This window comes from Schistocerca piceifrons, chromosome 2 (assembly GCF_021461385.2).
Source record: "Schistocerca piceifrons isolate TAMUIC-IGC-003096 chromosome 2, iqSchPice1.1, whole genome shotgun sequence".
Classification (NCBI taxonomy): Eukaryota; Metazoa; Arthropoda; class Insecta; order Orthoptera; family Acrididae; genus Schistocerca; species Schistocerca piceifrons.
The window spans coordinates 924895915-925040093 of NC_060139.1; the positions used below are offsets into that span (position 1 = coordinate 924895915).

At 43.4% G+C, this 144179-nt stretch overlaps 1 protein-coding gene and 1 pseudogene across 1 annotated transcript; one reads left to right on the plus strand and one right to left on the minus strand.

Annotated features, from left to right (window-relative positions):
• Window positions 1-19534: 19534 nt before the first annotated feature.
• LOC124775993 (dehydrogenase/reductase SDR family member 11-like) lies at window positions 19535-78177 on the minus strand. Its single transcript, XM_047250835.1, has 6 exons — window positions 78046-78177; window positions 75013-75018; window positions 49753-49915; window positions 36432-36561; window positions 28541-28670; window positions 19535-19615 (listed from the first exon to the last, which is right to left on the minus strand). The coding sequence occupies exons 1-6, from the start codon at window positions 78175-78177 to the stop codon at window positions 19535-19537; spliced, it is 642 nt and encodes a 213-aa protein (XP_047106791.1).
• Window positions 78178-81054: 2877 nt separating this feature from the next.
• On the plus strand, window positions 81055-81172 carry LOC124778326 (annotated as a pseudogene).
• Window positions 81173-144179: the final 63007 nt, after the last annotated feature.

The following is a 144179-nucleotide window of genomic DNA, read 5'->3' on the forward strand; positions in this document are numbered from 1 at the left end:
ACAGCATCAGCAACACACAACTGTAATACGAATGTAAGAACTGCAACAATATTTTCAAAGTGATGTGCTTTATCTGTATCTTACCTTAGTCAAAAGATGACTGCAGTATGTGAGACTCTTCAAACATAATAAATCCAGCAAATCATATATGTACTAGATATTCACTTTTCGCAGCCTACATAGGTAAATCTGAGTTTGACATTAACAATTCAACAACCCAGCAACGCCAGGAAACTATCGGTATATGGCGCTACGTGCGGATAAATTGTTAACTCCACTGACACGCAAACTCTCATTCGATTAGTGAAAGTGCCGAGGCTGTTATAGCATAGTGTGGCCTATAGTTAAACAATACCCATCTGATGCGTGCTGTCAGAATTCAAACGTATCGCACTGCTCACGCTGGTGTTGCCAAGAGACACATCTTGATAGATATGTGCGTCCGACCTGAACTCTCGTTCAGTCGCGAACTTATCACGCTTATCCCTGTGCAGGAATGCGTGAATCTCACCAACAAGAAAAGATCACTCTGTTATGCCTGCAATTATTTCCAACCATAAGCATGTAACTTTCACTCTTCTTCTAGTAAGCCACAAATTGTGACCTTAGGAAAGCGACTACGATTAAATGGACTGTGATTGCTTTAGATGAGATATAAACAGCTGGAAAACACTTTTCAAGTTAAATTCCTCGAATTGAACCAAAACTGATAAATAAAGTGAACACTCCCTATTGAAGTTAGTCTGCCATACGAATGGGGACCCATGAACTACACCGCTTATCTGTCACGTCTGGTATACTTACACAGCACTGAAAAATTCCTCTGAGTCCAGACGCGTGATCGTTTCACGTCATATCCCCTGGCACTCGCTATCGTAACCAGCAAACCGACATGCAACACAAGCGCCGTTGCTAACAGGAGTCCCATTACACCTCCCCCCCCCCCCTCCCCACAGTCGACTATGGACATGTTTCACAAATCACTCACATATTCAGATTCCTCAACTTTCACTATTTTGAAATCAGCTGGAAATGGTAGATGTCTTTTGCACAATGTAAAAACACAATTTGTGCGAGAAATCTCCAAAAATCACTTTAAAATACACTTCTGGTACTTAACACATCATAGGAAATTACGCTCCATCGAAGAGTTCAGTTACAACCATCTGTAGGATGAAGTTGTGGGAAGCTGTACCAGAAAATCCATCTTTTGCACCTTATATATTGAAAACAATCAGTTTTGAGAGTTCTCTACATAATGATATACTGCGATGACATCGAGCTCAGTGGCTCACAGGTCCATCTTATGTTAAACCTTAGAAGGCAATATCATAATAAATCCTCTTAAGAAGATTCCTGCACAAATGCTTTAATAATTGAAGAAGTTCGTGGCGCCCTCCGTTGGTAATACTGAAATTCAGTGTGGTGTTGGCCCATCCTTAGCCTTGATGACAGCTTCCCCTCTCACAGACATACGTTCAATTAGGTGCTGGAAGATTTCTTGGGGAATGGAAGCCTATTCTTCACGGAGTGCTGCACCGAGGATAAGTATCGATGCCGGTCGGTGAGGCCTTGCACAAAGTCGGCGTTCCAAAACACCTCAAAGGTGTTGTATAGGATTCAGGTCAGGACTCTGTGAAGGCCAGTCCATTATAGGGATGTTATTGTCGTGTAACCAGTCCGTCACAAGCCGTGTATTATAAACAGGTGCTCGATCGTGTTGAAAGATGCAATCGTCATCTCCCAATTGCTATTCAACAGTGGGAAGTAAGAAAGTTCTTAAAACATCATTGTAGGCATGTGTTGTGATAATACCAGGGAAAACAACAAGCCCCCTCCATGGAAAACGCGACCACACCATAACACCATCGCCTCCGAATTTTACTGTTGGCACTGCAGACGCTGGCAGGTGACGTTCACCGGGCATTCGCCATATCCTCACCCTGCCATCGGATCGCCACATTGTGTACCGTGATTCGTCACTCCACACAACGTGTTCCAACTGTTTGATCGTCCAATGCTTACGCTCCTCACACCAAGCAAGGCGTCGTTTGGCATTTACCGGTGTGACGTGTACCTTATGAGCAGCCGCTCGACCATGAAATCCAAGTTTTCTCACCTCCCGCCCAACTGTCATAGTACTTGTAGTGGATCATGATGCAGTTTGGAATCGCTGTGTAATGGTCTAGGTATATATCTGCCTATTACGCATTACGACCCTCTTCAACTATCGGCGGTCTCTGTCAGTCAATAGACGAGGTCGGCATGTACGCTTTTGTGCTGTACGTGTATATATCTGCCTATTACGCATTACGACCCTCTTCAACTGTCGGCGGTCTCTGTCAGTCAATAGACGAGGTCGGCATGTACGCTTTTGTGCTGTAGTGTCCCTTCACTATCTCATCGGAAACAGTGGACCTAGAGAAGTTTCGGAGTGTGGAAATCTCACGTACAGACGTATGACACCAGTGACACCCAATCACCTGACTGCGTTCGAAGTCCATGAGTTCGGTGAAGGGCCCCATTCTGCTCCCTAAGGATGTCTAATGACTACTGAGGTCGCTGATACGGAGCACCTGGCAATAAAAGCTAGCACAATGTATCTTTTGGCGGTGTCCGGATACTTTTGATCACATATTGTATGTAAACAGGCAGAACACGGCGCTGCGATCGGCAGTGCCTATATAAGACAACAAGTGTCTGGCGTAGTTGTTAGATCGGTTACAACTGCTACACTGCCCGCTTATCAAGATTTAAGAGAGTTTGAACGTGGTGTTATAGTCAACGCCCGAGCGATGGGACACAGCATCTCCGAGGTAGTATGAAGTGGGAAATTTTCCGTACGACCCCTTCACGAGTGTACCGCGAACGTCAGCAGAGAGCGGATGGACGTATACGGGTATGGAGACAAACTGCCTGTTAACAGGAGACTGTTTGAGTTAGTGGAGGTCCTGTAATGGTGTGGGGTGTGTGCAGTTGGAGTGATATGGGGCCCCTGATACGCGTAGGTACGATTCTTTACAGGTGACACGTACCTGAGCATCCTAACTGATCACCTGCTTACGTTCATGTCCATTGTGCATTCCGATGGACTTGGGAAATTCCAGCAGGACAATGCGACACCCCACACGTCCAGAATTGCTACAGAGTGGCTCCAGGAACACTCTTCTGAGTTTAAACACTTCCGCTGGCCACCAAACTCGCCAGACATGAACATCATTGAGCATATTTGCGATGCTTTGTAACGTGCTGTTCTGAAGAGAACTCAACACTCTCGTACTCTTACGGATTTATGGATAGCCCTGCAAGATTCGTGGTGTCAGTTCCCTCCAGCACTACTTCAGACATTAGTCGAGTCAATGCCACGACGTGTTGCGGCACTTCTGCGTGCTCGTGGGGGCCCTACACGACATTAGGCAGATGTAACAGTCTCTTTATCTCTTCAGTGTATGCCTTTCGTTATGTATATGGAGATGTAGGATATCCGCAGTCCAGTATAACATACAGTTTTCCGTCTTTCAGCGGAATGGGTATCTGTAACGTAAGTGCTGAATCACCGGGAAAAACGTCAGATATCTATACAGCACTTACTCCTTTCGCCGGCCTTGGGGAATGTATTTCCCACTAAATGTATTTCTTTACAGCGTTTAAGAGAATGTGTGTTACCACTTCTTTACGCTTCTGACTTCTAGTGGCAGCTGACTGCATCAACTGTAGTCTCTGTTTCTTGTGAAACATAGTCTTCTGACTGTGGGAATTATGTATCCCACCAAACAACGGTATTTTAATGGTTCTTTGGAGGTATGGTAACCACCAAAGTAGTTTCTGGAAGGAACTTGGGAAGTGTACTTACCACAAAATTAATCTGTATTTGTTGTCCTTGGGAAGCACACTTACCGCCAATTTAGGAATATCCCAAAGCTTTTGCGAATGCGTCCTGCCACCTCTGCCTATGCCTGACATCTTGTGATAGTACATTGCACCAGGTGTAAGAAAACTGCTACAACAATCAGTTTCTGTTGATCGTGGGATCGCTACTGTTGTCGGAACACATTGCTTCGCTTCTGCGATACAATTGTGACCCGTATGAGCTCACGCCTTTATTGCACGCTAAAGTATCTAGAACTGTTATCACACAGTTTTAAATCAAGTAAAAGCAAATATAAAATAAAAACAGAAAGCACAGTTCAAAATTTTTAAGTGTAATGGCAACACATAGCTGGTCAAAAACGGAAGAGGGAAATCCATTTACCACCATAGTTGTAATGCCTTACAAAGGTGCCATGGTGACATATGTACCACCATAGTTTTAGTCCCTAAATCAAGAAATAAAATTATCAAAAAATAAATATAGTCACTTGATCACAATTACAATAGGATAGCAAAAACTTATCTTCGCTGAGTTGCTACAAAAAATGCTCCCGCCAAAGGTTTACAGATGGGTGTACAGCAAGCCAAGCAGTTAACACCACTGATCGTCAAAAATATGTATGAAACGTTCAGGTTCGAAGTTGTAGCGGTTCTGGGTTGGTGGTAAAAATGTGTGTACTTTATGTGACAATTTAATGCGTAATACTACCACTTGCGAGAACTACACTTGCAAGTTTCCACATGTTCTGCGAGTTCGAAGCTATGGAATAAATGTACTATGAGGCATCAGGTTTGAAATTCGTGAACACTGTGCATAGTAGCATTCTCGAGAATGCCCGAGAAAGGCATATCAGCAACTAAATACGTAAACATAGAGTGCCTGAGAGGTTTAGTACCGCTAAACATACGAAACTGTGTGACATATATTAATCTGTTACGATTATGATCATGTAAACCTACCGCAGTTAGAGTTGAGCTATCCGTTGTTTCATAAAGTACGGGAGAAGGGGATTTAAGACTTAGATTTCTTGAAAACAGTAACAAGCTGTTGTATCACTAGCGCCAGTACTCGTAAAAAACATAACAGCACTAAAAATTCGTATTTGAAAAACGAAATTGGCCTAGAACCCCTCCCATTTCCACTCTTCATACATTTTTTGCCTCTGAGATGATTTCTTTGGTCTTGATTAGATCTGAAATTGTGAATCCCATCCATTTACGTAAATTTTTTTCCGTAAGTCATAACTCACTCACATTGGACAGCACTGATATTTCATACACATTTTCATTTTTAATCTTTCACTGTGACACGGGAACCTTACGATTACCCACTCTTTAACAGAAGACTGCTGTTAATACAGTTTATTGATTTTCAAAGTTGGATGTTAATATTTCCTTGAAAATTTGGTCACTGATTCTGCAGTGGCGTGCATACCCAAACTCTGAGCCCGAGATATTATTTTCGCCAGTGGTAGCGAGCGAAGAGTCGATGGTATTCGTCAGATGCAACCTGCAGTGGAGGGATGCCGAGGGACATGGGAGATCGCAGCCTGCCATGACCGTGCTGGTAGCACTGAAGGAGACTTTGGTATTAATTGAGAATTTCTGGTAATTTGCCTTTTTGCTGCACGTAGTTCTTGCTTGCTTGCTCACTGGAGGGATTTTGCCAGATTTGTGTATGCATACATTGAGAGTAATATTCATGTCTTTATTTTGACAGATATGTAAGTATTGACTGTAGACATTGTGGAATAATTGAAGTCATTGCTAATCGTACAGTCGAAGAAAAGCAAAGATGTATGAAAAGTTTGTCAGTGTTTAAATTGTCAGGTTTTAGAATACAGTACATTAGAAGTTTTCGTTGATTTCTTTCATTTTTGCACGCTGCTTAAGGCCTGTTGACCATCCACTCCTGATCATTCAGTTTCTATACAAAAAAAAAAAATGGTAGTAGTTGTATCAGTAGTTGTGGCCATGTATTGCACTCTGCGTGGATCGCAGAATATTCACGCGGTTACTGCGGCAAAACGAGGTAACTTGTCTGATGCGTGCAGGTGCATTACTGTATTAAATGTTAGGAGATATTAGAAAATATTTTTATAGTTGCAGTCTCATACAAGAGAACTCGATTTCCCATTACCTGTAGGAAGGGTAATAAATTAATTTTTTTTTCTCAGCCAGAATACTAATAATGTCAGAGATGAAGCTTTACACATTTCCATACGTCTGTCATCAGAACAATAACAATTACAAATATTCAAATACACAATTTTCAGTATACATTTGAATAATTAACCCAGAAGATTCACTGGGCTGCTTCACATGCACAGTTGATTCTATTTGTCTGTGATGTAGTGTGTGCCAAGTTTATTTTTCACTGTGTGTATTTTTAGTGTGTCATTGATGCTACCAGTACCATATGTGTAGTTTTCCACTCGGAGACTGACTGCGCTTTTTCCAATCTCATCATTGCTATTGATGAAAGCTGATCGCTTAACAACAAATACTATCTGTTTCATTCCATTACCAAACATTACAATGAAAAACTACACTCCTGGAAATGGAAAAAAGAACACATTGACACCGGTGTGTCAGACCCACCATACTTGCTCCGGACACTGCGAGAGGGCTGTACAAGCAATGATCACACGCACGGCACAGCGGACACACCAGGAACCGCGGTGTTGGCCGTCGAATGGCGCTAGCTGCGCAGCATTTGTGCACCGCCGCCGTCAGTGTCAGCCAGTTAGCCGTGGCATACGGAGCTCCATCGCAGTCTTTAACACTGGTAGCATGCCGCGACAGCGTGAACGTGAAACACATGTGCAGTTGACGGACTTGGAGCGAGGGCGTATAGTGGGCATGCGGGAGGCCGGGTGGACGTACCGCCGAATTGCTCAACACTTGGGGCGTGAGGTCTCCACAGTACATCGATGTTGTCGCCAGTGGTCGGCGGAAGGTGCACGTGCCCGTCGACCTGTGACCGGATCGCAGCGACGCACGGATGCACGCCAAGACCGTAGGATCCTACGCAGTGCCGTAGGGGACCGCACCGCCACTTCCCAGCAAATTAGGGACACTGTTGCTCCTGGGGTATCGGCGAGGACCATTCGCAACCGTCACCATGAAGCTGGGCTACGGTCCCGCACACCGTTAGGCCGTCTTCCGCTCACGCCCCAACATCGTGCAGCCCGCCTCCAGTGGTGTCGCGACAGGCGTGAATGGAGGGATGAATGGAGACGTGTCGTCTTCAGCGATGAGAGTCGCTTCTGCCTTGGTGCCAATGATGGTCGTATGCGTGTTTGGCGCCGTGCAGGTGAGCGCCACAATCAGGACTGCATACGACCGAGGCACACAGGGCCAACACCCGGCATCATGGTGTGGGGAGCGATCTCCTACACTGGCCGTACACCACTGGTGATCGTCGAGGGGACACTGAATAGTGCACGGTACATCCAAACCGTCATCGAACCCATCGTTCTACCATTCCTAGACCGGCAAGGGAACTTGCTGTTCCAACAGGACAATGCACGTCCGCATGTATCCCGTGCCACCCAACGTGCTCTAGAAGGTGTAAGTCAACTACCCTGGCCAGCAAGATCTCCGGATCTGTCCCCCATTGAGCATGTTTGGGACTGGATGAAGCGTCGTCTCACGCGGTCTGCACGTCCAGCACGAACGCTGGTCCAACTGAGGCGCCAGGTGGAAATGGCATGGCAAGCCGTTCCACAGGACTACATCCAGCATCTCTACGATCGTCTCCATGGGAGAATAGCAGCCTGCATTGCTGCGAAAGGTGGATATACACTGTACTAGTGCCGACATTGTGCATGCTCTGTTGCCTGTGTCTATGTGCCTGTGGGTCTGTCAGTGTGATCATGTGATGTATCTGACCCCAGGAATGTGTCAATAAAGTTTCCCCTTCCTGGGACAATGAATTCACGGTGTTCTTATTTCAATTTCCAGGAGTGTATATTCTTAGCTGTTTACATTAGTATTATAGATTAGGATTTTCTGTTACGTTGTACGACGTTTACGTGAACATGGTTCCTCCGAAAATTTTATGAAGTTCTTTAATTTTTCGTCAGCGAAACAAATCTCCTGTTGGACGAAGAATAATATCGTAAACCTGCAACAAAAAACGGTTAATAATTCGTAATTATACAAGCAGACAGACGAGAAGATACACTGCTTAAGGCCTGTTATAATGCAAACAAAAAAGAAAAAAGAAAAAAAAACTTGTTTCCTCTGCGCATTTCTTGTGCATTTGACACGTTCCGCATCATACCGGTTTTCCGTGTTATTGATCAATGGAACACGTAACTAAATAACTAACTAACTAACATGTAAAACAATGATAAATCAAAGTGCGCCAAATCATAGATACAGAACATTTTATTACAATCGTTTAGGGGTGTAATGCTCACCAAGTGTAGCAGCAGTGTGTACATTAAAGTCATTCAGTTCAGTTGAAAATAAATGCTGCATAGATTCACGAAAGGACCGGAAGCGTGATAACAAGTATGCCTGCCCTCACATTTACACGCAATCCAACATAAGCCCACATCGCAAACCCGGATATTGCATGATGCGACCTAGCGACCAAATGGAGCCCTTTCGTACATTTCTCAAATGCCGATAACGCTGTATTACTAGAGTACTTGGTACCTCTCTGTCGTTAATGCTGATCACTCAACATCTTACATTGTTCATGGTCCTTATATACCCTATGAGGACTGATAACAACACTGGACATGAACAACACTAACGCACCCTGGTGCCAATTCTACCAATTACGAAAATTTGCAAGGCTAACCATTTATATACACACTAATGTTGTGTACTCTAGGAAGTTACATTGACATCCGACCATATCTGGATGTTTCACATATTTTGTCAAGGAATACAAATGATTATGAGAAAAGAAAGAAAGTGATAAAGCTCACGAATAAGCGATCGGCAGACTTGTGTTGCTTGGCCGTGAAAAGGATTCTTGTTTATATGTCACTATAGCAAGTGAACAGTGCAGGCCTGTGAAAAAGCAACTTTCAGAATAGAACTGACGTTACCAGAACTGTGTTACTATCATTTACGTAGTAGTACCAAATCTCTCTGTGTCGAATGTTGTATTTTGTTGAGACATTTCAGCATTTCTGCAAACAACAAACCCACGGAGGAAGAAACAGATCTTACTTAAGTTTCAAGTAGGCGATTTAAGCTGCAGTCGTTAAACGAACTTTTCTGAGGCCCACCTAATCGGTATCGACAGTCGAACAGGGAACAGACTATAAAATAATAGCAGCAGCAGAGCTGCTTCCTTGCATTTGTCCAGCCCGGGCCGCTTGTAAAGTTAGCTTTACCCCCTCCTATATACTCGAATTGGGAAGATTTCACAGAAAGATCTAGTATCAGAGAGTAAAGATTGGTGAAATATCAATGCGTTACAGGTATTCGTTCTTCAGGACTTTGTCTCCACTCAACAGAATCGGCATAAAATTCCAAACATTTTAAATTAAATAACAGTAGTAAACGTTACCTGGTAGTCCACAAGCGGGAGCATCAATTACCACCATTACTATCACGATCCTTCAAGATTATTTAATTAGGAACAAGAGTTCACCACCTTGTCTATCAGAAGATGTGTGATTGTGTTAAACAGCCATCCTCTAACCCTGCGCACTTTTGACATCACTTACCAGTACTTGCTATTGTTAAATTCTTGTTTCCTTTTTTCAGTGAGTCTATATCTGAAGCTATCATTCCTCCTATCATTAGAATCGTTACTGTATGACCAAGCATCTGTGTGGAGTTCCTGGGGCAGTATTTGGCGCATACTCGCGACTGGCCATCCAGACAGCACCGTTGTGTGTCCTTGCTACTCTCGAATGCCCGTCCGCTCCCATATTGTGGCCTCCTGGCTGACGCTGTTAAGAATTTGCGCGGTGTCTTTGATGTGAAAGATGTTCAGGTACGGGACGCTCGCAACTGCAACCCTCTCCTGCTCAGAGTCAACTCAGTGCTCACAATCCAGATCCCAATAGCTTTATTTTCAATAGCTACTAACAAGGAAGTGTAACACTGTAGTAAAGCTGCAGCAAGTAATGTACCTCAATGACGCAACACTTTCATTTATTAAGACTGCGAATGAACTGTATCTGCATCTGTTCTCTTCACACCGTACTTTAGAACTCTTGCAGGCTACATGAAAAGAGGAGCAGGATCCCAATGATTTATGTAATTCTCGTAAAACCCCAACAACGAAAACAGGTATATCTACACACGTGAGACATAGCATTAGAACCAGCTGCTTAACTGCGTATTGATCCACCTTTGAAGCGCCATACAGTACCCTTTCTTGGTGGTATGTAATGGTGAAGTTCTTGGTAGGTTTCCGGAGGTGTCTGGCGCACAGGTCGGGAAATTACCACAAATTACGACGCTGCGGTTTACGAATGCGCTGTAACGTCCCTCAAACAGCTTCTGGACTTGTGACAAGGACAGTTAGCTTGCTGGAAGATGTGGCTGCTGTCGTGGAGGACATCAAGCAAGAAATGATGCAGGTGGTCCATAATAATGTTCACGTAGTACACAGCTGTAAAGGTGCCTTCGATTACTTCCACAGTACTCGTGATAGCCTAGATAAATTTTCTTCGTCGAACAGTACTGCACCAGCGGGCCTCTATCCATATCGAACAGTTCGTCACAATCATTAACCTAGTGACACAAGAAATGTGATCCATTCGACCAGGCGACACTTTCCATTGATCCACGGTCGAATCTCGATGATCCAGTGCCTGCCGCAATTAGGTAAACGTGGGAACTCGTGGGAGCAGTCTGCTGTTGAGTCCCAAGTTGAAGGATGTGCACTGAATGGTGCGTTCTGAAACATTTCTGCCTGCACCAGCACTGTACTCTGTTGTCACACCCGTCTCAAGACGCCGCCCAGCCTGCTTCACGGAGTGGGAGAGCCTCCGACTTCCACATCCTCTAGAGGCGCGAGGTAGCAGCGCGGTTTTAGGCGCCTTTCCACGGTTCGTGTGTCTCCCCCCACCCCCCACCCCCCCACCCCCCCGTTGGAGGTTCCAGTACTCCCTCGGGCCTCGGTGTGTGTGCTGTTCTTAGGTAAATTAGTTAAAGTTAGACTGCGTGGTGTGTAAACCTAGGTGACCGACGACCTCAGCAGTTTGATCCCATACGAACTTACCACAAACTTCCCAATTTTCCACATCCTCTAATGAGGGGAGGAGATCCGCCACGTTGTGACCCACAAGAAACCACCGTCCTTCGTCCCCCTACTTCATCCAAGTACGCATTCCGCAAGCCACCGCACGATGCATGGTGGAGGGTACGACGTATAACTATTAGTCATTTCTTTCCTGTTCCACTCTCATGCAGAGCGAGGCAACAACGACTGCCTGTATGCCTCCTTACGACCCCTAATTTCTCTCATTTTGTCTTCGAGGTCCTTACACAAAATGTCCGTTGGTACCAGCAGAATCGATATGCAGTCGGCGGAAAGAACGTCTTCTTCTCTCCAGGCATTCCGTAATACTTCTGTGCTGAACGAACTTACGAGTAACAAATCTAGCAGCTCGCTTTGAACTGTTACCATGTCTTATTTTAGTCCGAACTGGTGAGGATCCCAAACACTTGAGCAGTGCTCAATCCATTTCAGCTCCAACTGCAGCGTTACGTCTAGATATTTAATCGATGTGACTCTGTTAAGCAGCACATTACTAATCCTGTATTCGAACGACAGAGGATTGCTTTTGCTACACATCAACATTAAATTACATTTTTACACATTTTGAGATAGCTCCCATTCATGACCAACTAGAAATTTTTCTAAGTTATCTTCTAGCTCATTGTAGTCATTCTAGGACTACACTTCCACGTACACCACAGCGTCATAACCAAACAGCAGTAGACTGCTGTTCACCCTGTCTGTCACAGCATATATGTACAAAGAGATTAAGGGTGGCCCTGTCACACTTTCCTGTAGAACGCCTGGTGATACCCGTGTCTCTGATAGACTCTCGCCGTAGAGTAAAACATATTGGGTTTTTATATTTAAAAATTCTCGAGACAGTCACATATTTAGGAACCTAAACCATATGCTCGACCTTCGTCAACAATTTGCAATTGTTCACCGAATCCAACGCTTTCCAGAAATCTAGGAATATTAAATCCGCCTCTTGTTCTCTGTCCATGGCTCGTAGGATATCATATGAGAAAGGGGCAAAAAATGGGTCAAATGGCTCTGATCACATGGGACTTAACATCTGAGGCCATCAGTCCTCTAGAACTTAGAACTACTTAAACCTAACTAACCTAAGGACATCACACGCATCCATGTCCGGGGCAGGATTCAAACCTGCGACCGTAGCGGTCGCGCGGTTCCAGACTGAAGCGCCTGGAACCGCTCGGCCACAGCGGCCTGCGAGAATGTGGCAAACTGAGTTTCATACGAGCGATATTTTCGAAACCAGTGTTGATTTGAGGGCAGAAGCTTTTCTCATTTAATGTAGGCTTTCACGGTCGGCAGTGTCTTCACTTAAAACTTCCGGACTGATAGGCAGCGATCGATGTATAAAACTCTCCCCTGACATTTCGTCTCCGATTGCGGGAGACATCCTCCGAGGTAAAGCAGCGACTGCGAAGAGGCCGCGAGGATGCGCTGATTATATAGGCAGTGCAGAGGGCGCCACTGGCCATCACGTGGCGTGGGCTGTGGGACTGTCTCTGGCAATGCCAACATTCTCGACTGAAAATAATCGATCGTCACGCTACCGGTGCAACTCTGACATCCAAATATGATCCAGTTTAACACCTTCCGCTTTGTGTTAAAACTATTACCGCGTTTATCAGTCTCAGTAGCCTCTCTATACATGCGCGCATAACAATGCCATGTTTTAGATATGATGCTCGTTTCGCTGAATTTTGTTTCATGATTGTCTTAATGGCACACATGTTCTGCTACGGCGGATTTATCTGTGTAACCCAGAAGGCCATTCCTCTTATGTTCAACAAGACGGGTGTTAACACTTCTCTTTGTGGTACCGATATAAACTTGTCCACAAGTAAAAGGAATCTTATATACCCCTGGTGTAGCCAAAGGATGTTGTGCGTCTTTTGCCGATCTTAAATATTCTTTTATTTTCCTGGTGGATATGAAAATAGTTTCCACCGCATATTTGCTTAATACTTTCCCAATACGATCTGTGACCTTCCTAATGAACGGAAGAAAACCCTTGCCGTTGGCTCCTGTTCCTCGTTGATGCTCCTGATTCTCTGCCTAGAGCGAAGTGCTCGATCTATCTCCTTGCTAGAATAGCCATTCTTTACGAAAGTCGACCGTAGATGTTCAGTCTCATCTTTTAAAGCGTTGTGTCCTAATGTTTCCGAACTGGAAGTTGTGAACAATAGTATCGAAGGAATGCGTCCTGTGGATCGGTGGCGAGTGCTTTTTGTTGAGAGGTCGCGAAGTTTTTAGGACCTTAATGGGTTAGTTACCGAGATTTCGATTTAGCGATGAGAGGCGGGGCACTATTCCTAATGATTATAGCTTTGTAGGTGAGAGATCAGTCCCGCTTCCAGATCTACATGATTGTTTTACCTGGTTTTGAGGTGCACAGTATTTTCTATCCTGTACATGATCAATCATATCATCAGATACCGTTAGTGGAGGAATCAAAGCCCTTGACTGCGTTTTGTACTGAGTAGAATTTATTTGAATGTAATCGTGTCCCTTTTGGTTTAGCTACGGCATCTGCTGTGTTATCCCGTCTTTTAGATTCTATGTTGGGGACGATGTCGTGATTTATATCGAGAACTTTGAACAACACTTAAGTCATTTATGTCAGGTGTTAGGCCGCCTGCGGGATGCGAGGTTAACGCTTAAGTCGTCAAACGTTAGCCTGGAGAGGAAGAAAATTTCCTTCTTGGGTGACATAGTTTCGGGAAATGACGTAAGAACTGATCAAGAACGTACTAAAGCCATCCATCAGTTTCTGGTGCCTCAGAATAAGAAGGCTATTGCGAGATTCGTTGCGATGACCAATTTTTTTCGAAAATTTGTGCCAAATTTTGCACAGTTGGCGGCCCCTCTTAATAAACTGAGGCGGAATGGGGAGAAATTTGTTTGGGGCGATTCTCAGCAAGCATTCAGTTTGAAAGTTGCTTTATCTAAAGAGCCGGTTTTGCCCATTCCTAATTTTGTTCACCAAACTGATGCTTCTCATTCTGGGATTGCCGTGATCCTCTTGCAAGAAAACCAGGATGAAATGCGGCCAATTGGCTATGCCTCGAGATTTTTGTCCACCATAGAAAAGAAATATTCGGCATATGAGTTAGAAGCGTTGGCAGTGTTATTCGGCATGGAGCGTTTCAAATTTTATCTTGAACGTAAATATTTCCTACTAGAAAGGGAGAACCAAGCGATGTCGTGGATTCTGATCCGGCCGCGGAGAACAGGGCGCATGGCCAGATGGGCGGTGAGAATTTCCGCATTCCATTTTCAGGTGAGTCATTTCAAGATCATGAATAATAAAGTGGCCGATGTCCTAAGTCGAAAGTTTCCTGAAGACGATTCTGGCCAATTCAGCGAGTGTGACTAGGAGTGTGTTTGCGTGGGAGCAGTTTTAGCCGAGATTCCGGGCTTGCTCCTATGGTGATCTGAGTCAGCAGCAGGATGAGGATCGTCAGTTAACTGCCATAAAGCACAAGCTGCAGGAAGGGGTAGAGGTTTCGGGATATTCCATTAAAAGTGGAATTCTGTGTTTTAGGACTCGTTACGACGAGAAAGAGAAGTTTTGTCTCCCGAAGGGATTGGTGCCAGCTGTGTTTCAATATTTCCATAAGTCCTTGTGTTGGGGTCATTTGGGTGTTTATAAGACGATCATGAAGATGGCCCACCTTAAATGGGGACGTTCGAAAGTTAGTGGGTTGATGCCACGAATGTTGTAAAGTGAAATCCACTCAAAATACGCCTAAAGGGGAACTAAATTCGACCACGAAGGAAAATCCCCTCGGAAACAATCTTTGTCAATTATCTTGGACCCTTGCCACGCACCTGGCATGGAAACAGGTATCTTTTCGTCATCGTTGACACCTTCTCTAGATTTGCGTGGCTGATGCCGAGCAAGTCAGGAACATCGGGAACCAATATTGAACTTCTGGGTCAAGTGTTTGCCTTGTTTGGTCGCCTCAGAGTATTAGTGAGCGATAATGCCCCGGCATTTGTCTCAAAAGAACTTAAAAGTTTCTGTTTTGGTAGTGGGATATCTTACGTAATCATCATTCCTTATTGCCCCCAGCCATCGTTCGCCGAGGGAGTGAACCGGAATTTGAAGCCGGCGCTTACCATCAGTCACTCGCACTCGCAGACCAAGTGGGATCAATCTATTGGGTGGCTAAATTTTGCTTTTAATACCGCTGTGCATGAGGCCCACAAGATGACTCCTGCCAATTTGATGTTTTCTTATACAGTAAACTATCCACTTTGTAAGTAATGGGGGATCAGCGATTTGCTCCCGGAGGAGAGTGATCCTGAAACCGTAAGGAAAATTTGGGAGGCTTCAAAGAAAAATATTCAGCTGGTGCATAGAAGGGAGGCTATTCGCTACAACTAGGGAAGGTGTCCGGTCTCGTTACCGGTGGGTATTGCTGTATTTTTGAAGAATTTCTGAGCACAAAGTAAAGGTGCTCAGAAGTTCACTGCTAAAATGCTTCCCTGATTTATCGGGCCTTATACGGTCTAAGAGCTATCTCCCCAGTCAGTTTCCCGATCCAACATCCATTTTCCCAGAAACTACACTACTCGCCATTAAAATTGCTACACCACGAAGATGATGTGATACAGACGCGAAATTTGACCCACAGGAAGAAGATGCTGTGATATGCAAATGATTAGTGTTTCAGATCATTCACACAAGGTTGGTGCCGGTGGCGACAGCTACAGCGTGCCGGCTTGAGGAAAGTTTCCAACAGATTTCTCATACACAAACAGCAGTTGACCGGCGTTGCCTGGTGAAACGTTGCTGTGATGCCTCGTGTAAGGAGGAGAAATGTGTAGAATCACGTTTCCGAATTTGATGAAGGATGGATTTTAGCCTATCGCGATTGCGGTTTATCGTATCGCGACATTGCAGCTCGCGTTGGTCGAGATCCAATGACTGTTAGCAGAATATGGAATCGGTGGGTTCAGGAGGGTAATACGGAACGCCGTGTTGGATCCCAACGACCTCGTATCACTAGCAGTCGAGATGACAGCCATCTTATCCACATGGCTGTAACGGATCGTGCAGCCACGTCTCGATCCCTGAGTCAACAGATGGGAACGTTTGCAAGACAACAACCATCTGCGCGAACAGTTCGACGATATTTGCAGCAGCATGGACTATCAGCTCGGCGACCATGGCTGCGGTTACCCTTGACGCTGCATCACAGACACGAGCGCCTGCGATGGTGTACTCAACGACGAACCTGGGTGCGCGAATGGCAAAACGTCATTTTTTCGGAAGCATCCAGATTCTGTTTACAGCTTCATGATGGTCGCATCCGTGGCTTTATGGTATTGGGTGCCATTGGTTACACGTCTCGGTCACCTCTTGTTCGCATTGACGACACTTTGAACAGTGGACGTTACATTTCAGATGTGTTACGACCCGTGGCTCTACCCTTCATTCGATCCCTGCGAAACCCTACATTTCAGCTGGATAATGCACGACCGCATGCTGCAGGTCCTGTACGGGCCTTTCTGGATAAAGAAAATGTTCGACTGCTGCCCTGGCCACCACATTCTCCAGATCTCTCACCGACTGAAAACGTCTGGTCAATGGTAGCCGAGCAACTGGCTCGTTACAATACGCCAGTCACTACTCTTGATGAACTGTGGAAGTGTTGAATCTGTATGGGCAGCTGTACGTGTACACGCCATCGAAGCTCTGTTTGACTGAATGCCCAGGCGTATCGAGGCCGTTATTACGGCCAGTGGTAGTTGTTCTGGGTACTGATTTCTCAGGATCTATGCACACAAATTGCGTGAAAATGTAATCACATGTCAGTTCTAGTATAATATATTTGTCCAATGAAATCCCGTTTATCATCTGCATTTCTTCTTGGTGTAGCAATTTTAATGGACAGTAGTGTAGTAATGGCCCATATAAGCCAACTCAAGGTGGGCAACGGTAACCAGGATGCTGGGGCGGAATCCAATGGACCCCCGCCCCCCTGTTCAAGCTCAAGGGTGGGGGATTGTGCCGTGCTGCCGCGTTTAATTTCGCTTAATTTCCGCATATTTGGAATCCCTCTGGCCGCAAGAGCGCATGGAGCGTTACTGTTGCAGGTAGAGAGCAGGCCGGAGGAGTAGGTAGTTCAGGACTGCGGCGACCTGGAGGAGAGGGAAGTGTGCACGAGCGGCGAGGAGCGCTAATGAGGCGGCGTTTTTTTTGTGACCAAGCGTCTGCCGTGGCCCTAAGACTTGTACCTCTGCTCACTGCGGGTTTGGCGGGGCCGAGTGTTGGTCGCAGTCGTGAACATGGCTCCTTGAAAGCTACTTCTGCAGGACGCACAGTATTCTGCGTGTTCTCTGCTATTGAAGTTGCAAGCAGTTTGTGTCCATCGTGGTGACGGGCAGGAGTCCGGTCTGACGTTTGCAAGTACTGGACGCGGTGGCGACTGCTGGGTGATACCCGTGGGTTTCCGACTACGAGTAATCTTCGTTACAACCCTCTCTCGGCGCTCTCTAAGCAAGCATTTGTCAATGGGCGCTGGATTTTACAAGAAATCACTGTGAGCATCCGATTAGTGTGCACGTCACTTGGTGTCACGTGTGTGGGCTTGTCGCTGTCGCTATTACAAACTGATTTTAGAATCTAAGGGTATACAATGCAGATGTAATTCTGCTGATTTACGAATGGAAATTGTTTAATCTATCTACCTTATTTCTGAAGCATGTCTATAGTTACCTGTTGGCTAGTACCAGGAGCTCAAGATGTTTACTAAATTGTTTCCATTTACCAGAAAAAAAAACTAAAGAAAAATTTTATGGCTCAGTAGTCAAGTCAAAGTTTCCTGCATAGCGTTCGTACTTTTCTGCATTTGTTGTCTGTTTGATTTTTACTATATAATTAACGAGTTGTCTCTGTGTTACAGGATCGATGACTGTATCTCTTGTTAACCTTGGTCTAGCTAAAGATGCTTGTGTACCACGATTTAAATTTTTAATGAAGGTTTCTAGTACTGTGATAGCGGCAACCGCCTTCCTATGTTAGTAGAGAAAGAGGAATTATTGCCTCTTCCACCGCCCCTATCCTCATAAATTTGAACCACATTTGTCAGTCAGTTTGTCTACTTCGAAGGCAATGGCGTTTGGTAATTACTGGCAATAGCCGATGGTTGATATTTGTGACATATTCATTTGATCATGTGTTTTGCTGTTTCTAATGTAAATGTATTTTTAGTTCATTTAATATTCTTTACTGAAAGTAAGTTTTTTTACTCTAGCCGTTTTGAGGTGTTTGCTGTCAACTGTGTTATTGAAATTTAGTCTTTTCAGTTCTGGAGGCAATTTGTTAATGTTATTCTTGGATTTTTGATTTTAAAAATATACTCATTAGAACTTTTAGAAACGCTAATAAATTCATTATGGCTAAGTACCTTTCCACTCAACACCAGCTCTCTACCATATTTCAAAAATTCGTAAGCAAACATTTATCATTTCTAATACCTATCTGTGCAAGACACTGGATTACCTGTGATACAAATCATGTCTCTCATTTTCCTAGGGAGAAGAAATGTCTCATTAAATAAATATTTTATAAACAGAAAGGGCTATCTGCACGTTTTATGACCATTACCAGTACTTACTTGAACATGTGGAGGTTGCGATAACATATAGATAATTGCATTTGCTATGTCCTCAGGTTCCATCATAGGCATACGCATATTTTCACTTCCTTCAGTCGAATACTTTTTTAAGGTATTGAATAATGGCGTTTTCACAAGTCCTGGAGATATTTCCTAAAGCAAAAATCAAACTTTAGAAAACAGAAGATAGTATTAGATTTTCCAAACTGTTTTATTTTACTCTTGAAATACTATTTATCTAAGGAACATTTATATAACTCTTAAACTTATTATCCCAGTTCAAGTACATTACTTATGCACTGCAAAGAGAAAGAAACTAGTACACCTGCCTAATATCGTGTATGGCCCCAGCAAGCATGCAGAAGTGCCGCAACACGATGTGGCATGGACTCGACTAATATTTGAAGTAGTGCTCGAGGGAACTGACACCACGAATCCTGGAGGGCTGTCCATAAATTCGTAAGAGTGCGACGGGGTGGAGATCTCTTCAGAACAGTACGTTGCAAGGTATCCCAGATATGCTCAACAATAGCTATTTCTGGGGAGTTTGGTGGCCAGCGGAAGTGTTCAAAATCAGAAGAATCCGCATATGAAAGGATGCTCTCCAATTCCACTGCAGCAGCCCGTGATGCAGTAGTGTGCAGCAATGGACTACCCTCCATTGCTACAAAGACTGAATTTAGGCCACATTTTTCTCTGCACGATTTCAGCAGAACGGTTTTGATGCCTTGGATCTGGAAAGGAATTTTGAGCTATTACCGTTCTGCACATGTTATCTTCTACACCTGTATAATACTCAAGGGTGGTTAAATGAGCATTGTAGGCCTCCAACTGCCGTGAACTGGAACTGCAATGCACACTGCTGCACCACGTGCTGCTGCAGTGGAATTGGAGAGCTGGTGATTCAGTACAATAATGCCATGCATGCTGTGACGTGATGATGCAACCTGAGAGTCAGGTCAAGGTCCGCAAGACCCTTCTCAGTACCAGGAAATGTTGAGAATCTGAGAACCGACAACTTGGCACCGTGGTTGTTGGGATATGCCTGCTGCAACTAGAGAGCAGGCGGGTCTCACACTTAGCAGCAACAACCGTGCCGTGCCTGCTGCAGACATGATTGCTAGGTGGTGGTGGTGGTGGTTAGTGTTTAACGTCCCGTCGACAACGAGGTCATTAGAGACGGAGCGTAAGCTCGGGTTAGGGAAGGATTGGGAAGGAAATCGGCCGTGCCCTTTCAAAGGAACCATCTCGGCATTCGGCTGAAACGATTTAGGGAAATCACGGAAAACCTAAATCAGGATGGCCGGAGACGGGATTGAACCGTCGTCCTCCCGAATGCGAGTCCAGTGTGCTAACCACTGCGCCACCTCGCTCGGTTGTGATTGCTAGGAAGCGAGTTAACTTTCCAAACACTGTGTGCACATTAGTTTACGTACTGGACGATTGGGATTTTACCACACACAGAGAGGCTCTCAAGGGCCCGTGGATGCAAGTAGCTTTGATCGTCAGACTGACGAAGTCTCCAAAATTATTTCTCCTGTTCTTTAAGAAGAGGACAGTTGACGTAACATAGGTTTAGTACTTACCTGAAGCCTGTGAGTGAGAAGGTGGGAAATAGGAAGTTAACATATAAATAATAGTTGTGCCTACAAAACAATTATTGTTGGATGTGTAATTTACACTAACAATATCAGTATAAGATTTCCCATGTTTTCCAGTAATAACCACGAACCAAAGCGTTCGTCATTTGGTCTCTGCTTTCTCCCTAATAGCTGATGGATGTTCAGAACATTACAAGAAGACATGTTAGTACTTTCCAACAAGACACAAGCCTATTTTTACACTCGAAAGATCAAAGATGCCTGTACTTCCGTTCATGTGATCTTCCGCAGATTCCTTCTAAATATGCTTGTACTTGCAGGCAAATTGTAAACTCCCAGCTGAATTGCACTATCGTGTGTATACGTGCGTCAGTATGTTGCTGGGCTGTCAGGTGTTGGGCATTGAGCGTGTTGTGTGAGGCATCAGCTGTGAGGCGTCAGGCATCAGGCGTCATGACTCATGTGTCGGGATGTCAGGCATCAGCCGTTAAGCTCCAATCTACGTTCTGTTAATGCTAAACAATATGGCAACACCTCATTCTGGCTTGCAGGTACAACACGTTATAACCAATGGTCCAACAACACAGGCGTAAAGCAAACAGAGAAGCAAGGCATTCATGTCACTCCAGGTACGCAGAACCACCTCAGGAATTTCGATTTAATGATCACGTAATCTGTAGTTTGTAAGACTTCAGATATAGATGCATGCATTTGTCTGTGTCGTATTTTTTGTACCACGGTAACGAAGCAGTTTGTGGTTTTCTTGACGAGTAAGGGGGTGGTTCTTCTTTAGATAAAGAATGTATTTTGTTTTTCAACACACACACACACACACAAACACTGTTGCAGTCAGTATATTGACGTTATTCTGCTGTAAACACACGAGTACCGCTCCATCCCTCGCCGCACAAACCGACTATCACACTTTGATACAGCGCTACACTATTGTGTCCACCCGTGCAGGGCTCAGTCTCCCTCCCTCCCACGGAAACCTTGCGCACAAAATAGCTTAGCTGGACTGGAGTTCACAACTGTATTGTAAATACAATCAGATTTAGAATGTACGACCGAAAGACCACGTGACCAGAAGTGCCGTCATCTCGGATTAAAAAGAGTATAAAAGGAGATTTGATAGCCGCAACCGATCAGTCTTCTGTAGTAGCTGAAAATGTCAAAGTGCTTAACATATCAGATTTATAATGGAGGAGGACGGTACCAGCTTACGAATGCTTTGGTTTATGGTTATTAATGATGAACGTGGATAATCTTGTTTCTGACACTGGCAACATAAATTGCACCGAAAATGGTACGCTTGTTAGCAAGAAGAATTTAAATGTCATTACTCCCATTACAGAACCGTTTTGCGATAACATTACGATTGTTAAAATCTGTGATAAAGCGGACTGTCAGGATCAATTAGAGACGGGACAATCTGTAATGTTAAAGAAAGAGATGTGTAGCTCATTTAACTAGTGTATACGCAGCACATTCTCCAAATTCATACTCCAAGACATTCGTACTCCAAGACATCGCGAAACTACCATTTCTCCTACACGAGAACGACGGTGTGAAGGCAAGAGGAATATTTAATAAAATCAGCAAGGAAGCACTAGAAACCATTTCGAAGAATATAAAAATCCTGTGGCTATACCATATGATGTGGAATTAGCAGATATTAAGATGGATGTTCTAATGGAGCGGCTGCCTGGAATATTGCAGCAGCTACATGCAGACGACTATTACCTTTCGGATTTGGACATAACAAGAGACTTCGCCAGGAACATTAACAAATTCGAGATTTTCTACTACCTAATATCAAACCATGACTTCTGTTTGGGCGAAGACTATCAAAGATTCATCAGCGTGCTTGTGGACAACGCTAAGGCAGTTGGAATAGACTTTTTAACGTGGATGGCCTCCAATTGTAGGGTAAATACAGATTCTATATCATACGTCACATCACAAGCACATGTGTGGTCAAATCAATTCGTAACCACTTTATAGATTTTGTGAAGTGTCCAGACATGCGACTACGAGATCTCTTACGTCCTCCTTGGCATAGGAATATGGTTTTACTGGCCTGGAAGCTACAATTTATAACTAGTTAAGTGTTCAGCCAGGCGACTACGAGAAACTTTTACATCCACCTTAGCTAACAAACATGTATCACCAGACTGGAGACTAAAATTTACGAGTATAAGTACAGAATGGGTCGTATACCTGAACCTGTGTAAAACTGTTTCAGTGATTTACACTCCAAAAAACATTATTTACTATGTTCTCGAGCGTACTCTGTGCCAATTACATCCATGGGGTATCAGCTAATTAATCACTTACAGAATAGCTTCTGTGTGGTGTGTAACAACGTTCTGCAGTTTGTCTACCAGAAAAGTAACTTGTGTTCAGCTAAATTTGCCAGACCCACGAGATCCAGAAAAGCTTATAAGTTATTCTCTGTCTGCATATAGTTTTAATTATCTAACTGTAAACTATGGGGAGATTTTTAACACTGACTCCAACAAAGAGAATATAAGTGTTACACAGAAGTGTTATATCACAGCAGGAGAAACACATTTCTGTCAAACCAGGGCAGTGTTCTCCATCATACAGTTGGATATACACTCCTGGAAATTGAAATAAGAACACCGTGAATTCATTGTCCCAGGAAGGGGAAACTTTATTGACACATTCCTGGGGTCAGATACATCACATGATCACACTGACAGAACCACAGGCACATAGACACAGGCAACAGAGCATGCACAATGTCGGCACTAGTACAGTGTATATCCACCTTTCGCAGCAATGCAGGCTGCTATTCTCCCATGGAGACGATCGTAGAGATGCTGGATGTAGTCCTGTGAAACGGCTTGCCATGCCATTTCCACCTGGCGCCTCAGTTGGACCAGCGTTCGTGCTGGACGTGCAGACCGCGTGAGACGACGCTTCATCCAGTCCCAAACATGCTCAATGGGGGACAGATCCGGAGATCTTGCTGGCCAGGGTAGTTGACTTACACCTTCTAGAGCACGTTGGGTGGCACGGGATACATGCGGACGTGCATTGTCCTGTTGGAACAGCAAGTTCCCTTGCCGGTCTAGGAATGGTAGAACGATGGATTCGATGACGGTTTGGATGTACCGTGCACTATTCAGTGTCCCCTCGACGATCACCAGTGGTGTACGGCCAGTGTAGGAGATCGCTCCCCACACCATGATGCCGGGTGTTGGCCCTGTGTGCCTCGGTCGTATGCAGTCCTGATTGTGGCGCTCACCTGCACGGCGCCAAACACGCATACGACCATCATTGGCACCAAGGCAGAAGCGACTCTCATCGCTGAAGACGACACGTCTCCATTCATCCCTCCATTCACGCCTGTCGCGACACCACTGGAGGCGGGCTGCACGATGTTGGGGCGTGAGCGGAAGACGGCCTAACGGTGTGCGGGACCGTAGCCCAGCTTCATGGAGACGGTTGCGAATGGTCCTCGCTGATACCCCAGGAGCAACAGTGTCCCTAATTTGCTGGGAAGTGGCGGTGCGGTCCCCTACGGCACTGCGTAGGATCCTACGGTCTTGGCGTGCATCCGTGCGTCGCTGCGGTCCGGTCCCAGGTCGACGGGCACGTGCACCTTCCGCCGACCATTGGCGACAACATCGATGTACTGTGGAGACCTCACGCCGCACGTGTTGAGCAATTCGGCGGTACGTCCACCCGGCCTCCCGCATGCCCACTATACGCCCTCGCTCAAAGACCGTCAACTGCACATACGATTCACGTCCACGCTGTCGCGGCATGCTACCAGTGTTAAAGACTGCGATGGAGCTCCGTATGCCACGGCTAACTGGCTGACACTGACGGCGGCGGTGCACAAATGCTGCGCAGCTAGCGCCATTCGACGGCCAACACCGCGGTTCCTGGTGTGTCCGCTGTGCCGTGCGTGTGTTCATTGCTTGTACAGCCCTCTCGCAGTGTCCGGAGCAAGTATGGTGGGTCTGACACACCGATGTCAATGTGTTCTTTTTTCCATTTCCAGGAGTGTAGTTATCGCAGAATTAGGACTGGTACCCACAAACAATGTTATTCCACATGTCCTAAGAAAAAGAGTAAATGTCCCATACAGGCTTAAGCCATCCCATCAAAGAAATTTCGCCTCACCTTTAAATGCAGTTACTGTGTTGTTTGTACGAAAAGAATACTGGAAATGGAAGAGATCGAAGCCAAAAAACGAAAACTGAAGTATAAGGTGAGGACAACCGCCATGAAGGAAGAATATAAACTTCAAGTGTAAAAAGACGAAGTTATTGCAAATGTGCAATCGTGGCACATAGCGTTGGTGCGTTGAAGCAGACAGGCAGGGGAAGAGGTTAAGGTGAGCAGTGGGAAGATTTATATATTAGGAGAAATGTTGTAAAAAAAAAAAAAAAAGGAAATATCATCAGAAATCACACTTGGCGCATGTTTAAATGTAAGGAGCATGAGATATATTGGTTGTACTGAATGTTTGCCACTAAGAGCATCGTTGCATGCCTAAACACACGAATGTCATATTCTTTAACTAATAGAGGTTGCGTTATTGAGTAGAGCTTGGGGGAGCGAAGGCAGTAACTTTCAAGTAGAATGTGTGTGGGAGTTGTCAGCCAGAGAGCGTGAGAGAGTGTTGTGTCATGGCTGAGTAAGCGTCTGGGATGGTGGATGTGCTACACAGAGATTTTTATTTGAGATGTTTCACTATGCGTAACTGAGAAAAGAAAATGATTTTATGTGACTGTAAAGAGAGACATCTCGTTAAAATAATTAAAAAAAAGATAATAGCATTTAATTTTTCTTACTGTAAGCGCTAGATAGTAATTACTAGTTCTGCAGTGTAAAAATTTCTTTGTGTTTAGCAATATCTACTTGTATATATCCAGAGTGACTTATAAGTCATGTGTTCAGTAGTCTAATTATCCTACTGCTCTCACTGTTAGTTAAAAATATTTCATTAGGAAAGCATAGAGTATACTGTAACATAATGTTTTCATTGTGTTTAGTAACATCTACGTGTTGGTATTCAGAAAAGATTATCAGTCTTATGTTCAATATTTCAGTTAGATTGCTCCATTTGCTGGCAGTTAAAGTATATCATTAAAAAGGCAAAGTGGTGATCTGATGTAAATTTAAGACCATGTGTAAATTGTACGACGTGTGACAATGCTAAAGAGACGTCATAATATATGCTAGGAAGAGTTATTTCTGAGTCATTAAAAGCATTCCATGTAATTTCAAAATACATCCCTACTCATATTTCACGAAGCGTATCCTGACTATTAAGTGATAGATTAGGCAACACTTACACTGTAACGCCTTGCACTGTAGCGAGGACAGTGAATCCCACTTTCAAAAAAGTAACAAAAGCTTCATTTGCGAAAAACAGTCTGACAAGTAGGATAAAAAGATAAACTGTTTTGCAGCGATTTATTTCAGTTTATCATTTTTACAGTGCACTCAGGGCAAAGCGCAGTTATCCGTTCCCAAATAAGAACCCACTTTAGCGACAAAATAAACATTATGAGAGAGAATTAAGATCAGTTTTCATTTACAAAATTTCGTATAAATTCAGCAGATGCGGTTTTTTTTCTGGTGGGGTCCATTTACACTATGTAACAGTTAACCATTGTGTAAGATAGACTGTTTCATGAAAGAGCCATCTTGATTATTCTTATGGACCATTATTCATATACAATCTAATTTACAGACAGTCAGGTGGGTTTTAGATTAATCAGAATCTTACACATAAAAAGTTAATTTGCACAGATTTATTTGTGTTCAAATTTAGGGTAGCGCAGACAATTCTATACCACATATTGTAATCAGAGTTTTAGAACATTTCTTTCCGATTGTCAGCAACTCATTTAATTATACACACATACAGTTTGCAATTACGAAGCAGAAGCATAAAACGACCAGGTGTAGAGAATCGATAGGCGCGGAGAGGGGAAATTCATTGGAACACAGCACAGTGGGATGTAAAAAACATGAATCCGTTCTGTTTGCAATTAGATACAGTATGATGTGATGTGGAATAGAAAGTATGCACTACGCCAGACTTCATTTACTACAAAATGTTTAATGATTATCGTCTTACGAAGCATTTAGCTTTGAGGTCAGCTTGACTAAATATTTACAACAATGTGATTCCTTTTGTTCTATGTAAGATATTCTGGAATCGATTGCAGAGAATTACATTTCAATAGCGCAGAAGTAACGGCGTCTTGTGTGTACTAAAAAACATGCAACGCTTTGAAGATTAGGGTTCCACTTAAGCCACATTTTGTTATCCTGAGACTTTCCCAGGACTCACAGAAAATTGGTAATTGTGTTTTACTTCACTCTGAAAGGAGTGCCTCATTAAAAGGCTCACTGACAGCTAATGAACGCCCCAACGCCCCCGAGTTTCCAAGTACCCGAGAAACTTGAGCGGGAAGCTTCCCAGTAAGAACATGCGGACATTCCGTTAAGGTGGTGCCATCTTGGCGACTCTTCAATGCACAGAACAGAAACTTGGACGCATTCACGAAAATCTTGTGTGTGAGCATCTAGGGGACTTGGTGCAGACAGTGACTGGTGCCTCGGTGTGTGTGAGACTGCCATGGGAACAGAGTTTGGGTTCTTATCTCCATACTGCTCGCCTCGGGGGGGTTCTTCAGAATGAGATCAAAATGGCTGATGGCCTATAATATCGCCTAACAGGGTGGAGCTACCTAATTTCCACTGCTCGTTGTGGTACAGTGGAAGCTGAGACCAACAGTCACGGGACGATACTAAGGGAAATTCAGCGCCATCAAGAACGGAATTGGGAGAAGGAAAAGAAAACTCCTGAGCACAGAGCTACGAGGGTTTTGACTTGGTTGATATGAGGTGATTCTGTTTCGGAGTGAGCATTCTGATTTGGCATTTTGGAGGCATTTCAGTCTTCTTCCATTCAGTTTTCAGACCGACAGCCTTGCATTCATCTCAAGGACTACTGTAACTTTGTGAGCTCCTCAGCTTCCATTCCACGTCGGGTGATTTTTCTTTCAGTCCAATGTTCCAATTGTCTTCTTGCTACCTGAGCTACAATTACAAAAATTTAGCTTGGATGCCACCTTTCCAGTTAAATTACTGCAGATAAAAGACACCACTTGAGCACTGGGAGATACCAGACGGCCGATATGGGTGGGACAACAGCTCAGCCCCAACTGTGGAGTGATGGATTTAAGGGGGAAACAGCGGACAGGACGCAGGTAAAAGCTGTTTTTAGTGTAGCCTGTAAAACCTCGGGTACACAGAAATGCCAACATAAAAGCCACGGTACCATGCAACCTGACAAATCATCTCGGCACAACTTCATCTTCATGTACCACTGATCTTATCATCGAAGATAAAATGATTAGTTCCCTGCTACAAGTCTAATTACTGAGAAATGTCTACGTCATACCAGCCTTGGGAGTTTGTACTATTTGTGAAACACAAGCAAGGAATAAGCAATCACTGTTACACGTTTTTACTGTTTGATAATTTTATTTGCTGCATATTGGCGTGCAACAGGGGGCCATTTCGTTCAATTTCTTGACAATATTCATTTTTCAGGAAGGTCAGTGAAGCAAGGTACACCTGTAGAGGTTCTGTGAAGGTTGGAGCGCTGGAGGGAGTTCGAGTGCAGCAGGAAGGTGGTGGGACTCTGGTACTGAGAAGACGGTTTCTGTGTGGGTAATTCACCCAGTACAAGTTTTAATGCCGAAGTCAAGGTTTCAGGTTGGAGTCTATGAGCTATATATCAGACAGACAGAAAGTTTTAGGCGGGCATACAGTCTGCTGCACAGTGGAAGATTCGTCTGTGACGTTGTGTTTGCAGTCGTTTCTTTAATTAACCTACTACTTTTATCATAAAGCCCCAATTCCCATAACGTGTTTTATCATAGTGTTATCCATAGAATCATATGCTGTGTTGACATAAATCAATTTTATCATCAGATTTTTGGTGTATCATGATTATTATTTTTGTTTTATACCACTCAGTTTCCTTTTCTGCAATTACCATAAACTTGCTTGAACAGTGTATTTACCTGCTTAGAAAAATCTGCTTGATAGAAAAGTATATTTCCTAAACCACAAAATCAGCAGTACCAGTCCTGCTCAGAGTCTTTAAAATGTAACAACAAAGTGCACTTGAAGCTTACCCCACATCGTATCTTGCTGTTCCTAGCAACCAGGTCCTTTCTCAGTCCTTCAAGCAGAGTCTTGACAGCATGCTTGCTGGCATGGTACATCGAGTAATTTGAATCTGATGGTATAATGTGGCCAGATATACTGGAACAAGAAAAAGAAACGAACTTCTAATGTGTGTACTATACACATACACGTTATATACTGTTTAAGTCAACAAAATTTAGCCAACAAACATGAAAAACTTTGACAATTCATATTTCATTTCCTTAGTGAGGGATCGAATTTTTTAGGCTGGGCTATCTAATTATTAATCATTCATTTTTGATAAGGGGTAGCCTCATACTAACATTTCTATAGAAGTGCAGGCTTTGAAATTGAAGTATCTGCACTAGCAGAATAGAAACGCCTAAACACAAGTTCGAAAACAATTTATTGGACTCACCAAAACGAAACAATCACACAATCTCCAAAAGAACAACAGACTCAATCCCAGTTGCGGATAGTCACAAATATAAAATAACAAATAACAATAGAAAAGACCCGACTTTTCACGGGAGCGATCACAATAAACAATTCTACAATGTCAAGATGTTCGTCGACTATACCAAGTCCATCTGCAAGAGATCGGCCAGCTAGAAGAGGTGTCTGACCGTGGCTGCCAGGGTTGCAGCTCTGTTTACTTTCAAGCAGTGAATCGAACTGCCTTTTGCCCGCAGTGCTCCGTGCAATAAAGACCGTGTGTTTGATGTATCTGCCGTAACTATTTGCCATCACAAGCCTGGCGTATCACCGTATTTCCTGGGCTAGCTGCTACCTCTATTGAAGCTGTTCTGAAGGCTCCCAGAACGAGTATCGGTCCCTGGCTGCCGTTGGTGGAGACCTGATATTACGTTGTGTTGTGACACCAGTAAATATTAGTGTTGACAATACAGATGATGTAGGTTTTCCTGGTGAATATACGCCCAATGGTGCAGGCATCCAGTGTTGGTTGGGCGTGAAATGAGATGCCGATGCAGTAGGCACTACAATGTATGAAGAGGGCAGCCACAGCAGACCTCCCTCTTCACATCCCTCTCCCCCAGGGGTGAGTGGAAGGCTCATCTCGACATCGAGCCCCAGAGCCATCGGCGACAGGAGACAAGGGGCGGTCAAGCATATCATCCACCTCTATCGGCGTAGGCACCTCTGCCGGAGGGTATGCCTGGGGTGTGACTGGCGGTGATCGCGGAGGTGGTGGTTGGGCAGGGAGAGGAGCACCATCATCCCCAAGGGCCCCAACAGCCCTGGAGACAGCAGAGGAGCCGGCTGCGGACCACACCGGAGGCAAAGCTTGTTGGTGTGCCTCTGGCACACTGTGCCGTTGTCGAGGGTGACTGCCACCATAGTGCAGACAATGAGTTATGAGACTATGGCAGGGACCCACTGCGGACGATTCTGGCTGAACACCATCGCCCAGACAAAATCCTGCAGAGAAAGACGAGGCCATGTCAAATACAGAGTAGCTGGGTGGGGAGAAGACAGGAACAGGAGAGACAAGGGGGACCGATTAGGGCAGCCATAAAGTTCGACTGCCAGGGATGACCTAAACTGAACAGTGGGTTGGTAAGAGGAAAGAAACACACGGGCATCGTCCAGGGAGTGTTGGGGACACAGTTTGGAACTCTGGACTTGTACAAGAAACCAATCAGCTAATCCGTTAGATACATAATGAAAGGGAGTGGTATGAATGAACTAGATGCCCTGGGACGTGCAGAAGGAGGTAAATTCAGCAGATGTAAATTGAGGGCCGTTGTCAGTCACCAACGCCTCCAGAAGGCCCTCAATGACAAATATGTGGGAAAGAGCTTGGTTGGTAAGGGCAGATGACATGGTCGACATGCAGGAGACAAAAGGAATCCCACTGCCTGTGTCCACAAGGATAAGCCAGTAGGAGCCCAGGAATGGGTCTGCGAAATCCGAGTGCAAAAAGGACCAAGGGGAAGGAGCATGAGGCCACGGGAAAAGGCAGCGAGGGGGTGCCGACTGGTGCCATTGACAAGAGGGACATAAATCCACCATGTGGATGATGGCAGCGTCCATGCTGTTCCAGTAGACAAGCTAGCAGGCAAGCAATTTCGTCGGGACAATCACCCAGTGACCAACGTGCAGGAGCTCCAAGGTCCACTGATGGAGGGAGGGTGGCAGCACAATCCACCAACGATTATTATCACCTAAGCTGTGGGGGACCCCATCTCTGACATATGTTTCCTGCCAATGGTGCCAGTAGGCTTGGACCTCTGGCTGCAGCAACTGACGATGGTCTGACTGCCACCCATGCAGATCAGCGCCTGGATGGTCAGATCGTCTGCCATACAACTAGCCTGGCATCCAGTGGCAAAGCAACTACTGCCTTGGCAGCGGCAGCAGCCAGGTGGAAACAGGCAACCGGTTCAGTTTCGAACTCCTGGTCGGCACTCACCAGGAGATGAGACAGAAGATCTGCATTGGCATGGAGATCTGTGGTCCAAAAACGGATGTCCTAGGAATACACCGTGAGGATCAATGCCCAGCACTGGAGGTGGTGAGCAGTCCTTGCGGGGATGGCAGACGTAGCACTGAACAATGAGACCACAGGCTTGTGACTGGTGTATAAGGCGAAGCAGCAGCCATATACAGAGCTGCAGCATGTGGGATAAAACACAGGTAGCGCCTAGAACCGCACGGCCACACCAGCCGACCAGCACAGGCTTGAGCTGGGAGATGTCCTTCAGGGGCGGCAGCTGCTGAATAGCCTCAACATACTGGAGCATCGGTCGAATGCCATTGGCACTCAAAATAGGGCTGAGGTAGGTCACTTGAGGAACAAATAAAACATTTCTCTTTGTTGCAATATAATCTGGCACCCTGAAGCACATGTAAGAGGTACCAGAGGTTCAGAGCCTAGTCCTGGGGTGGAGATGCCAGCAACTAAGATATCATCAAGGTAGTTACTCATCCCCAGAATGTCTCTTGTCAATGTTTCCGAACAGCACTGGAAGGAAGATGGCCGGAGCACTGGTGACCCCAAAAGGGAGGCGGTTGTAATGGAAGAGTGCAAAGAGGGTATTGATTACAAAGACTGTTTTCGATGACTCGTCCAAAGGAACTGGAGTTAGGCATCCTGCAGGTAAATTTTGACGAACACCTTGCCGCCATTCAACCAGGACAGGATGTCATTAACCTTGGGTAATGGACAGGATTCAATAACAGACTGAGTGTTAGGCTTCTCAAGGACCATGATGGGTGTAGCCCAAAGGCTATGGAGGACTCTCAGCCCCTAGGTAACGAAGCGTCTGCTGTAGATGGTCATGGAGGGCGAATGGTAACGAGTGAGTGTTGAACTTCAGGACCGCAAGGGGAGGAGATCGATATGTACTTCGAACCCAGAGATGTGGCAGAGGACACGTCTGGGAAGTCATCCAGAAGCTACTGCCAGTGTCTGTTGACAACAACTGGATGTCTGGGCCCAAGTCATGAATTTCTTGAGGCCCAGCAAGGAAAAAGTTCAATTCCCAATTAATTGGTGGTCTTGGGTGCAGTGAGGACCCAAACCCTGGCTGTTACGTCGTGAGTGCGGTACCATACCCGGGCCAAGAACCACCCATGTAGTCGTATGACATCGTTGCTGTAGCTCTTCAGGGAAGTATGGAACGGATGAAGCAGTAGTGAACCCATCTGACAGGAATCCCCACCGATGATAGTGGCGAAGGACCCCATATCCACTTGAAAAGGGAGAGGAGTGCCGTTCAAAAGCTCAGTCAGAGTGATCTCTGCTGTTTTGTGTGGAAAAACCGACTGCACAAAGGAAATTGGTGGCAGTGGGTCCGTCTCATCCACCATAGAGTTGGAGGCGTCCAAAGCAGTGTGGTCCATGGCCATCAACGATGACGACCGACAGAGCTCGGCTTTGAGACCCTGCTTTAGGCCAAACAGGTCACCCTCTGGAAGTGGCAATCTTGCTTCTGATGTGTGACAAAGCATTGGCTACAGGAGCGAAACCGTTGTCGCTGTTGCTGCTGCCACTGCGGCCGCCGTTGGCGCAGGTGCGGACCGACACCCTAGTCCTAGAGGGCAGGCGCAGCTCAGGAGGGGGCCCCCAGCGCCACTGCAGTGGCTGCGGAGTTGTGAACTGGCGTGACTGGGAGTGGGCGGTGAAGACCTGCGCTGGGGACTGCAGCGTGGAAGCAGAGTGGAAGGACTGCTCATGAACATGGATACTGGATAAACAGGTGTCTAAATGGAGAACTTTCACCTTCTGAAGATCAGTCCGTAAGGTATCATCTAGGGAACAGACAAGAATCATATCACGAACGAGTGCCGAACCATCAGACTGCTTGCAGTGGGGGTTGCCACAGAATAAACGACAGTCACAGGAGAGACCATGCAGCGTAGAAATCCATTCCCTGTATGACTGCATGGGAAGCTTGTTAGAACAGAATCATCTGTGACATGCCGCCGCAACGTGGACCTGAGGGTTAAAATAATCCAATAGGTTAGAAGTCAATGCCTCATAGGAGAGAGCATGAGGTTCTGTATCGGGCTGCAGCTGTCGCAGAAAGTGATAAACTTCCGAGCCCACATAGGCGAGATAAAAAGCGAGACGCTGAACGTGACGTGACATCAAGAGCAACGAATGCTGCTCCAGACGAGCCACGTAGTTACCCCAAGCCTCAACGGATTTATCGAACTTGAGAAACACAGGGGATGCGGCATGGTGCCCCAGAACTGGGGAAGCTGGGGGGGGGGGGGGACCACGACATAGGCACCTCAAAGGACGGGGGGATCGGACATCGCCTGTAAACGCTGAATAATGAGCTCGTTCGTTTGTTGCATTCCTTCCAACAGCGCTATGACTCACGCTGAGGGTTGATCAATACCTGGAATACCACCTGCCATAGCGGACAACAACCGAGAAAACGCGGGAAACTCTTAAACCAACTCATTGCCACTGAAGTATCTGTGCTAGGAGAATAAAAATGCGGAAACACAAGTCCGAAAACAATTTACTGGACTCGCCAAAACGAAACAATAATACAATCTTCAATGAAGATGAGTGGGGCAGTGCACAAATGGTTTAATTCATACTTAACTGGAAGAATCCAGAAAGTTGAAATAAGTGGTTCATGTACTGTTAAAACAACAGCTGATTCCTCAATCTGGGGGGCTATCAAGTACGGGGTCCCACAGGGTTCGGTCTTAGGTCCTTTATTGTTCTTGATATACATTAATGACTTGCCATTCCACATTGACGAAGATGCAAAGTTAGTTCTTTTTGCTGATGATACAAGTATAGTAATAACATCCAAAAACCAAGAACTAAGTGATGTAATTGTAAATGATGTTTTTCACAAAATTATTAAGTGGTTCTCAGCAAATGGACTCTCTTTAAATTTTGATATACAGTTCCGTACAGTAAATGGCACAACTCCAGTAATAAATATAGACTTTGAACAGAAGTCTGTAGCTGAGGCAGAACTTTCAAAATTTTTTGGTGTGTCCATTGATGACAGGTTACACTGGAAGCAACACATTGATGGTCTGCTGAAACGTCTGAGTTCAGCTACATATGCTATTAGGGTTATTGCAAATTTTGGTGATAAGAATCTCAGTAAATTAACTTACTGTGCCTAATTTCATTCACTGCTTTCGTATGGCATCATATTCTGGGGCAATTCATCGTTGAGTAGAAAAGTATTCATTGCTCAAAAACGTGTAATCAGATTATTGCTGGAGCCCACCCACGGTCATCCTGCAGAGATCTATTTAAGGATCTAGGGTTCCTCACAGTAACCTCACAGTATATATATTCACTTATGAAATTTGTTGTTAATAATCCAACCCAGTTCAAAAGTAATAGCAGTGTGTATAGCTATAACACCAGGAGAAAGGATGATCTTCACTATGCAGGGTTAAATCTGACTTTGGCACAGAAAGGGGTAAATTATGCTGCCACAAAAGTCTCTCGTCACCTACCAAACAGCATCAAAAGCCTGACAGATAGCCAACTAACATTTAAAAATAAATTAAAAGAATTTCTAGATGACAACTCTTTCTACTCACTGGCTCAATTTTTACATATAAACTAAGGGGGGGGGGGGACAACAACAACAACTTAAACATTAGTGTCATGCAATATTTTGTGTAATGTAATATCTTGTACAGACATCTTTTATTAACCTGACACGTTACACATCATTACGAAGTGTCGTATTCATGATCTATGGAACAAGTATTAATCTAATCTAATTTAGAAGAACAGACTCGGTACCAACTGCGGATCGACACAAATATAAAATAGTATAAAATAGCAAATAACAAAAGAAAATACCCGACTTCTAACAGGAGCGATCACAATAAACAATTCTACAATGTCAAGATGTTCGTCGACTATACCAAGTCCATCTGCAAGAGATCGGCCAGCTAGAAGAGATGTCTGTTTACTTTCAAGCAGTGAATCGAACTGCCTTTTGCCCGCAATGCGCCGCGCCATAAAGCCCGTGTGGCGAACGTATCTGCCGTAACTATTTGCGATCACATTCCTGGCGTATCAAAGTAGTTCCTGGACTAGATGTGACCTCTGGTGAAGCTGTTTTGCAGGCTCTACGAACGGGTAGTGTTTCATGGCAGCCGTTGGTGGAGACCTGGTGTTGTGTTGTGTGGCTGCTGGTAAGTATTTGTGTTGACAATTCAGACGACATAGGTTTTCTTGGTGAATATACGCCCTGTAATGCAGGCATCCCGTGTTGGTTGAACGTGAAGTGGGATGCCGATAAGGTAGGCGCTACGATGTATGAAGTGGGCGGCCGCAGCAGGGTTTAATCTCGCGCTAGGTGTGACAGCATTGTGCTCTTTGGGCAGAGATGCCACAGATCACCATCTATCCTACTTTACAGAGCAGACAAGCTTCCGAAACCCACATTCTGTGAAGAGTCGTGGGCGACCAACCATTTATCGCCTAGTGGTAGTTTCACTGTCCTTTTACCTCTTTCCGTAGATGCAAACGACAGTAGCACGTAAGCAATCGAACAGATTCTCCGTTTTCGAGGTTCTCGTTCATAGGTTATGCGTAATAATAATCTGCCCTTTACGAAAGTCGCTTTTCGCAGTGGATTTCCCCATTTGCAGTGCATATCTTCGCTAGGATGATCCCCTGCCGGTGTCTGCTACGCTTACTTTTGTTAAGTCGTCACGTGCCCGCAACGTCACCTGGCAGCATCCAGCGTCGGGGTGGACAATTGTCATAATGTTGTGGCTGATCAGTGTGTGACTGTGTGTCCAAAATGATCTATGGTGAAATTATCACATGCAGCTAGTTACGGAAAAGATGGATTTCGGTCTCTAATTCACTGGAGGAATCTCAATTGAATGGACCAACCACGAAAATCGTAACTTACAAAAAGCTCCACCGGTCGCTGAGTATTGCCTTTGTATGTAGTACGACTCTTACCTGTTTCGATAAATACAAGGCCAAGATAAGTAAAAAAATAATGTCTCTTTTTGCCATCAGTGCATTTGGTCAGCACGGAGCGGGAGAATTCTGAACCAATCTCATTGTTGTACATCGCAATACATATTTGGTACAAGATGAGGAAGAGTACTGTAAACCAAGAAGAGTCAAGAAACATATTACTTCCTCCCCCCAAAGGTCTCTCACGAAATGATCATGTCAGTGCAGTCACAGATCTGAGTGCAGATTTAAAGCGTAGCGACACCACAGATAATGATTCTCAGGCAGTGACTAACGTCGACGTTTATCAGAAGCTCAGAAGCCTAATAAAGCATCTTCGTTGTCACATGCTAAATGGCTGTATTTTGAAGAATACCTATTTAGCGTCTCATAAGACGAAAAAGAAAAAGTACCACTATAAACGCTTTGAAGCGCACCTGCATATGTGGATGATGAAACCGTCGTCGACTCCCCTGTCCAGCATGCTCTGGACGGCCTCCCTGGTGCAGATGGACAGCCCCAGCACGTTGACGTCCAGTATGCGCTTCCACTCGGCTGTCTGTCCAGCTGGGAACAGAGGATGCCACCACGATCAGTCAGCAATAAAGCGAAGCACGAGGACTGTATTGAAACCGTGTTCACTGACACACTGTTCAAAAGGCTTATGCCATTAATGTTACTGTCCCTGTATATAATGAAACTACTCAGCATAGCCATCGCTTTAAATGTAGTTGAGCCGTGTTGGGCTCATGTATGCATAGGTTTAAATCTTGGTTCCTACTCTGTGTTTGGTTTCCCGCGGTTGTTGCGATTATGTTGCTGTTCACTCTCTCTGTGAGAGGCAGCAGCGGTGTGTATCGATATTCGCACCTTGTACTATCGTTGGTCTGGTGCTTATAGTTTCCTGCTGTGCTGTATGCGGGCAGTCGGTCGGTTGGCGTGGAGCAGCGAGGAAATCTCCGCAGGGCGTAGTTTGGCTGGGCCCGCTGGCGGTCTCTACAGAGTGTCAGAGTGAGTGGGGCTGTTCCCATTCCTAAGAGGTCCGAGGCTCGCCGACCCTGGACGCGAAAGTTGAGTTTGGATTTAATTTACCAGCAAGTCAAGACTGTTCACATTGTGCCGTTTGGTTCTCGTTGTTCGCTGTTGGGACGTTCCCGCGAGCAACAACGTTTGTGTTCGAGTTGGCGAAGGTTTACCTACTGTCCGGTGGAGTCTAACTGTATTTGGTTATTTGCAATTGAAGTGCACCAGCGGAATTTTCTGCCTTATGACCGTTAATGTTACGGTTACCTGCCCTGGCCGTTGACGTAAATTTAGGCAGTGTCCTTTCCTCACCATGTTGTCGCTGTCCAGCACGGTGTGTAGTTCGACAGCATAATTTACGCTTGTTTGTGGGCTTCCATGCCTTTTACGTTTGCATTGAACTCCCGTTTGTGTGCTGGTCGAATGGAGCGCAAGTTACCTCGTCGGTGGGTCCGTTGACTGTTTGTTTGGTTGTCGTCGGATCGAGAATGGTTGGGCCGACTGCCTGTCTCACCTAAGTGAACGTTACTATTTCAAGTGCTGGCCGACCCCCGAAACTTCTGAGCGCCGTTAGCTGCACTGCCTCTTCTTATTTTCTGTTGTGTGTATTTGTATGGCTCATAGCTGATGGTTTTGAAGTAAAGTTGAATTGTTTTTAGAGGTGTTTTAAGTTATGGGCTTTCAGCCGTTTTAAAATTAGAAGTTTCTTGCTTGTCAGGTGTCATATTGTTTGGGCTTTCAGCCTGATTAATATATTGTTTAAAGATAAAGCCTTGGGCCTTCAACCTAATAAAATTATTTTAGTTATGTTTTAAGTCATGGGCCTTCAGTCATTTTAAAATTAAAATTAAAGTTCCTTGATTGTCAAGTGTTAGATTGTTTGGGGCCTTCAGCCTAGTTTAAGATAAGGCTTTGTTGTTCAAGGGCCGGCCAGTGTGGTCGTGCGGTTCTAGGCGCTTCAGTTTGGCACCGTGTGACTGCTACGGTCGCAGGTTCGAATCCTGCCTCGGGCATGGATGTGTGTGATGTCCTTAGGTTAGTTAGGTTTAATTAGTTCTAAGTTCTAGGCGACTGATGACCTCAGCAGTTAAGTCGCATAGTGCTCAGAGCCATTTTTTTTTGTTGTTCAAATTTATTTTACCTTGAGTTTCAAGTCATGGGGCCTTCGCCGTTTTTAAATTCAGGATCTTTGTCTTTCGAGCATCAGACTGTTTGGGGCCTTCAGACTAATTGAAGATAAGGCCTTCTGCCTTGAGATTTTTTATTTAATTTTACCTTGAATCTTAAATCACCGACCTTCAGCCGTCCTTAAATTAAGGTTGTTGCTTTTCAAGTGTTAGATTTTGGGGCCTTCAGCCAAATTATAGAACTTACGTAGCGTGAGGCCTTCTGCCTTCTAAATATTCTTTTTGGCGTCTGAATTTTGAGTTAATGGCTTTCAGCCTTTGTTTTAAATTAAAGTATTTGTGCCCTTAAGGCACAAGATAGTGTGGCGTATTCAGCCGATAACTAAGTTCAAGAATTTGTACTGTAATGTTTGGTCAAATAAATAAAGTTATATGTGTTCGAGTGTAACTGACTGCCACTCATTTTGTCCCTTTCCACAATTCCAACTACCTGTCCTGTCCTGCGGGTTTAGCAAGGCGTTTCAGTAGTGACTGAGCATCATCATTGAAGCTTATTCTGTGACACTCGTCCACAGAAGTCGGGTGCACACTGTTGTATCTACGAGGGTCGTTCCGAAAGTAATGCCCCCTTTTTTTTTTATTCATGGAAACTGCAAGAGATACATAAATCACAGCCGGTCTTGGTGGCCGAGCGGTTCTAGGCGCTACAGTCTTGAACCGCGCGACCGCTACGGTCGCAGGTTCGAATCCTGCCTCGGGCATGGATGTTTGTGATGTCCTTAGGTTAGTTTAAGTAGTTCTAAGTTCTAGGGGACTGATCACCTTAGAAGTTAAGTCCCATAGTGCTCAGAGCCATTTGAACCACAAAACCCAACAGCACAGCTAAACAGAGCAATACTGCATCTACAAACTGTCATTTTTCCGCATAGTCACCACCAATCGTCATACACTTTCGTCAACGATGAACCAGATCGTGCATGCCGCTCTTGTAGAAACGGAACCAGCTGAGGCTAACCACTTCCTTACAGCTTTGACGACAGAATCCGAGTCTTGAAAATGTTCGCCACATAGTCCATTTTTCAGAGGCACAAAGAGATGGTAGTCTGAAGGCGCTAAATCGTGACTGTAGGATGGATGTGGTAAGACAGTCCAGACGAACTTTACAGTGAATTGCATGGTCGCAAAACTGGTGTAAGGCTTGTTGTTATCACGTTGCAGGTAAAAACTGTTCTTCTTCTCGGGCCTTACCCTGGAAATTAGGGCTTTCAGCTTAGTCAGTGTCGTATGGTAGCGTGCTGAATGGACAGTTTCTCAAGGCTCCCGGACATCCAAACAGCCACACCTGGACTATCAAAATGGTTCAAATGGCTCTGAGCACTATGGGACTTAACATCTTAGGTCATCAGTCCCCTAGAACTTAGAACTACTTAAACCTAACTAACCTAAGGACATCACACACATCCATGCCCGAGGCAGGATTCGAACCTGCGACCGTAGCAGTCCCGCGGTTCCGGACTGCAGTGCCTAGAACCGCCCCGGGCTATCTCTGAAGACTGTGCACATCACTCTGCCTGCAGACAGCTGTGACTTGAATTTCTTCTTTGACGGAGAATTCGCATGTCGCCTTCCCATGGACTGTCTTTTGGATTCCGGATCTTAGTGGTGACGCCATGTCTCATCTCCAGTGACGGTGCGATTCAGAAAATTGTCATCTTCATCTTCGTATTGGTTCAGCAAGTCCCGACAAATTTCCATTCAATGAGCTTTCCGTTCTGTAACCATCCGGGGACACATTCGCGCGGACTTTGCGATAACCAAGATGTTCCATCATTGTTTCCAGGGCTTTACAATCGACATTCAGCTTTGCACACAATTTTCTGGTAGTTATCCGCCGATCATTACGGATGAGTTGATAAAGAAGCTCTTCATTTCAAAGAGTGACAGCTGTGCTAGCTCGATTGGGCCATGGCTTGTCATGCACACCCTTTTCACCACCCTGAAAATGCCGCACTTATCGCCTTACATTGCTCATGCCTATTCTATCGTCTCTATACACCTTTAACAAGCGTCGATGGATTTCAGTCGTTACAATTTGTTCAGCAGTGAGGATTTCAATCACAAATCGCTTTTTTATACGAGCGCCCATAACAGACTCCAGTCTGGAACACTCCTTTGCTGTTGCCAACTACTGCAGAACAACAGAACCACCAGCAAATGAAAGAGAAAGGTTCAAGCATTAGCACTATACCAACATCTGGTGCAGGCATACAAATTCACCACCAAAAAAAAATGGGGGCATTATTTTCGGAACGACCCTTGTACTTCTTCACAGCCACTTCACCTCACCAGTATTATCGAATTGCGGACGTTGACACTGTCTTCCATGGGATCCAACATGAAGAAGTTGGAGGGTATCACATATGTAGTGTGCGATGGGTGTCCGCCGCCGTAGCGTAGCGCTAGCGTTACCGCCTACCACGCAAGGGGCCAAGGTTCGATTCCCGGCAGGGGACTGGGTATTGTGTGTCCATCGTCATCATTGACTCGGAAGTCGCCGATGTGGCGTCAACTAAAGAGGACTTGCAATACGGCGGCCGAACTCCCCCGAATGGGGCCTTCCGGCCAACAATACCATACAATCATTTCATTTTTTTTTTTTTTCTGCAATGGGTAAGGAATCTTGATCCAGTCCAAGAAGGTGCCATATAAGTTGTCAAATTTTCATGCGGTTGGGCATTACCACTATGAATTTGGATCGCTTCCGTGTTATTATGTAATCTCTGCCTTCTAATGACATCATTATGCTCGTGAATGGTGAATGTATCTCTCGCTATTTATGAGCAGCGGCATAACAGAAAATCAAGAACCACGTCGTTCCCATTCCAAAAAATAGTCAAAATTAATTGTTTTGCCTGTTACACTTGTTTAGTATTCGGAAGGAGATGTGTCGCTGGTACGAGGACTGTTTCTTCGTTCAGTATCATATACACGATGGTCAGAAACAGTCTGAAAAGCTCTGAAGGGTGTTGTACGGTAGGTTGAGTCGAGAAATTACTTTTAAGAAAAGAACTCGATAACTTGCGCCGTTTCCTAAAGAAAAAGCACTGAAATTAGCCAATCAGGCCGTTGAACTTGCAAATTCAAGCGGCCCGCCAGATACAGTTGTTATAGTGTAGATGACAGCTTACGAGACTGCTCAGCCTTTGGCCTTAGTTCGATCTCTACTGACGTCGCATATCCAGTTATTGTGTCGCTCTTTGGTTTGATATTAGAGAACCAAACGAAGGACTAGTTTGGCAACACTGTCTCCGGCGGAGCTCTTGGATGTGCGAGCTCATATCGAAACGGCTTGATGGCTAACTTTGACTCTATTTTACTCGGACACGGCGCAACGTATCGAATTATTTCTCAGCACAACTGACCCCGAAACACCATTACAAACTATTCAGACTGTTTCTGACCTCCCAGTATATTCACCAGCCAGTAGATGGGATGCAATCATGTCTTTGTTGACTTCCAACGCTTCCAAACTTCCCTTTATCAACATCAATCATGTAGGTTCACACTTCCCGATACTATAAATTTTCTTCCACTCTATGTAATTCTTTTGAGGTGCAGACCATGCATTTAGAAAAATCTCAGGTTTTTAAACCATTGCTGCGTTAACAAACTCGTCCTCTTGCTGGGGATTTGTGTCAGTGGTTCTAGTTTAAAGTGTCCCACTTTTGACACTGTAAAACAGTATGTAACACTATAATTCTTTTACTATCAAAATATTTTATTTCATTACATTTCACGAACGTGACTTTTTAGTTTTCAGTTTCAGTACTGTGTAAATGTCTTAAATAATCATGATAAATCATCTGTAATTTGTGCATTATCAAAAACATACCCAGTAAATAAACGAACATGCAAGAAATTTATGAATCAAAACTACAAAGCGAACAAGTGAAACAAAACAAGACGCTTCTAATTACAAGCTCGTAAAATAATTCACAAATGAAAGATGTACTCGTTTGTCATACTGTAGAGATGGAAGCTGCCGCCTAATCGAAACGACTCAACTTAAACAAAAATTATTGAAAAAAGTTCTGGACTTGAAGAACATCTACACAGTACCAAAGGTACGCATAATTGCTACGTCACAGAATGGTAAATAGAAACAATTTAATGAAAGAAGTTACGCATGTCGTATCACAGAGGTGCTCTGCTAGCACATAAGCTGAACATCCAAATGTTTTACCTGCCTTGGTCTAGCGGACTAATGTTTGTTCATATCGCTATTTACAAACAGCGTTTGAGAATCAGGGCTGTTGTACCAGACTTGCTCTAATTAATGCGGCAGTGAATGATTACGTAGTATAACACCGGTAAAAAAAGAATAAAAGTAAAAGAGTACCTATATTGACAAGCGCTAGCCCGCACCCTGTGATCAATCCAAGAAGTAAAACAGTATTAACTTGGTATGTAGTATCTCTCTCTCTCTCTCTCTCTCTCTCTCTCTCTCTCTCTCTCTCTCTCTCCCCATTCGTTTAGTCGACTTTGAATCTCAGTGACTTCTTGAACTAAAGCACGCCAATTTCGTCTGTCTGCATTTTCTCCTGCAGACTTTCCAGGATGGAATACATTAATGCTGTGACGCCATCGATCCATCTCATGCTTTCTATCTTAACCAGCACTAACGTCTTTTCCAGCGAATCATGTCTTCTTGTAGTGTACCCAAAGTCCGTCTGTTTTTGTTTCAGTATTATATCTTTTAGGAGCAGTCTGATTTTATTTGCTCTACTCGTTTTCCTTGCAGTCCATGGAACTCTAAGAAGTTTCCTACAATATTGCAATTCACGAGACGTCTGTTCTACACCGTCCAGCCTTTCTTACGGTCCAGGTCCTACAACCGTACATCACAACTGGATAGACCATAGCCCTTATTTACGGGATTTTTGCTTCTAAAGTTACGTCTCTACTTCTTAAAACACTGTCAAACTTTTAAATCTCCTTTCCGCAAAGTAACAACGGTCTCTTGACTTCGTGGCTGCATTCAGCAGCACTGAAACTATCTCCATTTTTTTTCTCCTCCCGTATGTTATCAAGTGATAGGTGTGGTTGCATAATTTTCGTCTTCTTGACTTTACCCTCAGACCAGCCTTTGTACTTCCTTCTTTCACCTTCAGTAAGAGGATGTTTAACTCTCTTTCACCTTCTGCAATCAGTATGGTATCATCTGCGTATATCAGGTTCTTTATATTTATCTCAGCAATTTTTATTATAGTTTCTTCTTCATCTAATCTCAAGATTCCTATAAACCTCATTATCCCCCTCTCTTTTAGCTACAAATCCCTATTTTTCGTCACGCGGGTTAGCCGTGCGGTCTGAGGCGTCTTACCACCGTGCCCGCGGCTCCCCCCGTCGGAGGTTTGAGTCCTCCCTCTGGAATGGGTGAGTGTGTTGTCTTAGCGTAAGTTAGTGTCAGTTAGATTAAGCAGTGTGTAGGCCTAGGGACCGATGACCTCAGCAGTTTCGTCCCATAGGAACTTACCACACATTTCCAAAAATTTTCCCTATTTTTCAACATTATCTCCATTCAATATGACGGCTCACACCACCTTCCTGAGAGAGCCTGTATGACGTCATGGCACCATTCTACTGGACGCCATCCGAGGCAACATCTCGCTGCACCAATAACCTCCCCATCATCCACATACTGCTTCCTGCGATGTGCATCCTTCATTGGGCCAAACTGATGGAAGTCGGAAGGTGCGAGATCTAAGCTGTAGTGTGGATGAGGAAGAGCAGTCCAATGAAGTTCTGTGAGCTCCTCTAAGGTGCGCAGACTTTTGTGAAGACTTGTGTTGTCTTGGAGAAGGAGCAGTTCGTTTGCATTTTCTTTGACGACGAACACAATGAAGTTATTTCTTCAATTTCTTGAAGCTAATACAACACAGTTCAGAGTTGATCGTTGCACCATGAAAGAGTACAGCAAACAGAATAATCCCTTCACATTCCCAGACTTAACGGGTTAAGGACGCGACTTTGAACATTTTCTTTGGAGGAGGGGTGGTGTGGCGCTACTCCATGGCTTGTCGTTTCGTTTCGAGGTTCGAAGCGATGAACCAATGTTTCATCACCTGTGAGGATACTCTATGAATAAAGTCACGATCAGCCTCGTAACGCTCAAGCAATTCCGCGCAGATGGTTCTTCGTGACTCGTTTTTCGTCTTCTGTTAGTGACACACACATCTTTCAGTACCACAGTTGGAGGACGAGTGTGTCAGCACTACCAACACAGACGTCTAATTAGGCAGTGAGGTGTCCGATTGTGACCCGTCGATCACCTCGGATGAGAGTGGAGAGTGACCACCTGTTGAAACTTATGAACAGCGACAGCTATGTGCGGCCGGCCGAAACGCGGGAGATTGCGCGACCTTGTTACAATGATGACAGACACCTCGCCCAACGACTCATAAAACTTTCTGTATATCCATCTTTACAGAGACGGTTGTGGGATCTCGGTAGTTCGGTACAGAACGTCAAATCAAACACCTTTCAGCCGTCCAAGTTTCCAAACTGTCATTTTATTGGGCTACGAGTTTCGGAGATCTATTAATCCTTCTTCAGGCCTCCTGACCGATGTATAGATTCCAACCTCGTTTCCGGTCAAAATCTGCCGACGGTCGGCTGATGATGTTTGAGGTGGTCGCTGTTTCAGAAATCTACAGATATCAGTCTTCGAATGTTTACCCCTATTTTGACCGGAACCTGAATAGAAATCTTCCTACACGTTGGTCACGGGTTCTGAAGGTGGCTTAATATATAGTCGAAGGTGGTAACCAATAAAATAACGGTCTGGAAATTTAGATGACTGAAGAGTGTTTGACTTGACCTTCTCATTTTACTTTTGTTCACTGCCAGGTCACCGTAGACATTTTGCAAACGCATATGAATAAGTGTGATATTCTGGTTTTCCCACAACAGAAATTCAACATCTCTCTGCTTGGAACGCAGCCCACGTTACAGGCCGGCCGGGGTGGCCGAGCGGTTCTAGGCGCTATAGTCTGGAACCGCGCGACCGCTACGGTCGCAGTTTCGAATCCTGCCTCGGGCATTTATGTGTGTGATGTCCTTAGGTTAGTTATGTTTAAGTAGTTTTAAGTTCTAGGGGACTGATGACCTCCGAGGTTTAGTCCCATAGTGCTCAGAGCCATTTTTGAACCACGTTACAGACGCCATTTTGAAAACTACGTGTAGCGCCGCCACCTACAGGGTCTGAAGCGGCAATATTCCCCCATGTCCCACAGCAATTTCCACATTTTTTCAACCGGAACTGGCTGAGAAAAAGAAGTGTTCCATTACTTATTGGACACCCCTTGTATCTGTCCTAACGTTGAAGCCATTGAGTATAGCAAGATGGGAAAGTAGGTTTGATGCGATCGTCCATTGTTAGTATAACAAATAAGAGGCCTACGATACACTGATTGAAATAAGCGAAAACGAAAATACGAACCTAATGGCCGCACATGAGGCTGCCAGTTTGACAGATTTTAACCGTGCGTTGTAGGGTAGGCCCACACTTGTTTCGTCTGACGACGAAATAGATTGCCAAATGCAACCCAACATTTTTGTAGGTGCTATTTCACATATTGTAGTCTGTCTCCTTTGTCTTGTTCCTTGAGAGCCATAGTTCTGCTCGGAATTTTTTGACTTCATTGCCTTTTGCAACTTCTGCCCGAGTATGCGGGGCAACACTGCTCAGCGCTGCAGTGAACAGTCGTTCAGTGCGCGGCTAACGGGTGTGGGGGTGTTTCTTTGTCTTGGTGTCCTGCGAATATGTACCACATGTGAAGATAAACATCTACGTAAATAGGTGCTTTCACAAAACTTTTCTCTCCCGCCCATCATGTGCGTTATAGCAAGAAATCCTTACGAAGCTCAAACCGTGAGCGCTGGGGGTAATGCGAGAACTCTACTCGCCTCTACTCCCGTATATTACTTTCCCCCCCCCCCCCCCCCCCCCCCCCGCTCACTGCGGTCGTGGTGCTCCTCCCCCCCGCACTGCACGCATGCGTCTGCTCACGGAACAGAAAAAAGTGAATAGATTTTTAATTATACACTCTGCAAGTGACATCACTTAATTATAGTTGACATAATTAATTTTTGAGTTTTAACTCAAATTGTATTACACTGTAAACGGTTTTACTTACGTTTCCCTGAGTGGCCTGATCTGAAATACACATCAAAAAGGCCTATGATTAAGTGTAGTATGTGAAAAATAAGACGTCAAGTATATATGATAGCGGGAGAAAGGTTGTCTACGACTGTAAATGAAAGTTGTGGCGGATTACCTCTTGTTCCATGACTACTGTTCCGCGCCTCCTCTGCATCTACAGGGTTATCAAAAAATCTCATTATCCACTATATATCACTGAGATGCTAATAAATTGTTCTCTTATTGTAATAAATGCTGACATGTACCTAAATCAGGGCTGATGAGTCCACTTACGCCGTGAAGGAACGGAACATAATGAGCACAAGGGTTCACTAACGACCCCATACAGCAAACTCGACGATAAATATCCGAATTGATTTCACTATAATGTTTCATAAATCGTCACCACCAAAACCAACCATTTTACGGTGGGAGAAAAATCTCTCTTCAGCTGAATGCGTAAAAGATAAGCCCCCCTCAGTAAGACCGTCAACAAGACTGAAAACAAGTGAAGAGAATGTAGCGTCTGTGGAACGTTCGCCAAAAAAAGTCCAATCGTAAGCGGTTCAGGAACTGGAAGTTTCATACTCGACGTTACAAAAACATATGAAGAACGATCTCAAGTTAAAGGCATTTAAACCTTTGTTTGTAAACGAACTGAATGACAAGAACACACAAAAAGTCGTCAGGTTTGTATCGGCGAATGCTTGATGTCTTTACAGCTCTACCTTCAAGAGCAAAAGTGTTTTTCTCTGACAAGTGTAGAATACAGTATATCGCAGTGCAAGAGCCATAAACTTTTGTGGAGTAAAGAAAACCCACAGTTTTGGTTCAAATGGTTCAAATGGCTCTGAGCACTATGGGACTTAACATCTGTGGTCATCAGTCCCCCAGAACTTAGAACTACTTAAACCTAACTAACCTAAGGACATCACACACATCCATGCCCGAGGCAGGATTCGAACCTGCGACCGTAGCAGTCCCGCGGTTCCGGACTGAGCGCCTGAACCGCTAGACCACCGCGGCCGGCCCCACAGTTTTATGACGAACTGGAAAACAACCCACGATATGTCATAACCTTGGCTGTAATCTCTGCAATCCACTTCGTAGCTCCACATTTCTTCACAGTGCTGTGAATCACATTGCGTATCTCACCATACAACACGACTGGTTTGTTCCATATCTGCAAGGTAAGGAACTGCAAGGCCGTATATGGTTTCAGCAGGATGGGGCAGCAGTCCATTCTGTTATCGTCGTTAGAGAGTGCCTCAATGAGGTATTTTATCATAAGGGTTCTGTCCTTTTGTATGCAGCTTTGGAGTGATCACTGCGAAATCCTGATCTGTCATCTTGCAACAAAACATTTGGGGGATTCATTAAATGGAAGGTTGCTGCCACATGTTACCAGACAAATGTACGTAAGGATTCTGTTCGAGGTGCAGTTACCAAGCCAGCAATATTGAGGAGAATTTCACATCGTACGTGCAGGAGAATCATACTCTGTTGTGAAAATGAGGGCGCACACAGACGCTCTGGGCTAAATAATAAAGAACAGTCTCACAACCTCAAAGCTGTGTTCTGTCATGTTCCCATATTAATACAATGCGACCACCTATGAATATGTGGGCACGCCATGTGGGGCTATGGAAGTTTGTGATTTCTCATTTGTTTTCCGGGTATTCCATGGCCCGGAATTCGAAGCTGAAGGACGGCTCGGAAGGTCTTAGTTGACGAGAATATGGAACAAATTTTTCCCCAAATCAATAATGAAAAGGATTTTTCTTCATTTGCGAATTTCTCTAATCACACAGCAACAATTTGGAATTAATATTTTTCATCACGTATGCTTGAAAATAATATTTTGCCGGGGAAAACTTCTGGAAACCTATCATGGACGTGTAGGATCCTTTGCAGCCAGAGTTGCTTTACGCTACCTTCCAAAGGTGTACCAACACACTTTTGCAACTGATCATTGTGTTTTGACTCATCAGTGTAAACAGAGCACATGATATTTATTTAATATTTTTACAAATTATTGGGTAGCCACCGAGAAAAGCAATACCTATATGAGATGAAACCTAATCACACCTAACGGCAGTTTATTCTGGCTATAGTAACGCTATATTAATCGGTGTAGCCTCGCAGGGTAACTGTCAATACAGCACACGTCTTGGAGTCTCAATCAAACCCGTCAGCTCATCCCAATGTTGAGCAGCTACTGCCGCTGTTAATCAACGGACGACACTCTTCAGAAGCACGAATTGTATTTGCAATTGCGAATATGTACATCTATCAGCTGTATAATGGAATGACTGTAACTGTCGCTGTTACGAAACTAGTACAGATCAGAACAAGCCAGACTAGGATATAGGCATTATCTGAAGCTAAGTCCACAGACTCCAATACCGTAATACCCTGTGTCTACCTCATACTGCACTACTACGGTTACTGAACTGACAGCACTCACACACTCCGTCCTCAGACTACAAGTGGCCCATCGGGACCATCCGACCGTCGTGTCATCCTAAGCTGAGGATGGGAGGAGGAGGGGAGTGTGGTCAGCACAGGGCTCTCCCGGTCGTTATGATGGTTTTCTGTGACCGGCGCCGCTACTATTCGGTCGAGTGTAACTGACAGGCTGTGTCCCACTCACTTCGAGGTAGTTCCTGCTTATACCTACGTATATAGGACGAGATGAAGCCTCTTCTCGTTTGTGCATTTGTGTGTTAGTGTGTGTGTGTGTGTGTGTGTGTGTGTGTGTGTGTGTGTGAGCGCACGCGCCAGCAGAGAAATTCCTCCTGTTAATTTTTCGTTCTGACTCCGCGAGCTCTGAACGACAGCTACATGTCCTACAGCTAATCTCAACAGCTGGCTTATCTCGCAGTGTGCTTACTTTTTCAACATGGCACTGTCTCATCTGCCAGCCCTTGAACAACTGAGGCTATCGGTTTGCTTTGGCTCATTATCTGACTTATCATCGAGGACTATCTGTGCTGTTTCATCATGGAACTGCCTCATCTGCCACCTGGGCAGATCTTAGACTACTGGTTTGCTTTCGCCGTTTTCTCAATGCAGCGTACCATTCATTTAATTGTTGGACCTGCGGCCTCTTTTCCTCTTACACTTTGTGAACTGAACAATGCTTTATTGAAAATCATCTCATCATTTTATTCACAGCTTTGCTTCTAATGCTGCACGCAGTTTGTACAACAACATATTACACGAGATGAACAAGACATCCAGCAGTGGTAAGAGAGAAACAGTAAGCGTACAAGAAGTCTTTTCAGCTTAGGCTATGTAATTCACTAACGTCCATAAAAACGTTAAATCTCTTTCCAGATTCTTCGCCGCATGATGACGTCTCGTAGTTCTTACTTGAATGGAGGTGAACTGTGGTTCACTTACCTGTCAGAGAGCTATCTCCGCAAAGACCAGCGCTGTTGATAAGAACATCGATTCCTCCTAAATTTTCTTTGATCCATTTCAAGGCGCACAGAATACTCTCCTCGCTGCTGACGTCACATTGCAATGGATACAGTGCACCGGGAGCATCCTTCAGTTCTCGAGCCTGTCAGAAATAAACGACAGATTTGTAGTATGTGCACGGGGCAGCATGAGAAAAATCAGGTTCGCCATTGCGAGAAAGATCAAGTTTGCCATTTAACGAACTTCCATTCTTCACAAGTGAGAGTCATCAGTACATGAACAAATAATCTGTTGTCACAAAGAGTGACAATATTTTTGTTTCTTTCCTAGACAACGACGAAATTAATGAACACAGGTAGCCCCACTTAACTTGATCATGCATATAAGGAAACTTAACGTAGTCACCAATGAAAAAAAATGAAATGATCATGTGGCTTTGATGGTCGGGTGGCCCTATCCGGGGAAGTTCGGCCGCCGAGTTGCAAGTCTTATTTTAGGTGACGCCACACTGGACGACTTGGGTGTCGATGTGATGATGATGAGGACAACACAAAACCCAGTCCATGAGCGGAGAAAATCTCCAAACCGGCCGGGAATCGCACATGGGCCCGCTGCATCGTAGGCAAACACGTTACCACACAGCTAAGCAGCCTGACCAGTATTCCAATGATAAGCTTTTTATCACTAACTAATCAAATTAAAGCACCAAGCAGGTAACAGCCAAAAACTTACATTTTTAGAAGTCTTCAAAGAACATAAATCAAAATGAGACATCAACGATATTGAGAACTTCACTTGACGTTACGCTCGTTGTTGTATCTCACGTAGTGCACCAGAAACTGGAAGATTACCTTTTCATCTGACAGTAATCACAATTCGGATAGGGTATTGACTATGTCGGGTGTGCCAGTTTCTTGGAAGCCATGTGGCCGTCTCTTAAAAATCTTCCGTTTGAGGCTAGAATTGTGGGGAAGCAGGGGTGATGTGATATGTGCTGTTAGATTGTTCGATTTCCAGTTTCTTTGGAGCTGATATCGCAACTTAACGAATCGCTTGCAGGAATCTATAAATAATTTTACACAAAAGGATGAGAAAAATTATAAAAGGAAGACAGACGGAGACATAACACAAAAAGAGGCATAAAGCGAAGTGACAAAGGCACTTCACTGAGGAAGACGGCTAATAAATATGGAGTAAATTTTATGACACTACCGTTATCTGTCGAACAGAGAGAACCAATTATCCTAATCCAACTATACCTGCTGCTTACAAACACACTCACTGGCAAAAATCACTACATCGAGAAATAATTAATGTGGAGTATTGCAATTTCTGGAATACATTTCCCTAGGTAACATATTTCAGTGATTAACATTACGAGAACCTAAGTTAATGTAGGTGCGAGATAAGCCATTATAAATGTGAAATTCTGGTATATTCATAACCGGTGTAACCGCTAGACTGCTGAATGCACGCATGCAAACGTGCATCCACTGTGTTAGACAGGTGCCGGAGGTCAGTTTGTGGGAGGGAATTCTATGAATATTGCACTTGTTCGGTCAATACAGGGACGGTTAATGCTGTTTGTGGATGATACTGGAGTTGTCCGATGGCGTCCCATCTTTTCTCCATTAGAGACAGATCTGCTCGTCGAGCGGGCCAAGGCAACATGTCGACACATTGTAGAGCATGTAGGGTTACAACAGCAGTATGTGGGCAGCATTATTCTGTTGGAAAACACCCCCTGGAATGATACTCATGGAAGGCAGAAAGCCCGCATCTCGTGGTCGTGCGGTAGCGTTCTCGCTTCCCACGCTCGGGTTCCCGGGTTCGATTCCCGGCGTGGTCAGGGATTTTCTCTGCCTCGTGATGGCTGGGTGTTGTGTGATGTCCTTAGGTTAGTTAGGTTTAAGTAGTTCTAAGTTCTAGGGGACTGATGACCATAGATGTTAAGTCCCATAGTGCTCAGAGCCATTTGAACCATTTTTTTTAAGGCAGTAAAACAGGCCGAATCACCAGACTGACGTACAGATTTGCAGGCAGGGTGCGCGGTATAACCGCGATAGTACTCCTGCTGGTATACGAAATTGCACTCCACACCATAACCCACGTGTAGGTCCGTGTGACTAGCATGCAGATAGGATGGTTGCAGGCTCTCAAGTGTACTCCTAACCAACACACCGAGACAGAAACAGCTTTCATCAGAAAACACAACAGACCTCTATTCAGGGCTCTAACGAGCTTTCGCTTGACACCACAGAAGTCGCAAACGGCGATTGTTTGAGGGCGGTGGAATTCAAGCTACAGGGTGTGTGGTTCGGAGCTGTCCTTAAAGTGACCCATTTGTAACTGTTAGTTGTGTCATTGTGGTGCCAACTGCTGCGCAAATGGCTGCTGGAGATGCAGTACGATGTGCCGAAGAAGATGACGTGCCCTCGCAGCAGTGCCACGTGACTGTCCGGAGCTCGGTCTTCTTGCGACACTACATTCCTGTGATCACCGCTTCCAGCAGTCACGCACAGTGGGTATATCCGTGCAAGTCTTTCTGCGGTATTGCAGAAGCAACATCCAGTTTCTAGCAGCCCTATTACACGACCTCGTTGAAACTCAGTGAGGTGTTGATAATAGCGTCATTGTCGCTGTAAGGGCATTCATGTTTAACATCAATTCACCACGTCGAATCTCGAAGGTAACTGACGATTACGACCGTTACAGCGTTTATTTGACGCAAGCCTGTTCTGCACCCTCATAGTGGCGCTACTAAAAGCAATGCGACTGGCGAGAAATCTGAATTGATATCACCTTTCATATGTAGACGCACGCGTGCGCCGTTCATGTCGCTAAACTCCTTCTTGGTGTTGCGATTTTTTTTCCGTCAGCTTGTAGAACCACCGCTTCATCTGAACAGTAATCACAGCGTTAATTATTTTAGGTGTCCCATTTTACTGGAATCCGAGTGGGTGCTCTTAATCTATTAACGGTGAAAAGCTTCTTCCGACTCAGACTAGAATTGTGGGGAACCAGGGGTGGTGCGATATGTGCTGTTAGACAGTTCGGTAACCAGTTTCTTTGAAGCTGATGCCGCAACATAACGTTAACCATTCTGCCGTTGTCTCAGCTGCAAGCAGTTGGTAGTTGTCATCGTGAGTACCAGTTGCTGCTCCTGTCTGACAAGCTGTGCGGCGCGACCATTGCTTCTTGCATCACTGCAGCCCGGTGTTCACCGAAACATCGATTTATGGAGTTCTTGAGATATGGCAATATACCTTAGGACGTCCTGTGCTAGATAGATAGCAGTTTTTCTCCAAGCAGCCCTCGCAACGGGAAAGAGAGTATTCATGGGGTCGGTACATATCAAGTGTCTTCCGTCATGTTTCATATTGTATGACCTGTCAGAAAGCAAGTAACTTAGCTGATAACACGGATTTTTCTATGGGTAGCATGTCAGTAAAATAGAGTTTACTCATATTCATTCTTTGCAAAGTAAGCGGCTTCGGTAAGGATGTCTGGTGTTTTCCAGCCACCTGTGAATAGCTTTTTGCCAGGCGTTCCAAAAGCAGTACCATTTAGACAGGGTCGAATCTTAGTCACTTGCGGATATCGCCGTTTTGCTAACTTCATTATCTTGTACTGGATATTGAACGTAAACTGGGATATCTATTGCTTGAGCCCACATTTCCCCAGCTCAAAGTATATTCACATTGGACCGACATGTATCCCACATACGTACAATACAAGACTATGTTCGTAACTTGTGTATTACCGTAGCAGCCGATTTCCGGCATCTTGCCATGGACTGGAGCCAAGTGGATTGTTTAAAACAGAGGCCTCGTGGGTTCGGCGCAGGACCTCTCAGAAGACTCCACGATCTGTGGAGACTCGTACGGTTGCCAAAGTGTTGACTATAGGCCAGAAGTGGGCAAGGTGGAAGCAGAGTACGTGTGGAACACACTTTTTTGAATTTTTAGCAAAATTCCCTAAGATCTTCAGGCAAAAATTCGTAATCTGAAAACCCAATAATTGAAACCGATATAAAATCAAGTATTAGACATGAGACTCTTGAAGTACTATGTTAGTTGTCAACTGCTGGAGGCGAGCTTCAAATATTTCTCACATAATACTAGTAACATAGTTCAACAGTAAAGAGAATGTACGGGGCGTTTATAAATGAATATCGGGGTTTTAAGGCTTTATTATATTTATTACATTAAACTTACAGTTATAAATGATATGTCAAATGAAAGAGCAACTCAAACAGTTGTATTTGGCACCAGTGCGCATGCGCAGCGCGCAGTGTTCCCACCGCAATCCGCTAGACAGCGAAGATGGCGACTAGTGAACAGAAAGCGTTTTGTGTTTTGCAGTTTGCAAAGACCGAATCTGCATTCACTGTGCAAATTGCGTTCCTGCTGCAGTTCGGTTGTGATGCCCCAAGGGACAATAACATTCGTAGATGGTATCATCAATTTGAAGATACCAGCTGCCTTTGAAAGGGAAGACCACAGGACAAACAAGAGTTAGTGACGAGACTGTTGAGCGAGTGAGAGAGTCGTTCGCTCGTAGCCCAAAGAAATCAGTCTCGAAGGCGAGTCGTGATTTGCAAGTTCCTGTGTCGATTGTTTGGAAAGTTTTAAGAAAACGCTTACAACTATGCCCTTACCGTTACAGTTATTACAGGCTCTAAAGCCGGAAGACCATGGATTACATGCTAATTTTGCAAACGAAAAGTAGTTTCATGATGATGAAGATTTTCTGGATCATGTTGTCTTCAGTGATGAATTGACCTTTCACCTTAGTGGACATGTTAACACTCACAACGTTCGCATCTGGGGCTCAAGAAATCCTCACAAGGTGGTACAACTGCAATGAGATTCCCCTAAAGTGACTGTTTTTTGTGCCATATTCCAGTGGAAAGTTTATGGGCCTATCTTTTTGAGTGAACGTACTGTAACTGGCACTTCTTACCTTGATACACTAGAGCAATGACTCTTTCCTCAGTTGGAAGAAGATGAACCAGAGAACTTCATTTTCCGCCACCTCACTGGCACAGCGAAGTACGGAATTGGTTAAACTTCGCTGTACCCAAACGCTGGATAGGCCGCAAGGTGCCCAATGACAGGGCTTCCTTTGCATGGCCTCCACGTTCACCCCACCTAACGCCATGCGATTTTTTCCTTTCGGGCTTTCCGCTACCAGCAGACCTCCCTGAATTAAGAAACCGAATTGAAGCAGCTGTTACTACAATCACTGAAGACACACTTATGAACGTTTGGGAAGAACTCGGTTATAGACTCGATGTGTGCCGTGTGACAAATGGTGCTCACATTGGACATTTATAAGATTCTTGGTAAAACTGTTTTAGTTGCTCTTTCATTTGACATATCATTTATAACTGAAAGTTTAATATAAAATATATTATAAAGCGTTAAAACCCCGATATTCATTAAAACCCCGATATTCATTTATAAACATCCTGTATATGGCAAAATTAGGATAGAAACGCTCCTCGCGGTTGGGCAAGCAAAAATATTAGGTTAGGCGAAGTGCAAATTAAATGTAACTGCGTATAAACACAGACGAAAGTAACTAACGCTGATGGAGTTAGTTTGATAACTGCATGCTTGCCCAACCTGCCAGAGTTAGACAAGCTGATCGCAAAGTCATTAAATATAGCCTAAACTGAATTACACGCATGTAGTTTAACAATACGTTATCAGAAGCGGGCTACTTTCACATGACACCATGGGACACAGTAAGAGTAAACAGTCTTGCAACGTAACATTAAAGCCATCAACAAATAACTAGTCCGAAAAATTAGTTCCACAGGCAATAAGTGAAAGAAACACTTTAAGGCTGGTGACTACAAGAAACGTAGATGATACTGAGATCGTCGACAAAGAGACAGTGATTGGCGGTCATTGTTAGCAATGATGGTCACCAAGGACAACATATTTGTAAAGAAAGCCAGAGGATCAGTCACAAATGTTGGAACAGATAGACAGTCCTACGTAAAAGACGCAGTAGAACACTTACTCCAAATTCGAGAAACATAGACGAATTGTGGCTAATGCTCAGACTCACTATAGGTCTCTGTGTAGGTACTAAAAAGACGATGGTGACCTGTCTTGGTTAAGTAGTAAGCCTACGCTTTGAAATTGCTGCTAATTGAATGTTGTTATACTTTTGCTAAGGAACAAATATCTCTTACTACCGTCTCAGACTCATTGGCCGTGCGTGCTCTTGCATTGTGTGCATGAAATAGTTATGATTTCTCGAAAAATGTTGCAGTACACTGTTCACACGTAGATTCGATGGATAAGATGTTTCAGTTTACAGGGAAATGATAGTTTCGTTAATTCAAGTTGCAGTAATTGCACAGCTCATGGTTGTTTTCACATCATGCAGGAACCCTTGTCGTAATTGTTGAACATTTTACAGAACTTAAAGGTCGGCTATTCTTAGAGTTCACGTGCCCTGATAAATCTATCCATGATTCATCAGAAAAATGTGAGAATTTCAACATTGGGCTCTCCATCAAGTACAGACTGCAGTGCGCAGTTGCAGTACTGGCGTTGAGCAATATAATCTGAATATTTCAGTTGAATGTTTGGTGTTAAATGAAAAGTTTTCTCTAACTTGTTGTGAAGGTCGTTCCTAATTCTTCTTCTTCTTCTTCTTCTTTTATTGTTCAACACTGATGTTGGTTTTCTACAGAGCGTCATTCCTCTCTTCTCTTCTGTTTGCCTTCCTCTTCATTTCCACATACGTGTTACATCCAACATCATTCATGATCTGTTGCGTGTATGATATCCTTGGTCGCCCCTGCCGATTCCTTCCCTCAGTAGCTATTTCTGCTATTGTACCAATGATGTTGTCGTGTTGTAGGATGTGCCCTACAAGTTTGTCTCTTCTTGTTTGGATGTGCCTCCACAGAGATTTGTTTTCCTCTACTCTTCTAAGCACCTCTTCATTTGTTACTTTGTCTCTTCAGCTGATATTCATCATCCTTCTATAGCACCACATCTCCAGGACGTCTAGCCGTCTTCTCTCTTCTCTTCCCATTGTCCAAGTTTCATATTCGTATAGAGCCACACTCCAAATGAAAGCTTTCATGATGTGTTTCCTTATTTTCAGACTGGTGTTCTTGCGGGTACGTAAGTTCTGCCTCAGATTAAGTGGTATTTTGACCTGTTGCTCACATTTCTTTCCGGCTTCTACCATCCCTTGTGATATTGCTTCCCAGGCAGGTATATTCCTCTATCACTTTCAGCTCCTCTCTTTCAGTTCTCATTCTCAGAGGTTCATATTCTGCTTCTGTACAGCGTACCATCACTTCAGTCCTCTTCTTGTTTATTCTCATCCCATACTGATTGTATAGAATCCTTTCCATTGTTCTGAGGACTTCCTCTAGATCTTCTTCTGTCTCTGTGACTATAGCAATATCATCGGCATAACGTAGCATGTCTATTTTCTGACCATTAATTTTGATCCCCAGCTCATTAGTATCTCGAACTTGGTCGTTAACTTCCTGGATGTAAGCGATGAACATAAGAGGAGAGAGTGCACATCCTTGTCTTACCCCTTTTCTAATATTTGTTTCTTGTTCCTGGTGACAGTTCATAATCACTGCCACCTCATTCTTGTAGAACCTGAGTATCACACGGATGTCTTTGTATTTCATTCCACTTTTCCTCAGCATTCTGAACATCTCTTGCCAGATAACGTTATCAAATACCTTTCCAGGTCTACAAAGGCAATATAAGTTGGTTTATTTTTCTGTAATTGCTATTTGATAAAGAATCTCTGTGGCAGAATCACTTCTCTTGTTCCCAATCCCCTTCTGAAACCCAACTGATCTTCACTCAGCATATCCTCCACCTTCTCTTAAATTCTCTTTAGAATTATTTTTATGAGAATTATTGATGCATGTGATATTAGGCTTAAAATTCGGTACTGTTCAGATTTTGTAACTGCTGCCTTCTTTTGTATAGGAACAATTATGCATTTCTGGAAGTATGTCGGTATCTCTCCTGTGTTATATATGCACCTAATACGTTTAATCTGCATTATTTCCATGCTGTCATCAGCATTCTTTATTACTCCTGCAGGGATGTCATCAATACCCACAGCCGGCCGCGGTGGTCTAGCGGTTCTGGCGCTGCAGTCCGGAATCGCGGGACTGCTACGGTCGCAGGTTCGAATCCTGCCTCGGGCATGGGTGTGTGTGATGTCCTTAGGTTAGTTAGGTTTAAGTAGTTCTAAGTTCTAGGGGACTTATGACCTAAGATGTGCTCAGAGCCGTTTGAACCATCAATACCCACTGATTTGTTGTCCTGTAGTCCTTTTAGAGCTTTGTCAAATGCTTCTTGCAGAATGTCATCTCCTTTGTCATCTTCGTTTACTTTGCTTTTCTCTTCCTATTACTTCCTCTGAAAGAGATGATCTGGCATACAGCTCCTCAATGTATTCTTTCCATCTCTTCACCATGTCTTCACCAAACACCATTTTTCCCTCTTGGTTTTCTGCTGTACCTGGTCGTTTGGTGGGGTCATTAATGCCAAAAACGGCGAAGATTCAGCCATCATCACGCAAGGAGAGACTGTGATTGTGGGGCAGGAGGGGTTACTGCCATGATGTGTAGTAGCACATAATGCAAACCGTCATAGAGGAGTACTACCAAATATTGCTGACCAGGTTATAGGAGGCTGTTGAGACAATGCGCCATGGCAAGCTGTCAGAGCAGGAGTTTGTGCTCCATGACCACACGCCAACGAGCTCGACAAAGGACACAGCCGCACATCAGCTTCTTTGAGCAGCCAAATTTTGCCTTGACCTTGTATTCTCCTGACAAGGCACCGACTGACGTCTTCCTCTTTCCACAGGTGAAAAAAGCCATTACTTGACAGCCACTTCCGAAATGATGATATGATTATCGCGATGGAACCCGCTTAATGAACAATTAAAAATCCAAACTTTTTCAACAAACATCTCCAAGTGATCATGAAAACTTACGATTAACCCTCGTAGGAGCAGTTTATGTATCAGTATTGTTATCTGATGGTTGATTACCTTTGTAGAACTTCCTAGTGGGTCTGACAGCCTTGAACCTCTTCTTCAGCAGCACAGCACGCTCTGCATGGCAGAGACAATGCCAGAGCTGGCGCTCGCCACAAGGGGAACTCAGAATGAGTAGGCTGCTACCTGACAACGACTGGCGTCATCTGTGAGGACTACTGTCCTGCCCCTGTTTCATATTGGTACCACAGCTGAATCCCACCGATCACGGCTCAGACTCACTTTAGGGACACTTTTGATATCCCTGTGGTTTTCCCCCAATACTGAGTTCAATGTGTTAAGCAAACTGATTTATAGCATGTGCTATAGGGATTCAAGTGTGAAGATGTGCTACTGCGAATCGGCTCTCTCTGCCTGAGGGCACTTCATTCTATACTGTACAAGCGCCAAGCAGGTAGGTAGGTTTGGAGTATTTTCGCATTTTGGGCTCATCTCTCCACCTACAATTGCTACAGTAGATGGTGATATTCTTCAGCATACCATTCCTACAGTGGTTCAGGAAAACGAATTAACAACAACAGACTACTAATCTTCTACAACAGATCACCTAGCTGCCACCAGTCATATGGTAATGAGAAGAAGAGTGGCTGGGAATGATAGTAAGTTGTAAGTAACAGGGCAAAGCCGGTTCTCGGCCGCTTTGTTAGTGTGGGTAGCATATATTCAGGGGCATGTATGACCCCTCCCCTCAACCCATTGCTATGCTAATCTGTTTATGATACCTGGTGGAATGTTTCGCAACATATGGAAACTGGAATATTTTGCAGCATTGAGGAGTGTTTCCAAACAGCTGTCCAGAGGTGGTAACTTCTACATGTAGTCTCATATTCAGGAGTAGATGTCTTGGCGTTCTGCTTCAGAGGCCAAGAGCACTGAGACTTCATGTTGCAGCCATGTACGTGATCACTGTTAAGGTGCTCGCCATCCCCAGAAGGTGTTGTTCCAACCAAGACTCTCTAGATTGTAAACAGCTGGTGTCAGTCAATCATTATGCCGTTATCAACAGTATACCTCCTATACTAGTTATTTTCGAAGACAGAAATCGGGGTATACACGTGTTTTCACTTGCTGCGAAAATCCCATAACAGTATGGCATATGCTACATTTCCCCAACGTATCCTCTCAACAGGGATGGAAAATACACCGACGCTATGGGACGATACACTGTAATAAGCACCACAGTTGACAGTGCGATAAATTTTAGAAATTTTACCAGGTTTTTTCCGTAATTTAAACGATAACCGAGCACATGGCAGCATGCTTCCCAGTTTCTGTATCATTAGTAGACCACCCCTCCACTATTTTGGGAGAACCATATATAAGATTGCGTTTGTACATAGATGTAGATAGATGTACAGTATGTCCATTCATGGTTAATTCTTGGACATATATACCAGTGTAAACCAGACAGTGTCCTATTCCGATGCAGTCAGGTTATCTACATATTTCTAGTACTCTGATCACAATGTGGAATTTACGAGTATGATTGTCCTCCTTTCCCTGAGCGGATGGGAGTAACATTCTTGCATTCATAGGATGAAGTTGGAGATTGAAAGATTCCTTCCCCCCCCCCCCCCCCCCACTCATTGTCTTCAACCAACCCCTCCCTGCAACTGTTTCACTGATTTAATTTGCAACTGACAAGGAGGGTACTATACCCAATACATTCCATGTCTCGTAAAGGAACAGAGTGAGCTGAGTCTGTAACTGTTCTTCAGCGAGGACTGTTCTGCACCACTCTTACTTATGCCATTCATATGCATGCATTTTGAGGAGGTTAGCTCCCCTTATCGGTGTATAGCAGATATGAGTGTTGTAGTGATACAACAGACAGTTAAGAAGAAACGTGTGGTTTATGCATGATGGAGCGCCAGATGGATGAATTTTCAAGCATTTACGTAAATCAACTGTGCTGTCAACTGTGAAGTATTTTATAGTGTCTGGGTTTAGTACCAAGAAGGTATTGGAAGGAGGAAAATGATTGTAGAATATAAACACACGCTCTTCTAAGGCTACGTGGTTCTGCACTTAAATTTGCGATAATAGTAAACCCTAATGCAGGACGTATATGTGCTTCATCTGACTTATATCCATCCTGCAAGTTTTCTATCCCTCTCACTAAGGTGACAAACTTTAAGAAGACAAAACTGCATCCTTCTACGTCAGAGAGAAACACACAGTCTTTGTGATACGAGGCGTGTCCAGAAAGTAAGTTCCTATCGGTCACAAAATGGAAACCACTACGAAAATCCGATAAAGCTTTGCTGTTACAAATGAAACATTTCTGATTTTCACGGTGGTATCTATCTCGCGATCAGTCGGAACTTATTTTCTGGACCGCCCTCCTACATGCAAAATACAGCTTTCTGGAGGTGTATAGCGGCCAGTGGTCACATCCGATTACAGTTCAGATATTATACTATGCTCGTATCAATGCTAAAAAATGATGGCCAGCAATGGAAATGCATCTTATGGGAAGCATACAAATACTCAGCAGCGGTGTTTGACATGAGAAATTACGCACCATACTGCGGCAACTTCTTAAACAGGATAACTGTCAAGCAAATGTACTTACATAGGGTTTGCAGTACCTCATATACGTCTATCAGTTACTTAGAAAAGGAGTTTGAAACATTGTACGTAAATCACTTGTGCTAAGAATTCTAAAGTATTTTTCTAGTGTTTGGTGTCCGTACCAAGAAGGTATCGGAAAGAGAGAAATGATCGTGGAACAAACACTTTCCAAGGGCTACGGGGTTCTGCACTTAAGCACGCTATAATGCTACATCTGTGCGGTTTCCAACCTATTAGCCGTGTGGAGTGCAACGCTACTAATATTCCAACGTAAGAAATACATTTTCAGTGCATGACATAAATTCTTCCTGCATGTTTCTCTCCGATAAACTACGATGGCAAACTGTAAGGTCATAAAACAACGACGCTGCACAACAAAGAAACCACCGATTCTTTGTAACACAGCCATTACATAGGTTTTCAGAGGTGTATGATGCTTTATCTTAGAAGAAAGATTAATAAAAGGCAAACCTACGTTTCTACCATTTGTAGACTTAGAGAAAGCTTTTGACAATTTTAACTGGAATACTCTCTTTCAAATTCTGAAGGTGGCAGGGGTAAAATACAGGGAGCGAAAGGCTATTTACAATTTGTACAGAAACCAGATGGCAGTTATAAGAGTCAAGGGACATGAAAGGGAAGCAGTGGTTGGGAAGGGAGTGAGACAAGGTTGTAGCCTCTCCCCGATGTTATTCAATCTGTATATTGAGCAAGCTGTAAAGGAAACAAAAGAAAAATTCGGAGTAGGTATTAAAATCCATGGAGAAGAAATAAAAATGTTGAGGTTCGCCGATGACATTGTAATTCTGTCAGAGACAGCAAAGGACTTGGAAGAGCAGTTGAACGGAATGGACAGTGTCTTGAAAGGAGGATATAAGATGAACATCAACAAAAGCAAAACGAGGATAATGGAATGTAGTCGAATTAAGTCGGGTGATACTGAGGGAATTAGATTAGGAAATGAGACACTTAAAGTAGTAGAGGAGTTTTGCTATTTAGGGAGTAAAATAACTGATGATGGCCGAAGTACAGAGGATATAAAATGTAGACTGGCAATGGGAAGGAAAGCGTTTCTGAAGAAGAGAAATTTGTTAACATCGAGTATAGATTTAAGTGTCAGGAAGTCGTTCTGAAAGTATTTGTATGGAGTGTAGCTATGTATGGAAGTGAAACATGGACGATAAATAGTATGGACAAGAAGAGAATAGAAGCTTTCGAAATGTGGTGCTACAGAAGAATGCTGAAGATTAGATGGGTAGATCACATAACTAACGAGGAGGTATTGAATAGAATAGGGGAGAAGAGGAGTTTGTGGCACAACTTGACAAAAAGAAGGGACCGGTTGGTAGGACATGTTTTGAGGCATCAAGGGATCACAAATTTAGCATTGGAGGGCAGCTTGGAGGGTAAAAATTGTAGAGGGAGACCAAGAGATGAATACACTAAGCAGATTCAGAAGGATGTAGGTTGCAGTAGGTACTGGGAGATGAAGAAGCTTGCACAGGATAGAGTAGCATGGAGAGCTGGATCAAACCAGTCTCAGGACTGAAGACCACAACAACAACAACATGATGCTTGTTGTTCACGAAGTTCAAGCCCGATTAAGGTTCAGAAATTATGGTTCACAACGGTCATGTAAAATGATTGTTGAAAGCTGAAAATGCATACGAAGAAGAAGTGGCATCTTTCGAGCAAATAAACACCATGATCAGTAGCGAGAGGAGATGTACCAGCCTCATCACGGTTTACTACTGCTTCTGGTAAACTTCTTATTGCACACTGAAGTCATGGTCCAATGTTAGGTTGTATTGCCCATGTGCAGGATACTATGGCCGTTTTGCCTTGACAACACCTCTCCTTAATGCCTCTCCTTTCCAGTATTAAGGTTCAAATGGCTGTGAGCACTATGGGACTTAACAGCTGTGGTCATCAGTCCCCTAAAACTTAGAGCTACTTAAGCCTAACTAACCTAAGGACATCACACACTTCCATGCCCGAGGCAGGATTCGAACCTGCGGCCGTAGCAGTCGCACGGTTCCGGACTGAGCGCCTAGAACCGCGAGACCACCGCGGCCGGCCAGTATTAAGATGTGTGTATGTAGCATGAGAGCACTCTCCTCCAGAACACGCAGTTTTATTGTATTTTTTCTCTAATTTTACATATTCTCAGTCAATGTCCGTAACATTTCTAGGTTTTCGCGATATTACATATTTCATATAGGAAACTCCCTAGTTAAAACTACTTATCAAGGTCATCCAACCACACTTCCCCATACGAAACACAAGCGTATAGATCACTCTATATAGGAAATGTCTTAGGATTTTTGGTAGGTTAGCGAATAGTGAATATTGTTGTACCAAACCTTTATTAACTTTTGCATATACCGGATGTTCGTAATTAAACTTTCCCCACTTAACACGTTATAACATGCTTGGAAGCATTAAATTTAAGGACATGGAGAAGAGAAATAATGCAGAATATGAAAGGGGCTCAGTAAGGCGGCCATTAGTGTCCAGAATAATCTGAAAACGCAGGATTGCATTCTGCACATCAGAACGAAGCATGTCCGTAGGCATGCTAGCTATGTCTCTTCAGATTAGCACACGTATGAATGGTCCCCTGGTAAACCCTCTCCTTCAGGTAGGCCCACAACCAGAAATCACAGGGAGTGAGTAAGGGCGATCGTGCCGGCCAAGCATTTGGAAACGATCGGCTGATAATTCAATCGTTTCCAAATGTGTTTCGGAGAAACAGGTGGACTTCACGAGCGATGTGCGGTGGTGCTCCATCTTGCATGAAAACTGTTGAGTTCAATGCGTCTCTCTCCTGTAGGGCGGGTATGACATGTTGGCGAAGCATATCACAGTAGCGCTGGACAGTAACACTGCATGCCTTTGGTCCTTGATCGCCAACCTGTTTAAAAAAGAATGGGGCAATGATGAACGTAGCCGTGAAGCCACACCATATGGTGACAAGTTCACGATACAGTGGAGCATCATGCACAGTAAGTGGAGGTAAAGATCCCCCCACTAGGCAGTTCTATGTAGTCACCTCACCCGTCAGAGAAAAATGAGCTTCCTCTGTCCATAGGATGTTCCAGGGCCAGCCCTCATCAACTTAAATCCCTGTGAGAAAGTGGAGAGCGAAGCCAACACGTGGTTGCGCGTCCTGTGGGGCAACTTGCTGTACAATATGAATCTTGAACAGATACCATTTCCGAATAGTTCAAAGCACCTTTTGTCCAGTTGACCACTGGATGTTCAACTGTCATGACACAGCATGCACAATGCCTGATGATCAGGAGCTGCACTCAGCTTTGTGTGCTGTAGCAACAGTGATTTCATCAACCACCTGTGGTGCTACCGGTAGTCTGCCTCTCCCACAAGCGACATGGATCTAATGCTGTACAGATTTATTTTGCCTTTTGCTTTGGTTTAATGTTACATCGTTGAGCTTCTGTAAATGTGTTTGATTGAATAGTTAACATAAAATTGTATACTCTTTTCTTTGTTTAAAACTTTGATGTCGTGGCTTGATTCTATGCAATGTAGTATATTTGTCATTTAAATTCTTTGTCCCATTTGGAGGGAACAAAACTTATTATATATAATTGTAATTTCTGTGTGAATAATTTTTTGTAGAAATGTCAATATGTGCAAATGTTCTGTGTTATTTAATGCGTTTGGTTGCTGTTATGTAAATTGCTGACCTTCACTTAGGATTCTTAGTTAGTTTGTACGTAAAAGGTGTAGTGGTTCCCCTCGGGAACGGAACTGTGTAGCGCGCACAGATTGTGGCTGGCCTAGGTAGGAAAGGTGGAACAAGAGTCAGTCGGGGACGAGCTACCAAACTGTGCACTGCCGTGTAAAATCTGTATATTGTGCTGGTTCCGAGAGAGGTTTTTTCTGCCACTTTCCAACGCCTCGGATGGATGGATAAAAAACTGGAATGACTCTGGAATTAGTATTCATCATCGCCACCAAGAAGGGCCAGAGTCCAGCAATTCTGTCTGCAAATACGCCTACCAATATGCAGTTGCCACCACATTGCGCAACCACTGTAACGGAATACTATAATAATGTACAGTGAAGGATCAGCTTATTGGATGTGTTAGTGTGCTGAAATATAAGGTACCTTATAATTGAATTCATGTACCTACCTTTATTTTTGCCTATCACAACACCTTTCAGGTTCCTCTCCATTTAAACTATGATTACCGAGTGTCCTAGTTTGTGGAAAAAATGAAAGCCTCAGAACATTAAATAGTGTTGTTTGATCTTTGGTAAGAAGGGAGTATTCAGATTTACTGTGGATTTAATGAAATTGTGGGAGGTAGTAAATGTAGTCTTGTGAAAGCCTCCCAGGGATGGAAACAGTCTAATTTAAAGTTTTGTGGAGTTTCAGAGCCTCCTATTTAATCATTTAAAAAAATGGTTCAAATGGCTCTGAGCACTATGGGACTCAACTGCTGTGGTCATCAGTCCCCTAGAACTTAGAACTACTTAAACCTAACTAACCTAAGGACATCACACACATCCATGCCCGAGGCAGGATTCGAACCTGCGACCGTAGCAGTCGCACGGTTCCGGACTGCGCGCCTAGAACCGCGAGATCATTGCGGCCGGCTTAATCATTTACTTGCAAGTAGGAGACTGTTGTAATAAAGACAATTTGCAGTTTCTTTTAAAGATTAGAAGCTCTTAAAACCGAGGCTTATAAAGTTTTGCTTAGTAAATGACCATAGTGCTGCCTGTAGTAAATTTTAAATGGTGAGTCAGTTTCTTGTAGATTTGTCAACATTGTGTCTCGCTGTAGTAAAAGTTGTGAATTACATTTATGGAAAGTTATATACTCATGCTTGCTAAGCACTTGTTTCTTTTGGGTATTGAAAGTGCATGTTAATAGTGCAATAAAATCCACAGGTTGTCCTTTACCACTATTTATGAAAACAATAATTTCCTTATTCAAAAGATAGAAGCAACCTGTTAGTGGATTCCAATTAACTTTCATTTTAAATAGTAAAATATTTAATTGAGAGAGACTTAACTTATGTCCAATTTATGATCCTGCAGTGAATGTTAATAGTAATGTCATAAAGACCATTCAGTTTAAACAAGTCCTGAAAGTAATAGTGTGTTTCGGTATCTGTTATATTTTTGCAAATAGTTTGTGCTGCTCTAGCTGTTAACGTAAACATATGTATGTGTCAGAGTTCATTGCACTCACGTGTGACGAAGTATAGGTTGTGTTTATCCGTTAAAGTTACTAATAACTATTTTCTTGAACAAGAATGTTAATCATTCTCTTGCCTAATTAGGCTGGCGACCGTTTTCTATATTCGTTAAACAGTGCAGATAAACAAAAATTATGTTTTTTACTGTTCAAATATTTACGTAATTCTGACTTTCATTTCCGATAAGCCACCCCCGCTAGGTACAACTCGGTCAACACAACAAAATTCCTCTCAGAGGGTAACACTGCTCTGTTGCTTTATACCATAATTGTTTTAACTAGATAGTTATATTTCACGACTTGCCTCCTACTTTAAGGTTATGGTATAGCAGTAGCGGACAGGAGTGTTATAAGTTCTCCAGAAAGTGTTTAAACAATATACCATACACTGCAATCAATATCCCACCGAATAGCCAATGAATTGAGTCTTTTTCTCACCAATTTCCAGGTGGGGAAAGAGAGGGTGAGTAAGGGAGGGGAGGGGGCTTGAGCATTTCCCAGAGGGGAGGAGGTAATTCATTGATCAATTTAATTAGTCAATTAATTTGATATGAAAGGTGAGATTGTATTGGTGAGGGGAATTCCCAGAGGGGTGATGGAGGAGGAGGGGGGGAGAGGGATGGAGTTTTCTCAGAAGGGCAGATTATACTCAGGGGTCATAAATTAACCCCCCAGGATGTCATATATCAATTAACTGAAAAATTGGTTAAGGGGAGGTGGAGCGGGAGAGGTTGCATGAAACACCTCTTAGCAGGCCAGTAGATTAAGGCAATAAATCAATTAGCTGTCACAATTTAATTAATTTGCATATCAATTTGACATCAAAAGTACACCAGAACAAATGTTTCCATACTACTACTGTAACCTGTAACGTGCCTGTTCACCCACAACATACTTCCTTCTGGTGTCTCACGCGAGGGAATCTCTTCTAACAAGTGTCAACATTTTATGTAGCATGTTGACACATTTGTTCTCTCCCTACTCAGAGGTCCATTCCAATGTGCAGCACATGGTTTTAATATGCCCTAATGCTTCAACAAATACTTTGCTGCAGCGTTAAATTCATTCCAAGACTAATTATTCAGGCTGTGGGTAAGCCATTTCTCTGCAATATCCTTCCTCCCAGGAGTTCTGATCCCAGAAGGTACGCAGGAGTTCTATGAGAAGTGGGAAGTATGAAACAAGTGTTGGCTGAAATACAGATTTGAGGGTAGGTCATGAGTCGCGACCTGTGACTGGATACCTCAGTCAGTAGACCATTTACCAGCAAGTTCGAGTCCTAGTCCGGCACGCAGCATTAATAATCAGGGCGTTTCAGGTCAGCACATATTCGGATGCAGACTAAAATTCTGTCTGGACTCGGGAAGACTTTGCAAAGATCGTTTCCTGCTCTGAAATAGAACATTGCACCTTCTTGGAGAGGCCGGATGAGTGGCTGCTGTTCTCTTCCCATGAGGTTGAGAGATACATATATGCATTTCCAATGGGACAGTGTACCGTTCCTCTTAACAGCACTGGCAGTGCAATATCTTTATCCGCCAATGCCAGGCAGCGACCTTCAATTATACTGTCCTCCCCTGTACAGGAATTAAATCATGTGTGAGCACAAGTTGTGTTCCAGGAGTGATGACATATGTAAGTTTAGATCCGGCCATCATGCGTCGTGCATGGATTGACAAAACGATTATAGTGACTGTTCATTTAAAGCTGGAAGTTCAGATTCGAGTCCCAGTTCGACACAAATTTTCACTGTTGTCACTCCCTTATGAAGCTGATGGTTGTTCGTATTCTCAACTGCGAATAAAATACTGTATTTAATAACGGCTGCAGTCGCCGCAATGCCTGACTTGCACGCATGTCCGATGAAACAGTGCATTGTTCTCCTTAACCACACAGGCCCTGCAATATTGTAAAACTGGAAAAGATGTCACTCATTTAGACTGAGGCACAAATTACTTGTCACAATCGATAGCTACAATCCAGTGCTGACGGATATCATCTTTCATCGGAAATAAGAATTGAAAATTCTACTCCTCTTCTATGCTCCCTCTGCTGGTCTTTGCATTCACTGCAGGAATTTTGTACAGTACTGTACCTAGATATCAAAAGACACTAGTGAAAACAATTCTTCCACTATACAATTTGCTATTATGTGAAGAACACCACAGCACAGTGTACAGTGAAGGTAAGACCCTGCTGCTAGCTATAAGTAGTATATACAAAATTACTTGTCCTGATTGGAGTAATTTTATATTGGTCAGTCAGGCAGAGAGACAACGACTTGGCTGATAGAACATGAAATCAGCAGGAGGTCGCAAAATGATGACTCCACATTCGCTGAGCAAGTACTGAAAAGATCACAGTTGCCAGTCATAGTTCCAAGTAACTTCGTAGACTAACGCCAAAAACGTAGTCTACTGGAAGCCCTGGACATCGCTCACAATTCTGATTTAACATTAAATGCGAAAACAGAGCTCACTACTTCTTCTTCTCTAAACTTCACTTAATCCTTTCAGTTTTCAATTCCATCTCACGATGGCCGGTCTTTTCTATTCCTCCAGTTTCTTGTATTTACTCTTATTTTATTGTGATCGTGTATCTACTTCATAAATTCTGTTGTTCCAGTAGCTGATGACCTACTCTCACATATGTATTTCAGCGAGCACTTGTTTCATACTTTTCACACATCATACATCTCCTGTGTACCTTCTTGGATCAGAACTGATGGAAGGAAGGCTATTGCAGAGAAATGTTTTACCCACAGCTTGAGTACTTAGTCTTACAATGAATTTAACGCTGCAGCAAAGTGTTTGCTGAAGCATTAGAGCATATTAAAACCGTGTGCCGCACACTGCAATGGACCTCTGACTAGGGAGAGAACAAATGTGTCAACATGCTACATAAAATTTTGACTCTTGTTAGAAGAGATTCCCTCACATGAGACACCAGAAGCAAGTATGTTCTGGGTGAACAGGCACGACAGAAAGTTACAGCAGTAGTAGTCCAACCTTTGTTCTGGTGTACTTTTGATGTCAAATTGATATGTAAATTAATTAAATTGTGACAGCTGATTGATTTATTACCTAAATCTACTATTATGCTAAGTGCTTTTTATGTAACGTCTCCCCCTCAACCTCCCCTTAACCTATCTTTCAGTTAATTGATATATGATATCCTGGGGGTTAATTTACGACCCCTGAGGGTAATCTTCCCCTCTGAGAAAACTCCATCCCTCTCCCCCCTCCCCCTCCACCACGCCTCTGGAAATTCCCCTCGCCGATACAATATCATCCTTCATATCAAATTAATTGACTAATTAATTAAATTGATCAATGAATTGCCTCCTCCCCTCTGGGCAATGCTCCAGCCCCCTCCCCTCCCTCACTCACCCTCTCTTTCCCCACCTGGAAATTTGTCAGAAAAAGACTCAGTTGATTGGCTATTCGGTGGAATATTGATTGCAGTGTATGGAATATTGTTTAAACAATTTCTGGTAGAAAAGCAATGTGTGGAAGATTGTCTATTTAAATGATTTATGGGATACAAGACAGTGTCCAGAATAAAGTTCATTTGTTTATTTAAGGAAATTTTTGGGAACTGACTGCAGTGTATAGATTACTTTTAATCTGGTTCCATCTCACTTTGACATGTAATACCTCATCAACCTATTTTTATTAGTCTTGTCCAGTACTAATTTTATTGGGATTGTTAATTTAATGTAAATTGTGTATATGCAGACTGAAGTGACGAATGAAAATTTCTACCAATGCCGGGATTCGAACCCGAGTGCCTATGCTGTTCGAGTTTAGAGGGTATACCAAGTGGGCTGAGTAATGAATGGGAGTGTGGTTCCTGCTAATCACTAGGTAGCAAACCTCTTAACTTACAACCTTAACCAAGACTCCGGGGCACGTTAGAGGACAGTCTGTCACCACATATCACCTAGCTACCTAATAAGAGGATTGAGGACCGACAAGACCTACCGTGGTTTAATAACAAAATTCGGAAAACTGCGAGGAAACGACGATTGTTGCACTAGGTTCAAAAAAGGAAACGGAACTGATGACAGGCAAAAGTTAGTAGAAATCAGTGAGTCTTTAAGATGACCCAAGAAGCACATAACTGCCACATCCATACATTATCAAATCCTGACGCGACCTGGAGAAAATTCTGACCGTACATAAAACCAGTAACCGAATCGAAGGGTTCTGTCCAATCAATCATCGATCAGTGCAGTCTGGTGTGACAACAGAAGGTAGTAATAGGAACAGTAGTTTCAAGTTTCGCGCTTAAAAAATGATTCACGCAGGAAGATAGTACAGACCATCGTCTGACCGTTGCACAGGCTCCAGTACGGAAAACATAGTAATAGTCATCAGTTTTATAGAGAGGCAACTGAAAAAGCTGAAAAGCAGTAAGTTGCCGGGTCTGTATGGAATCCAAAATTCCTTGTTACGGGGAGTACTCTTTGGCATTGGTCCATTACCTAGCTTGCATAATCTCTAGCCCAGAGCGAAATCCCAAGCGAGTGGAAAACGTGCAGATGACTCCTGTGTACAAGAAGGATAAAAGGACGGATCCGCAAAAGACCAATATCGTTAACGCTGGTTCGCTGTAGAATTGTTGAACATTTTCTACGATGGTGAGTCAAATGAAAACCTTAAATTTGTAATAACAAATCGAAATTTCGCGGCATTACCCTGTAAGTTGGTAAGCGTGCTACAAACAGCGTGCAGAATGACCTGTAGGTGCAGAATAGTGCAGATGCACACGTACTGTCGCAGTATGAGTATAAAGATGGCCGCCCCACTTGCGACTTGCACCAGGGAAGAACAGCGTTCTGTTATTCGGTTTTTGCGTAGTGAAGGTATGAAACCTATTGAAATTCATCGACGAATGAAGGTTCAGTAGGGTGATGCATGTTTGTCACAGCAGTAAGTCTATGAATGGAGTAGGAAGTTTGCAAATGGTGTGACTTCAGTGGAAGAATCTCCTCGTCCAGGTCAGGCACAACCAGTTGTGACTCCACAGAACATTACATCAGTTGAAGCCATAGTGCAGGAAAACCGCGGAGTGACACTGAACGACATTGTAGTATGTTTACAGATTAGTCATGGCTCAGCACACCACGTTGTGCATGATGTGCTCCAGTTTCACAAAGTGTCTGCCAGCTTTGTACCACTTCTGCACAATGAATAATATTTAAAAAAATATTTAAAGTTTTCGTTTGATTCACCCTCGTAAGTTCGAAATGACAAATTTCCTTTGGACAGAAAAGCTTCTGTCCCGAAATGAGCACACTTTTAGAAAGCATCACTGGTGCAAAATTCAGCTTGTCCTTTTTCATACGATATGCTGCGAACCATGGATGAAGGACAAAAAGCAAATTTTATTTCCATAGATTTCCCGAATGCACTCCACACATTGCCTTACCATGGACTTAATGAAGGTCCGAGAATCTGGAGTAGGTCCACAGATATGTGTCACGATGAGTTTTAAGTAATAGTGCCCATTACGTTGTCCCAGAAGGTAAATGAGACAAGAGTATCATCGGGATACCCCAGACACGAGTTATGGGGCCGGTCTTATTTTCAGTACACGCATAAACTATGTGGCAGGTACGACGATTGTTTGCTGATGTCTCTGCATTGTAGAGGATAGTGTTCTTTTAAGTGTGTTAGAGGCTATAGGACGAGATGGAGATAATTTCAATTTGGTGTGATGACTGACAGCTTGCTCCAGATGTATAAAACTGTCAGTTAACGTAGATGAGGAGGAAAAACCATCCTATTATGTTCGGACACAGTTTTAGTGTTGTGCTGCTTGACAGAGACTACGAGATAATACAGGCTGTAACAGGTGTAAGTGCACATATTTTTATACACGGTACCTTGATGTATACACACATCGATGTGTTCGCTGTTTTCTCTCTGCGTCTCCCCACAAACACATCACAAATTTTACGACCTGATTCTTTCTGCATGGTCATACCGCATTGCTAAATGGACTATGCCTGTCATGATACATAACCGTTTTGCGTCCACTTGTCGACGCTTCACGACTGACCTTCTGCCCAAGAGAAAAATAGACATTAATGGCTTTGTCCTACCACTTATACTTCGAGGTACTAACCAACCCTAAGAACGTATGACTTGTAATGATTATAATTTTTAGTTTGCAGTGACATACAGTGTGATGATTATTGAACTATCTGAAAAAAATGTAAATTGGTTCCAAACTACGGCGAATACACACTTTATACTATATAAAAAAAGGCACTACGAATATTCGGCTTTAGGCAATGACATGTTCGATATTCCGGCCATCGTTGGCGATGAAGTGGTGCAGACGAATAGAGAAATTCTGCATGACCCGCTATCGATGACCTCCTGATTGGTTGTTTTCAGCTCAGCAATGGTCTTGGCGTTATTGCTGTACACCTTGTCTTTAATATAGCCCCACAAAAAGGAGTCGTATGTGTTCAGACCTGGAGAACATAGCGGCCAATCGAGGCCCCTCGCCAGTGGCCTCTGGGTATCCCAGAGCCAGAATGCCATTTCCAGAGCATCTCTCTCCTGCTTCGATGCGATCGAGCTCCGTCTTGCATGAACCACATCTTGTCGAAATCAGAGTGGCGTTGGATAGTGGGGATCAAATCATCTTCCAAAACCTTCACATACAGTTCGGTAGTCAAAAATGGTTCAAATGGGTCTGAGCACTATGGGACTTAACTTCTGAGGTCATCAGTCCCGTAAAACTTAGAACTACTTAAACCTAACTAACCTAAGGACATCACACACATCCATGCCCGAGGCAGGATTCGAACCTGCGACCGTAGCGGTCGCGCGGTTCCAGACTGTAGCACCTAGAACCGCTCGGTCACCCCGGCCGGCCTTCGGTAGTCACTATGCCACGAAGGAATATCGCACCAATTATTCCGTGACGACATTTCACGCCACACAGTCACCACTGAGGGTGAGAAGACTTCTCGATCGCGAAAGTCGGATTCTCAGTCCCCCAAATGCCCCAATTTTGCTTACTGACGAACCCAACCCAAGTGAGAGTGGGCTTCGTTGCTAAACCAAACCATATTCACATCAATGTCCTGTTCGCGAATTCTGTGGGCAATAGCGTTGGCGAAACACAAACGCTGTTCATGCCTCTGAGGCTTAATGGCTGATGGGTTTGAATTTTGTGTTCGAAGAGATGCAGGTCTTCAACAACAATTTGTCGCAGTGTCTCACAGTTGGTTCCCAGCTGTTGTGCAGCTCGTCTGATCGATTTCCTGGGGTGGTTTGAAATACAGCACGTGTCTTCTCAGTGTTTCCAGGCGTTTTCACCACTTTTGGATGCCCGACATTGCCACTACTGTCATCAAGAACACTACCCACTCTCTCAAACATGCTAAACATTCTTGATTGTTAGCACACTTGGACCGGTTATCATCAGCTTGAACTGCTACTGCTCGCATAGAACGCCTTCACTAACGCTATACGCTCAGGCACGCTATACCGCGACATTTTCACGTGCAAATGGCCGACAACAACAAGACGCGTGCGCATGCGCGTACTAATTCCCATCATCCCCCGCTGCAGTTTGGACGTCTTAACACAACTGTTTAGAAGTTAGGACGATTTTATTTCATATAGTTCAATAATTGTCATCCTGTAAATACTGATGTAATGTTGTTCAGTACACCATACTCAGCCACCAATAGAAATATTTGCATTTATACCCATTACACTCTGTATATATACGCGTAACATTGCAAAGCGAGGTGAAATGCAAAGAGCATGTAGTGTCGGTAGTAGGGAAGGCGAATTATCAACTTAAATTTATTGGAAGAATTCTAATGAAAATTTAGCTCATATATGAAGGAGACCATGAATAGATCTCTTGGGTGACACATTCTTGAATAGTGCTCCAGTATTTGGGATCCCCAGCCGGTCTGATTAAAGGAAAGCAATTCAGAGGCGGTCTGCTAGATCTGTCACCATATGTTCGAGCAACAAGCGAGTATCACGGAGATGCTTCGTGAAAGTAAATGTCAATCCATCGACGGAAGACGATCTTCATTTCGGTAAACACTACGACAATACAGGGCTATTACAAATGATTGAAGCGATTTCATAAATTCATTGTAGCTCCATTCATTGACATATGGTCACGACACACCGCAGATACGTAGAAAACCCTGAAGCCGCACTTCAGGTTTCTGCCGCCAGAGCGCTCGAGAGCGCAGTGAGACAAAATGGCGACAGGAGCCGAGAAAGCGTATGTCGTGCCTGAAATGCACTCACATCAGTCAGTCATAACAGTGCAACGACACTTCAGGACGAAGTTCAACAAAGATCCACCAACTGCTAACTCCATTCGGCGATGGTATGCGCAGTTTAAAGCTTCTGGATGCCTCTGTAAAGGGAATTCAACGGGTTGGCCTGCAGTGAGCGAAGAAACGGTTGAACTCGTGCGGGCAAGTTTCACGCGTAGCCCGCGAAAGTCGACAGATAAAGCAAGCAGGGAGCTAAACATACCACAGCCGACGATTTGGAAAATCTTACGGAAAAGGCTAAAGCAGAAGCCTTACCGTTTACAATTGCTACAAGCCCTGACACCCGATGACAAAGTCAAACGCTTTGAATTTTCGGCGCGGTTGCAACACCTCATGGAAGAGGATGCGTTCAGTGCGAAACTTGTTTTCAGTGATGAAGCAACATTTTTTCTTAATGGTGAAGTGAACAGACGCAATGTGCGAATCTGGGCGGTAGAGAATCCTCACGCATTCGTGCAGCAAATTCGCAATTCACCAAAAGTTAATGTGTTTTGTGCAATCTCACGGTTTAAAGTTTACGGCCCCTTTTTCTTCTGCGAAAAAAACGTTACAGGACACGTGTATCTGGACATGCTGGAAATTTGGCTCATGCCACAACTGGAGACCGACAGCGCCGACTTCATCTTTCAACAGATGGTGCTCCACCGCACTTCCATCATGATGTTTGGCATTTCTTAAACAGGAGATTGGAAAACCGATGGATCGGTCGTAGTGGAGATCATGATCAGCAATTCATGTCATGGCCTCCACGCTCTCCCGACTTAACCCCATGCGATTTCTTTCTGTGGGGGTATGTGAAAGATTCCGTGTTTAAACCTCCTCTACCAAGAAACGTACCAGAACTGCGAGCTCGCATCAACGATGCTTTCGAACTCATTGATGGGGACATGCTGCGCCGAGTGTGGGAGGAACTTGATTATCGGCTTGATGTCTGCCGAATCACTAAAGGGGCACATATCGAACATTTGTGAATGCCTAAAAAAACTTCTTGTGTTTTTGTATGTGTGTGCAAAGCATTGTGAAAATATCTCAAATAATAAAGTTATTGTAGAACTGTGAAATCGCTTCAATCATTTGTAATAACCCTGTATTTGGAGACCCGCCATTTACGGCTGATTTCCAAACAATTCTGCTGCTGTCAAAGTACATGGGGCACGAAGGTAACATAAATTAGGGCTCGTTTTGAGGCATGTAGACTGTGCTACATGAATGTATTATATAATTATGCTGCATAAATGTATTAAAAATTTTATATTTAATGTATACCTCTAAAACTGTTGCATTTGTTAGTGGCCTTCTGTAAGAAATCGTCATATTGCTTAAATGTAAATTTGTGCTGCTTAACACCGACAAGACGCAGTGCTTATGCCCATGTATATAGCTCCCACTGCTTTCCCATTTTTGTTATCGCTTAAGCTTCCGCGTTGTTAATCGGAAGTTTTTTCTTGTTAGTGAGGTTGTTTTAGCTTATATTTGCTGTCCTTTTCCCATGCATTTGTTACACTGATATTTTGTAAACAGAACTCTACCTCTTGCACGCTGCATTTATGTACAATATTACTCTGTCAGCAAGTGTATTAACAATTTTATACGTAATGTATATATGTAAATCTGTTATATTTTTAATAGAGTTGTAGAGGAAATTTCGTATTTACTTTATTATAAAATGCTGTTGTTCAACAGAGCCAAGAGGCAGTTCTTACGTGCATGTATTTAGGGCCCTCTGCAGCCTAGTTTTCCCTGATTACTTGAGCCTGTATATTTGTAGAAGATGACCTTAGTCTCTGGCATGTAACTTATGAAAATATTTTATCCTGTGGCGCCTATTACAATTTTATGTTGACAAGAGCCTCTCTCTACCTGTGGACATGTACAAATGAGTATTCATTCTAAAGTATGATATATGTAATCTGGCGCTATCTAAAGCCATGGCTTGCCATAGCTTGCATGGCTTGTTTATGACAAGAGCCGCTCGGCTCTATCTAATCTATTGTGCCATCATGTGACGTAATAAGTGAGTACCTTAACCTCGCAAATATTTTTCTATTAATACTGTATTATGTTTGTAAAAATAATTTTGTAACTGGTGTATAGATGTTAGGGGCACTACTTCTCAAAAAGCTATTTTGACAAATATCGAAACCACGGTCAAGGGCTACTAAACCTTTATTTGCAACTGTTTGGATGATTTTTCATCCTCTTCATGTAGATAGTCTTTTTTCAGTCTCTCTGTTTTCGAGTGGAAGACGAACTGGAAAGACTGGTAATTGTACAAGGTACCATCAACCTGCAGCGTACGGTGGTTTGCGGAAAACAGATATAGATGTAGAACTTCACATAAAAAGAAGAAGAAGAAGCATTCACTCGAGACTGATTCGTTGGTTTCGCAATCTAGACAGCGAGCTACTCTACGGTTCAGTCTGTTATCACAACCTAATGTTGTTTTATCTCTAACAGCATGAAAGGGATTCACAAATGTAAGTATGTAAGTCGCACATAACATTTAGGAAAGTCTTGGTTTCTTTGCTTGCCAACACAAGGTCACGTGTTTGGAGTATCTCTAAAAATATAGATAAGTTCAGGCAATGCTGATTACAGTGTTACAGTCTTCCAGTCAGGCTCACTTGTTAACAGGAAGAACTGTTAATACATTTTGGAAAAAATAGCATTCCGTTTCTGGAGACGGTAATAAACACTTGTCCATCAAGTTCCGCTCGTAGGTATGTACCACATGCATTGTTATAGCACATTACTAAGCTTACAAATAAATCCAGAGAAAATGATTGCAGTTGTCTGAGGCCTTATTTTAAGGTTTTCTATTCTCTATTGCTGTATTTGATAAAGGCCTTAAAGGCCGAAAACCAGTTCCGATTGTATAATAAGGAAATAATTGGGTGATAAATAGAAAAGAATATTCCCTTTCTGGTATATATCATTCATTCTTCTGTTGCACTGAAACCCACGTTAGCTAAAAAATGCTACAAAGAGAAACACTGGCACAGTTTTTGAACTGTGAGGTTTTCAGATGGTGCGCCCAGGCTGCTGGTTAATTAATTACCTTGATCATGTCGATCCTCTTGTCGAGGCCGACGACCTTGAGCCCCTTCTCGAGCAGCGCCCGTGCGGTGGCGGCGCCGATGCCGGAGTTGGCGCCCGTAACCAGGGCGACGCGACCTGCGTACCGCTCCATCCTGACAGCAAGTGGGGCGCCGCAGCCACTAGCGCGTCGGGTGTTAGCCTTCAGTGGGCAGGCTGCCCGCGTAGAGTCCGGCAGGGCAGCTCGTTATCGCCTAATCGCAGTCCATATTCCTCTCTGCCGGGGCGCAAACAGATCTGTTTGTCCGATGGACGTCTTCAGTGAAACGCTGCGGACAGACGCATTACTGTCCCGCAGGTTTCATCCAGCTTCTAGAACCTGGAAAAAGTACAAGTGCAGCTTTTGTTTTATTCATAACGACGTTCGACTTGACCGCAACTGTAGGTAAATAAATAAATACGTAGCAACCTTTGTTCCAAACAATTTGTTTGCTGACGACCGTTCTATAAAGCTAAGAATGTCGACGGGGCAAACTCAACATTCTAAATGAAGGCATCATTCTATGAGGGGCGTTCAAGAAATAATGCAACACTTTTTTTTTTCTCTGTCAATTTAGGTTGAAAACGTGAGGAATTTGTTGAGGGCCATTGTGGAATATTGCCGCTTCACCTGCTATAGTTCCATGTAGTTCCGATATGTGGAGGCGCTATACGGAGCCTTCAAAGTGGCATTGTATGGAGGTGTGTTTCAAGAAGAGCGCTGCCATTATGTTTCTTTTAGCGGAAAACCAGAGCATCGAGGATATTCATAAGCGCTTGCAGACCGTCTACGGAAGCCTGGCAGTGAACAAAAGCACGGTAAGTCATTGGGAGAAGCGTCTGCCATCATTGCAACAAGGTCGCACAAATCTGACCGATCTCCCGCGAGTCACCTCGCTGCACACGGATGTGACTCCTGCGATGTTGGAACGTGCAGATATTCTCATTCCAGGTGATCTACGGGACACAATCACACATCACGCTCCACAACTGAATATCTCAGTTGGTAGTGTGGACACTTTGTTGCACTCCCTCATGGGGCAACGATCAACTCTGAAGTTTATTGTGAAAAATGGAAACGACTTTCTCCTTCTCCATGAAATGGAAATAAGCGTTTGCCGTTATTCCCCGGGAGGCCCGTTGCGGGGCAGGACCGGCCGCCTCGGTGCAGGTCTTATTACATTCGACGCAACACTGGGCGACCTGCACGCCGGATGGGGATGAAAGTGATGATGAAGACAACACAACACACAGTCCCCGAGCGGAGAAAATCTCCGATCCAGCCGGAAATCGAACCCGGGCCCGTAGGATGACAATCCGTTACGCTGACCACTTTTTTTAATTTTTTTTTTCATTTTTGTTCGGTATTGTTCGTTGTGTTTGGCCTGGGCGGACGTCACTAGACATCCGTTCAAGTTGATCGTTGATTCCTTTACACGTTCAGTTAACGTGCCGGCCAACAGTCAGCTATCGGGGCGGACTCCTTATCCAGGACAACACAACACTTCACACATGTCTGCACTCCCAAGAGGAACTCACAAAATTTCACTGGATTGTTCTCCCTCGTCGACCCTGCAGCCTGCATCTCGCACTTTCCGCCTTCCATGTGTTTGGTCCAATGAAGAATGCACTCCACAGGAAGCAGTATCTGGATGATGGGGAGATTATTGATGCTGGAAGACTTTGGTTCCGACGTCGCCCAGTAGGTGGTGCCATGCTGGCGTACAGAACCTCCCAGTAGAGTGGAGTCAGGCCCCTCGCATTGGACGGAGATTATGCTGAAAAAATAGGATTTTGTTACCAAAAGAGAGGGAATAATATCATGTACTGGAATCTTGAATAAAACAAACCTGCTTTCAGAAAAGCCTGTGTTGCCTTATACCAGAGGTTGAAAATACCGCTTCAGTTGTAAAGTTCTTTTATTATCACACGACTGGTTTCGGGCTTCCAAACAGCATAATATTGCACATAAACTTATGGTCCACGTAGCTAATACTTTCCAAAATTACGACGTATTTCGTTATAGTAAACGTCACTCGAAGTATCATTCATGCTTGTCTTCCTGAAAATATGTTTGAGTAGAGCGATTCAAAATTTCATTGATATATAAATCATGGAAATAATTCCCAACAGAGTTTTATACTTTTTCAATCACAGCCCCCCAACATACGTTATTGCATATCGGTCGTATGCTATATAACATATTAACACTGACAAACATACTGGCTGTATTCATGTCAAGGTACAATGATCAAATGACCTTAATAAAACATACCCTGTACATAACATTTTCTCCTTAAATAAAAAGAATATAAATTTGTATCTGAATAAGAGTCGCAGGTGACGGCCACAACGCCGATCGTAACCAACAGTTTCTCAATGCTAACATTACTTACCATGTATTGAAGTGTACATGAGTCAAGGCATGCTCATCACCTGAGTAAACGTCAGCGCAATTAGAAAGGAGGCAAATTGCTGGTGCTTGTATGGTGATTGTTTCTGTGACCGACGTAGCCGAAAAATTGGGTGTTTCAGGCGGTACCGTATAGTAGATTTATGATGCATATTGGGAAACTGGAAAAACGTCGTCTGTTAAGTCACAAAGCGGACGAAAATGTGTTTTGACTCATCGTGACATACAGAAGATTGTGAGGAAAAATAAGAGGTCATAAACTGGAACAGTCTTTGCGGAACTCAGTGTCGCACTCGCAAACACTGTCAGAATGTGAACAACGCGAAGGAAGCTCCAGCAGCAGTAAATTGAAGGGCGAGCTAGAGCTTCAAACCAGCTCATCAGTGACGCAAATGACCGTAACAGCTGTAATACCTGGGCTACGAAGCAATGGAAGACAGTCATTTGGTGAGATGAGTTTTGTTTCACATTGTTTCCAACTTCCGGCCGAGTTTACGTCCCAAGCGCGAAACACGGCGCAAGTTGAGTAATAATTTGGTTTGCCAAATCGTCGTTTTCCATCAACCTAATTGTTAATCAGCCAACGGCCTTGCCGCAGTGGTAACATCGGTTCCCGTCAGATCACTGAAGTTAAGCGCTGTAGAGCTGGGCTAGCACTTGGATGGGTGACCATCCGGTCTGTCGAGCGCTGTTGGCAAGCGGGATGCACTCAGCCCTTGTGAGGCAAACTGAGGAGCTACTACGAGAAGTAGCGGCTCCGGTCTGGTAAACTGACTTACGGCCAGAAGAGCGGTGAGCTGACCATATGCCCCTCCTTATCCGCATCCAGTGACGCCTGTGGGCTGAGGATGACATTCCTCCACAGCGGCCTATTGTAGTCTCCGGTGGGACAGGACGATTGCGAACTACTCCTCTGAACATGGACCATGCATTTTCAATGCAGATGAGGTTTAGAGAATATGAGGATCATTCCAAACGACTGTTTCTGTTATCCACAAGGAGGCTGTTTACAATATTGTGACGATGAGGACATACATCGTCGTCCATCAGCGTAAATCCCGTTGAGATATGTTCATCAAATGGAGCCACAATGCGTGCAAGCATGTCGTCCCGATACTTCATACTAGTCACCCTCCCGTGTATTGGCACGAGGGATGTCCTGCGGACATACATGATCCCACCCAAAACATAGCTCAACCATCTTGATAACTTGATAAGGGTGGTGGCCTATACAGTTGGGGTGTAAACGTTGCGTGCAAGCGAAGTCCTCGTTGCCTCCACTCATGAATTTCAGTCTCGTCGGGGTGGATACTGATACGGGTCTCAGAAGACAGTGTTGTGTCCCACTGAGCCTAGTTTACAAAGAGTGGTTTCCTGCCCTTACCACACGAGCCCCTCTCCGAACACTGTTTAGAGCAGAAGGCTTGAGAGGGCCTCTGGCATGTAAATCCTGCTCGTGGAGCCTTTTTCGTATCATTTGCGTCAACATCTGTACTCCTGTAGCCGTTTGGAACTTTACTATTGTCTAAACCATCCTGAAGCAACACAACTGTCATGGTGATGATGATGATGATGTTTGGATTGTGGGGCGCTCAACTGCGCTGTCATCAGCGCCCAACTGTCATGGTGACACACAACACAAGCACAGCAGTGCTTACAGGTGGCACTGTTACCACTGACTGCACATACAGCCCCCTCAAGGTGGAAACATGGACCCTTTCCGCAAGAATTACATTAAAAACAAGCCAATATATTGATATACAGGATACTCCCGTTTTTATACACGTCAGGTAACCTGGGAAAATATTGTGTCGTTACCAATCGATGTATAAGGTCGACAGATCTGTAACGATAATATATGAAGAACTTAGTGCTAACAAGGGAAGAGCGCGCCGATGGAAATGTGGGAGACGAATGAAGAACGAACCAGCTGAGTGTGAAGCACCACGCAACAGTCAGCCATCATAGCAAACGCATCTCGGATCGAATATACGAGGTAGAAACATACACAACTTCATGGAAATATTGCCTCGGATGGTCGTTGTCTCTCATAGTAAAGATGTGGAAGGTGTAAGCAGTGCTCAGTGCTAATGGTTAGAAAAGGAGCCACTCATAGAATCTTGTAAACGCTGAGGCTGAAACTACAAAGTACTGAACGGCGCGGACGTAGCGTTTCACATCGACACCTCCATCTTTTCTTAAGCACTGTATATCATACAGGTAGCATTTACAGTGTGTTGTTTATCAATATAATTTAATTTGTGTTTGCATAAAAATTATTATTGACCGAAGTCATTCAGCCATGGTGAGCTCCTGGTCCACATCCTAAAAGTTACTTTATCATCATAATTTTAGAGAGCAGAAGAAGAAGAAGAAGAAGGGAAGAGGCAGTCAGTGAAGACACGCATTTTCTATCAGCAGTTCCCTCCCCAAATAGTTGTAGAAAATTACAAGTAAAAAAAAAAAAAACTTTCTGACATTGAGGAAGAAACGCAGTACAACCACCATGAAACAAACATAAACTAATTCACGAACTTGAAGGTGGATATATGTCATCAGTTTGAGCTCACAGCTCACTAGAATTGTATTTTGTTGAATCAGTGGCGATGAGTATCATGCTATGACTTTAGAAAACATCAGATTACTATGGGGTCAGTTTATTCCCAAACTGCCCAGTAAACTATTTTATTATTTAATACTCAGATCTCAATAGCTAGTCAAATCAAATCGCTAAAGCTTCATAACAACTCCAAAGTTATGATTACTGCTAATGATGATTGCACTTGGCCGGTCGCTGCGACCGAGCGATTCTAGTCGCTTCAGTCTGGAGCCCCGCTACCGCTACGGTCGCAGGTTCGAATCCTGCCTCGGGCATGGATGTGTGTGATGTCCTTAGATTAGTTAGATTTAAGTTCTAGGGGACTGATGACCTCAGATGTTAAGTCCCATAGTGCTAAGAGCCATTTGAATCATTTGAACTGTAAGCCTCGAATATTAACCGAGGGAAAATCCGATTGTGGTATGTAATTTCGACTGATCGATAGAAATCCAGAGACACATGATGCACAGCCAGTATTTGCTACGGAAACTTAAATGTGCATTAATAATGAGTATCCCTCAGACGTGAGTGGGCCTGGTGCAACAGACATATGCCCCCTACCATGTCCTGATGGTCTTTTCTTAAGTGGAACACCAAGTTATTGCATCCTGTCATTACCGAATAACCCATTAAAACTACAGTCTTCCACAACATATACACATCCAGCTAAAATAGTCTGTGAGTGGTTATTAGACGTTCACATCGAACATAGCAGGATGACACTTTGTTGTGAGTGCGACCCAGTCGTACAGCGTAGGTAGAAGAGCTTTTGGAACGAGATGCTGTTCGGGGAGTGGACTGCACTGGCCGTTCAACCCTACTTAAATCCAATCTGGCACGAGTAGTGTGAGTTGGGGAGACATACTGCAATAGGTCCACATGCACCAACGACCAAACATCAGTTGTCAACAGCGCCGGTGGTAAACGGGAATTTCTTACCATACTGGACGCCAGCATGGGAGCATCTTGCAGAGCACGCAGTGCCCTGACAGTCTGCGTTAGTATTTGTAAAAGTAGAGGACAAATACCGGATCGCGTCGTAGCATGGCAATATAACACCAACAACAAATCCTTTTTACTAACAATGTAGCAGCAAAAAACCATCAGGCACACATCACGATGGCGACTATCCGAGAGCTTCCTGTGAGTCTCAGTCTGATTTTACTGCTATATTTTTTATAAGGTCAGTTCACTTAACGTCGCTCTGGATAGATATTCCTAAATTTTTAGGTGTTTTCAGCAGTTTGTCATCAACAGCGTAACTGTAGAGCAGTGGATTTCTTTTCTTACTAACACACAACGTTGTTGTTGTTGTTGTGGTCTTCAGTCCTGAGACTGGTTTGATGCAGCTCTCCATGCTACTCTATCCTGTGCAAGCTTCATCATCTCCCAGTACCTACTGCAACCTACATCCTTCTGAATCTGCTTAGTGTATTCATCTCTTGGTCTCCCTCTACGATTTTTACCCTCCACGCTGCCCTCCAATACTAAGTTGGTGATCCCTTGATGCCTTGATGCCAACCGATCCCTTCTTCTAGTCAAGTTGTGCCACAAACTCCTATTCTCCCCAATTCTATTCAATACGTCCTCATTAGTTGTGTGATCTACCCATCTAATCTTCAGCATTCTTCTGTAGCACCACATTTCGAAAGCTTCTATTCTCTTCTTGTCCAAACTATTTATCGTCCATGTTTCACTTCCATACACGGCTACACTCCATACAAATACTTTCAGAAACGACTTCCTGACACTTAAATCAATACTCGATGTTAACAAATTTCGCTTCTTCAGAAACGCTTTCCTTGTCATTGCCAGTCTACATTTTATATCCTCCCTACTTCGACCATCATCAATTATTTTGCTCCCCAAATAGCAAAACTCATTTACTACTTTAAGCCTCTCATTTCCTAATCTAATTCCCTCAGCATCACCCGACTTAATTCGACTACATTCCATTATCCTCGTTTTGCTTTTGTTGATGTTCATCTTATATCCTCCCTTCAAGACACCATCCATTCCGTTCAACTGCTCTTCAAGTCCTTTGCTGTCTCTGACAGAATTACAATGTCATCGACGAACCTCAAAGTTTTTATTTCTTCTCCATGGATTTTAATACCTACTCCAAATTTTTCTTTTGTTTCCTTTACTGCTTGCTCAATATGCAGATTGAATAACATCAGAGAGAGGCTACAGCCCTGTCTCACACCCTTCCCAACCATTGCTTCCCTTTCATTTCCCTCGACTCTTATAACTGCCATCTGGTTTCTGTACAAATTGTAAATAGGCTTTCGCTCCCTGTATTTTACCCCTGCCACCTTCAGAATTTGAAAGAGAGTATTCCAGTCAACCTTGTCATAAGCTTTCTCTAAGTCTAAACGCCCAATACGTTAGATTTATTTACGTTCAGGGTCAACTGCCACAGCATAACCATTTATCAATTGCCTGCAGGTCTTTCCGGATATCTAAAATGCCTTCTGCCGTACGTAGCTACTTTCTTATAGACAACAGTATCATCTGCGAACAGTCTTATGTGGCTTCCTTCACTTTCTACTATATCATTTATATAGATTACAAACAGTAACGGTTCTATGACACTTCCTTGGGGTACTCTGGACATTACTTTTACATCTGCCAGTTTTGTTCCGTTAACAGCGACGTGTTGAGTTCTGTTTTCAAGTTAGTATTGAATCTAGTCGGAAAGCTGGTCCGATACTTGATAACCTCGTAGTTTTTTCACTAAACGGCAGTGCGTGACGGTGTCAAATGCCTTCCTGAAGTCAATTAACGCGGCATCAACCTGAGCGCCGTTGTCTATACCACTATGGATTTCACGAAGGAACAGCACGAGCTGAATTTCACATAATATCTGTTTCCGGAATCAATGTAGATATTTATAGAAGAGATACTCGTTCTACAAAATTATCATAATTCTTCAGCATAAAATCTGTTCCGTAAGTCTACAACAGCTTGTCGTCAACGATATGAATCTATAACCGTGTTCATCTGCCCTGTGGCCCTTGTTGAAAACGAGAACGACCTGTGCTTTTTTCCAGTTGCTAGGTACCCTTCGTAGCTCCAATGGTCTACGATAAATTGCTGCTAGAAGGCGAGCAAATTCTCTCTCATAATCTTTATAGAAAATTATAGGTATATAACTTGGTCCTGATGCCTTTCCACTACTAAGCGATTGTAGTTGCTTTTCTGTTCGGCCATCGGTTATCTTAGTGCCTGCCATTTCGACATTCGTACGATGATTGGAAGAATGCACTGTGTTACGATGTTACGATCTTCCGCGGTGAAACAATTTCGGAAGACCGAATTCTGTGATTCGGCCTTCTCTGTTATCTTGTTTTTCGGTGCCAACATCGTCACTGAGCGAATGAATAGAGGATTTTTAACCGCTTGCTGAAGACCAAAACGTCTTATGGTTGACAAAATTATATTTTCAAAGTCACTGAACGCTTCTTTCATTGCTCTCCTTACACTTATTTTCTCTTCGTTCGCCTTTCGTCTGTCAGCAAGGTCTTGACTTCTCTTGAATCTGTGATGAAGCTCTCTTTGATTACGGCTGTTAAACCACGATTGGTCTTTCCCGTCCCTTAAGACCTTGCCCGGAACATGCTGGATCGACACTTTCGAATTTTTCTTATTTGTGCTGCATATCTCAGTTCTCAGCACTCAATATTTGATGCTATCTATTCAGATACTCTGCAGTTCCTTGTAAAACCCGTGGCCAGAGTTGCCAGCACAGCTTTATTGTGACTGACACCTTCCTCTACGTTGACTGATTCGATAAGTTCAGGTCTGCTTGTTTCTAGGAGATCTAAGACGTTACCTTCATGAGTTCGTCCACCAATTTTCTGCTCGAAGTTGTTTTCCGATAAGACATTCACAATGATGTCACACGAATCCCTTCCCTGGCACCAGTTTGGATAGCATGACTCCCCCCAATCTGTTCCTGGCAGCCGGCCGGAGTGGCCGAGCGGTTCTAGGCGCTACAGTCTGGAACCGTCCGACCGCTACGGTCGCAGGTTCGAATCCCGCCTCGGGCATGGATGTGTGTGATGTCCTTAGGTTAGTTAGCTTTAAGTAGTTATAAGTTCTAGGGGACTGATGACCTCAGAAGTTAAGTCTCATAGTGCTCAGAGCCATTTGAACCATTTTTTGTTCCTGGCAAGGTGAACTCATCTCCTATTACAACGGCCGCTTAGGAAAATTATTGTCGATATTCTGGAAGTTCTCTCTCTGAAGCGATTTACCACTACAGCTCCTCACTAAGGTCATCTATAAAAGTATCCGATTACCAATTTTTACCGACATGTCAAGCTTAACTTCATCCAGGTTAATTTATCTTCGTAATCCGTGATATTATCGAACTCTTTACCTCAATAACCTACCCTTCGCATTTTCTTAGAGACAATAGTCCGCAGCTCGTGGTCGTGCGGTAGCGTTCTCGCCTCCCGCGCCCGGGTTCCCGGGTTCGATTCCCGGTGGGGTCAGGGATTTTCTCTGCCTCGTGATGACTGGGTGTTGTGTGATGTCCTTGGGTTAGTTAGGTTTAAGTTGTTCTAAGTTCAAGGGGACTGATGACCATAGCTGTTAAGTCCTATAGTGCTCAGAGCCATTTGAAGTTTTTTTTAGAAACAATAAACAAAGCTTGGCAACAAGTAAATAAAGTAACCTTTTATCTCTACGACAGTGGGTCAACTCTCGAAGAAACAGTTGTAGCAGTAGAGACGTTATTACTTAGACTCACAGTACTTCTGTTCGGAGAAATAACATCTTTAAATGATTTTTTACTGTTTGTGAAGACGACGTAGAAATGCTTTCATACTCTCAGACTGTCTTACATTTTCCTTCCTTAGTTGTGTTCGACTTTTTTGATGACATGTGCCACATAATGTCTTTTTTCCACGCGTAATTTCTTGATCTGATTCATCGTGATGCGGGAAATAAACCTAATAGCCTCAAAAAAAAAAAAAGTGCTGGACGAGTGCACTCAGAACAACACACTACCAGTGAACAAGAGCACTCTAGGGGACCAATGGGAGACTGTAGTCTGGCATCAAGTGTTGGTACCACTCTGGATCTCATTCATTGTAGGCGATGATTTGGAGTAGGAAAGATAGGAGTAACCACTGCATGCTACGGCGCGTGTTTCTGTGTCCGTAAACTGTTTATTCCTCATCACTGAGCACTGACAAAGTGTTCATTCTTTTGCTGTGAAGAGCGGTCGTAATTTATAAGTCAAAATGGCCATAGGTTAATAATATCCTGTCATAATAATTTTACTCTTGACTTAAATATCATCACTCTCCTTTTCTGAATGGTAGCGCTCACGCTTTTCGTGTGGTGGACCTGAGTTCTATTACTGGTGACAGTACCAATTTCTACTAATGCACCCATCACTGAAACGGAGTCAGACGAAAATATTTGCAGCAAGCTATGAGCCACACGGGATTTCTTATTTATTTATCTATAAACAATATAATAAAATTTATGTTATTATATAGAGGGTGAGGCAGCTAAGACAGGCCGCCTCAAATATATCCAGGATGAATATGTGGCATCTGAGGAAAGCTTGTAAGAGACCTTCAGCGACATAACACATATGGGACTATATGAAATAGTACCAAGATAACAACACGGCAAAGCACTGTCCCGCCGACAGCAGAAAAGGTTCCAGAGACGTCTGCCCTATTATACAAAATGTAACCACACACGTAACTCAGGTACGGTTAGTGTGTTTACTGTCACCCTCTCAAGCCAAGCGCCCAAAATGTTGACACGCCGTAAGGTGATTCTTGAGAAACAATACTACACGCTGAATTTCATCTGGAGTTAACGGCAGCACAGGCCCATATTATAAGGCAAAGCGTGGCTTCAGGAGCCGTCGGTGTTTCCTAATAGACGTCTTGTTTTACTTTTTTCCTCAGATGAAAGTACGGAAGTGTTAAGTCTGGTGAGTGTTAAGATCATTTTGCTTCACTTGAACCACCACACCAATGCTTTTCTAATGCTCTCTTGAGAGGGTCTGTCACAACATGTGCGGAATGGGAAGGACATCGTGATGTTGGTACCACACTGATTGCCTTATATCCAGTGGGATGACTTCCAATAACTGCGGCAGCAACATATGTTAGGAATTCGAGATACTTGAATGTACTTGGTTTGCTATCAATAAAACAGGGACCAATGACGCGAGTTTTGAAAAATACGCATCGTACATTAATAGAAAATATGGACATCTGCACTAGTTAGCAATATGACAAGATGCGAAATTTTCTAAAGGGACTGCTGGTTTTGAAATTGGACTGCTATGGTATTGTATGTATTAATGATCGAGTGAAAAACGTAGCGCAGTGTAAATGCGATGACGAAATATGGAGCACATTCGTCACTTTACTTTGTAAATATCATTTTGTCTGATATAACAAAGTAAGCCACAGCGTTGTGACTGTTGCACGTGCAGTTTATGACGTGAAGTGTACGTAAATAAATAATCTACCACTGCACGCAAAATTTTCCTGCGAAAGTAGATTGGTACATAAATTCGTGGAGGTTCTGTTTGGCGTGTTGTTACACAGGTCGCTGTAAGTACACATTTTAAGGCAAAAGAAAACAAAAACAAAAAAAAACAAGAATAAAACGACGCACCATGTAGAAATTATCCTATTGGGACTGAAATCGGTAGATGTGATGTGCGGGGCCGGCAGGGGTGGCCGAGCGGTTCTAGGCGCTTCAGTCCGGAACCGCGCGACTGCTACGGTCGCAGGTTAGAATCCCTTCTCGGGAATGGATGTGTGGGATGTCCTTAGGTTAGTTAGGTTTAAGTAGTTCTAAGTCTAGGGGACTGATGACCTCAGCTGTTAAGTCCCATAGTGCTCAAAGCCATTTGAACCATTTTTTGTGATGTACATGTACAGACAGGCAAATGTTTACAATTTCAGAAGAAATAATAATTTATTTACAAAAAAAGGGCTTTACAAATTGAGCAAGTCAATAATACGTTGGTCCTTCTTTGGCCCTTATACAAACAGTACTTCGGCTTGCCGTTGTCTGATAGAGTTATAAGACGTTCTTAGCGATATTGTGCCAAACTCTGTCCAATTGACGTCTCAGATCGTCAAAACACCTAGATGACTGCAGGGCCGTACCCATAAGCTCCAAACATTGTCAACTGGAGCGTAGAATATCGTCAACGTAGCGCTCTTCTGTAAGCGTGCAGAGGGTGACAACCAAATAACGATCACTCCTTCTTGTCAGGCCGTATGGCGGGCTACAGTCGGGTTGGTACCACACCGCTATCCGAGGCGTCTTTGCCTGTCATCATAGTTCATTTCGAAGTGGGATTTATCACTAAAGATAATCCTTCTCCAGTCAATGATATTTCAGGCCGAAGATGTGTCTGGAGACGCTCCGGACAGAAGTGGGACACCATCTTGATCGACGCCGACAACCATGAGTGATGGCCATTTCTTTTCATAGTAGAACCTCTTTGGTTGTCATTCGAAGAACCCTTACACTACTGCGGTACGTCCACGATACTCTACGCCCCTTTTCGTCGGCCTTCACTGCAAGCTATCCTGGGCTTACACTTCAGCTAGATAATTCCCTCCCGCTCATGACGAGAGTTTCAACTCTTTGTCTTCGTGCTTGCCAAACCCTACCTTTGCGAGTAAGGTCATCGGACCTTTCCTCAATTAAGAATGTTTGGAGTCTTATGAGTAGAGCCCTAAACCATCTACGTATTTTAACGAACTAACACACCGGTCCGGTAGAATTTGGCACGATCTGCGTCAGGAGAACATCCAACAACACTATCAATCAGCAGATAGCCACAAAACTGCTTCCATAAGGGCCAGCGCACTACTGACTTCCTCAATCTGTGAAGATCTTTCTGCGGAATAAATCACCCAGTTATTCTGAAACTGAAATCAATTATTTGTCTGTAATGTACATCACATCTACCGATTTCCGTCCCTTTCTGATAACACCTTCGTGGTGCGCCTTTTTACTGTCTTACAGTGTATTCATCAATCGTAAATTTTTGGGAGGTTCTAGATTTGTTCTTGTGGAGAAATATTGAATGTTACACATTTGAAGGTTATAATGCCCGTTGTTTAAGCGTTAAAAAGTGGAGTGTACGGAGGATAAAATGCTAACATTTGTGAAACTTTGTGCTCTTTCGATTTAATAGAGTGTTTCAGGTAACAATGGCAGCTGGAAACAATTTTGCCACCCGCAACACAGAAAACCATCATGTACGATAATGCCGGACGTATCCTCTTGTGATGAGATTTGGGAATACGTAATGCACCCAGGAACATTGCCAAACATTATCGTTTTGGTGATGCGGATGTTATGGTGTGAGTAGGTATAATGCTTCTTAATTACGCTTTTTACTTACGTGTTTTGGACATTACTTATCTCTGCCGTTAACTGCAAATCGGCCGGTGGACAGATTGTTCTGCTAGACGATGACTGGTTTTGTTAATCAGAAAAAAATTTCTATATTAAGAGGTGGCTGTTGTAACTTTTATGGTGATCGGCTGCGGCCACGCATGAAGTCTGCAGGAGTTGTTATCTCTCTTCATTCTTATTGTGGTATGTTAATCTAAAGAGGAGAGATTAGCGAGCTCAGCGTTTCCCAACGAACATTACCTGGAGTTTAGAGTGTTCTAATCTTACTTCTTGTTATTTACCTTGTGCGTAAGTTGTTTAGATCTCGTTGTTTGGAGCAACTGACTTGCGGTTTAACTGCATGAATCTTATTATTCCTAATGAAAATTTCTTTGTGCGTAAAATTGTTGGATCTTATCAGTTAATAAGGAATTTAGCTTGTGCCTGAAGTGATTATTAACTGGCCGAGTCGACCCATATTTACTTGTTTCTTTTTAACATTTTGTTTGTTGAGATTTATTCTTTAAGAAGCCTTTGTGTATGTTCTATAAGTATCCGATGTTCGCATTATCTTCTCAGTGAGTACTGTATCGCGTCCACACTGCTGGGCGACGCTCGGGTTTGAGTCTTGTCCCAAGAGGTGCCACTGGTCATCAGCCTCACAGGTGATGATAGCTCGATCATTCTGTACCTACTGTCTTATTACTGAACTTTTTGTTTTGTGGTTAATGCCACACCAGAGAACAACAAATTGTTTTGCCGTGGTGCTTGATATTAAGCTTTCCTGCTCCAGTCCTCCCCTCCCCAAGTAACCACCACAGCTGGGATCCGTTTCAGGCAGGTCTTCCCTTCCGTAGCTGCCACGGCAGTTTTCGTTTTTCTGTCTTACGCATACTGCAAACTGAAAAGCTCATCCACCAGAAGCGATTGTCTTTTCTAGCATCACCAGACACTTTTAGCTTTATGAGTAAATGACATTTTTATATTAAACACTTAAAAACAGTTTTCCTTAAAATTCTTTTCATTAGCACCACCTCTAACACATAATAACACAAATGAGAAGACTGCATAGCACTGATTACAAAACGTGAACATTCACGAATAAATTTCGTAAGCTGCGGAAAATACAAAGCTCCAAATCAGAAAATCAAAATGTGCAAGGAAATCTTGCGCAGAAATCGAAAAATAATGATTGAAAAAGCTGTAAAGAGAATGAGTCAAGTGAATGAGTGCAGTACAATTTTGGTTCAAGCTACTGATAATATGAAGGGTAAAGCCGTTGTGACGCGAATGCGGAACGATGAAAGCTAAACCCACAGTAATGTCTCGAATATGTATTTCTTAAGGAAAACTGTCATTCAATAAATAAAAACCAAAGAAACGAAAAGACTCATCTGTTAATAACGATTAGATTGTAAATGTTGGTGATGCAATGCCAATAAAAGCAAAGAGCGCCTGATGATCGAGATTTTCAATTTCAAGTCAGTTTAACACAGCGACAAACCAATGTAACAGACAAAACTTCACCTATATGTACATAGCATAAAATCAGTATACAGCTACTCCCAGTTGGTTCAATTTGGTCATAGTTATTCCCTGGTTGTTTCACATTAACGAAGCCTCTAATTTAAAGGTAAGCCCTGTACACATTAGCTTGTCTCGTATCACTGTGGCTGTTGTTTAGCTAAAAATAGGGATTACACAAATAGAATAAAACAACAACGCGAAATAGGTATGGAGACTAGAACCGTTAAATCACTGTAATAACCTGAAAAAGACGAAAATTTGAGTGGCTGCTTATTTAGATAATATTAGTTGATGAAATAAATTAAATGTTTCGATACCACAAATAATTGTTTGCTTGTGTAAGCATTCATGTTTGTAAATCACCTCTGCACAACAATCAAGCGTGTAACGTTCCCTGGCAACACTCACACTACTAATAAACTAAAATTTAATTGTACTATATACGCCGCTATGAAGCAATTTGTATATACTGTAATTATTTAACAAAAAATAATATTTAATTTTATGTAAAGGACATTCGTTATTATTGTAATATTTTCTGTAGTAATATTCTCGATGTATTTATGATTGTAATATTTTTATACTCATAATGTAATTGCGAAATGTGTCAATATCTGCGATAACAAAAATGTAAAATTCAGCCACAGAGGAAAATAATGTTCTAAGATTACAAAGAGATGTTAATGGTCAGCAGTAGTATAAAAAGCATCACGTAGTGTGTATTCTTTGTCGTCTTCCTGGAGAGCTGAAAGTGAGAGGAACCTGTGACGTAGCATTTTATGAATGGGTAGACTTCTTTTGTCTGTATCTAGATTTAGCCGCCATTATAGGAGAAATTACAATCTAATGTAAGTTGAATTACTGTTGTGTCTAAATACATTATAATTTAACAAAAGTGTGTATTACTAATGTAAATTAGCTTGCCCATGTCATCTATAATATTTCTTTAAAGAATTTTCAGCATTTTTAGCGGTGTTGCTGGGCTGTGCCGCGACCGAACGACTTGCAGCGGCGGCACATTTAAAAAATTGTTCCACTAAGAAAAATTAACCAAACCCGTAAATCGGGAGCAGATAAAAATTAGCAGTGAATTAAGAAAATGTTTTTCTTTTACAGCGATCCTGAGACTGACGGAATTTACTACTAGTTTCACATTTGTGCATTCATAGGCGGATAGTTAACGTTGAAATTTAACAATTTTGGTTCTTTCAAATAACTTAAATGTATAGTGAAGTGTGTTTTATCAATGATAATTAAACGTCGGCTTGGCAATATTTAACCATTTTCTGCTAATAGAGACAGTCTTGTGTTCCATAGCTAACGCCGGGAAAGAATTCAGTAAATATTTTTAAAAAAGACACTGCATTTAGAAAATGTGTGTCAAGGCCGAATTATGTAAAGGATTTAATTCTCAACTAAATATTCTTAATCATTTAATATGAATTCACGTAATTTTAAATGTACTTAATTCTGTGTAAATGAATTTTTATTACCACACGTAAATAAGAGGTTCTACAACAAAGTTCGTACGTACAGAAGGAAAGAAAGGCAAATTAACTAAAAACAAATTTAAAAAAGGTAACTGATTATTCTTTAATGTAATTTCATTAAAAGCGCCAAATAGGGGCATTTAAAATTTTCTCATTTTGGACTCTTACCTTGGTGACTCGAGGCTGTGGTGTTGCGCACTACGATCGCACGTCCACTGCTTAAGACCGTCTACTCGCGACTATCTGGCCTGATGCACATCTACTGCTTACTGTTGTTATTTGAAGCTGCCATGTAGTTACTGCACTGGTGTCACACTAGGAATAAAATCAGTTCCGGAACTTTATGGATGGATGGTGTACTGTACGTGACGGCTCACCAAGAAACTCTCTAATTACTTTGTTAAAAGTGAATGTTAATTAATGCTTGGAGAGAAATATTCCTAGACTACTATGGAAAAATAAAGGCTCCAAAATGTTGACCTGTGAGGCCCGGTATTTTCGGCAAAAGTATTTCTCGAGGAAGCACATCTGTGTCTTTAACTGCACAAACACCACTTCTCCGCTTTTTGACACTGAATGAGCTATTAATGTTTTTGTGATCATATAGGCAATACCTATAGTTTTACGTAGAAATAACACTTTTAAAGTATATGCGCTGCCTACAGACAGAACCTAAAATATTGGTTTAGGCACAAACGACACTTGTAGTGAAGAGGTGCTGTTTGTGCTCTAAACGTGTGCGTGATATACCAGTAAAGGAAGTGTTTTACTGTAGGCAGCTCACCTTTAATGTATTTAGTTATTCACAACAGGAGGAGCAATAATGCGAAATTTTATGAGTGGGAGGCTGAGAAAAGTTCGGATTAAGTTTTCCCTTTTATCTTAGTCTACAGTAACACTGAGTTATCAAGTTCTGCTACATTCCACATTTTTTCTGATGGATGTCCAGGACAGAACAAAATAGCACTGTTGTTAGATTTCTCCAAATCCTCATTACTGTTAAAAGATTACAAAATCTACACCGTTTTTAGCCCCTGTGTGAGCATTCTTTCATGTCATCTGATCGTGATTTCGTCGTTATGTAGAGAAAGTTTCGTACATGACACAGGATCTGTTCACTGCGTGACTACGTAGGTTTAATAGCAGCTTCAAGCAATAACAACCGTTTTACTGTTAAAATGGTACAGCTAGCACATAGTTCTGATGTTCATAACTGTAGACAACATACTTCAAGATATCTGTACTTTAAGTGGAGTATTTGGAAAGAAGGATGCAAAACGACGAAAGCGGAACATTCCATGTAAGTGAATTTTTTGAGTTTCAGTGTGAAATGGATCTTGTAGGAAAAAATTTCACTGAAGGACTGGTTCTTCATAATTCTCAACTCTTGCTTTCTGCAATCAACCGTCCTTTGTTATCATGTGCTCGTACTTATACATAGGCCTACATGCAAGTAAATAAGAAGAAACTAGCTGACACAAAAATATTTTTAGCCATACATGCCGACAGAATATCGTGACTTTTACACTGTACTACGAGCTGCACCCTCCACAAGGCTGGGGACAATTTATGTTGATAAAGTCCCATACATAGATATAAAATTGTTACTTTTTATGTTCTCATTCCTCAGCAAATTTCTAACAGTGCAGCTTTATGTTGTAACATAAATGTCGTAAAATTATTTCTTTTTACTTCAAACAACATATTCCTTACCGAAACTCGTGAGTCAAACAATATCACCGGCCGCATTGGCCGAGCGGTTCTAGGCGCTTCAGTCCGGAACCACGCTGCTGTTACGGTCGCAGGTTCGAATCCTGCCTCGGGCATGGATGTGTTTGATGTCCTTAGGTTAGTTAGGTTTGAGTAGTTCTAAGTTCTAGGGGACTGATGACCTTAGAAGTTAAGTCCCATAGTGCTCAGAGCCATTTTTTCAAACAATATCTTAGGTTGGTTAGGTTTAAGTAGTTCTATGTCTAGTGGACTGATGATCTCAGATGTTAAGTCTCATAGTGCTTAGAGCCATTTTTTCAAAAAATAACAATCTCTTTTTGTTACGCCGAAACCCTGGCGCAACATAGGAAGAATGGTTCCAGTAATTGCTTAACAGTTTAAAACCTTGACTATTAAAACTGATTTAATATTTTTTGGTTGCTAAGTTATTGCCATTTACTTCAGAAACAGCTCTTCTCCATCACTTTTAAAAAATTCTGAAGGTCATTGTATTGGTCTCATGCTATCGAACGAACTGGAAATTATATTTGCACTCAGTAGCAGCTAAACTAAAGATGCATGACTCTTCTCACTAGATAATTTTTTACAGAATGATTTTTTCAGTTCCTGGGAAATGTGACTGAGTGGAAAAGTGATGCTTCAGAAATAAACGGTTCATTTCTGTTCCTCGCCCACTTTCAGCAGAGAAAACGTTGGAATTGTACTGGGTGAATGCATACAGTACATGAATACATACAGTACACAGTGTTGCAAGACACATCGGTGACTGCAGGTTAGCAGTAAGTTTACATAAGACTGACATCGAAGGAGTGTTAGCTTATATTTTCAAGCATAATCTGCGTAGTAGACTTTATTTCGTTTGACTTCCAATACTTTAGCTAATATCTTAATTGATGCAGTACTTATGCATTTCTACCAGTACATACCAGTGGTTATCGTAGGTGTGTAGTGAATTACGTGATCGCTATATAGTTTACTTACCAAAATATTGACTCTGCTCCCTGTACTTATTCAAAATCTGCGTATTATATCTAAAATGTTCTTTATTTATAGCTGTGTGTCATCCTGTAAGTGGAAATATGTGATGTAGTCATTGACCATTGAGTATAGTGTGGGGTATTCATAAATTCAGTTGAGTTTAATATAACACATTTCAATCAAAATTTAAATTATAGATTGTACGCCCTTACAAAGATGAACATTACCGTGGACATGTTATTCCAGCGACAAGATAGCTAAGACTTCGGGGGAAGCGGTAATTATCCATACCATTGGGATAGTGACACCACAATTACACGTACTGACTAATGAGATTTGTCGTAGATGATAAGTTTTTCTCATTTCAGAGCGTCTATGATTAAGGCACCATACAATGCAGTGACGTCCTACCAAATGCTTGACCTGCTTGGTAATGACGTAAACTGCCTGACACACACCAAAATGGAAATATTTCTTCTTGGTTATTCCTACTACTTTCAGATCAAAGTTATGGCATATGCAGGATGAAATACACTCCTGGAAATGGAAAAAAGAACACATTGACATCGGTGTGTCAGACCCACCATACTTGCTCCGGACACTGCGAGAGGGCTGTACAAGCAATGATCACACGCACGGCACAGCGGACACACCAGGAACCGCAGTGTTGGCCGTCGAATGGCGCTATCTGCGCAGCATTTGTGCACCGCCGCCGTCAGTGTCAGCCAGTTTGCCGTGGCATACGGAGCTCCATCGCAGTCTTTAACACTGGTAGCATGCCGCGACAGCGTGGACGTGAACCGTATGTGCAGTTGACGGACTTTGAGCGAGGGCGTATAGTGGGCATGCGGGAGGCCGGGTGGACGTACCGCCGAATTGCTCAACACGTGGGGCGTGAGGTCTCCACAGTACATCGATGTTGTCGCCAGTGGTCGGCGGAAGGTGCACGTGCCCGTCGACCTGGGACCGGACCGCAGCGAAGCACGGATGCACGCCAAGACCGTAGGATCCTACGCAGTGCCGTAGGGGACCGCATCGCCACTTCCCAGCAAATTAGGGACACTGTTGCTCCTGGGGTATCGGCGAGGACCATTCGCAACCGTCTCCATGAAGCTGGGCTACGGTCCCGCACACCGTTAGGCCGTCTTCCGCTCACGCCCCAACATCGTGCAGCCCGCCTCCAGTGGTGTCGCGACAGGCGTGAATGGAGGGACGAATGGAGACGTGTCGTCTTCAGCGATGAGAGTCGCTTCTGCCTTGGTGCCAATGATGGTCATATGCGTGCTTGGCGCCGTGCAGGTGAGCGCCACAATCAGGACTGCATACGACTGAGGCACACAGGGCCAACACCCGGCATCATGGTGTGGGGAGCGATCTCCTACACTGGCCGTACACCACTGGTGATCGTCGAGGGGACAGTGAATAGTGCACGGTACATCCAAACCGTCATCGAACCCATCGTTCTACCATTCCTAGACCGGCAAGGGAACTTGCTGTTCCAACAGGACAATGCACGTCCGCATGTATCCCGTGCCACCCAACGTGCTCTAGAAGGTGTAAGTCAACTACCCTGGCCAGCAAGATCTCCGGATCTGTCCCCCATTGAGCATGTTTCGGACTGGATGAAGCGTCGTCTCACGCGGTCTGCACGTCCAGCACGAACGCTGGTCCAACTGAGGCGCCAGGTGGAAATGGCATGGCAAGCCGTTCCACAGGACTACATCCAGCATCTCTACGATCGTCTCCATGGGAGAATAGCAGCCTGCATTGCTGCGAAAGGTGGATATACACTGTACTAGTGCCGACATTGTGCATGCTCTGTTGCCTGTGTCTATGTGCCTGTGGTTCTGTCAGTGTGATCATGTGATGTATCTGACCCCAGGAATGTGTCAATAAAGTTTCCCCTTCCTGGGACAATGAATTCACGGTGTTCTTATTTCAATTTCCAGGATTGTATTAACCGGGGTAAACGCTGTTGCAGAAGTAGCACGTTTTTTTTATCATTACATGTATGCATCTGTCATGGACGGTACAGTGACTGGGCATTGTTTGTTAACTTAACTGCTATACTTGTTCTACTTGTAAAAGGATCTCATTATGCCTACTCATGTAACGTGTTATATGAGAGAGCTAGGATGAATTAAGGATGTTTCGTAACTGGTAAAAGCCTTCAGTTCAATATTTATATATTCATTTAACTTGTGAGATTAGAGCTATCAGGTCCACTCTTACATCTAACCATGCTTTCTACATATTTAACATTCCATAATAATATTATTAGTTACACTTAATATACAACATTAAACCATAAGAAAAAAGATAAACATTACTATATGAGAAATACAACAACAGAGACAAATTACAGGAAGGTAGATTTAAACTATGCTAGAAGGAGTGGAAGGGGGAGTAAAAGAGCGCTGTGAAAAACTCAATTAACGCAGACTAGGGAAAGAAAGTGAGATGGCTGATTGATAAATGAAAAGAGAAAGAAGCATAACTGGGAGAAGATGAGAGACTTTGGTCACTGGTTGACAGAGGAATATTGGTCGTATATGTTAATTTTTGCTGAAACTTTGTGAGGATGGCAGAAGTAAAGGAAATTCCATCAGCCATATGTGGGACACAAATCACATGTACATCAATTTTATGAAATATGTCTATGCTAAAGCAAACTAACTATGGAGTGTGAACTGCAGCCAAAATTAATTTAATGCCAACGCCATAAAACACACCACAGATGCAGTTCATGGCAGCCCAATGCTGCATCCAACTCAGGACACAGCTCTGTACTGCACCACTAAAGGTCCCTTCTCACTGCTGCCCCAGGACAACTAGGTAGGTGACGACCACGGCTAGTGCAGACACCAACAGGCGCCTATCCACAACGACCAGTCCGCCGGCGGTGAAGCGAAGTCGCGGTCCTCGCAGGGTGAGCTGCATGAAGGCTTCCAGCTCTGGATCGCGCCAGTCGCAGACAGCGGACGCCCTGAGCAGCAGTGGCCCGGTGTCGGCTGCTGCGTCCGCAGCTGCAGCGCACGCCAGCGACAGCGCCACCAGCCGGAAAGAGTGGTCGACCAGCCACAGCGCAGACATGCCCGCCCACTGGTAGCTCGACAGCCGCTTTCCCGCGGGGCTGAACATCCCATAGGCGTAAAACGTGGCGCCACCCACGCAGCAGGCGATATTCAGGGCCAGTGGAAGGCCGAAGTGCCACTGCAGGGTCTCTGCTGCGTGGATCAGCACCACGTACGCCTCCCTCAGCTGGCGCAGCCTCCCAGGGGCAGCCCTTGGTGACACACCCCACAAACCCTCCCCAAACACTGCCCGAAGCTCGGGCGTTCTGAGAGGTGGCAGCAACTCACGTAGACTTTCGTTAACACTCTGGAACCTCTCTTGTAGCTCCAGAACGAGAAAGACGAACTGCAGTGTTACTATTGACTTGAATAAAACTACGACAACGAGAATCAACCTCGAATAAATTTCGCGATACCGTTTTTGTGCTAACAGACTTATGCTGCTCGTCACTATACAGTAGGATACGACGACTGTATTACCCAACGTTTTCTTCCAATACTGTCCATCTTTTTCATATAGACAGTGATCTGCGAATCTCAAGGCCCTGATGAAAGATCGGAGATGTCGTAGTCCAGTTATGGCGCATATCCCGTATGTAACCAACAGACTTGCTCTTCCCATCCACTTCTGAAAAGTATGAGCCACCAATGCAAGATCCAGTTCATGGAAGTTCCAGTTATCGTGAATATAGCTCAGCATTGCTATCAAAAGTGCAGTAATTAAAGGCCATATGGTCGAACGTAATACAGACAACTTCTCTTGGCACCACCGCTTTTTAACCCAGCAGGTTTCGTGTCTTATTTCTCTTTCCATTGGTGCCAATCCAGTAACGATCCAAGCTGAGTATAACACCGGAGAAATGATGTGAAAACTTAAAATCTGACTTGCGTAGCACATCCCCATATTGACAAAGAAGGAACTGCTTGTCTTGCTCCCTTCAAGTCAACTTCGTTGTGACTAATATCACTTATTTGACAGCAGAGGCTGTTTGTGCATTTTTTATAACTCTGCTGCATTAGTTTGTACGATTTATTACTGGCCTTATATTAAACTTCGATCTATTGTAAAGAGGATTACTTCTTGCATATGAAATGAACCTTTTCAATTACGAGGCCACAATTCTAAAGGCTGTGGACAATAATACGAATGACAGGCAACATTACAACAGCAATAAGCTAGTTAGGTCTTCTTGCTTTCACGTTTTCAGTAAGTATTACTACTTCCTGTTGTCTCCGTGCAACGTACAGCAAAGAAACGCATGAGGGAGACTCCTACAATTGCACCTGAAGGAACAATCTAAGTCCTGTATACAGATTAACTCTGAACAATTTTTTAGAGTTTTCCAAGCTGAAAATTGATCTCTACTTCCCTGGAGAGAACAGCGTTACCAGACGTTCTCTTTTACCCAGACGTCTCTGTTTTGGACTCTAGAAATGGTCCAGATTTATTTTTAGGAAAATGTGACAAAATCCTCTTTTTTGAGTTATACAACTACTTCAACTTGAAACATACTATTTTCTCAACTCCCACAGTTGCAAACTGTACAGAATTTAAGCCTTTTTCCAACAATGTAATATTTTTTCTAGACTTGCGAGGTAGTTATCGTGGAATACGAGCTGCGCAGTGTCCAGTTAAAAGTATTATATGAACACAAAAAAAAGTTTTGCATCACCTTGGTTTCGAGAGTTCCGGGACCCGTACAGAAAATTGGAATAGAGATCAAAATAAACATCATTTCCGCCCTTTTAATTGCTCATGAAAACCACGCACGCATTGCATGTTGTACCACCATACAGCGAGACCTTCAAAGATGGTGGTCCAAACGCTACCTGTAATACCTAGCAGCACGTCCTCTTGCATTGATGCATGCATGTATTCGTCGTGGCATACTATCCCCAAGTTCATAAAGGCACTGTTGGCCCAGATTGTCCCACTCCTCCTCAACGCCGATTCGGCGTAGATCCATCAGAATGATTAGTGGGTCACGTCGTCCATAAACATCCCTTTTCAGTCTATCCCAGGCATGTTCGATAGGGGTCATGTCTGGAGACCATGCTGGCCACTGTAGTCAAACGATGTCGTTACCCTGAAGGAAGTCATTCACAAGATGTGCACAATGGAGGTGCGAATTGTCATCCATAAAGACGAATGCCTCAACAATACACTGCCAATATGGTTGCACTATCGCTCAGAGGACGGCATTTACGTATCGTATAGCCTTCACTGACCGGCGTACGTCGGCCCCACATAATGCCACCCCAAAAGAACAGGGAACCTCCACCTTGCTGCACTCGCTGGACAGTGTGTCTAATGCATTCAGCCTGACCAAGTTGCCTCCAAACACGTCTCTGACGATTGCCTGGTTGAAGGCATATGTGACACTCATCGGTAAGGAGAAAGTGATGTCAGTCTTGAGTGGTCCATTCGGCATGTTGTTGGGCCCATCTGTACCGCGCTGCATAGTGTCGTGGTTGCAAAGGTGGACCTCGCCATGAATGTCGGGAGTGAAGTTGCGCATCATGCAGCCTACTGCGCACAGTTTGAGTCGTAACACGACGTCCTGCGGTTGCACTAAAACCATTACTGAACTTGGTGGCGTTGCTGTCAAGGTTTCTCCGAGCCATAATTCGGTCATCCACTGCAGTAGTAGCCCTTGGGCGGCCTGAATGAGGCATGTTATTGACAGTTCCTGTCTCTCTCTATCTCCTCCATGTCCGACCAATATCGCTTTGGTTCGCTCTGAGACGCCTTGACACTTCCCATGTTGAGAGCCGTTCCTTGCACAAAGTAACAATGCGGACGCGATCGAACCGCGGAATTGACCGTCTAGGCATGGTTGAACTACAGACAACACGAGCCGTGTATCTCCTTCCTGGGGGAATGCATGGAACTGATCGGCTGTCGGACCCCCCTGTTTAATAGGCCTTGCTCATACATGGTTGTTCACATCTTTGGGCGGGTTAGTGACATCTCTGAACAGTCAAAGAGACCATGTCCGTGATGCAATATCCACAGTCAACGTCTGTCTTCAAGAGTTCTGGGAATTGGGGTGATGCAAAACTTTTTTGATGTGTGTATATGCAACAGTGTAAAATACTTCGGCTTCTAATAATTCCAGATTAGAACGATTACTTTCATTTGCTCTACTCTCAGTTCCTTTTTGCTTTCTGTGAAGTGAAGCAGTGTTTAGTCGAAATCTTGCCAAAAAGCAAATGTTCTTTAGTGAGGATTTACAAAAACGATTTCATCACCTCGACGTAGGAAAGACTACACTCCGGATCAGAACGTCGCCAATAATGCTTCAGAGTGTGTTATGCTGAGCCGGCCGCTGTGGCCGAGCGGTTCTAGGCACTTCAGTTTGGAACAGCGCCGCTGCTACCATCGCAGGTTCGAATCATGCCTCGGGCATGGATGTGTCTTATGTCCTTAGGTTAGTTAGGTTTAAGTAGTTCTAAGTCTAGGGGACTGATGACATCAGATGTTAAGTCCCATAGTGCTTAGAGCCATATGAACCATTTGTTATACTGACATGGGAACCTCCCCATCGCACCCCCCTCAGATTTAGTTATAAGTTGGCACAGTGGATAGGCCTTGAAAAACTGAACACAGATCAATTGAGAAAACAGGAAGAAGTTGTATGGAACTGAGAAAAAATAAGCAAAATATACAAACTTAGTAGTTCAGGGGAAGATAGGCAACACCAAGGACACTGGGCCCGCAGGAGCGCCGTGGTCTCGTGGTAACGTGAGCAGCTGTGGAACGAAAAGTCCTTGGTTCAAATCTTCCATCGAGTGAAACCTTTAATTTTTTATTTTCAGTTTATGTGACAAACTCTTATGTTTTCATCACTTTTTTGGGAGTGATTATCACATCCACAAGAAAACCTAAATCGGGCAAGGTAGAAGAATCTTTTTACGCATTCGCCAAGTGTACAAGTTAGGTGGGTCGACAACATATTCCTGTCATGTGACGCACATGCCGTCACCAGTGTCGTATAGAATATATCAGATATGTTTTCCCGTGGAGGAATCGGTTGACCTATGACCTTGCGATCAAATGTTTTCGGTTGGAGAGGCACGTCCTTTCGTCTACTAATCGCACGCTTTTGCGATGCGGTCGCAAAACACAGACACTAAACTTATTACAGTGAACAGAGACGTAAATGAACGAACGGACAGATAATAACTATGCAAAAGTAAAGAAAGTAAAATTTTCACTTGTGGGAAGACTTGAACCAAGGATCTCTCCTTCTGCAGCTGCTCACGCTACCACGAGACCACGGCGTCCTAGCGCTCATGTTCTCCTTGATGTTGCCTATGTGGACCATTGACTACTCAGTTTGTATATTTTGCTTATTTTTTCACAGTTCCACACAACTTCTTTCTGTTTTCTCATTTGATCTGTGTTCAGTTTATCAAGGCCTATCCACTGTGCCAAGTAATAACTAAATCTGAGGGGGGTGCGATGAGGAGGTTCCCTTGTGAATAATTTACAGTACGGTGTACACTCAGTATTTTGCAGGGGTATGAACCATGGACCTTGCCGTTGGTGGGGAGGCTTGCGTGCCTCAGCGATACAGATGGCCGTACCGTAGGTGCAACCACAACGGAGGGGTAGCTGTTGAGAGGCCAGACAAACATGTGGTTCCTGAAGAGGGGCAGCAGCCTTTTCAGTAGTTGCAGGGGCAACAGTCTGGATGATTGACTGATCTGGCCTTGTAACATTAACCAAAACGGCCTTGCTGTGCTGGTACTGCGAACGGCTGAAAGCAAGGGGAAACTACAGCCGTAATTATTCCCGAGGACATGCAGCTTTACTGTATGATTAAATGATGATGGCGTCCTCTTGGGTAAAATATTCCGGAGGTAAAATAGTCCCCCATTCGGATCTCCGGATGGGGACTACTCAAGAGGACGTCGTTATCAGGAGAAAGAAAATTGGCATTCTACGGATCGGAGCGTGGAATGTCAGATCCCTTAATCGGGCAGGTAGGTTAGACAATTTAAAAAGGGAAATGGATAGGTTAAAGTTATAGTGGGAATTAGTGAAGTTCAGTGGCAGGAGGAACAAGACTTTTGGTCAGGTGATCACAGGGTTATAAATACAAAATCAAATAGGGGTAATGCAGGAGTAGGTTTAATAATGAATAAAAAAATAGGAGTGCGGGTTAGCTACTATAAACAGCATAGTGAACGCATTCTTGTGGCCAAGATAGACACAAAGCCCATGCCCACTACAGTAGTACAAGTTTATATGCCAACTAGCTCTGCAGATGATGAAGAAATTGATGAAATGTATGACGAGGTAAAAGAAATTATTCAGGTAGTGAAGGGAGACGAAAATTTAATAGTCATGGGTGACTGGAATTCGTCAGTAGGAAAAGGGAGAGAAGGAAACATAGTAGGTGAATATGGATTGGGGGGAAGAAATGAAAGAGAAAGCCGCCTTGTACAATTTTGCACAGAACTTAACTTAATCATAGCTAACACTTGGTTCAAGAATCATGAAAGAAGGTTGTATACCTGGAAGAATCCTGGAGATACTAAAAGGTATCAGATAGATTACATAATGGTAAGAAAGAGATTTAGGAACCAGGTTTTAAATTGTAAGACATTTCCAGGGGCAGATGTGGATTCTGACCACAATCTATTGGTTATGAACTGCAGATTGAAACTGAAGAAACTGCAAAAAGGCGGGAATTTAAGGAGATGGGACCTGGATAAACTGAAGGAACCAGAGGTTGTAGAGAGTTTGAGGGAGAGCATAAGGGAACAATTGACAGGAATGGGGGAAAGAAATACAGTAGAAGAAGAATGGGTAGCTTTGAGGGATGAAGTAGTGAAGGCAGCAGAGGATCAAGTAGGTAAAAAGACGAGGGCTAATAGAAATCCTTGGGTAACAGAAGAAATATTGAATTTAATTGACGAAAGGAGAAAATATAAAAATGCAGTAAATGAAGGAATACAAACGGCTCAAAAATGAGATCGACAGGAAGTGCAAAATGGCTAAGCAGGGATGGCTAGAGGACAAATGTAAGGATGTAGAGGCTTGTCTCACTAGGGGTTAGATAGATACTGCCTACAGGAAAATTAAAGAGACCTTTGGAGAGAAGAGAACCACTTGTATGAATATCAAGAGCTCAGATGGAAACCCAGTTCTAAGCAAAGAAGGGAAGGCAGAAAGGTGGAAGGAGTATATAGAGGGTTTATACAAGGGCGATGTACTTGAGGACAATATTATGGAAATGGAAGAGGATGTAGATGAAGAAGAAATGGGAGATAAGATACTGCGTGAAGAGGTTGACAGAGCACTGAAAGACCTGAGTCGAAACAAGGCCCCGGGAGTAGACAACATTCCATTAGAACTACTGATGGCCTTGGGAGAGCCAGTCATGATAAAACTCTACCATCTGGTGAGCAAGATGTATGAGACAGGCGAAATACCCACAGACTTCAAGAAGAATATAATAATTCCAATCCCAAAGAAAGCAGGTGTTGACAGATGTGAAAATTACCGAACTATCAGTTTAATAAGTCACAGCTGCAAAATACTAACGCGAATTCTTTACAGACGAATGGAAAAACTGGTAGAAGCGGACCTCGGGGAAGATCAGTTTGGATTCCGTAGAAATGTTGGAACACGTGAGGTAATACTAACCTTACGACTTAACTTAGAAGAAAGATTAAGAAAAGGCAAACCTACGTTTCTAGCATTTTGTAGACTTAGAGAAAGCTTTTGACAACGTCAACTGGAATACTCTCTGTCAAATTCTGAAGGTGGCAGGGGTAAAATACAGGGAGCGAAAGGCTATTTACAATTTGTACAGAAACCAGATGGCAGTTATAAGAGTCGAGGGGCATGAAAGGGAAGCAGTGGTTGGGAAAGGAGTGAGACAGGGTTGTAGCCTTTCCCCGATGTTATTCAATCTGTATACTGAGCAAGCAGTAATGGAAACAAAAGAAAAATTCGGAGTAGGTATTAAAATTCATGGAGAAGAAGTAAAAACTTTGAGGTTCGCCGATGACACTGTAATTCTGTCAGAGACAGCAAAGGACTTGGAAGAGCAATTGAACGGAATGGACAGTGTCTTGAAAGGAGGATATAAGATGAACATCAACAAAAGCAAAACGAGGATAATGGAATGTAGTCAAATTAAATCGGGTGATGCTGAGGGGATTAGATTAGGAAATGAGACTCTTAAAGTAGTAAAGGAGTTTTTCTATTTAGGGAGTAAAATAACTGATGATGGTCGAAGTAGAGAGGATATAAAATGTAGACTGGCAATGGCAAGGAAATCGTTTCTGAAGAAGAGAAATTTGTTAACATCGAGTATAGATTTAAGTGTCAGGAAGTAGTTTCTGAAAGTATTTGTATGGAGTGTAGCCATGTATGGAAGTGAAACATGGACGATGACCAGTTTGGACAAGAAGAGAATAGAAGCTTTCGAAATGTGGTGCTACAGAAGAATGCTGAAGATAAGGTGGGTAGATCACGTAACTAATGAGGAGGTATTGAATAGGATTGGGGAGAAGAGAAGTTTGTGGCACAACTTGACTAGAAGAAGGGATCGGTTGGTAGGACATGTTTTGAGGCATCAAGGGATCACAAATTTAGCATTGGAGGGCAGCGTGGAAGTAAAAATCGTAGAGGGAGACCAAGAGATCAATACACTAAGCAGATTCAGAAGGATGTAGGTTGCAGTACGTACTGGGAGATGAAGATGCTTGCACAGGATAGAGTAGCATGGAGAGCTGCATCAAACCAGTCTCAGGACTGAAGACTACAACAACATCGACCTAGTGCTTCGTGTTTTCGTGATTGCAACAGGCTGCATTTACCATGGTTCTATGAAACTATTTCTAATTCTAATTCAATACTACGATTTTAAATCTGGGAGAACTCGAAAAAACTCATTAGCTCTTAAAAGCACTCCAAATGTAAAATATCGAAACGATGACGTTCCACATATCCGATGCTCTTAGAAGCGGAGAGATTGATAGTAAATATGTTGCTTTTGTAGGGATAAACCACACAAATTTTGGTGGAATTAGTACAAGTAGTAAGAGGTCGGAAAAAACGTTTCCACACACTTGAAAATCAATTCAAATTATTGGTAAGGGTTTGCTGCCCTGTTCACGTTTTACATAACTGTATTCAATACAGTAGTGATGCAGGATTCACATTGGATGTTGATTCCATATCATTAAAATGTTTTATTATTTTTCTATTTACACAGTACACACTCACTTTTGTGAATTTGTAGATTTACTACACAGGCAACAATTCAGTCATTCTAAGACTAGGTGGCTGTCTGTTTTCTCTTGTGTTACACGTTTACTTGAAATGTATCCTGTACTAAAATCATATTTAATTTCTCAGGATAAAATTTTAATTTTTCATTAAAATATTTTGCAAGATGAGCTTTGTGAAGCACGATTATGATTGTTCACACTCTTACATCACTGTTTCACCATTGTATCTTAGCCGTAGTAAAGAGAAAAATCCAACTGTAGAAATTATATTATATATTGTTGAGAGTGTCTTGAATATTCTCGAAGAAAGACGATTCGAAACCTTCAGATCTTTGAAACTAAATGAGATTTTGAGGAAATAGAGGATTAAGGTTTCGTTCTAAATGCGATATACTAGAAGAAGAAATCGCACATGTGCATGGTGCAGCAGTTAAGTATCCTAAGAAATGGTTATTTTTGTACCAAGGATTTTTCCCATTTACATGGATGGGTTTGAAGAATCTTCCAAACTGGGAATATATGGAGCAAACAGTTCTATATCTAAATGATTAGCTTAATATTTTAGAGGGAATAAAGTGTTCTTGCCAGCCCTGCCTTTTTGGGAAAGTTTCTGATGAAACAGGCTAATATTAATTAATGGAGGTCATCAGTTGTTGTTTTAAATGATATCTTGTGTAAATGTTTCCAAGAGACAAAGAATGTTACTTGTTTCTCAGAGATACTAGAAGTTGCAGAGTTTTTCATTTTTAAATCTAGTTACAACGTTAGTGTAGAAAGGATTATTTCACTAGTGCATAGTCATTGGACCAAAGAAAGAAATAGTCTCAGTGTTGAATCTGTTAAGTGAATTGTCAGTGTGCAATATAAATATAAGGATTTCTCTTGTGTACATTTCCATGATTAGTTACTGCAAAACAAGGAACTACTGGAACTTTAAGAAATTGGGTCATCAAAGAAATATCTGAGATCTTCACAGAATAATTATATAGATGCAGATAACTGATTTACTAATTATGATTTTTTTAGATTATATTAGTGCCTGCCACAAATTGTGGTAACGTTGCATGAATAAATGAACTGATATGAATTATTACCTTTCATCTACAGGGTGTTTCAAAAAAGACCGGTATATTTGAAACGGTAATAAAAACTAAACGAGCAGCGATAGAAATACACCGTTTGTTGCAATATGCTTGGGACAACAGTACATTTTCAGGCAGACAAACTTTCGAAATTACAGTAGTTACAATTGTCAACAACAGATGGCGCTGCAGTCTGGGAAACTCTATAGTACGATATTTTTCACATATCCACCATGCGTAGCAATAATATGGCGTAGTCTCTGAATGAAATTACCCGAAACCTTTGACAACGTGTCTGGTGGAATGGCTTCACATGCAGATGAGATGTACTGCTTCAGCTGTTCAATTGTTTCTGGATTCTGGCGGTACACCTGGTCTTTCAAGTGTCCCCACAGAAAGAAGTCACAGGGGTTCATGTCTGGCGAATAGGGAGGCCAATTCACGCCGCCTCCTGTATGTTTCGGATAGCCCAAAGCAATCACACGATCACCGAAATATTCATTCAGGAAATTAAAGACGTCGGCCATGCGATGTGGCCGGGCACCATCTTGCATAAACCACGAGGTGTTTGCAGTGTCGTCTAAGGCAGTTTGTACCGCCACAAATTCACGAAGAATGTCCAGATAGCATGATGCAGTAATCGTTTCGGATCTGAAAAATGGGCCAATGATTCCTTTGGAAGAAATGGCGGCCCAGACCAGTACTTTTTGAGGATGCAGGGACGATGGGACTGCAACATGGGGCTTTTCGGTTCCCCATATGCGCCAGTTCTGTTTATTGACGAAGCTGTCCAGGTATAGATAAGCTTCGTCAGTAAACCAAATGCTGCCCACATCCATATCGCCGTCATCAATCCTGTGCACTATATCGTTAGCGAATGTCTCTCGTACAGCAATGGTAGCGGCGCTGAGGGGTTGCCGCGTTTGAATTTTGTATGGATAGAGGTGTAAACGCCGGCACATGAGACGATACGTGGACGTTGGCGTCATTTGTACCGCAGCTGCAACACGGCGAACGGAAATCCGAGGCCGCTGTTGGATCACCTGCTGCACTAGCTGCGCGTTGCCCTCTGTGGTTGCCATACGCGGTCGCCCTACCTTTCCAGCACGTTCATCCATCACGTTCCCAGTCCATTGAAATTTTTCAAACAGATCCTTTATTGTATCGCTTTTCGGTCCTTTGGTTACATTAAACCTCCGTTGAAAACTTCGTCTTGTTGCAACAACACTGTGTTCTAGGCGGAGGAATTCCAACACCAGAAAAATCCTCTGTTCTAAGGAATAAACCATGTTGTCCACAGCACACTTGCACGTTGTGAACAGCACACGCTTACAGCAGAAAGACGACGTACAGAATGGCGCACCGACAGACTGCGTTGTCTTCTATATCTTTCACATCACTTGCAGCGCCATCTGTTGTTGAAAATTGTAACTACTGTAATTTCGAAAATTTGTCCGCCTGAAAATGTACTGTTGTCCCAAGCATATTGCAACAAACGGTGTATTTCTATCGCTGCTCGTTTAGTTTTTATTGCCGTTTCAAATATACCGGTCATTTTTGAAACACCCTGTATGTTTCAGTTGCAAAAAATGGAATATATTATACATAGTACGACATAAGAGTATAGTTGTAAGAGCTATAATTTATCTTCATGGTACTCAGGCATATGTCGAGGAAACTCTAACAACTGTGAACATTTTTCTGTGAATCTAGAGATCTCCTCTTTTTAGAAGACTGTCGTCAGGTAGCCCCAGGAAAGATCAACTAAAGCATTACAACGAGCCGCTTAATAAGGTGATGGTTATTCTTTGGAATGCAAAACTGCAGCGATTCAAAAAGTACTCGTAGATCTCTGGAGGTGTCATATCAGGTGAACGTGTGGCAATGATTTCACTGTGAAATCACTACCGTGGCTTCAAACCACTGTAACAGGATTCAGCCCTTGTCTGCCGGACACGCATTTTACTGGAAGATGACACGGCACTAGAGAAGTTGTCTAGCATGAAGATACCCAGGTGGTCCCCAAGACTGTTCACGTAGACCACAGCCGTGATGGTGCCTTCGATTACTACCACAGGACCATGTTATTGTCTCCCATAGCATAACACTGCCCCCACTGGTCCACGAACGCGGTGCAGTGCAAGTTTCAAGGTGGATGATCGTGTTCCCGGAGGCAACCATCGATCTAGTGAACCGTGATTCATCCGCATATGAAATCCGTTTCCTTTGATCCGTGGTCCAGTCACAGTGATTCTATGCCCACTGCTTTTGTAATTGTCAATATCTTTTGGCTGTGTTAGGAACGCGCAGGGGTCGTCTTGAGATCTACCAATGTTTATTCCTGATTCCTTTAATAAGAGCCCCTACAAATGATGTAGAATACTGAAACAACCTCTCCTTCGGACAAACTTTTCTTGTGGCTGTTGCTTTCCTTGGGTTGCAGTACCAAAGATCCATTTTCGTTTCATGTGGTAACTGAGGCTGAATGTAATTAAAAAAATTCGAATGTTTGTTACCTGGATCTGTAATGAAATTAACTCTGAGCAGATTAAACTATTTAAACATTTAGCTCAAAACCATAATGAAAAAATATTTAATCACTTCAAATCTGAATAACTTTTTTCAGTACCATAGTTACTGCAACTGTCATGTTTGTAAGTAACAAACAAAACCCAAGTAACGTAAATTACGAAAATCCCGTGAATACTTTTGTGAAATTAGTCATACAAATCATAGTATTGTCCAAAGACAATTGCGAAGGTAAGGAAGCTGTATCACAAATTTGAGAATCAAGTAATATGAAGGATTCCTCAACGTAAACGTTAGTAGCTGTCATCACATTTGAAATTCCCACTTTAGAGAGACCTTCCAACAACGAAAAATAACCTACGTTATTTCGACTGTTTGTAACCAGAAACGTAGTTGTCTAGCGCACAGTTCACGCACATTTCACATATAATACCATAAAAATTGACAAAATTCTCTAACAACAACTGTACATATGTCTAAGTCGTCTTGTACCTTCCTACAATCACTCAACTTCGCCACGTTCCTGTACAACACAACATCAACAGACTGCTGCCCGCCGTGCCTGCCGGATCATTTACGTACATAGCTCTCCTATCGCACTTCCCAGGGGCACACCTGACGATACCCTTGTCTCTGATGAGGATTCGTCATCGAGGGCAGCCTACTGGGTACTATTACCTACGAAGTCTTCGAGCCACTGACAGATCTGGAAGCCTGTTGTATACGCTCGTACCATCGTAACCAGCTTTCAGTGGGGCACCGTGTCAAACGCTTTTAGGAAATGTAGAAATACAGAAACTGCTGGTTGTCCTTCGTCCATGGTTCGAGGTCTATCACGCGAGAAAAGGCGAATCTTCCTGAAACCGTGCTGATTGGTGGAGATAATGTTTTTGATATCTAAGAAATTTAGAGGGTGAGTTGAGAATTCCTGCAAATGCCACATGCGCGACTCTTACTGTGGCATGACAAAGTTGAAAGTCGTGTCAGTTGTGAGCGAGACTTTAGGCGCGGAGGTCTTATATGTGTTTGCTGGTTCGCATGGCTGTTTCGTGAGTAATTCAGTTTTCAAATGGAAGTTGAAATCGAGTAAGGTCAGCTTATACCTAGTGAGTGGCGTTTCTACATCAAAACCGAATCCCTACTTGGGAAGAAACGAACGAAAATTTACAACACTTTGAAATAGTTGTGTGGGAATAGTGTAGCAGATCGTAGCACAGTGTCACGTGCCGCGTGTAGCAGCCGCTCGGTTTGAGGCGTCATGCAACGGACTGCGCGGCCGCTCCCGCCGGAGGTTCGAGTCCTCCCTCGGGTATGGGTGTGTGTGTTGTTCTTATCATAAGTTAGTTTAAGTAGTGTGTAAGTCTAGGGACCGATGACCTAAGCAGTTTGGTCCCTTAGGAACTCACACTTTTAAACATTTGAACAGTGTCACGGTGGATTGCTCGTTTCGATTAAGGTCGGGAGGACTCCGAACAAGTGGAACGCCATCAATTGCAACGGAATACACCCTTATGTTATTGTTAGTGACATTATGGGAAAGGACTGACGAAAAACATGTGATGAAATTGGTTATGAGGCCAGAAAGTCTGTCACTTTATTGTAGAGACTCGTAAGTGAAAAGGTAAAGATGAGAAAACTTGCTGCCAAATGTGTTCCACATGATCTGAGTGAAGAGTAGAAAGCAAGTCCGAAAATAATCGCAAAAAACTGCTTCAAAGTTATCGAACAGAGGGAGAACAGTTGCTGAAAAGGATTGTTGCACTCGATGAAATCTAGATACATGATTTTGAGCCAGAACTGAAGTCACAATGGAAAAATTCCGATTATCCCGAAAAATGTTTGCTGCTAACAATCAAAGACCAAACTGATGATGAACTTTGCGGATGGGATGAATGGAGTCATAGCTACAAATCGAGTTCCGCAGAGGACGGTTATAACAGAGCGTACTGCAAGCTGTTCCTGCAAAATGTTTTGCTCCCGAAAATGCGTCAAAGAAGGTCTGACATGCTTGCTGCTGGCATCCTCAATTTTCACGATAGTGCAAGACTTCGTATTGCCCTAGGAAACAGTGCTCATATGAGCCCATCAGGCTTTCATTTGTTCCCCAAATTGAAGGAATAACGTTATGACATTTTAGTACAACTGATGAAGCTCCCAGTGAGGTGATCCCAGTTATCAGAGAGCTCAACAGTGAAGGTGCCCTGTCTGGAAAATGGAGGTTGCCAAAACGGCGGGAATCTGTCACACGCAAGAATGGGGTTTATACTGAAGGCCTGTAGAGCTATTTTGTAGAACAAATAATTTTCTTCGGTTCTGTCTTAATTTGTGGAGAACTTTTGAAATGACACTCGCATTATTTTAGAACTCAGAAGACGTTCTAGAATTCTGCAGCAAAGCGGTGTTAAGGGTATTGATCTGTAATTTTTCGGGCCCGTTCTTTTAGCCTTCTGATATACAGGAGTCATCTGCGCTTTTTTCCAGACGAAAATCGGTGATAAATATCTTGAACATGTCACACCGTGTATTTATGTGTTTTTCTAGCGAGCTGTATGAATAGGGACTGTACATAACGTCCGTGTCAGGGATAGTGACCCGAAGACCTGGCTTTGCTCTTAGCGTTCTACGAATGTTCAATGTATCTGTAAAGGAAATGGAATACAAGACACTAGTGCGTCCGTTTTCTGTATTAGACATGACAACAGTCATCGGATGAATTCTGAGAAGTGCCGCTTGGATCGTTGCTAGTCGATAGAGCAGACACGAAAGCAGTACAGGCAGGCTGGAGGAATTAATTCAGGTTCGCCGAAGAACGGCGACGGAGTCTCCGTGAAACCCTGTTGGGTAAATTTGACAACGTGTATTTGAGGAAGACGGATGGGGAAATTCAGCTGCTACCATCCTATACAGAGTATCCAGCTCCCCCAAATGCTGTCGTTTCATGCAATTTGAAATGTTATACCTGGCATTCAAAAACCATATATCTTGCACTCAAAAACCGTGCACAAGATTTTCATAACCTCTCGCTCGCTAGGCGCAAACTATTAGTTCAAAAATGTTCAAATGTGTGTGAAATCTTATGGGACTTAACTGCTAAGGTCATCAGTTGCTAAGCTTATACACAACCTAAATTATCGTAAGGACAAACACACACACCCATGTCCGTGGGAGGACTGGAACCTCCGCCCGGACAAGCCGCACAGTCCATGACTGCAGCGCCTTGGACCGCTCGGCTAAAAACTATTAGTCCCAAATGAAAAATGAACAGGAAATATAATGTAGTTAAATTTTGTACTGGGATCTGTTTTCGCTAGATGCTGCAATTTTCTTCTTATTGAAGAAAAACGTACAAAAGCGTCCTTCAATCGCTGCACCCCGACACTCAGCACCCCCCCCCCCCCCCCTCCCGGTCAGAATATCAGGTATGTTGGTCACGGCACTCCCTCCAATCACTGTAGAGAAACTTCCGATTCCACGAATTATTTCCCACACTCGACCTTTCTTGATCCTCACCAACTAGCCTTATTATGCTACTGGCTGAGTCGTTGACGCTTGTGTAAATTTTATCTAACATTTTTCTAAAATTTTAACAGCATGAAATAAACAATTACATAGCTATATTCGCCATGCCTTCTGATTACAAGACTTTTCTGTTTCTAAGGGCAAAGTTTGGATCGAATTGTAAATGTAGTTAAATTTAGCGTAACGTTTACAAAAGTTATTTTTCATTCATTACCCTAACGGGCAAGTAAAATTAATAATGTTAACGAAGTAGCCGAGTATGTCGGTCGCGTTGGGGGCTCAATCAGTAGAGACCGAAAAAGTTCGAATATCGGAAATAGGTCACGCAGTCGGAAGTTTTTGTACGGTTTTAAGAGCGAGTGCCACGAACAACACACTAGAAATTCTGGCTCATGCGGAATGAGTATGGGGGTGGGGGTGCTTTTGGAGGCCACTTTTGTATATTTTTCTCGAATAACAGGAAAACATTGGCCTCCAGTGAAAACCAATCCCAGTAAAAGGTTGTGTTCGATTTCACTGTAGGACTAATAGCTGGCACGTAGCAGCCGAGAAAATATGAAAATCTTGAGCGTGATTTTGAATAACAGAGATAATATTGCGGGTTGTGTTAAACGACAGCAGTAGGCGCAGCTGAACCACCCTGTTTCTGGCATAGGGTCATAATAACGAGTTATGTGCGATTAGGGAGAGTACAGAGGCATACACGAGGGTCGTTCAGGAAGTTTTAATTATAGCTGCTAAAAATTAGGTTTGGTGGGGATGGTGTCAGTGTCCTCTGTATATTCACCCATCAAAGTTTTCCCAAAAATGTATGACTTGGGTAAGACCTTGGTTTTCCAAGTCTGTTCAGGATGAGTTCCAGCTATAAAACCATCTTGTCGTAATTAAATGGTTTGTTTAGCCAAGAAGATACTGCGTGCCATGTCAAGAGAGTAGGGGAGGGGAAGGAGAGGGGAAATCTGATACCCAGAGGAGCAGAGTGTGATACTGTATCCCGTGGGGAGTGAGCTGGGTCGCTGGGTGGTCGTCGTGGAGCAAAAACAGCCTCTTCTACAGTGCCGCGCTACGCTTCGTCTTGACAGCGTCAAGTAGCCTTCCACCGAAATTTCAGCAATACAGTCCTGTGACGGTTTTCTCGTTACGAGCATTATCTGCCGACATTGCACACTGACATTTCCAAAAATCACTCGCGAGGAGAACACAGCAAGTGAGGTAGCCTGATTTCCCAGAAACTTCGCTCGGTGTAAGAGTGGTCGAAATAAGCGAACACATATCTCGCCTTATCCGTACACACTCGCTCGTGTCTGAGAAAAGGCGGTAGAAGTTTTCGAGGTGCCTTATGCGCCCTTTAGCGAGTGAAGAGTTCAGTTGAAACGGTGATACAGTTGATAGCGTCACGGCTTCTCACTTCTCTATTATTATTTTTATTTCTGTTTTTCACTTATTTACTCATCTGCGTACAAAATTACTGCACGAATGTTCTCCATTGTATAATGGAATGAATTTGCCCTTATTCGTCTACTACTCGTACAGGGTGTCCATAAAAGTTTACCCAAAGCAATGTAAGTATTTATTGGATAGAGTGAATGAAACATGCCTTATACCACACATACCTCTACTGATTAAGTGTTGATTATTAAGTGTTGAGACTTACATAAGCATTTACTACAGGAATACGCTTCAACATTTAAATCACCTCAATATATACACTGCTGTTAAAACGCAATTTATCAAGCTGGTGAAACTTCCTGGCAGATAAAAACTGTGTGCCGGACCGAGACTCGAACTCGGGACCTTTGCCTTTCGCGGGCAAGTGCTCTATCATCTGACCTACACAAGCACGACTCACACTCTCTCCTCAGAGCTTTACTTCTGCCAGTACCTCGTCTCCTACGTTCCATATTCTACAGAAGCTCTCCTGGGAACCTTGCAGAACTAGCACTCCTGAAAGAAAGTGGTAGAGCACTTGCTCGCGAAAGGCAAAGGTGCCGAGTTCGAGTCTCGGTCCGGCACACAGTATTAATCTGCCAGGAAGTTTCATATCAGCGCACACTCCACAGCAGAGTGAAAATCTCTTTCTGGAAACATCCCCCAGGCTGTGACTAAGCCATGTCTCCGCAATATCCTTTCTTCCAGAAATGCTAGTTCTGCAAGGTTCGCAGGGGAGCTTCTGTGAAGTTTGGGAAGTAGGAGACGAGGTACTGGCTGAATTAAAGCTGTGAGGATCGGGCGTGAGTTGTGCTCGGGTAGCTCAGATGGTAGAGCACTTGCCCGCGATAGGCAAAGGTCCCGAGTTCGAGTCTCGGTTCGACACACAGTTTTAATCTGCCAGGAAGTTTCATATCAGCACACACTCCGCTGCAGAGTGAAAATCTCATTCTATCAAGCCGGTGTTCAATCTCTTGGCACACAATCTGTACCATGTGTTCTGTGATTATGGTAATGGCACCTCTGATGCGTTGTCGCAACGTCACAATATCAGGAACTGCTGTATTGTTCACAATATCTTTCACATACCCCCAAAGAAAGAAATCTAAGGGTGTAATCTAAAGTGATCTCGAGGGCCACGGAACTGGGCCGCCTGTGCCAGTCCACCTGATGGGGAAGATTCCGTTAAGAGAATCGCGGACTTCTACAGCGTAATGAGGGGGAGCGCCATCTTGCTGACAGATGAGAGTGTCCTGCATATTCTGTAGCTGTGGAAGGACATAACTCACCAATGTGTGTAGGTAAACATACCAACTGACATTGCTTTCAAGGAAGAAAAACAGACCAGTCACTCGATCACACATTATCACACACCATACATTAACCCTTGCACTGTCCCGAATATGTCCTCGTACGACATGAGGGCTTTCTGATCCGCAGATACGGACATTATGGCGGTTAACTGACCCACAAATATGAAATTTTCAAGAAATCATTGTCCCCATCCAAACGGTTCAGCATGTCCAGTGCAAACTGTTCGCGCTATGGGCAGTCATCTGATTGTAGTACCTAGACACTATGGACATAGCACACATGGAATTTAAGACGTCTATCACTTTATGCAGTGTACTCTTTCGCAATTGAAGCTCCCACGAAACTTGTCTCGTCGATTTATGTGGAGACATCGTGAATGCAATCTGAGCCGCCTCCACAGTCTCCTCCGAAACATATTGTCTGCCGCTGCTTGTCTTCTCCTGAATCGACCCACTACTAAAAAAGTTCCCATTCATGTTCTCATTAACTTGACATAAGGTGCTTTCATTCCATAATGGGACACAGACTTCCGCTGCACAGTAATCGGTGATTTGATTTCCGCTATTCTCACAACACTTTCAGCTTTCTCCTTGGGGAGGAGCCATTTTTACGATAAGGCTTACACAGCGCTCCCTGAGGAGGAAGTGTTGAATTACACACAGCTGTACAGAAACTTCCTGGCCTCCCTAGTAGACCTGCAGCAAGAAACGATCATTACAATCATAAGTATAATAAATACAGTTTTTAATCTTGGAGCCAGGGTAAACATCTATGGAGACACTGTATATTTGGTGAATGACTTTTAAAAAATCGATAAATGAATGAGAAAAATTATTTGAAATTTTTTCGATGAAATTTGTGTAGTGTATCTTGGTTCATATTCAGCCGAGAGGTCCTGTTTCCGTTAGAGTTATATTTTATGCGTGGTTTGTTGTGAAATTTTTGCCAGCAGATGAAATCTTCAGCAATGTTAACGATTTTTCTTTCCGGAATGAGATTCATACGAAGAAATGTCATTGTAGGAAACCTGCATTGGCGCAATGCTCGTTGTATTCAAATTTTCTATGTTTCGAATGTTTCTACAATCGGTATCAAATGGTTCAAATGGCTCTGAGCATTATGGGACTTAACTACTGAAGTCATCAGTCCCCTAGAACTTAGAACTACTTAAACCTAACTAACCTAAGGACATCACAGACATCCATGTCCGAAGCAGGATGCGAACCTGCGACCGTAGCGGTCGCGCAGTTCCAGACTGTAGCGCCTAGAACCGCTCGGCTACTTCGGCCGGCCAATCATATCATTCAAAGGAATGCACCAAATTTTCCTGACGAAAAAAAAAGGAATAAAACAAGCACTACTGTAAGAATTGATAGCAGGTCGAAATACGACATTATACAATAAATGTATGACACTTATCGTGATATCCAGTAATAATTTTACTGTTAACATCACGCATTTGTATCCGCTAACTTCATAAGAAAAATTCGTGTAATAATCTTCTACGGAAATGGGTCAATAAATGAAAATAAACAATAAATAAATAAAATAAAATGAAAACAATAACAGGGTTTGGTACACGGGGTGCCAAACAGAGATGCCGCGACGCTACACAGTTTGCTACGCCTTTTGGTTGAGATTATCGCCCATTGAAACGTGTCTAAATTACATCGAAAATTGTGAACGTCCTTTTCTCAGAAAAGCCAAGTATCTACAGATACTGCGAGACACTTGTTCGCTTATTCTGACTCCTTTTTCACCATGCGAAGTCCTTGGGAACTCAGGTTGTGGCACTTGTCATGTTCTCCTGGTCAGCATCGCCTTGCCCTGCGACCGTTGGGTCTTCGCTTTTTTCGGCGGTGTCGAATCTGTTTCTGCTGTCGGCGTTTATACCTGATGAAAATAACTCTATTTCTGAACTATTAACAGCAACTCACTCTTTTCGCTATTTATTTAAACCGATTCATACTACCACTATAATGTTTTCTGGTCCAATTGTTATTTACCTAAATTCGCCTAACCGGATATCTCTGTCTTCTTTCTGTTTTCTTCAATGAACTCTATTAACTGTTATAAAATGTGCAGACCTAAAGCATCGACTGCACATCGACCAGCGCAGCGCCGCCTAACCTCATCTAGAAGACGCAGACCGCCAAGCCAACGGAAACAGCGAGCAGCGCCAACCCCCCCCCCCCCCCCCCCTCCTCCCGCCCATCCTTAAAGTGAGTAAGAATTCAGCTCTCCCTGTCAACGCTGATCGGCCCCAGTTCGATCACAGTCTTCGAGAGCATCAGTACTGACTGACAGCAAGACAGTAACAAGCCCGCTTTCTGCGAGTAGTAATCATTAGTCAACACGGCTGAATGTAGGTGGTATAGGAAGCCACTTCATAACAAGAACTTATTTTTTTATAAATAAACAATTCTGTTAATTTAAAAGTGTTACGTATGAATCATATTCTACATCTACATCTACGTGGATACTCTGCAAATCACATTTAAGTGCCTGGCAGAGGGTTCATCGAACCACCTACACAATTCTCTACTATTCCAATCTCGTATAGCGTGCGGAAAGAATGAACACCTATATCTTTCCGTACGAGCTCTGATTTCCCTTATTTTATCTTGGTGATTGTTCCGTCCTATGTAAGTCGGTGTCAACAAAATATTTTCGCATTCGGAGGACAAAGTTGGTGATTGGAATTTCGTGAGAAGATTCCGTCGCAACGAAAAACGCCTTTCTTTTAATGATGTGCATCCCAAATCCTGTATCATTTCTGTGACGCTCTCTCCCATATTTCGCGATAATACAAAACGTGCTGCATTTCTTTGAATTTTTTAGATGCACTCCGTCAGTCCTATCTGGTAAGGATCCCACACCGCGCAGCAGTATTCTAAAAGAGGACGACAAGTGTAGTGCAGGCAGTCTCCCTAATAAGTCTGTTACATTTTCTAAGTGTCCCTCCAATAAAACGCAGTCTTTGGTTAGCCTTCCCCACAACATTTTCTATGTGTTCCTTCCAATTTAAGTTGTTCGTAACTGTAATACCTAGGTATTTAGTTGAATTTAAGGCTTTTAGGTTAGACTGATTTATCGTGTAACCGAAGTTTAACGAGTTCCTTTTAGCACTCATGTGGATGACCTCACACTTTTCGTTATTTAAGGTCAACTGCCACTTTTCGCACCATTCCGATATTTCTTCTAAATCGTTTTGCAGTTTGTTTTGATCTTCTAATGATTTTATTAGCCGATAAACGACAGCGCCATCTGCAAACAACCGAAGACGGCTGATCAGATTGACTTCCAAATCGTTTATATAGATAAGGAACAGCAAAGGGCCTATAACACTACTTTGGGGAACGCCAGAAATCACTTCTGTTCTTCTCGATGACTTTCCGTCAATTACTACGAACTGTGACCTCTCTGACAGGAAATCATAGATCCAGTCACATAACTGAGACGATATTCCATAAGCACGCAATTTCACTACGAGCCGCTTATGTGGTACAGTGTCAAAAGCCTTCCGGAAATCCAGAAATACAGAATCGATCTGAAATCCATTGTCAATAGCACTCAGCTCTTCATGTGAATAGAGAACTAGTTGTGTTTCACAAGAACGATGTTTTCTAAACCCATGTTCACTGTGTTTCAATAGACCGTTTTCTTCGAGGTAGTTCATTATGTTCGAACACAATATATGTTCTAAAATCCTGCTGCCTATCGACGTTAACGATATGCGCCTGTAATTTAGTAGATTACTCCTACTACCTTTCTTGAATATTGGTGTGACCTGTGCAACTTTCCAGTCTTTGGGTACGGATCTTTCGTCGAGCAAACGGTTCTAGATGATATTTAAGTATGGAGCTAATGCATCAGCATACTCCGAAAGGAACCTAATTGGTATACAGTCTGGACCAAAAGACTTGCTTTTATTAAGTGATTTCAGTTGCTTCACTACTCCGAGGATATTTACTTCTACGTTAATCGTGTTGGCAGCTGTTCTTCTGGAATATTTACTTCGTCTTCTTTTGTGAAGGAAGGTTGTGTTTAGTAACTCTGCTTTGGCAACACTGTCTTCGATAATATCTGCATTGCTATCGCGCAGAGAAGGCATTGATTATTTCTTGGCGCTAACATACTTCACATACGACAAGAATATCTTTGGATTTTCTGCCAGGTTTCGAGACAAAGTTTCGATGTGGAAACTGTTATAGGCATTGAAGTCCGCGCTAAATTTCGAGCTTCTGTAAAAGATCGCCAATCTTGGGGATTCTGCGTGTGTTTAAATTTGGCGTGTTTGTTTCGTTGTTTCTGCAACAGTGTTCTAACCGTTTTGTGTACCAAGGAGGATCAGCTCCGTCGCGTGTTAATTTATTTGGTATAAATCTCTCAATTGCTGCTGATACTATTCCTTTGAATATAAGCCACATCTGGTCTACACATATATTATTAATTTGGAATGAGTGAAGATTGTCTCTCAGGAAAGCGTCAAGTGCTTGCTTAAATAGATAGATTTTTCGCTTATTTTTCGAGGATTTGGGGATTAAAATATTCAATCTTGCTACGACAGCCCTGAGTTCACTAGTCTCTGAATCTGTTTTGATGCTCGTTATTAACTCAGGATTATTTGTTGCTAAGAGGTCAAGCGTGTTTTCACAACCGTTTACTATTCGCGTGGGCTCATGAACTAACTGCTCGAAATAATTTTCAGAAAAAGGTTTAGCACAATTTCGGATGATATTTTATGCGTGCCTCTGGAATTAAACATGTATTTTCGCCAACATATCGAGGGTAAATTGAAGTTACCACCAAGTATTATCATATGAGTAGGGTACGTGTTTAAAATGAAATTCAAATTTTCTTTGAACCTTTCAGTAAATGTATCATCTGAATTGGGAGGTCAGTAAGGATCCATAATGTTCAAATGTGTGTGAAATCTTAGGGGACTTAACTGCTAAGGTCATCAGTCCCTAAGGTTACACACTACTTAACCTCAATTTTCCTAAGGACAAACACACACACCCATTCCGGAGGGAGGACTCGAACCTCCACCGGAACCAGCAGCACAGTTCATGACTGCAGCGCCATAGACCGCTCGGCTAATCCCGCACGGCTAAAAGGATCAAATTATTATCTTATTCTGGTTGCCAACAATGACCTCTACCCATGCTAACTCACAGGAACTATCTACTTCAATTTTGCGACAAGTTAAACTACTTCTGACAGCAACAAACACGCCACCGCCAACCATGTTTAGCATATCCTTTCGGAACACCGTCAGGTTCTTCGCAAAATTTCGGCTGAGCTTATATCCGGCTTTAGCCAGCTTTCAGTGCCTACAATGATTTGAGCATCAGTGCTTTCTATTAGGGCTTGGAGCTCTGGTACTTTCGCAACACAGCTACGACAATTTACAACTGTTATATTGGATTCCTGCAACCAGCCATCCCATCATCTCTCCCTTTTTTTGTGTCTGTACTGACTCCCACGGTAGCTGACACAACTTACATAACCTTACACTGCAGACAAGAGAAGAGTGGAAGCTTTTGAAATGCGATGCTACTGGAGACGGCTGATTGGATGGGTAGATCTAGCGTCTAATGAGAAAGTACTGCAACGAATTTGGTAGAAAGGAACGTTACGGCACAACTTAGCTAATAGAAACCTTCAATTGATAAGATACATGTTGAGCAATAGTTAATTTGGTATTGCAGGGAAGACAGTAGGTAAAAACTGTACAGTCTGACCAAGGCTTGAGTACAGTAAACAGGTTCAAGCGGATGTGTGTTTCAGTAGCTACGCATAGATGAGTAGGCTTCTGCGGAAAAGACTAGTGTGCAGCCTTCGGACTGATGAGCTCAACAATACAACTGCTACATTTTTAGAAGGTGTGAATGAATCTGCAACTTGTGAATGTACTAACAGTTAACGTATTACAAATAAAACCCCGCGTGCAGTTATTCCTTCTGTCAATTTTTAACATAATACGCAGTCAACTCATATTAATGTGATCACCTGTCAAAAGCCTGAATAACCCACATTAGCAGCGCGGAAGTGTAGGAAGAGAGTCAGTGAGCCGGCCGCTGTGACTGAGCGGTTCTGGGCGCTTCAGTCCGGAACTGCGCTGCTGCTACGGTCGTAGGTTCGAATCCTGCTTCGGGCATGGATGTGTGTGATGTCCTTAGGTTAGTTAGGTTTAAGTAGATCTAAGACTATGGGACTCATTACTTCAGATGTTTAGTCCCATAGTGCTTGGTGCCATTTGAATTTAGAGTCAGTGATGTGGATGATACCAAAAGGAGTGTGGGACCATGCTAATTCCAGTGCCATGGGCGGCTGGACTAGGTCTCTAAGTTGAGGATCCATAGCAAGAACAGTCTGATATAGGCGTTCCCACAGCTTCTCGGGCGTGTTTAATTCGGCGGAGTTTTGTGGCCAGGGGAGTACAGTAAACGCATGCTGCTGCTCTTCGAAGCCCGCAGGTAGACCATAGCTGTGTGCATGTACGGCTAGACATGCTCCCCAAGGGTAGATGGATATTTGTGTTGATCTATTATGCCCTGCAAAATTACGAAATCATCCAAAGAATGCCGCCAAAACAGTCCCCAGACCATAACGCTCGTTCTTCCAGCTTGGACCTTTCCAACGATCGTTGCAGGGCCGTACACGACAACAGCCATCTGTCTATTTGAGTACAAAAGGTGATTCATCTGAAAAGGCCACCTGTAGCCACTCAGTGGTCATCCGGTTACGGTATTATCGTGCAAGTTGCAACCTTTGTCGCCGGTGAACAGCAGTCATCATGGATGCATGATCCCTGTGGCTGCTGCACATGCTCATATGCAGGAATGTTTGCTGAATGGTCATTGAGGAGACATTGCTTCATTCTGGTTCATCTCGGCGGTCAGTTCCTCAAAACATATACATCTATTCTTCCATACATATCTCTGCAGCCGTCACTAACCACTAACGCCTGTCATATATGACCCATGGTGCACCACAGAGGTTACCTGCAGCCCCCCTCCCCGCCCCCGCCCCCCACAGACATTCTTTATATATCAGGTTGCCCTCCATGGGGTGGGTGCACGCAACGACTGTGGTTATATTGGGCTAGATAGAGCAGCAATCAGTAGTAGAATTAAGTTGCTTTAGCATGACATTTATAGTCACAACGCAGATCAGATTTCGACCTGTGTCAGGTCATTATCAATGCTAAAACAAATACAAGAGTATATATTACAATGTGATTTACAAAAGTTATAAGTCCATCACATCGTTGTCTTTTAATGTTAACATTACATACCAGTGCAGAATTATAGCAGTTGTTCGTGCTCAAGTGAATGCTTACACAGTTCAACCATTACTGCCGTAAAATTATATGTTGGTTTCACAGTACACATCGGTTTTGTGTATGGCGCCCTCTATGAGCTGCACCTGAAGTTTACAGTTTTGACGACTTTTTTGTAATATTTATGTTGTATAGTAACTAAGTAGTAACATGAAATTATTATGAGTAAAACTATGTACAATTGCAATTCTTACTTTTTCTCATGTCTGTAATGTGCTAGGTGTTTAAAATTACTATAGCGCGTAACAGTGACAGTTTACGCCTCATGGGCTAAAATTAATTGTAAAACTGATATGGCTAAGTAAAGCACGTTATAGGAAGTATTGCATATTTTGTCGTGTTGGGACCTGTATTAACTTAATAAGTTGTTACTTGACAAAAGGTATAACGTGAACTTTATTTACAAAATGCACTTTGTTGGCGCTAGTAGCGCTTGTAAGCATCATTTCAATATGTCGCACTTAGTGGCCGAGAAATAAGAATAATATGATAATTCCGCACTGGTATGTAATGTTAACATTAAAAGACAACGATGTGATGGACTTATAACTTTTGTAAATCACATTGTAATATATACTCTTGTATTTGTTTTAGCATTGATAATGACCTGACACAGGTCGAAATCTGATCGGCGTTGTGACTATAAATGTCATACTAAAGCAACTTAATTCTACGACTGATTGCTGCTCTGTCTAGCCCATTCTTTATATATCTTCACTGCTAGTGGTGTCACCTGCCATTGTAGGTGGTATTGCGCATTGACATCCAACTTAGGCAATCGTCGCATTAATGCGAATGGACTGTGCAGATAGATTGACTCGAAAACCACAGGTACACCACCTTATTTTTGAAGTAGTAGCAACTTAAGATGAATGTTTCAAATTCAAATGGCTCTAAGCACTATGGGACTTAACATCTAAAGTCATCAGTCCACTAGACTTAGAACTACTTAAACCTAGCTAACCTAAGGACATCACACACATCCATACCCGAGGCAGGATTTGAACCTGCGACCGCACTGAAGCGTCAGAACGCTCAGCCACAACGGACGGGGGATGAATGTTTAATAAAGCGGGGAATGTCGTAACAAAACTGGGTAACTGCAGATATTACGGACACATGCTGATGTTGCATTAACTTGTATGTGCAATATGAACTTTGTGAAGGCGAAATGCAATGGACGTCAAATTAGCATCTTCGAATATGCAAGTTATTAGGATTTCAGTGAGTAACGCCATCTACTTTTTGTATGGAAAGAAAGAATACACAGTTTGTTTCGTATTCATAAGTCATGTGTGAATGTTAGTTGGCTGTGCATGTAACTAAGGGTCGGATTTCGCTGTCTATCGAGACTGCCGTTTATCGTTGCGTGATATTGCTGGTCTCATAGATCGACACCCCAAAACAGTCAAGTGAAAATCGACTCATTGGCTTCACGTGCACCGTTCTCCACACCGTGCACTGATGTTGAGGCAACACGTTACTAGCGCCTGAGAGGACATGCGGAATCAAACAGCTACATCATGTACCTGCGGTGCCATTGATTTCCTTGTTAAAGAGGGGAAATCTGCTTCTGAAAATCACCTCGGGTTTCAGTGCATAGGTGCTACCAGTGTTAGGAGATGGGTGAAGCACTTCAAAGATGGGCCTCGTAGCAATCGCCCACAAACTGTCTCCACAGAACGCAACACCGATAGAGTTGGTGAGCTCGTTAGGGGAGACAGGCGAGTCACAGCGAATGAGGCCGCTGCTAGGCGTGTAGGAGAACACAGTGCAGTCCAAGAAATAGTTTAGTTTATAGAGAAGGTAGCACCCTTGTGCCGCACTTTCACTGACCAAAGACCACAAACTTCAGAGAAGAACAATCAGCCAAAATCTTTTCTCCCGGAATATCGAAATGAAGGTGATTATTTTTGGACGGGTATTGTGGCAGGCGATGTAAGCTGGTTGCTTCACTAGGAACCTGTAACATAACGCCAGAGTATTAAATAGCACTATTTAGATTCAGTATCCTCATGCAGCTGGGATGGAGTTCTGTCGTAAGGGTGTTTACAAATTTGGAAAACGTTAGAAAAATGTGTGCAAAGAAGAGGGGAGTACGTTTAAAAGTGGGAGAAAAGGCTGTAGATTACGACGATGTACTTGGTTTCTCTAAAAAAACAAATACTAAGAGATTTAAAAATTGTTGTTCACTACTTTCAGCATGACCCTAGTAAACTACATTCTTACCACTAGCAGACTAATTAGACTTTACTACGAACATAAGACAAAATGTTTGTCCAGTATTGGAGGATGTTGATGCAGATTCCGAAACAGTACTATTGATTTTGAATAACGTTTGAGCACTAGTTGTACCTTTCTTTTTATATTAAAAGCCGATGTTGGTTTCACCCCTCCCCCCCCCCCCTTTCAAGCCCATTATCCAGCAGTATATGTCAGTCGCCCTGAAAGAAAAAAGAACGAGACATTATCCTCTTGATAGGTGGACTGACCTGTTGATGCATCTGTTCAGTTTTAGCCGAAATGCAAGGGAAAGTCTACCCATTTGTACGAATGTGTAGCACATCACAATCTATTCATTTGTACAGATGTGCAGTACGTCACAGCATGTCCAAAAAGTTTCCAGAATTTTTTTTTATTTTTATTTTTTGTTATTTTTTTATTTATTTTTTGACTGGTTTGATGCGGCCCGCCACGAATTCCTTTCCTGTGCTAACCTCTTCATCTCAGAGTTGCACTTGCAACCTACGTCCTCAATTATTTGCTTGACGTATTCCAATCTCTGTCTTCCTCTACAGTTTTTGCCCTCTACAGCTCCCTCTAGTACCATGGAAGTCATTCCCTCATGTCTTAGCAGATGTCCTATCATCCTGTCCCTTCTCTTTATCAGTGTTTTCCACATATTCCTTTCCTCTCCGATTCTGCGTAGAACCTCCTCATTCCTTACCTTATCAGTCCACCTAATTTTCAACATTCGTCTATAGCACCACATCTCAAATGCTTCGATTCTCTTCTGCTCCGGTTTTCCCACACTCCATGTTTCACTACCATACAATGCTGTACTCCAGACGTACATCCTCAGAAATTTCTTCCTCAAATTAAGGCCGGTATTTGATATTAGTATACTTCTCTTGGCCAGAAATGCCTTTTTTGCCATAACGAGTCTGCTTTTGATGTCCTCCTTGCTCCATCCGTCATTGGTTATTTTACTGCCTAGGTAGCAGAATTCCTTAACTTCATTGACTTCGTGACCATCAATCCTGATGTTAAGTTTCTTGCTGTTCTCATTTCTACTACTTCTCATTACCTTCGTCTTTCTCCGATTTACTCTCAAACCATACTGTGTACTCATTAGACTGTTCATTCCGTTCAGCAGATCATTTAATTCTTCTGCACTTTCACTCAGGATAGCAATGTCATCAGCGAATCGTATCATTGATATCCTTACACCTTTTATTTTAATACCACTCCTGAAAATTTCTTTTATTTCCATCATTGCTTCCTCGATGTACAGATTGAAGAGTAGGGGCGAAAGGCTACAGCCTTGTCTTACACCCTTCTTAATACGAGCACTTCGTTCTTGATCGTCCACTCTTATTATTCCCTCTTGTTTGTTGTACATATTGTATATGACCCGTCTCTCCCTATAGCTTACCCCTACTTTTTTCAGAATCTCGAACAGATTTTATATTGTCGAACGCTTTTTCCAGGTCGACAAATCCTATGAAAGTGTCTTGATTTTTCTTTAGCCTTGCTTCCATTATTAGCCGTAACGTCAGAATTGCCTCTCTCGTCCCTTTACTTTTCCTAATGCCAAACTGATCGTCACCTAGCTCATTCTCAATTTTCTTTCCCATTCTTCTGTATATTATTCTTGTAAGCAGCTTCGATGCGTGAGCTGTTAAGCTGATTGTGCGATAATTCTCGCACTTGTCAGCTCTTGCCGTCTTCGGAATTGTGTGAATGATGCTTTTCCGAAAGTCAGATGGTATATCGCCAGACTCATATATTCTACACACCAACGTGAATAGTCGTTTTGTTGCCACTTCCCCCAATGATTTTAGAAATTCTGATGGAATGTTATCTATCCCTTCTGCCTTATTTGACCGTAAGTCCTCCAAAGCTCTTTTAAATTCCAGAATTATTAAACAGTAAAAAACCGGATGTTCTATCTCTAAACGTTTTTAGACTTGTGGTGTGCAGTTAGGCAGCCCATGTTAGGGAGCTATTAGATGTTAATCAATATTATCAAAAACGAAGGAATTGAACTTATCCAGTTTTAATGTATGAAAGGATTAGTTGCTCCAGCTGCAGATATGTATATAAAATACATAGCATTAGCTTTATTTACAGATAATATATTTGTTTTGGACTATACTTGACTGATTGCAGTTGCTGTGTAAAAACGCACCCTTGCACGGTTCATGAATTTCCATTACAGACTATCATTAAGAGAAGAAAAATACACGATCCAGTCACTTATGAGACCACTACTTATGTTCAACGTCAATGATCAATGACCACTCACAAGACGGCAGATGTCAGCACTAGAAGTGGAGAGTACATACAGCATGTCGGGGGGAAGGAGAGGGGAGGGAACTGTACAATCGTTGAAACTTCCTGGCAGATTAAAACTGTTTGCCGGACCGAGACTCGGAACTTTTGCCTTTTGGGGGCAAGTGCTCTACCAACTGACCTACACAAGCACGACTCACGCCCCGTCCTCACAACTCTACTTCCGCCAGTACCTTGTCTCCTACCTTCCAAACTTTGCAGAAGCTCTCCTGCGAACCATGCAGGACTAGCACTCCTGAAAGAAAGGATATTGCGGAGACATGGCTTAGCCACAGCCTAGGGAATGTTTCCAGAATGAGTTTTCACTCTGCAGCGGAGTGTGCGCTGATATGAAACTTCCTGGCAGATTAAAAGTGTGCCGGACCGAGACTCGAACTGGGGACCTTTGCCTTTCGCGGGCAAGTGCTATACCAACTGAGCTACCCAAGCACCACTGACGCCCCGTCCTCACAGCTTTACTTCCGCCAGTACCTCGTATCCTACCTTCCAAACTTTACAGAAGCTCTCCTGCGAACCATGCAGGACTAGCACTCCTGAAAGAAGCTCAGTTGGTACAGCACTTGCCCACGAAAGGCAAAGGTCCCGATTTCGAGTCTCGGTCCGGCACACAGTTTTAATCTGCCAGGAAGTTTCATATCAGCGCACACTCTGCTGCAGAGTGAAAATCTCATTCTGTACAATCGTTGTCGTAATGCGGAAACGAAGCGATTTTTGAACTGTTCGCAGGCCGCCATAGTTAAAGCACATCATGCATGGCAAAATGGCGCCATCCAAAATCGGTGCCGAGGCATCTGTGGTGCACCGTGGGCCATAGGTAACTGTGGTGCACCATGGGCCACAGATGACTGTGTGAACGACGGTTCTGAAGATGTGTATGGGGAAATAGACGTGCAACTGTTGACCATCGTATTGAACCAAGGGACTGCCAACAGTGTTAGTCAACGACTGATCAGCGGAAATTGCTGTGTATGGACCTTTGCACCAGGTGCCTGGTTCATTCACCCATAATAACTGCTGTTCGTCACCGACGAAGGCTGGAAATTGCACACCAATAACGCAACTGGACGATCACTGAATGGCGACAGATGGCCTTTCCACATGAATCACGGTTTATTCTCCATTGGTATGAATCATCTGTGAGAAAACACCCTGTGACAGACGTTGGAAGAACCCAGGGTGGAGCGTTATGGTCTGGCGCATTCCCTACCTTTTTACATATTTTGTTTTTCCTCGGCACGAAAGCATATGCCATCAGGACAATATACCGTTTCATACAGCTCGCAGGGTTTGTAAATGGACCGAAGAGCACCAAGTTGAGTTTACTGTTCTCTCATGGCCACCGAACTCCCTAGATTTAAATCCAATCGAGACTCTGTGCAATCACCAGCATCGGGATGTTCGCACTATGGATCCTCAACCTAGCGCAGCTGGCCACGACAATGGAGTCGGCATGGCTCCACATCCCTGTCTGTACCTTCCAGAGCCTCACAGACTCTCTTCCAGAACGTCCCGGTCATATTAAATCTAACTGGACAATGCACTTAATGATTGCTAAGGCTGTAGGTTTTCTCGTCGCGGTTAGCCATGCAAATCTGCTGTTTAGAGTCTCAGACAATTATTGCTAAAAGTTCGAGAGATTTATGTAATGAATAATAAGTCTCCCCCCCCCCCCCTTCTCGCACACTCTTGCGGGCACTTATGCATGTAGCTCATATTCCACTGCGCTGAGGTAATTGTTGCTGCATCCCAGGAGCTGTAAATCTTGATGTCCCAATGGACGGTCAGTGAAACTCGCAGTCATGTGTTACTAATCCGTATTATTTATTGAAAAGCTGCCGTTATGTCATCATACGTTGGAATAAAATTACTATTAACACATTGGCATTTATGAAGCATTGTGCATATAAAGTGCGTCAATTGCTGTGCAAGTATATACAAATGACGATGCTAATACAGAGAGAATGAGAAGCGTTTCATATACATGAGGCCAGTCCTGTTGATGCATCTGTGCAGTCTCAGCTGAAATGCAAGGAAAAGTCTATCCATTTGTGCAAATGTGGTTAAGAAACCAAGTGTCCTACAGATGGGTCCAATGCGTAGGCGACGAAAAATATATTAAAATTTACATCCTAAAATTTTCAGAAAGAAGGCGAACATTTGACAGTATTTTAAGTCATATACCATATACTAAAATTAGTAGAAACGATTATGGTTAGAACCTCTAAATTATGAAACATGTAAATCTTATTATAACATAAAATTGCAGCCATTCTTTCAATGTCCGAACACACCACCTCTCATCCTTTAAGATGCGATAACTTTGATCAAATGAGGTAATCTTACAAAAAAAGACCACCTAGATAATACATTAAAAATTACTTCCTAAAATTTTCGGAAACAAGGCGAACATTTCACAGTATTTTAAAAGTCATACACCACATTCGTCTCATTGCCAGTGAAAAATGGATGGCAAATCTGTAGGTAAATTAACTGCTGCCCTCTTGTATGAACGTGAAACAATCAACTAAAATGTGGTGCGTCGTGACCTCTACGCCACAGTGGAGTGTCCCCTTGGTTGACGAAGAAGCCAAGCATGCTACAGATGTGTCCAATGTGTAGGCGACTAAGAAGAATCTGTATGGCTGCAAGGAGATACGCTCCGACCGAGCTGTTGACCTCACCATACACAGCTGATTTTACATCACCCGCAGCCATTCTTCTTCCCTTATACTCAAGACTCTGTACCTAAACAGATAGCATGGTGTTCGACGGCACGCCGAACTATCTAATGAGGCCTTCGTGGTCGCTGCATCTGCTATTCCGTTTGTGTTAAAACCCAAGTACCCTGCCACCACCTTCCCCAGGCTGTGTAGTCACAGGTATGCTGGACTACTTTATCTGCTGTACATGTGTTGAGAGTGAAGGGCATTCACGGAGCCGGAACAGACGAGGAACTCCATTTCTAGTGCCCTGAAGATCGCGTATAATATTGCACTGAACACAGTGAAATCTTAAGGTGATACATCTTGTGAACACGGTCAGGGAGAACTACAGAGCAGCCCAGACAGTCCCCCTGTTTAGAAGAATCTGCGAATAAAGCGATATAGTTGCAAGTGTTCATTTAAAATGTGAAATATTGTATTAAAAACATACACAGCATTGCAGCCTCTTCCTTCCTTTCTTTCTTTCTTTCGCTTGTGCCTTTTCCCGCAGTTAGGCAGGGTCGGCATGGTTAATCGGATTTGGCAATGTTAGTCGAAGGGGTGGCCGGATGCCATTCCTGCCGCAACACCCCGTATCCCCTCCCCCCCGCTAAGAGGGTGGAGGCCCTCTGTAGAAAATCATAAGACAGAGATGCGTGAATATAGAACAACCTGGAGTACATGAAAGGTTCACACTAAAATTTATGCTGTAATAATTCTGAGCAGAGCTCGTTTTGGATCCATATATGTTGTATCACGAGGTTGTTATTCTCATTGTGAAATGTGGGATAACTTATAAGTCTTAGGGAACCCGTGTAGTGTTTCCTTTGAATTTAAGTGGAGCTGAAATCATAAACTTGTCTTTCTGTAGTGGCGTATTTCTCATAAATTGTTTCTTCTCCGGAACCTGATCGTATTATCTTTATTATGAAGGTTTTGTTACGAGGATTTTGTTAACCTACCAGACGAATATATTAATGTCATAATAAATATCACTCTGCACTCAGTTTCTGAGTTTAATTGAGTAGTTGTTCACGTCACACTCTGGATCTCTGCAATAACCACAGTGACAATAGGTTTCAACTCCGGATTTGGGTTTGTACTCTACTTCATAGTTCACGTGGATACCAATTGGTTTCGTTGGAGCATACGGGCGCTCAAAGGAGAGTTTCTCAGCACAGATGATTTCGTTGCTCTTGGTCTATTTGAAAATAGGTATTCCATAACCGGAAGAGCAATGGTGTGGTGAATTTGGAACTGCTAGGATCTTATAAGCTTAAAGTACCACAAGGAGTTATCACCAGATGGTTACCGGCAGTTCTTCAGCCTCAACACGATGACTGGCTAAGGACTGTACCTCTGAACACCCGTAGTCAGTCAGCCGGCCTCGGTGGCCGTGCGGTTCTAGGCGCTGCAGTCCGGAACCCCGGGACTGCTACGGTCGCAGGTTCGAATCCTGCCTCGGGCATGGATGTGTGTGATGTCCTTAGGTTAGTTAGGTTTAAGTAGTTCTAAGTTCTAGGGGATTGATGACCTAAGATGTTAAGTCCCATAGTGCTCAGAGCCATTTGAACCATTTGAACTGTAGTCAGTCTCATACCCCCCATGGTGTTTAGTATCAATTAAAGTCACGTACCACCGGCACACTGTACACTCACAGTCTAGCCGGGATCCCGCGAAAGTCTTATGAAACTAGTGCAGACGCACCTTGTCTGTTCCCCAAGACCCATGGCTAAGACACTGACATACTCTGTGCTTTTGGTATGCTTGCCTTCAGATCCTACAGGTACAAATGCTATGAATTAAAAATAAGGCCCAGAAACCACACCTAATCTTTAAAATGTAGGATATCTGGGAAGTGGAATGGTTAAAATTGATAACACACACACACACACACTAATCTTTGTAGCCTTCTCCTCCAACTTCTTAACTGTAAGTTGTAACTGGCATCACTGTTGCAGGATTTGAAGAAGAGCAAACAACTGCAAAACCATTCACAAATAAGGATGATTGCACAGGCTTCCTTACTGTAGAATTTGTACTGCTTATGACTACGCCAAAGAGGGTAACACGTGGAACACTTCCCTAGGGAACACCATTCTCCTGCTCAATACTATTTGACAGGACATCACCAACTAGGTACCTAAAACAGATTTCTAATTAAAAGGATCGAATGAATATGGGTCGGTGATCACGAAAGCCCAAACGATAGAGTTGCCTTAGAGCAAAGTAATTCACTGATGTAAAAAACTATCCCACAATCCCTATGCAACGGCGTCTACGTAGATAGCCTGCTAGATACCCACCTATAGCAGGGTTAGATTGTTGGCATTGGGTCGACATTCCTGAATTCTCACTGAGAACCTGATATCTAACATTAGACGGCGGTTGACCATTCGCTTGAAGGTCTTCCTACAGGCTAGCTACGGCGGCCTTTGTAACTATCTGGGCACTTCCACGTCTTTATAGGTGTAAGAAGAGGTTTCTAAGTTACCTCCCTCCAGGAGTTAGAAAAGTGTCCTGTCTTCAATATCTAATTAAAACATTCTAGAAGGATTTTGTTTTTATTCCATCTGCAAATTTCGCAGCATGCTGTACTGTATTGGGTCATGGGTCGACACAGTAGCACGATTTGGGATAAAAATCCTTCCGCTCGGCTGCTAAAGCCCTTTATTGGAAGGTAACGACCAGTTTCGCATTCTTAAAATGCATCATCAGGTGATCTGTACATTGGGGGATTAATATATTTAGTCTTCGGAATATGCAATTTCTAAACAAAACTTAATTTTAAAAAAGCGTTCATAATCACATATGGCCGCTAAGAATAGTGTGCTTACATTATACTTTATATCATACAGGAGAAACTGTTATAGCCAAGTCCCACAGTTCATCTCAAACCAAAAAGTATATGTAACTCGCTGTAAAGCGGTGGTCTAAATTAAAATAATTAGGTCCGAAATGCAACTTATAAAATAAGGGCATATCTCAGTTACTACGAAAAACGGAAGAAATCGGAAAAACCGTAGGTGCCATAAGAGGGAGATAACAAGGCAACGAACTTGGCTAAACTGGCAGAACGCTGTTATGAGACCGCGCGGGACATGACGCATGCGACTCAAGTTACACAAGGGCTGAGTCGTGTGTACCGACAAGAAGGATGAAAAGCGGCTGTATTGTGCCCGTCAGAGGAATTTGTGACAGGTGGAGAGCAGAAAGAGAGGTCAATGGCTAAGGATGAGCCATTATCAATGCTGAAATGAATGTAAGTGCCCTTTTTGACGATGCACATCTTGTGAGACAATGTGATGCTCTCAGAAACTAGATCCATGGGACAAGTGGAGTTTGAGTCCCGTAATACATTATGGGCGCTGACGTGTCGTAGCAGGAGCAATGGTCAGTGGAGTCGTTCTTCAAGGTTGTGAGATTACTGTCACATATTGCTATATGAAATTGTTTATTATCTGCTACAACCTCATGGTTATTACATGATGAATACTGAGCCTGTGTGCTTGAGAGAAAATGTTTGCTTTTTTGTGCTGGGACACTTCACTACCGGTGTGGTCTCAGGGACCTTTTGTTGGCAGAAGTTACTCAGAGAATCTCATTAGGAGAGGCACGACTCCCCAGGAAGTGGGCAGTTTTTTGTGGATCTGAGGTCACTGCCTACTTTATGCTATTGTGGGAGAAGCAAGCGTACTGGATCTGCCGAGGGCAGGAGGCACCGTGTCAAAGGATTCAAATGGCTCTGAGCACTATGGGACGTAGCATCTGAGGTCATCAGTCCCCTAGAACTTAGAACTGCTTAAACCTAACTAACCTAAGGACATCACACACATCCATGCCAGAGACAGGATTCGAACCTGCGACCGTAGCGGTCGCGCGGTTCCAGACTGAAGCGCCTAGAACCGCTCGGCCACACCGGCCGGTTGGCACCCTGTCGTCAAATACATCCCCAGAGTTTATCATTTTTGTCTTTATTGCGTGTACATCAAAAGCCTGGATTCCATGGCAGCAATATGCCAGAGTGATTGATTTTGCTCCAAACCTTTCGTTATCCAATCAGACTGCGTCTCCCTGCCCCTCACTTGGAGAGAAGAGCACGACCGGTCGAGGAGAACTGCTCGAGGCCAGCACCAATGTGCATTTAATACGTCAAGAGTGAGAAGTTTCTGCAACTTTCCCCTGTTTTTGTGCAAAAAGCATATATTCCCATTCACCACATTGGCAACAGCTTTGAGTCGTCCCCAACATGTAGAATTTTTTTAAAGCAGAGATTGGAGAGTCGAGGGAAGCGATTCTAGGCATTTTAGTCCAGACCGTAGCAGAGAGGTGGTCTTATCCAGCTGAAGTCTGGTGCTGATACCGGCTGTTTAGGGGCAGATGTGGACAAACAGCAGCCCGCTGATAGATTCAGTACAGCCTGCCTAGTCAATCCGCCTTGAACTGCTACTCCTGCGTGACTGAATATTTCCACTAGGACTGCTACGACAGTACACAATCTGTGTGTAGACAATATTCATACAAACCGAGCTGCACTCTCATCAGCTAACGTACCGAATGTCAATTTGGTTTACACGGATAGAATGAGGCGCACTACTTTTCTGGTTGATCTCGGTTATTTTATTTTTTGTTTTCCTTGGTAAAATGAATACCTGCGCTATGTCGGGTTCTTCAGCTAGTATTAAAATAATCGATGACGGTGATGGGAGACAGCTTTCTACGTCCAGGGCATCTGCCATTCTACACACTAGCCATAGAAACTGCAAATCCAGCGAGGATTGCAAATACTGAAATTTTCCTTATATGGATTAACAATACAGTCAGGAGAGTACTCTACTAAATTTGTAAGTGATGTGGTGGTCACATAGGGTCCAAAATGTAGTACACTGAATTTCCACGTCTGGTACCACAACAGCTTTAAACCGGCTTGCTTGACAGAAACGTGCACGTCATTCCAAGCTGCTTCATACCTGTGTCATAGTTGGTTAATCATAGGGCTGAAAAATGGTGGCGTTCCTGTACGTTGGTAATCCGTAACAAAATGTTTTCAGTTGGTGAGATGTCTTAAGAACCAGGTGGTTAGAGGAGCAGTCGAAAATCCTCTGTATCTAGCGAGGTCAGGACATCATAGGGCACACACAGCCATGTGTTATATTGTTGAAAGGTAACACCACAGAAAGCTCAAAGATAGGACAAAACTACCAGTCTTAACAAGTCATGAATGTTCTGTCTGCTGTCCAAATTACCTACTTTGTAAACCTTAGGTGATCACATTGCGAACGCATTTACCGTCACACCCGGTGCTGGGACTGAACTATGATGACGAATGGAATCTAGCAATGAAGCCTCCACAACTGTATACACCCATCATCATACTGCACACAGAATTGGAACTCACCTGAAAAAAGAATGCGGTGCCACTCTGTGTCCAGTGTTGTCAAAGGCTGCGCCACTGTTACTAAACCTTTCTGAGCTTCCATATCAAAGAAAGCCGCGACAGTAGTCGTCATGCTGACAGTCCTTGGTGTTTCAATCGTCGTTACACTGTCCTGTGAGCATTTGTGGTGCTGAAACAAGTCCATTTCCAGATTTCAGGTACGTGACGTGCCTGTATGATCCTACACATTATCTCGGGCGCTAGTCGTGTGGTGACCTTCAGATTCTGAATGGAGTGGAGCATGGGGCTCCTGAACTTCAATAGGCAGTGGTCATGTTGCTGCAGAATTCCATCACGTGCAAGTAGCATAACATGCGCAACCAATTAAAATTCGGTCGGCTATGAATGAGAAAGATGATGCTTTTTGCTTCCTTCCATGACAATACTCTACATTAATACAGATGCACTGGAATTCTAATAATTTGCATATTCAGACGTGTTGTACACTTCATGCGAATTTGATGTCCGTTACATACCGCCTCCACAGTGTTTCAATTTTAATGGCTAGCTGTGCATATTGTATACACTAGTCCAGGCTATTTATTTATTCGTTATATTACGTTGTCTATACCTACAGTTACTGAATTTAGTTGTGACAGTCCTCGCTTTATTAAACACTAGCTGAGTACCCAACGTTGACCAGGTATATATCTATTACAACTCTATTAGCCCATTTCCTCCTTCTCCTCTCCTTGTCCATTCCTCCGTCCTCCTCTCCATCTATCTTCTCCTCTCCCCTCTCTCCATCCACCTCCTCCAGCTTCCCACTCTCTATCTCCTTCTGTCCCTCTCTCTGTCCATCTGTTACACCTCCCAAACTGTCCATCTTCTCCTTCCCTCTCTCTGTCCACTTCTCTCTCCCTCTCACAGTGCCCATTTCTTCCCTCCTTTCCCCTCTCTGTCTCTCCATCTCATCCCCTCCTTCTCACTCCAGTTATCACCCTCACTGGTTCTTCTCCCATAGTATCTGTTCACAGATGTGTGCCATGTTTTGTTGAAATCGGTCTGCAGGTTTAAGGGGACCTTTCTACCTGAGGGATTCTTCACACAAATTTATGCACATATTTCGCCTGCGTTTGTAACGAATTTCGTCCTGCAGTTTCTATTTTCACACAACTCAAAAATGTTGAAATGTGTGTGAAATTTTATGGGACTTAACTGCTAAAATCATCAGTCCCTAAGCTTACACACTACTTAACCTAAGTTATCCTAAGGACAAACACACACACCCATGTCCGAGGGAGGACTCGATCCTCCTCCGGGATTAGCCTCACTGTCCATGACTGCAGCGCCTCAGACCGCTCGGTTAATCCCGTGCGGCTCCGCACAGCTCAATCTCTGTGCCGTCATATCTACTGAAAAATTTGCTGACAGTGACATAACTTGTCAGGTACATTCGGTAGTAGATATGGATACTTTCTGCGAAGGTTTTGCGAATAGAGTAAATAGTAAAAACGTAATAAATACATCATGCGCGATGCGACCATTTTTCACGCACCTCAGTGTTAATGACACCATATTTCGTAAACTATGTGTGGTACAACAATATAATTCTGTAGGTATGTTCACCGGAATATGTAGAGAGTTTCTGCGAAATTTGTTACAAATAGAATTAGTTGCAGAGAAGTCATAAATTTCAACGTCATGTATGAAGCGACAGTTTTTCGTGCATTCCATTGTTTATGACGACATACCTTCTGAACCAGGTTTCACAGGTATATTCAGTGGTATATTTGGATACAGCCTGCAAAATGTGTCGTGAACACAATAAGTAGTAAAGAAGTAATATGCGGTGGTCTAGCGGTTCTAGGCGCTGAGTCAGGAGCCGCGCGACTGCTACGGTCGCAGGTTCGAATCCTGCCGTGGGCATGGATGTGTGTGATGTCCTTAGGTTAGTTAGGTTTAAGTAGTTCTAAGTTCTAGGGGACTTATGACCATAGATGTTGAGTCCCATAGTGCTCAGCGCCAAAGAAGTAATACATTATAACGCCGTCCCTGATACGGTAGTTTTAATGCATCGCCAGCGAAACTCCCTTTCATCATTTTGTGGCAATTGTCGGCGAGAAAAAGGTTCATAACAGTTGGCGTTTATCTGTAAGATGCTAAGTGCTGTCATTCTCAAATGCTGGATGACTAAGGTCTTAACTCGCGCGGAGTGATCTGCACTACTATTTCACACACCCCACCCCCTCGCACCTTTGATAGGCACGTGGTTCTTTTCCCCCACAGAGATACTCTGCAGATAGTAAGTCATACGTGTGCCAAGTTTGGTTGTAATCGATCCAGTGGTTCAAAAGGAGATGCAGAACAGCAACACACACACACACACACACACACACACACACACACACACACACACACACAAACACAAAGACATTTTCATAGTAAGTATGGATTCTACAGTTGCAACTGTTTCTACATTAAGGCGATGTACATGTGGTTTTTGAGACGATCAATCTATTATGTTAAACATTCACATTCAAAACCAAGAATAACAGCATACAATATTTAATTTGTAATACGTTAGCTGTTAATACATTCGTAGGTTTATTCACACCTGCTAAATGTATAGCTGCTCTATTGTTATGCTCTTCTGTTCGAAGACTGCTTTGACGCAGCTTGCGCTCTAGTCTTTTCGGACAGGTCTTCCCATCTCTGCATAACTACTGGAACCTACATCCGCTTGTACGTGGTTACTGTACTCAGACCTTGGTAAGCCTTTACAGTTTTTACCCTCTCTCTGTTCTGGTGTAACCACAAACACCGGAACGAGAGGCGGAACGCAAGAGCAGAGAAGGCCGTGAGGAATCGGTGGCCAATGGTGCGCACAATCGGACCGTGCCACGCTAGGCATGCCCCTGCTACAGCTGCATATAAACGCAGCTCATGCTAGCCTCAGACTCCAAAACCCAGGCCATCATCATAAGCCACACCACCCACTCCTTCCATCAACATGATTTCTGCCTCTCCCTCTATGGACGTCCCATCAAGCTTACCCACACCCTGAAATACCTTGGGCTCACCCTCGACTGTACCTCACCTGGACCCCTCACCTGACCATCCAGCAGAAAGCCCATTCCCATCTCCGCCTCCTGAAACTCCTGTCTGGCTGGGCATGGGGATTGCATCCTTCCACCATCCTCTACACCTACAAATCCATCCTATCCTCTGTTGTGCCAGCATTGCCTGGGGCTCCGCAACCACCCGTTTCTACAAGGCCCTCCAAATCCTTGAACACCATGCACTCTGCCTTGCCTTCCATATCCGCCTTCCTTCCCCCATACAGCTCCTGTACGACCGCATCCCCTTCCCCCACCTCCTCCTTTTCCTCCAACATCTCCGCATCCTTTACACTGTCTGCAGGCTTGATCCCTGCCACCCCCTGGTTCCCTCCTTCCTCTCTGCCCCGCGCCCACTGCCTTCGCCCCCCCCCCCACCTCACCCTGAGTCCCCGCACCCCTTCCACACCTCTTCCCCTCCCACCTCCATCCCTCCCCAGCCCTCTTTTTTGTGTGCGCTACTTTTTTACGATTTTTATCTCCATTTAACAGTCGCCCCTTTTAGTCTATTGTCTTCGATATTGCTCCCCCCCTTTTTATATTTATGTACACCATGCTTTCTCCTTTATGTTATTTTTAAATGTCTTCTATCGTATGTTTAATATCTTTCAGCTGAGGAGCAGCGCATATATGCTGCTGCCAGCCCGCTCTGATGGGGAATTGAAATACAATAAAGAAAAAAAAAATTGCCTCGGCGGCACATGATCGGCCCGAGTCTGCAACGTGATCAGTGCTATGCTGTCAGTATAAAGTGTTTGCTTGTAAAAAATTTGTGGTAAGATCATAGGGAACCAAACTTCTTAGGCTATTGGTCCCTAAGCTTACACACTACTTAATTTAATTTAGACTAACTTACGCTGTGGACAACACACACACCCATGCCCAAGGGAGGACTCTAACCTATGAAGGGGCGAGCCATGTAGACCGTGACAAGACACCTTAGACCGCGCGGCTACCCCGTGCGGCAGTGTTTCCTTGGATTCTGTGTATAGCGAGAAATGTACTGTTTTCATGTCGCCTCTTGCTAGCGACACTTGCAATAGTAAAGTTAAGTATTGTCATTTTGCTTTTCTAGAAATAAAACTACTAATATTATCTGTTTGAAACAGTTGTATAGCATTCCGAGAACGCTGCATCCCGTACGCAACCTATTAGCGACGAGTAAGCAAGACCCCCCCAACTGGCGACGAGTCTGCACCCGAACTACATGCCGACGGCCACGACCATATTTTTGCAGGCGCCTTAATTCTTTCTTTCTCTCTTGTCTTTCCTTTGCAGGGGCGCTCGCTTTGCTTTACCTGTCCCTTGTCGTTTTTGCTAATCAGTGTTTCCAGGTGGATGTTACAGAACATTTCTTTGATTTTGTTATAATTGTTGCCTTGTATGTTTTTTGCATTTGTGTCTTCCAATACGGCCACCCCACCTGTCCCGCCCCTTGCTCAGGTGACGCAGCCGCAAACTTTAGAGGCCACACAGCTAATGCAGATATTCTAGTTTCAGACTACCCAGATTTCTACACGGTGCAGCAGCTACTCGCCAAGGCTGCGCGCCCGACAGAACTAGCACAGCCTACTACTGCTGCTATACGACCTTTTCGCAAATTTTGTGGACAGGACGGGGAATGGCTCGAGTGGCTCTCACAGTTTGAGGCGAACTTTGAGGTCCATAACGTGCCAGGTACTGCGAAACTTCCCTATGTATTATCAACGGTAGGAAGTGCAGTTTTCCGCCTCATTCACTCCGAGTGAACTGTCTTATGAAACGGTTCTCTTTTTGCTAACTGCCTATTATGACCAACAAGTGATTGTGGTAGCAGCTAGGTACCAGTTTCTCAATTGCAAAAAACGGTCAGAACAAACATATCGCGAGTTAGTAACAGATTTGCAGGGTCTGATAAGAAAATGCCAATTCAAATGTGCTTGCGGTTCTTTATACTCAGATGTAATGTTGCGTGATGCGATCGTGTGCAATGTGCCTGATTTCAAAATCAGAGAACAGGTTTTAAATCAGTCCGATCCATTATTTCAGCAGATAGTGCAAATAATAGAACAGTAAGATTCCGGTGCCTGTCGGCTCATACATCTGAGCAGCGAGCTGTTTGTCGGGTTGAGTCCCTTAGCTCTAATCACCCCATTCCGCACCGGCCGTGTGCGCTAGCCACACCGTATAAACGCCTGTCCGCGCCACGAAAGCAGTTCGCTAAACTGGCGGCTACACAGGCAAACAGAATTAAGTCTAGCTCTCGCTGTTAGCCACGGCACCAAGACTGCCCCTCCTGACAAGCTCAGTGATGTGCAATCTGTATGTTTGCAACGGAAGAAACATCAGCATTCAGCCTGCTCACAAAAATCTCGTCACAAGGCCTATGTCATTAAAGCAGTATATTCCAAGCCTGCAACTAGCAAGCGTGCGGTTTGTACAGTGGTACGTCAGTCAAACAAACTTTTTGCTCATTTACTCATTTGTGGGAAACATGTGAAATTTCAGTTGGACATGGGTGCCTCCAACACATTGCTAAAGCGTCGCACATATGAGCTATTAGACTCCCCACGCCTGTCTATAACTAACACGCAACTGAGGACTTATAATGTACAAGACATTCCAGCTCTCGGAACATGTACTTTTCCTGCTATGTATCGCTCGCATACACGAAGAG

What these genes read in the sequence shown, in the direction of transcription:
- LOC124775993 (XM_047250835.1), bottom strand. Translation starts at nt 78,177, where the DNA reads ATGGAGCGGTACGCAGGTCGCGTCGCCCTGGTTACGGGCGCCAACTCC. An exon ending in CGGAGATAGCTCTCTGACAG is followed by an intron (nt 36,562 to 49,752) that starts GTAAGTGAACCA and finishes CTCTGTTCCCAG; the next exon opens with CTGGACAGACAGCCGAGTGG. An exon ending in ACAGCAAGATACGATGTGGG is followed by an intron (nt 19,616 to 28,540) that starts GTAAGCTTCAAG and finishes ATTCCACTGCAG; the next exon opens with CAGCACGTGGTGCAGCAGTG.